At 45.0% G+C, this 143,101-nt stretch overlaps 4 protein-coding genes across 10 annotated transcripts; 1 reads left to right on the top strand and 3 right to left on the bottom strand.

Annotated features, from left to right (window-relative positions):
• The first annotated feature begins 29,946 nt into the window (after positions 1-29,946).
• POMGNT2 (protein O-linked mannose N-acetylglucosaminyltransferase 2 (beta 1,4-)) lies at positions 29,947-60,991 on the top strand. Of its 7 annotated transcripts, none has more exons than XM_064672055.1 (3): positions 29,993-30,025; positions 35,297-35,443; positions 58,683-60,991. In XM_064672055.1, the coding sequence occupies exon 3, from the start codon at positions 58,775-58,777 to the stop codon at positions 60,509-60,511; it is 1,737 nt and encodes a 578-aa protein (XP_064528125.1). In that variant the 5' UTR covers positions 29,993-30,025; positions 35,297-35,443; positions 58,683-58,774; the 3' UTR covers positions 60,512-60,991. The 7 variants fall into 7 exon arrangements, with proteins under 7 accessions (XP_064528107.1, XP_064528125.1, XP_064528143.1 ...); XM_064672019.1 differs by lacking the exons at positions 29,993-30,025; positions 35,297-35,443 and adding exons at positions 50,305-50,524; positions 55,071-55,261; XM_064672028.1 differs by lacking the exons at positions 29,993-30,025; positions 35,297-35,443 and adding exons at positions 50,503-50,524; positions 55,068-55,261.
• A 20,604-nt stretch (positions 60,992-81,595) lies between these two features.
• Positions 81,596-100,646, bottom strand: GASK1A (golgi associated kinase 1A). Its single transcript, XM_064672009.1, has 5 exons — positions 100,220-100,646; positions 88,818-89,633; positions 85,103-85,225; positions 84,717-84,820; positions 81,596-84,137 (listed from the first exon to the last, which is right to left on the bottom strand). The coding sequence occupies exons 1-5, from the start codon at positions 100,220-100,222 to the stop codon at positions 83,927-83,929; spliced, it is 1,257 nt and encodes a 418-aa protein (XP_064528079.1). The 5' UTR covers positions 100,223-100,646; the 3' UTR covers positions 81,596-83,926.
• A 12,228-nt stretch (positions 100,647-112,874) lies between these two features.
• RPL14 (ribosomal protein L14) lies at positions 112,875-117,537 on the bottom strand. The gene is made up of 6 exons (XM_064671997.1): positions 117,385-117,537; positions 116,584-116,685; positions 115,864-115,958; positions 114,077-114,176; positions 113,662-113,715; positions 112,875-113,127 (listed from the first exon to the last, which is right to left on the bottom strand). The coding sequence occupies exons 1-6, from the start codon at positions 117,520-117,522 to the stop codon at positions 112,948-112,950; spliced, it is 669 nt and encodes a 222-aa protein (XP_064528067.1). The 5' UTR covers positions 117,523-117,537; the 3' UTR covers positions 112,875-112,947.
• Positions 117,538-120,185: 2,648 nt separating this feature from the next.
• Positions 120,186-142,574, bottom strand: ENTPD3 (ectonucleoside triphosphate diphosphohydrolase 3). The gene is made up of 12 exons (XM_064671985.1): positions 142,146-142,574; positions 141,659-141,716; positions 138,922-138,999; positions 138,514-138,634; positions 133,869-133,986; positions 130,403-130,553; positions 129,463-129,622; positions 127,151-127,381; positions 126,445-126,717; positions 126,241-126,351; positions 125,598-125,735; positions 120,186-122,985 (listed from the first exon to the last, which is right to left on the bottom strand). Exons 4-12 carry the CDS (start codon positions 138,631-138,633, stop codon positions 122,752-122,754), a joined length of 1,536 nt encoding a protein of 511 aa, XP_064528055.1. The 5' UTR covers position 138,634; positions 138,922-138,999; positions 141,659-141,716; positions 142,146-142,574; the 3' UTR covers positions 120,186-122,751.
• Between the last annotated feature and the right edge of the window lie 527 nt (positions 142,575-143,101).

Genomic DNA, 143,101 nt, shown 5'->3' with positions numbered 1-143,101 from the left:
TGGGGAGGTTACCAGGGGCTGGTAGGGTGGGGAAGGGAGAGCTGGGAGATTTCTGAGGTGCAAACTGGACCAGATGTGGTACCTCTGGCCTCAAGTCCTGATGGCCTTTTGCTCAGCTGGTCATTTGTGCCCATGACTGCCACGTCCTCCGTGAGCAGGGATTACTTTTTACAATCAGATGTCATGAATGGAGAGTACTTAAACAGGCTTTTCTGTGGCTGTTGTTACAGTAGAGGAAAATATTCTCCCGTCACATATTTATTAACTTTTTTTATGTAAGTAGCATGTCTCAGTCTGCATCTCTGTTACAGCCATATGCAAATGTACTGTTTTCTGTTTGTATATAAATGGGATCTCTTAAGTAAGGGAGACAAAATCCCTCTCTTACTATGAAAGATTTCTGATTATTTTTTTCTTGAAAGCTGCATGTATTTCACTGAATGTCTATCATATTAATGCTTGGCCGGATAAACTAGATACTTTGTCTCCTTGACAACAGACAACATCCAGAGCGGAGTATCCCTCAGTCACCAGATGCTGCAGGAATCTCGCTGCCCCAGCAGGCGGGGGTTCAGCCTGGAGTGGGACATGAGGAATCTATTAGCAGGGTGCCTGCGAGGGGAGGGAGGCAGTCAGCAGCCAGCCTATCCTCATCCCTGCTGTGCTCTGCCCCAGGTAATTCTCAAAAGCCGTGAACTACAACAAAATTAACTTTTCTGCTTTTCAGAAATGTAAAAACTCAGTGTGATGGTATAATTAATGCAGCTGATTAAAGGGGAAGATTACACATTAACAAAGGAAGATAAGCACTTCATTTCCAGCCTTCTTGCATTTCAAACTTGAATATATTGGTTCCAAAGATGGTTGCAGACTTATTTGCCTTTCTACATATGTAAGTACGTAATATACATATGTACGATTACAATCTCATGCCTTGCTTTAATAACATACTTAATTGCTTTCTGGCCCCACCTCAAGCTGCCTAAATTCATTTCACAGGGAAAAGATTATTTGCTGTTGGCCTTTAGCAAGTAAATTGCCTGCCATCCTTCATCTGGGTAAGAAAAGGTACTGCATCAGCCTGCTTGCAGTTCTGCACGTTGCATCTGCTTCCACACAAAGTATTACTGACAGCTATTTTTCTTGTGCCATGGAGTGACTATGTAATGTAAAACATAAACCCCACAGCCTTGCTGAGAGTTGGATTCCTTGTCTTCCATTGCTCTTGCTGTGACAGTAGGTAAATTATTTGCATATGACATTTGCATGACATATTACATCTCCTGTGCTATCTTTTTTAATGTCATGCATTATAATAAATTATAAATATACAGATGTAATACTCTGATCAACTCACATATTGGCATATACGCATACTTGCACATGAAGGCACACATGTGCACACCTGTACAACCACACATCTGCAGTCACAGAAACCATGGCTGTGGTTCACACTGTTCATGTCAATAGGCTTTTCCACCAAAGTGTCATACATCAGGACACAAATTGAACTGGAAAGGGGAAAAGATACCCACAAGAGAAAGAGGGACCAGTGTTCAAGGTAGATTTTTCCACCTGAGAAGGAGTTGCTGGTGTGATATTTTTCATTACAGGAGAACACCAGGAGGCAGGACTGACCAAGGACAGGGGAACATGCAGCCCTTCACTCTCATTGCTTTCCCATGGGGGACTGTGGGGATGTAAAAGGCCCATGGTGGTACAAACATGGCCAGGCAATTCCCAGAACATCAAGTGTGAGGCTGCAAAGACTAGAAGTACATTGCATCCTTTAAAAGAAATCCAGTGGGAGGAATGATGTCCTGAAGAGTAATCTCCTTGGGGTGCACACTGTGCATCTGTGCTTAAGCATTTAGGTGTATGTGCCTGTCTTTGGTGGAAGAACATACGGCATTAAAAGCTTCCAGACTGCTTTTCCTTTTTTTCCACATATATCAGGGGGAAGAGGAAGGACATGTTTTCTCCAGCAAATATCAGACACATTCATTCCACATTGAAGTTGCCAGAAAATAAGAACAATGCCAGCAAATGTCAGTGCAAGTTTTGCTATAGCCTCCTTTTGTACCAGTTTTGTTCAGCTCCCCATCAAGTGAACAAGAAGAAAGGGCATGAAATCATGAGAGGCAGGACCTGGTCAGGACTGGGACACAACCAGTAGCAGAGAAAACTGATCAAGGTTGATCTCCAACGCTGGCAGACACAAAGGGGCGTTGGACAGATTATGTACGGATTTGATCCTCAGTGCAGCTCACAGCTGATCCCTATTTAAATCCAGGCAGATACGAAAACATATGGGATATTGCCAGCCTGCCTGGTTTAATGATGGTAAAATATCATTCTTCACTCAAGCAGTGGGGAGTGGGCAGCTTCTCAAAGGCAGGAGGTAAAGGCAGTAATTAAAGTAAATTGTAATACACTGACGAGCTCAGGAAGAGCAAGGCAGGAGGGGAGGTGGGTGCCCAGCAGGGGAGTGCTGCCTCTGCTCCTCATGAGACGGAAGAGATGCACCCACCTCCCTCCAGCCTGTTTTGTCTACAGGGGAGAAGCATCCTTTGCCCAGGATGTGAAATAAGATATTTCCTCTGTGATTGTTCCTGACCCTCTGTCTAGTATGTGCTCTATAGCATTTGCAGGGGCACGGACCGAGCAGGCGCATGTGCAGCTGCCAAATCGATATTCGCGCGCTAACAAGCTCTTATATACCTCCCGTGACGTCACGTGTTTCCCACCGTTCTTAGCCAGACCCTCAGTGAGCATGCTCCGTTGAGTTCTCTCTCCAGGGGGCTGGCTGCGGAGACCACATCTCCCATGGTCCCTTGCGACATTCTTCTTATGCAGTGTTAACCCTTTCTGCCGCAGTGCTCTGTGCTGTAGGGCAAAGGCTGGGAAACTGAGGCAGTCACATGGCTGATCCCTGCCGTCATTCAGTCACGCCAGGAGCTGGACTTGAGCAGTCTGGAGCTGCTGGTGTACTCACAGTCACGTCCAGCAGCAGCATCCCCATGGCTGAGCATGCAGCAAAGGGATAACAGTGAAATTTCCCTTGTACAAGGCAACGCAGTGCATGATACAATAACCTTAGACAGATCATCTCAATGATGTGGTTCTTCTACCTGCTCCTCCACTGATTCACTGTGAGATGCCTCAGGTAGATCAACATGGCTAGTGCTGCACTGCTGGGGAAAAAAAAAAAAAGGCAGACAGGAACAGGGAACAGCTTCTGTGGGAGGATGGGATGAATAGACTGGAACATATCAACCTGGAAGTGAGATGGCTGCAGAACAAGTGTGAGCATGCAAGAGGTCTGTGACAGAAAGGGAAATAGGAAGAAACAAATTCCTTTTCACCAGACTCAAAGTCATAATATAAATTTATTCAGCAGCACATTTAAAAGAAGTAGGGGAAAATGGTCTTTCAAAACTTAGCTGCCATTTGAGATTGTTGGCACAGGATGATGTAGGGTTTGGGAGCTTTGTCAGAGATCAGAAAGCAGCTAGACAAGTTCAAGAAACTAAAATCCTTGAAGGGCTGCAAAACACAAGGATGTCATCTCAAGCAGGTGAAGTCAATGAGCCACTGGATGGGATTGCCCTGGAGCAGATTCATTGCATGTCTGTGCTTTCCTTATGCCCTCCCTAGACATCTGCTCTGGCTGCTGGGCAGGGGCTGGCTGCCCAGGATGGCTGTTTTTTCTTCTTGCAGCCTGCTGTGCTGTTTTGACATTCCTGCCAAGTGAATCACCTCATCCAGCTTTGCCTCATGGAATTAAACATCGAAAGGGCAGAAGCTGAAGGGACTCAGAGCATTCAGCCCATCAGCCCAGTGGGGAAGGTCCTCCCTGAGCTATGAGTCCCATGCTTCAGGGAGGTCTGAGTGTATTTACATCCATGCTGCACATAGAGGCTGCGGGGAGGGATTGCCTGCTAATGATACTCTAGAATATACTGTACACATTTGTCACAGAGCTTCTGACTTGCTCTGGCCCTGTTTTCCATACTTCAGGAGTAAGGTAGCCTCAGTTTTGCAATAGAATATTTTGCTGCTTGTGAATATCGTGAGAGCAATGATTAATGGCAGATTAAAAAAACCCAAAACCTACATTAAATGCAAATTTCTGAGTTTCTGATCTGGCACCTTTCAATGCTATTTCATTGTGCAGCTTGATGACACTTAAAAACAAATATTTAATGAAAACTTTCCAGAATTGCCACAGCTCCCCATTCCTGCAGCTCTGGGCTGAGGAACACCAAGGCTACAAGGAACTATGAACTTGACTAAGCTCACTGGGACAGAAAAATAGAAAATTCTGTGGCTTGGTGTTCAGACCTGCTGCCCCTTAACAGCAAGGAACCTAGTTTTAATTTTAGAGGTGCAAATTAAACCATATGGGAACAAATCGTGAACAAAACCTAAACAACACAGGTGAAAGTCCTGAAAATTACAGTGTGGAAAGGCAAAGCAAGGCAAGGGAGGCTCTGCTGTGTGGGAATAGAGCCTTGCTGCAAGAGCTCCTGGAGCCTGCTCTCTGGGGAACTCCCTGAGGGTACTTGCTTGAGGGCCAGCTGGCTTATCTTGTTCCCAGTGGCTTTAATTGTGCTGCATCTTGGATTTTCCTCCTTCCTCCCCCTCTCTTACAAAGTGAGTCCCTCAGGACACCTAAGGGGTCACAAGGAGAGGCACACTGCCTTGGCAAGCTCTCAGGGAGCCCTGCAGAGCAGGGGTGGACCAGTGAATCTCTGGACTTTGTCTTTCCAGATACAGCAGCCATGTCTGGCCAAGGGCTGGCTGAAGCCATCATTTCAAAATCACACTGGAAAGGTAAAGATGCTGCATGGCACAACCCTTGCTCAGGGCTCGGCTGTCTCCTCCAGCTGTTGGCTTCATGTCTGGTCTGTCAGAACCAGGGGCAGTGGGAGCTGCTGGAGGGGCCATGCTCTCTCCCAAGCCTGCAGGGGAGGTGAGCTGGGGTGTGCCCTTCTGTGGTCACACCATCCCCTCTGTCATGCATGTCCTTGACTCAAATCCCTCGGGACATCCTCTGGGAGAGGGCTGGGGATACCAGGTTCGTCACTGGCCTACCCATGCTGGGTGTTTGGGCTAGTGTCCTGTCCAGCGGCCATGGCCAAAGGGAAGGTGAAAGGGGCCACATTTGTCCTTTCCAACTTCATTGAGTGCATGGGAGGCTGGGGGGCTGCTGGCAAGGCACTGCTTGGGGCACACCAAGAGGTGCTGGGCTCCAGTTTGGAACAGAGGATTACCTGCACCACTTGACGCTGGGGCTCAGGTTCAACTTTAAATCTTAAAATCTAAGAAAAGCATCTTTTCCTTCCTTTTATGTTGGATATGGGCTCAGACCGAAGCTCTGGGTGCACACACCATCTCAAATTTGATATGAAATGCAAATCTGTGGTTCCCAGGCTTCAGCATTACGTGGTTCTGCAGCAGCATCCCAGGCTCAGGCATCAGCGATGATAGGAGTGCCTTCAGCAGAGCTGGAGAGCTGCTTGCATCTTGGGTCTTTTTACTTAGTTTATTCTTAATGAGAGCTGGAGTTGCCTGTGTATGTAAATCACTCTGATTATTGTAGTTTTACTACAGCACCATCTGTTTTCATGGGATTTTGTGCTCATAAAAATAGTTGTCGCCATGAGTGTGTGTGTGTGTGTTTGTACAGTCAGGTATCCTCAGCTCTCCACAGGCAGCGACTCCACTGTAGATGATATAATAATCCACGAAACTCTGAATTTGGAGGCAGTGCACATCCATAGGTGAGCAGAGAAGGTGACAGACCTGATTTGTTTCAAGACTGTGACTGGAATATTCGTTAAAAGGAGTATCTGTTTACAGACAACCCTCATAATGAAAGCACCTCCTGTGGTAACTGTAGCCTGATGCTGGGGATTTTTCTGCCCCAAAAGCCTTCTATTTTAATGACTTTTAAAGTTACTAGCATAAAAGAAGGGATGGTTATTCATTCCTCCAGTTCAGGACAGATTTTTGGTTTTGCTCCAGCCCAGGCAAGCAGGTTTCTGTCCTCGAAATGGGCATTTGTACCAGGATTGGAGCAGCAGCAGGCGACTGGCAAAAACACTGAGTGCACTCAGGTCTTAGAGCATCCTGAGCAAAGCAGGGCAACATTGGCCCTGCTAAGGCAAGCGAGTTGTGGATTCTGGAGAAAGAGCACAAAGGCCTGCTGTTGTAGACAAGTTTAAGAGGAATGAAGGAATAAATCTATTAAAAGAGCAAGGTTTTGTATATCCAACAGAAATAACATTTCAGACCTGCAATAACACATAGCATTAAACTGAGCAGAGTGTTTGAGCTGCTAATATATCTTGTCACGTTTCTTCTAGGCTAGCTTTGTGCTGAAGGGGTACTGACAGAGACTCTAAGCCAATACCTTCGGGTTTATAAAACAATTTTTTTTTATAATTTCAATAAAATAAAATGTCCATTGGTTGTTTAAACATTGCTTGTTTATTCCCTGGCTAGTCTTGGGAAGAGAAACAAAGCAGGGCTCTCTGACGCAGGAGGAGCAGAGAACATCAATGTCAACTGCATATCCTTGTCCCGACCAAGCAGGATGTGATGCATGAGACCACTGCCTGAGTTCTGGAATGTGCTCAGATAAAAGCACACCCAGGTCTGAAGGGCAGCTCAGGTGACAAGAGAAAAGGAGTTAAGGGGTTTTCATCTTCTCCACAGCTTTAGCAGGAGGTCTCACTGTTTGATAATATTCTACATCTCTCAAAATACAACTGCCCTGTCAAAGAAGTTCAGGGTTATTTTAAGGCATTTGGGACTGGTTTTTTGTACCCAAAAGTTCTCTCCAGGACTGCAAGCAGAAGGCCAGCTGGAAAGCCTGGATTTTAAGTTTGCTTTGGAGGGCCAGTGCTTCCTGGAGAGCTGGGGAGGGTTCGCCCCAGCCCTTGATCCCCCAACAGGGCTGTGACACCAACAGCAGGGGTATTGACTGTGCAGGCACCCCACTTTGCAGGAACTTGGCCCCAGGTTTTGGAGAGGCATCCTTGGAGCATGGCAGCCCCACCAACTGGGTTATGCTTTGAGAGGGTGAACTGCTGCTTTCCTCCCTCGCTGAAAGGAGCAGGATGGAAACATCCTGATCTAATCTCCTGGGGGATTTTGCTGTTTTCTTTATGCTCCATGCTAACGCTGCATTGGAGGTGTGGTGTTTGTCATGGGGGCTGGTGTATATCCACTGGAGTCGTGAATGCAGCCTGCCATGCCCTTGTCAGGGTGGGGGGACAGAAAGCTGTGTTTCCCATCTGCACAGGAATTATTTACAGCCTTCTGAAGAGATTAAAGAGATTTTTGTAATGATGTTCAAAGTCTTTTAATCAGGTCTGGATCTCTGAAAAGCCAGGTGCTACCTCTGGCAGGGCTTGTGAGCTCAGTGCAGAAATCGCTGGGTGAAGCTTTACAGCTGAGTTGCAAGGAGATAAAACCAGATTATGATGATGGTCTCTTCTGGCCTGAACATGGATGGGTCAGGAAGGGAGCAGGACGGAACCTGGCTTGGTAAAACCAGGGCATGGGGGAGGCTGTACTGCCCTACAAGGTAGAAATAAGGCTGTCCCTAAAGTGGTATCTCCTCCTGAGGACCCTCCATCCCTCCAGTTTTGGTATTCAGATGGGGATTTGCAGAGGTTGTTGGAGACAGAAGCTGTGGGATGACATGTAACGTGGCCCTCCTTTGTAATTCTCCTTGGCTAAGCTCGGAGACACGCTTTGCTGTTCTGCTTGGCCAAGCTGGGGCATGCAAGGAGAGGAGTGGGAAGGAGGAGTTCCAAAATTCTGTTGCAGTGGCCCCCCTTTTACAGCCAATTAATAATGAATCAGATTCGAGCAGGCTACAAAACAAAGGTTAAAGCTTAGCCAGAGGAGGAAAACCCAGCGGAATCAGGTGGCAGGAGAGCGGACTCTATTCTCAGCTATGCTGGCCCACAAGCAAATGGTAAAGAGAAAGAGAGGTTCTGAATTAATGAATTTTGGGTTTATTTTAAGTAGGGGACAAAAAACACGACGAAGAATGGACCTGAGGTGGATGCCTGTAGTTGTGATTCTCCCCAATGTTTTTCTGCAGGGCTGCACTACATGATCACCTCCAGTGCGATGTAGGTTCCAGCTCTATACTTATCACACTGGGAGATGACCCCTGTGCTGCTTGCACATTATACCCCCTGCTTTGTGGTTACTACCTGCCAATGACAAGTGAGAGGTTTGTTATAAAATAGAGCCATATTTAGACCAGGAGGTCGACTTCTGGCCACCTCCTAGTTACCTCCAGACAGAGAGGTAGACGGACACTGAACCCTTCTCCAACATCCTAGGCAGGTGGTGGGAAGGCAAAGAGGACTTTTCTCCTTTAAACTTTTCCATGAAGTGTGCCCAGGTGACTTGCAGCAGTAAAAGCTATTCCCAGCACAGGACGGGTGAGGACAGTGCCGGCATGGCTCCCTAGCAGCCCATAGCTGGCATAGCTTGGCCATGTGGGGAACATGCTGCTCCAGCCCCAGCTCCTTCAGCGGGCATACTGCCCTGCGCTCCTCCTCACAGCGTCTGTTTTGTCTACAGGCTAATATTTTCCATTCGGTGCATCCAAAAAAAATACAGCCCAGCTGGGCTGGAGAGTCCTCTGAACCCTGACACCCTGAGGCTCCAAATATCCCCCACTCCAGCAAAGATCTGCAGCCAGGGCTCTGCACTCCCCACCATGATCCCACAGCTGGTGATGGCTTTTTTACCTCCTGTAGGTAGCCCACAGGGTTTGCCTCCTCCAGGTAGCTGGATGCTGTGAGGAAAGGATTGTGCTTTGCCCATCTCCAGGCACACGGCTGAGAGCTGGGGTGAAGCAATGCCCTAGCCAGCCATGGCAGTGCCAGGTCTCTGCACTGGCAACCAGAAAAGGCAGCAAAGGATGCAGGCACCATTTGTCCTATGTGTTATAGTACAAACCATCTGACTGGGATTGTGTGCTTCCCTTTAAAATGGCTGGTGGAAAGGGAATACATTATCTGACGCTGTTCTGCCTCCTCAGGGCTGTATCCCATGGTGTATTTTCTGAAATCGTGGTTTTGTTCATGGGAAGGTTTCCCAGCAGGCACTCCCACACCTCTCCCTCAGGCAGGGGGAATGGCTTGAGGTGCCAGACAATCAGGGGTGGCAGGGATGACCTTGCTGAGGGGAAGGCTGCAGTTGTGCAGCTGCATAGCACAGCTAGCAGTTTAATAAGCTCCCTGTCCCTCACAGAGAGCTTAGGACCAGCCTCCCAAAAGTGGCAGGGGGGGAGAGAAACCCAGGGTGCACAGTGCAGACCCTCATTTCACATCTACCCTGGCTATCGCACAGCAACCCTGGAGCTGCTGCATGAGGGCACCACAGTTGTGCCAACCCCACAGCAGAGCATTCGGCCTGGCAGGGCTCGTGGCCAGCCAAAGGGAAATGCTATGAAACCCAGGGGCCCACAATGTTCTGAGAAGAGTGGAGGAAGAAAAATAAATATGCACCAGGGAAGCAAAAACTACATTGGGGAGGGATGTTTGTATAAATACAACTAATTGCCTGGCCTGGTGGTGGCTCTGTTTTTGCTGTTTATATCTTTTCTTTCCAGGTTCCACCTATCCCAGATTGCAGGTGCAGCACAGCTTCCTGCAAAAAGCTGCAAAGCAGAGCAGCAGCAACAGGAAAACTTCCCCAAATGCTTTTCTCATGCCTCTGGAATAGTTGCACGGCACGACCTTGACATGGGCCACAAAGAGAGGAACCTTGCTGCATGGCTGGGAAATTGGCAAGCACAGCAGCAGCATCCACTCCTCCCTAAAGGCTTGAGAAGAAATTCCAGCCCTAATCTGTGTAGAACATGAGGGATCCTGATAACTAACACACCTTGCATAATCATGACTGGGAAATCACCCCGTCACGTGAGGGAAAGCATGGTGAAACAGAGATGGAGGCGGAAAATAAGGATCTGGGATCATTTTCTCAGCTAGCTGTAGGAGTGATTCTCAAATTCTTTAAGAAGGCTGGTGGTATTTAATGCACGCCTTAATGATCTGGAAAAGAGGTGAGCAGTGAGGTGGCAAATCTGCAGATGGCCCTAGATTGTCGCAGTTGCTTGGGATGAGACTGCAAAGAGCATTTTTATGGAAAGTCCCCTGCCCAGGTACTTCGCCCCTGATTTGGAGTGAGGAGGTCCCATCCACTGGAGGTTTGCTGCTGGCACCCTTTGGGTTCTGGCTACAGCACGTAGGGCAGTGGGACTTCAACTGCTATGTCTTTCATAAAATGTATGAAGGCAAATTTTGGAGTTTCCCACCAGTCAGAGGGTGTGCACCCTGGGGTGCAGTGCAAGCAAGTAACAGGCATAGGAGGCAGCTCTGCGGGCAGATAGAGAACTGGGAATGAAGAGAGGGGAGGGGAGGGGAGGGGAGGAGAGGGGAGGGGAGGGGAGGGGAGGGGAGGGGAGGGGAGGGGAGGGGAGGGGAGGGGAGGGGAGGGGAGGGGAGGGGAGGGGAGGGGAGGGGAGGGGAGGGGAGGGGAGGGGAGGGGAGGGGAAATTCAGTCTTTGTCAACAACAGATGCCAGAGCCTCCCTCTAGAGTAGCCACAAATCCTGAGGGAAATGGCATCATAAACCACTTCCTCTTGCACAAGAAAACAATAGCTTTGTTCTGAGCCTCTTTTGCATCCATGAACAGGGTTAAATGGGCTGAACTGAACAAGACTTAAACGTCCCCACATTTCCTAAAGATCTTGGTCAACCTGCCCTAAATTCAGGACCTGACTCTACAAGATGGGGAATTTACACCAACTGAAATCCCATTTTCAGTGGGCTTAACTATGACTTCAGCAGCACATGAGCCTAATGGACCAGGTTGTTTTATATAGCAGCCTATAAAGCTGTGGAAAACACTAAGACTGGGTCTCAGTGCACTTTCCACTTGCTTAAAGATGTTACAGTGTGTGTACTAAGAAGCTGTGCTGAATCGAACCTGAGAAAAGCAGGTCGTAATGCCGTGGTGGGCGTGTTACATGGTGTTATCTTGTACAGGGGGGAGCTGTCAAAACTCAGGAAGATGAATTGTGTCTAACTTCAAAAAGCATGCCTTACCTTCACGTTTTCACATATACAATAGTGTCGTGGCAGCAGTAGTGAAGTGATAAAGCCGAGTCTCAAGGTAGCTCAGCAGGAATGGATAAATCTTCATAATTGACAGATTGTAATAATAATAAACACTTGAAGAGTTTATTTCTCCCTATATCCAGTTAGAAAATGACTACATGGGAATCCTAGCCAGCAACTGGGACTCTTCTAAATAATTACCAAGTCAATTCACAACCTCTGCCATCTCCAGCATTTCAATAATTAAAAAGGTACCACTTGTAGTTAATGGTAAAGAGAACAGATGTTTCCCCTCAGAAGCTTTTACCTTCTTCTTTCTCATCGTTTCCACTGCCTTAAGCCATACTGTGTCTGAGTATCTCCCAGTTATGCTGGCATGCCTGTTCCAGCAGATTGCAGAGACAAAGTCCCGCACCCTGGAGCAGAAGCAAAGCTGGGTTTGTTGCACTGAAGGTGATCACTGTCATTAGTGGGAGGGTGAAGCAGCAGCATGTTCTCAGTAAGTTGGCTTAATGCCCTTATGCATTTTTCTGCTGGCATCCATCACTTAAATACCAGGCAGGATGAAACACACAGCCCCGTGCCCAGGCTGGCCAAGGGAGGAACCTTCAATGCTTTTCCCACCTTGGTATGGAGGTAGCTCATACACAAAATGGTGATTCGTTGTCTGCTAAAGGTTTGTGCAGTGCCCTTAGCCTTGGACTGGTCTGGACTGTGCACAGCCTCTGCGTTCTCCAAGTGTTGAATTTGGAGAGTTGTTCTTCCAGGCATAGAATCATCTGCTCGATGGCACTGTTTTGCTCTCCTCTGATGTTATAGCTCTTCTGTGGTCCAGTTTGTTTTGATTGCTACTACAACCACACAGTACGTTATCAGCACTCGGTAAATGCCTCAGTTATCCTGAGGTGAGATATAAGATTCGAAATAGGAAAGTATCTTTTTTTTTTTATTTGTTTGTTTGAGACTTACAAGAGGCTTAATCAAGCACAGCAGCTCAAAAGGCAGCATGTTTGCTGCTCTTTAAAATTTGTGTTTTATTCTGTGAAATGGGATCGTTGGTGCTTGCTAGCATTTGATGTAGTAAAAATGATATCTGGAATGCTGCAGGTCAATAAAGAATGCTGACAACAAAACTGCAAACATTTGCCACTTTTAAAAGGTTTCTTTCCATCCAAAACATAAAATTTGGTAGGTTAAGATTAAGCTTGAAACAACATAGACTTCTGGATTTTCACAGATTACAAACAGAGTTGCTGGGTTTGATCTCTGCAAATCTCAGTCCTCATGCATCTGACAGGCAGCAGCATGGTAGTGCCACGGACACAATTTTATGCTTGGTTGAACTTTTGGTGACTTGGATCTTTCCGTTCCTGCACAGCCCAAAGGATAACTTGGGGCTATCTGCTCTCTTTCTGGGGACAAATGCAAGCAGGTTCAAATTTAAGCTGTCCTAAGTTGGTCTTGAGCTAGAGTAGTTAAGGCACATAAGGAGATGGTGTGGCTAAGATTAACTTCAACAGCTTTTGAATCCATGTGGCAGACATGCATTAATAGAGAGGCAGACAGGGGAAGTGAAGGCACAAATGAAGCATAGTAGTTAAAAGCCCATAAAACCAGACCAATAAAATCTGTCATGCACCTCTCTGAACAACTACTGCGGTCCATAGGTGAAAGCAGTGGAGCTGCAAAGATTTCCACCTCCAAAGATCCCTTTGCTTTCAAAGTAGGCAAACTATTGGCAGCTACAGCCAAAATGTCATATTGCTCTGAGCACACAGTTGCTCAAGGTCCCTTTGGGATGGGCAGCGACCAAAGGAACAGCAATGGCAGCCAGTGACACACCTTGGGCCACAAGGGGTGACCAGATGTGGAGCGAGATCTGGCAGAAATTAGAGCAGAAAGGCAGTAACTGGCAACGTGCAGGGGATGAAAGGGAGACAATGGGCACAAGGAATCAGAAATGGGGCCCAGCAACCTCTCCCCCCACAGTGACTTGCCAACAGCTCCACAGTCAGCAGTGCCCACGTTAGGCGTCCAGCTACATGGCATGACAGGTACCAGGGATGGGGAGCAACTGCACTGCCTGGACCCAGCCTATGGCAGAGGAGCCATGAGTGGCCCCAGGACCCCCACCCCCCGCATATGAGACCTGACAACTTATCTGAGCTTCCCTCCACAGACCCTGGCCTGATCAGGTCCTATTTGGCCTACAGGTAAAGCTATACAGACACATCCTTCCTAAGGCAATCAGGGTTGGGTGAGGCAGGAATATCCTCATTTCCCTTTCATTGTCCAAATATCCTTTGCCCTGGAGGGGTTGCACAATTTCTGCCTGCTGGGACAGCTGGACAGTATCCATCAGCCTGCCTGTGGGGAGTATTTCCAAAAGCAGCTGAGTGACATGGGTGCTTATATCATCTTGCAAGTCAACAGGACTTGTGCTCCATTGAAAACTTTCAGTCTACATGAGCAAAGACCCTTAAATATTTTTAAAGCCACTCAAGAGGCACATAAATATTTAATTAGGGTCAGTCCTATTTTAGACAAACAAAACTACCTACAGGGACCCTCAAAGACGTTCACATCACGCCAACGATCACTGTGGGGCTGATGTCTCCTCTGAAGGTTGCTTGTTTGATCTGCTCGCTGTTCTCATCCCTATTCCCTCCTACTCTTCAGCTCCTGCAGAGAAAAGTGGTGACATGATTTATAGATGTGCTCTGAGGTATTTCCAACCAGCTACCTTGTTCCTGTTACCTGCTCCGACGACTGCTGCGCCGAGGGCTCCCGGAACAAAGGCTCGGGACAAATGAATCCTTGTCTTCACTCGCAAGAAAGGTTTAAAAAGAATCACCTCCTTCTTCTATTATTTCCTTGTCTTGTTATTTTAATTTTTTTCCCTGTGCAGACAGCAACATTAAGCCCACTAGGGAATGAATGAATATCAATGAGACAGGGCAAAGATGGAATATGCAGCAGTTCTTTCCCAAAGTTACAATGAAAATGCCTACAGGGAGATGGCATTGCAGCAGATAACACAAGCACACCCCACATGCACACCTGCCATTTTTGGGAAACAACCACATTTACTGGAAAATGCCTCCTATGTGGACAAGTTTCTAAATGACCATTCGAGTTCACTCTTCTAGCAATTTCATATAGGAATTGCCTCCTTTCTGTTACAAACAGAAGTGCAGCCAGAGCCCAGGGATGCAACAGGCTGGGAACACCAGAAAGTTAAACACAGCCTTTACTGTAAACTCCCAAGTCAAGGACTGTTCCTAATCATAAGTTACATTGCTCAGGAATTAAAGGAATTGATTCCTTGCTGGCAGGGAAAAGAAAACATGTGTTTCTAACAGAGGACAGAGAGGGAGAGACAATGTCTATCCCATCATAAACATTGCACCAGCTAAGTCCTCCCTTCAAAACTGTTTGAGCCCAGCCATTTGCCCAGGGTGCCATTCAGCAGCACCCCCTCCTGCTGCAGGTGTGGGGATACCCCCCTAGCTCTCTGCTCCTATTAAAAATCAGGAGGGAATGGAGTCTTTTATTGAGAAAGGGACTCGAGTCCAAAGCTAGTTCACGAGACCACTGTCTGCAGCAGGAGCTGGTGGCTCCCCAGATAATTTCTCAGTATTCCCCAGATCCTGCCTTTTCATAGTCCCCCCGAACAGGGGAAAACCAGCAGGGAGTCACAGGACACATTTCCCTTACAAGGCCATCCAGGTAGTATCTCATTCTGGAAACTTTCAAGGCCTTGGGCAAAGGAGGAGCAGCACAGCCCTGATAAGAGGCAGTCCAGGAAGCAGAATTTTCCATAAAGCTGTGAGTAAAAAACCCCAACCCTGCACTCCCTCCACCAAAATATTCTCAAAAAAATAGCCAGCTTTAAAAGGAAAGTTTAGTTAAAAGTATTAGTTTGTTAAAAAATGTGATAGGCAAAGAAATGAGTCACAGCAGAGCAAACATTTTGCAAACATTATGAACATTTCTTTCAAGGAGAAAAACTTTCCCATGGAAATTTCTGATCATGAAAACAGGCCTTTGTGATGGGGAAGCATAAACAGAACTGGCTTCTGGTTCTGGTTCTTTGCAATTTGCTCTCTGCTTGCCAGGCACAGTGGCAGAGTGGCTGCCTGGAGCGCTTCACAAGGGCTCATCAGCCCAAAGCTCTGCACAACTATCTCCTGAAAGTCAGGACAGCAGGGGATAGCAGTGGTGGTACAGCACATCCCATGCTAGCAATGCTATTTATGCAGCAGCCCGAGACATGGGTATCATACCTGTGAAGATTTTGTGGATGCAATGGGAAGAGAGGGCTGGGCGGTCATGGGTGGTTGGTTAGCAAATAGTGATGAGCTGGACTACCAGTTAGGGGGAAAAACCGCCAGGAGCCATGAAGCACAACAGAAATGCTTACAGGGGCTGGTGCAAGGGGGAAGGATGCTGTTAAAAGAGGGGTAAAAGAGCTGCTGGGGAAAGGAGAAGGCCAGCAAGAAAGCCTGGAGAAGGATGACAGCATGCACAGATGCTCCTGCCAGCCGGTCATGCCACTTCTCTCATCCAAATGCTTGCTGCTGCCACATCTGCTCCAAGTGTGAGGCCGTCTGTGAGTGTAACGGCAGCTTACTCTGGTGGCTGCAAGCAGAGGCAGAGGAGGCTGCAGGAGTAGATCGGTAGGCTGGGGCAGCACAGGAGTTGGGCAGGAGATGGTTAGTCTCTTGCAAACAAGTCCTCACATTAACTGATAGTCAGTGAGAGGTTGCCAAGTTTTTGCAGAAAGCACAATTAAGCAATGCCGGCTGACTCGTACTTTGCATTGTAAATATTTCCCCTTCTCTGACCATGGTGGCAGCCCTGCTTCATGGTCATCTATGCCTAGAATATTTTGAGCATCACTAGTTGCAAATAGCAATATAATTGTTGCTTCTGTCATGATCAAAACCATCTTCCCTTCTGCTTTTTGAACTGCGCAATCACTAAAAAGCCAAGAATTGTTTTGTTGGTTTTTTATTTTATATGATATAAAACTCAATGCTGCCCTCTGTCAGAAATACAGCGGTACTGGTCTTCAATTGCTTGTCCTTAATTAACAAGTACTATGTGTTCTTTCCGCGGCACAGCTTTTAACATAAATCCCCCTCATTCCATCCAAGCCTGCTCATAAAGGTGAGGAGTGATCCGATTGCTGTCCGCTGCTCTATTTCATGTGCTAAACATCTGACAGTGATAAGCACCTCAACTGCTCGGCTATTTACAGTGATGGCTAAGCTAAGGATGACTTCATGAAAAGCAGATACATTATTGCCCAGGTAAAAAAAAAGAAATAGTGCAGTAATTGCTTGTGTTTAGTGCCGTTTAAGTGGAAGAATACATTGATGCTCTGTAAAATGCTGATTAACCCAGGGTGTAAGGTAACTTTCCAGTTTATGAAGGCCAAGTTGAGAGCAAGCTCCCCAGGTATACTGGGAGAAAAACATACAGAGTCTGCCACAGCCTCTCTCCAGCTCTTGTAGCTCAGTCCTATGCTGTGTGGCTCTAAAATGTGTGTATGGTCTGTACCACCTGCGTGGGCTCAGGGCTTGTGCTGTCTGGACCTCTGTCCAGGGGTGGCTTTAACTCATCAGGAGAAGTGATTGCTTCTAAAGGGATAAATTACAGATCTTAGCAATGCACCTATCAAAGAAATGGCTAAATCCAGAGTTGTTTGTGCTGTAGCAGAGCAACCAAAAAGGAGTATCGTGACAGGGGACACTGTCTGGCTAAGTCACCTCACAGCAGGGGCTGGCAAGATTTACACACTGTAGACTTATAGATTGATGCTGCCTGTAGCTCCCAGAAAGTGGGATGCGTGTGCTGGGCACCCCACAGCTTCCCCCTGAGCCCAATCAAGACACTTTTTCTATGGTACCATGTCCCACAGGCACATGAGTCTATCTCTGCAAACACCTGACAGCCATGGAGGGGATCAAATAGTCAAGAGGGTGATGATACCCTCTCTTCTCCTTGCAACCCAACACATCTTGCCTTTGCACTCTCGCTGGGGTCACCATAGTGCTATCCTTTCACCTCCCTGAGATGCTATGGGCAGCCCACCTTGTGGGCAACCTGCAGGCAGCCAAAGCAGGGCTGCCCTCGAAGGCCACTTTGGACAGCATGGCCGCACTCTCCAGCATGGTTTGGCAAGGCCAGCAGCTAAGGGAAGGGAATCTGCACTTGTAAAACACTGTGTCTGGTCTGTAGCCACAAGTACAAAGCACCAGGTTGTGTTGTTTTTCAGGTAAGTGTTGCCCTTGAGAAGGTGCAGAGGTCTGGGATGAATTTTCCTGACTGAAGACGCTGCAGATATCACTTGGTTTCACAATGAGTCACTGAAACTCAAGAAAGGCAATTCACCAGGGAAATCAAAAGGAGTAATTAAGAGAACATAGTAATTAAAAATGTATCCTAAGAGATCCTGTACGTGACATCCGCACCAGACGGAGAAGCATGCCTTTACCCACCCCAGGTTACACCAAGTCTGGGGAAAGCTGCAGCCACAAAGTCACCATGGTTACGGATGCACAAAACTGAGAGCGATGAGGCGTCCTGCTCTGCCACGGCCACAGTGCACATCTTCAAGCTGCAACCATTTAATTGACCCTGGATTGTGCAATTTGAAAAGAAAGAACCCCAGAAAGTCCTAATATATTCAGGAATATAAAAGCAGACAGATTAGAGATTTTAATATATGCACACTGTTCAGGGTGTGGAGAGGAATAGATAATGTGTTATTGGACTGTAAATCTGGGCACTCATTATGCAGTCCTCATTCTACGTCCAAAACTTCTGCTTAGATTTGTTTAGATCACCTTCTGTCCTAGAGATCCTTGCATTTAACTGACTGATGTATTATATGTGTATTTGCATGCATGCATACTAAGATATAGTTGTAATACATCATAAGCCCTATGTACTAATTATCACATGCTAATGTAGCAAACTAACCATACATTAGTTTCCATCAAAAGCAGATTTCCTTTGCATACGAAGTGCCAGATACAACTTCACGTAGCCTGATCACAGTGGAATGATGGGTGCATAATAACCACTTGAATACATTTTCCATGATATTTTGCTGACATAAATCCTGGTGATAAAAGCATAAGAAGGCACCGAGGGTTTTAACTTCACAGTTAAAACTGGATTTCACTGTCTGAATGCATTCCCAAGGGCACACTGATATACAGTGTTTTTAGGGTAGTGGTAACAGTAAAATCCAACTTCACTTTTCAGATTTCTTAAGGTGTCTTGTTATTTTTGCAAACGCTGTCTTCGTCTGATGCTGACAGGCTGCCACAGGCAAACATAACAGGCAGTATCCTGATTGTACAAGCAAATCTGTGGGCAGGAAGAAGCTGTTTGGAAACACAGGCTGTGTCTACAGTAGGAAGTAACTCACCTAAGGGTAGGACCAGAGCCAGGTCTCATCTCTTGCCCTGAGCCTCTCAGTCCACAAGACTGCATCAACCCACTTTCCGTGTCCTGGTCACCAGAGAACAAGCAGCTTTCCTGCAGAAGTGGAGGCCATTCCTCCCTCCATGAGCATGGATACATACTCATCCTTGTGCTTTTTGCACAGATGTGGCTCCTAGGATCATTTAAGGCTTTCTCAAGGCACATGAATGGAAGTATGGCAACTTCCACTAAGCCACAGAGTCGATTGCATTTCACAGGCAGTTTACAGGAGCTCTTCCGAGCTGAGGCTGACCCTCAGTGGATGTAACAGGATGGCTGGCCTTGCTTCTGGGAAGAGAAGGAACTAAACAGCAATCTTTTTTTGCTCAAATATCTGAGCTTTATTTTAATTTTAAAAAGGCAGGTTTGTAATTCCTAAGCTACAGATACTCAGTATAAAACATAAAACATTTTTCCTTGGAAGCACTTGAAATACCTGTTCTATAGATAATAATGGAATATAATATGGAGTAACCCAAGTTCCAGACAGCAAATTTCAGTAAAGCTGTTACAAGTAGTGGCATATAGGCAATGAAATTACTGTCAGCATTTGGCTGTAAAGGGCTATAATTGCCAGGCTGGTAATAGGACTCGGGCATTAGATAACCCCTAATTAGAAAGAGAGTCATTTGCCTACCCATACATGATTACACCTTATTCATGTCACTTGGCTTGATTTCCCTGCAAGCAAGGTGACCATGGTCTGTAATATCTCCCATGATATGTGTCTGTGAGCGTTCCAGTGTGAGCTGTGCTCATGATGCCCTGCAGCAGTCCATGCCCACAGTTCCCTTGGCCTGAATGGGACAATCCAGTGGCAGTTGAAATGATGAAAGTTTAACTTTCAGCTACTGAAGCTCCTTCCCCCTAAAATACAAGCTCTTCAAAATCTGATTTTTTCTCAAAATCTGATTTTTCAAAATCTGATTTTTTCGAGCAGTTGCTTTCCTCCATATACACAGTCTTTTAATTGACTAGAGCATCAAGCTATCTGCCTGTGCTCCTCTCATGGGTTCTTGCTGCTTCTATCAGCCTTGTTGCCTTTGCTGGCTCTTTGAGACATCTCTTTCTCTTGGAAATGTTCAAATAGCAGTAGGGGGCATTATTGTCTGAGATTGCTTGGTCTCAGAGCACTGTCTCAGATTCTTTATTCCATTCCTTATTCCACAGAAAGACTGTGTCCATGAGCAGATTTTGTGGTGACTAGAGAACTAAGACCGCTTTGGTGGGTAATCCTACCAGGAGTTAATGATCATAGAACCAAAGCCACAGCTGAAAGACTGGGACTATAACTATCACAGTCACTCATTAAACCTGTTATCTATTTGAAGCGATGTTCTGTAGCATAAATTTGCCTATAACAGTCCCATCAGCAGAATCAGATTTTATAGCTCAGACGAGTTTTGCGTGCACCTTCTTTGCTAGGCTGAATATCACTACGTCTTGTAAGAAGAAACAGAAGAACGGGAATATGGTCTATTGCAAGTTAGATTCAAAGATAGGAACACGTCTCAAGGTTTCCACGTAGAAGAGTGGTATTTTGCAATTTTAATTTTATAACACTTAGATTATTACAAGAACCCTGAGCCCTTTCACTCCCAAACTTTCACAATGTGTCAGCACTCAGTGTCTCTTCTCCAGTCAGATTTTCTTTCACTAATCTTTGACTTCAGAAGTGGTAAAGTCATTTTCAAACATAACCTACAGCAGTGCTCTGTGACATGAGCTTGTGCTTGTGCTCTCGATTCATTTCACCCACAGGAAGTAGCAGAGGGATCTGTGTGCTGCTAACACTCCAAAAATAGGACTTACAGAATCTCTTTGCATACTTTGGCCTTGAGACCACTAATGGCGATGAATTTCCGCTCAAAATTGGACTTTGTCTTCAAGCTACAATGTGATTTTCACGCCTGGGCTTTACTTACTAAAGATTTCTATTACAGCCCTGGGACAAAAATGCTAATCCAATAGCTTTCATCTTTATAGCATCTCTCTCCCATCTCACTCCCAGCCACATTCTGGAGTCTGCTCTGGGTAGAAGGATATGCTGCAAGGAAGGCTGAATAGATGGCCTGGTGCTTCTTTAAACAGTTGTGTATTTAGTCACTAGCCACTATGAAAGAGTTGGATTAATTTTTATTGCATAGCCTTCTCTGTGGAATAGTTCAGTCATTCACTCCAAGAAAGAGCAAAAACTCCTCCTCTTCTCCATCCCTGCTCCAGTACTCAGGTAAGACCTATCACATCTGCACCAAGGACAGTGAAGAAGTGCAGAGGATTATTCTATCTATCCCTTAAACTGAATGTAACTGAGGATGCCAGCCTCATCTGGGTTAGCACAGGAATTGCCATCAGGAGTAACCCCTCAGGTCATCTTATCTGCTGCTCTTCACAGGAGAAAACCAACACCAACAGACTTGGAAAAAGAAGCAAGAAAACCTAACAGTGCTGCTACAAAGGTTAGCTTTGGTCTGGGACCATGAGGGCTGGCAGCTTCTAACTGCTTTGAATGATGCATTGCTGGTGAACATAACTCTTGGCTGCTCCAGCTCTCCATATGGCAGCAGCTTCTTTCAGGTTGATGATAAAGAAAGACAATGGTAAAGACTGGGAAATACCAGAAAGCTGCAAACAATTCACACATTTAAATAAAGCTTAAGTGAAAAGCAATTTCCAAAGTATTGGTTTGCATACTTACTGTATAGTCTGAATCCCAAATCAAGAATTCCTGGCAGCATTCTTGCCTGTGAAACAGAGTAATTGCAATTAAACTTCCTAAAAAAGTCCAGCACTTTACCTGAAACAGCCCAAACGCCTTTTGCCAAACTCATCTGAAAGGAACTATTTTTGATGAGATATTTGAGAATTCACAACAGACGTCAGGTCTGACATCGGTGTAAGCATTCCTTCCCATGGTACATCATTTTTGTGTGTGGAAAAGAAGATAAAAGCTCTTTCACCACTGGGTGCTACTCCATAAGCTAATCACTACGCTAATGTGCAGATGTTCTTTTGATGCAACCTTTTTCATACTTCACACAGCAGGTTGTTTAGGTTTTCTGTGAAGAAAATGGAAAGAGACCCAGTGGGTGACTGAAGTACTGCATGTTTGTTATTATCCACCTCACTCATCATATCATCATATGAGTCGATGCGCCTCTGATTTCTTTTTTTTTTTTTTTTTGAACATCTAATGCAGTCACTAGGAGTTGCCACTGCAGTGGTGATGTCTGTGGAAAATTAAAGGATTGAGAAGTGAGGACAAGTTTAAAATCTACAATTTAAGTCCAAGCGGTACAAAAGGAAGAGCTTAATTTTCTGTATCGTCTCAAGTGTGAAGCAGAAGGTGACCCCACGAAAATAATTTTAATAATATAAATGAGATGGGATGTGTCATCTGTAAGTGAGGGAGCAGGGGGAAAGCAGCTGCAGTTCACAGGGGGCTGTAGCTGCAGGGAGATGGAGCAGCTTCAGATGGAGATGATTTTTCTGTCAGCACAAAGTGCGTGAGGGGAGAGCTGGGGCACGCTCACAGACAGTGGTGCTTTGAGCAAGTAGAGAAATGATGCTGTCTGAGAGATCCACTGCCTTTCTGTGACATGAATGCAAGGAGCCAAATTCCCTGCCCAAAATACACAGCAAAATGTTATATGTTTTCAGATACAGCCAAAAAAAAAGAAGAAAAAAAAAAGAAAAAAGAAAAAGAAATAAAGAAAAAAGAGCCAGAAAAACGAGTACCTGTCTGCTGTCACCCTGGAGACTTCCCTTCCATCCTACGCATAAATTCTCCAGCAAACAGACAAGTGCTGAACTCATGATACATCCTTGAGGCCCTGTGTTCCCAGAGAAGTGGAGCATTATTCTTTGTCTTGTTTTCATTTATTTTGCTGTGTTAGTTAAAAATTGAGCTCATAGGAACATACTTGGCAGTGGGCATGCTTGTCTTCTGGCTGGCATGGATCAGGATCATCTAGAAAACTGGGACAGCCAGTTTCCCTTCTGAGTCATGATCCAGCCTCAGAAGAGGAGATATAGAGAGCATTTTTTCATGGTACCTGAGAAGAAAGATCTGAAGGCTTTCAGGTTGGAGCCAGCATGTGCAGTCCCCTCTGTGGATGGGATCTGATGGAGGAATGTGGAGGGAAGGGTGGGACCATCATCACTTCCCCAGGCAGTGGGCAGCAGGGATTGTGGAGTAGCAGAATCATCTCTAACTCACACCTACTCACACTTTGGAACCACAGTGTTTGTGCTTGCATGAGAACAAGAAATAAATTGCTGAAAATGAAAGTAATTTGTCAGAAGGAAGACTGAGATGAAAAGCAAGGATTTGATGTTTCCCATTGTTTTTCAGGATGGACACAGCTCTCAGCTGCAGCCAGTGAAAAGCTGCAGTCTTGGAAGGAGGTATTACACCTCCTCACTTTCATATATGTGTGTCACTAAATGCAGGTAACAAAAGTTAGGCTATGCTACACTGAGGCAAAGCTTGCATCTTATGAAAAGCAGGTAAAGGAGCAGGAGTCTGGACTGCTGTCACAGCTCAAGCATCAATGAAGCAGGAATAGTTATCTTCTATGTCCAGACCTCATACCTTTGCTATGGAGGTGTAAGACATAAAACTCTTTCCTTTCCTCCAAAATCACTTCCTAAAAATAGGATACACACCTCCAAAACCTATGTGAGTGAAGGGCATCATAGCTCAGTAGAGGTGCAGAAGGGATTTAGGGAGTGAGGCTGATCTGTGGAATAAATACTCTTAAAGCAAAAAAAAATCAAAATTCTCCCCAGTGTGATGGATCAGTACCAACGTCCATATCTCTCGGGATTTCAGAGGGGTGACCTGAAAGAGGTGGCTGAAGAGAGGGTCTCCAAAGGACTGCTCATCTCAGTGAATTTCAGATGTCAGGTTAAACTTCAGCATCTGAGCTAACCAGTGACAAATTAGGCATCCTAAAATATATTCTAGCTGCAAGCTACTCTATATTTTTCTGAGAGTTACAGATGGATACTTGGGAGCCACAACACAGGCTTCAGAAAAAATGGAAAGCAAATATTCTGCTAACCACAAGTTGGCAGAAAGAACTGTTAAAAATCCTGTCCCCAAAGAGCTCATGAATAAAGGAAAGAAGCTCTTTGAAAAGAGAGATGGAGCGTGTGAAAGCTGAGGTGTACTACATTTTCGTTTGTTATCACCAGCCTGAAGAGTCAAATGCTCTTTTATTTCGTTACAAACACTTACATGTAGAAAAAAAGGAAACTACTGTTCTGTGGAGACTTTGTTTTGTTATTTTATTAAAGAACAAATGCTAATTCAAGTTACCACTTGCTGATGTTAGTTTTGTTTCTCAAACAGTAGCAGGGAAGCCCTGTGGTACTGAAACCCAGCTGGTACATCTCCCTAGTACTTTTAGGCAGTAACATGTAGGTGGTATTTTATTTAGTTTGCAAAATCAGGTGCTTCAGGTTTGGCAAAGGCAGAGCTGCAGCGTTAATGCATTCCCTCATGACTACAGGCTGGAATCAGCCTTTAGACATGCAAAGTTTACAGGAAGAGGCAGAAAAAATAAATGGGGCATAATGTGAAAAAAAAAGTGAACTGATAAATTATGCTTCATTATATATAAATATTGTAACAAATGAGGATAGAGCCTTCCCAAATCTTCGTTCACGAAGCCTAGCCATGATGATATAAATATGAATGTAAGACCAGCTGTATCAGGCCAAAACAAAGATCCAGATTTATGTAACCATGGTTTGGGTTGTAACAGTTTGGTGAATACACAGATACCTTGCACATTTTTAGTCACGTCTCTTACCCATAGTAATTCTCATGGAAGCAGGACACAGTCCAATGTTAGAGGGATTCCTGCCAGCAAGGATTCAAGAATGAAAGAAGCTGTGGTGATAGGAGCCCCTCTTTATGGAAAACAGCAGGTGTAAAAGGGTAGGTCACAAACCTAAAAGGTAGGTAGCACAAACAGGGCTGGGAAAGCTGAGTCAGACCACCAAAAGGCAGAAATGTCATTGAATGTGGGAGTCATTCTCAATGACAGGGACACCAGACACTGAAGTTGGAGGGTTTGTAATGACAAGACATGGTTAGCAGGTCTTATAACCATCCTGTGTGGAAGAAGAGTGATTAAACGGATCTCATTCCCCCTGCGTTTAATGCCCCCTCACGCCCTGCCAGTGGCAATGGCCAGCATCACTCCTGCCACTTCCAAAAACACCTCTGGGTTGGACATTGCTCAGTGCCGAAGGGAACTGGTCGCTTATGACCTGTGTAATCTTTCTCATGGTTTTGCTGGACAGCTCTCCACCTCAGCAGTTAAATGCATGACAGTGTTGTAATCTTAAACAGGCAGATTACAGAACACTAGAAATAGCAGAGCCCCATCAATTCAATCACTGAATGACATGAGGTACTAAGAGTGATGAATCTTTCCTACCAGGACAAGAAATGATTGATTTGAATAATTGCCCAAGAATATTCACATGACACTTGAACACAGTCGCTGTCATGATTACCAATGTCTCTCTTCCTCACAGCAAGTCTATAATTGGCAGGAGTGTCTCAGATAATTTATACAGCAACAAGATTTTCACACTTTCCCAGTTTTGGATAGTTGCTAATATTTCATGAGACAGTCACTTTGTCATACAAGGGAGCTTTTGGCACATCTATTGATGCTGACTGTCACTGGATTTTTCCATTTTCCTGCCTTTTTTATTCATTGTCACTAGTTCCTACCTATTCCTTCTTTGTATTGTGGAGGTTTGAATTTACTCATGGTATTAGATTAGCACAAGTCTTTTTCTGTATTTAAGAGGAACATCTACTTCAAGTCCATATATGAATCTCTCTGCATTCCCGCTACAAGGAAAAATTCTTTATTCCTTAATAGTTTGCCTGTACCATGTTGTTAAATAAATGAAATAAGTAGAGCGTTTGCTTAGCTAACTGTCCTGCATTCCAAACTAAGCAGACCACTCCAAAACCAAGCAGAAGCTGTTGCCACACCACAAGGAGCTAGGAAAGAGCCCCCCTCTCTGTTACTTTGCTGTTGTGCTGGTGCAGATTGCCACATGCTGCTCACTTCTGCAGTCAGTGGGATCTGATTGCTAGTGGCAGAAGCAGGGATCGGTGCCCTGGTTGTGGGACTGGGAAGTCTTTTTGTTCTCTTAATACCACCATGAACCTAGTGGATAGCTTTAATTGGCGTCCTTAAAAGGTTTTTTATATCACTTTGTACAGAATACTTATGTTTGCTTACCTGTTCAACAGCACATGTACTCATTTCACCTCGTTTTACCTGCAACAAGAGAAAGAAAGCCTTAACCTTCCTTGACAACACTGGCAATTACCTGCCTTTGGGCTCAAGGAGTAAAACACTAGGATTAGAGCAGCCCTTTCAGCACACCAAGTGCCCTCACCACCTTGTAGGCACAGTCATTTCAGTGGCAGTGTTGCTCAGCAGTGGATTTATTTCTTTTTTTACTCCTGCATGTGTTCAACATCAGCGTGTGAAAAATTGCTACCAGGGGGCAGGTACTGATCATGAAACAGCTATTACTGGCTGCCAGGTACTGCAGAGATTGGGGTCACTGCTTGCTTTTTCCAAAAGAGAGACAGTTTAATGAAATCTTGCTCTTCAGAGGCAAGAAAATGTTTAGCCCCTCCACACAAATTCATAGTCCTGAGGTAGAATGATATGAATATGTATAATTTCTTTAGTGAATTACATGAATTTGTAAGAGAGTTTTGAGGCATGTAGCACTTTCAAAGTCCCTCGTTCAGTTCTCTCTGCTGCCCGCGTTTAGCATTACGCTGAGCAGATGTGCAGAGAGTTACATAGTGCCTTCAGTCCCAAATGGCTTCGCTGATGTTTCTGTCTGAAACAATGTTCCTTGGCAGGATGATCAGGCAGCAGCACACTCCATGGATGTCCCTTATTACTTCTTACAAGACTTGAATCACTGGCGCTCATCCAGCTTTACGTAATGGCTAGTTGGCCCACAAGCTCTGCTGAGCTGTGACTACACCATAGGCAGACCATATCTGGACGGCTAAATCCCAGCAAGATCCTACTAACAACTTGTGTAGATCCTTCTGTCTGTCCTACTGTAGAAAGGTTAAGAGCACAGGTTCCCACAATATGTGCAGCGCACACAGAGGTACTGAAAACCAAGGGAGAGCAGAGGCATTAGGTAAACAGCCAAAAAAGCTGAGGCAACATCACACAGAAAGGCACGACAAAGAAACTGGTGGATTTAGTTGACTTCAGCTGGGCAAGGCTTGGAGTGCTGCAGTCCAGTGTGTTGGTGTTCATAAGCAGGCACATCAGCGGCTCTGCTGGATGAAGTGAGCTTCCAGGACTGATCGCTCTGATATTTTCTCATCCAAAGAGGCTGCGCACACAAAGAGAGCTATAACCCAAATGCAGAAGGTGATGTGAGGACAGGATGTATGAGTTGGAAATATTTCAATGTTTGCTTCAGGTTGGTGATACAGCTCTGTGTATTGAACTGTAAAAGGTGGCTCAACTGTTCTAGCTCCTAATTGTGAGCCCATCCTCTGCCTATTTCTCTAAAAGCTGACTTATTCCCTCAACAGTCACATCAGAAGTGATTTGGGCAATATAACTGTGTGGTACAATGTTGAAGCTCAAGTTTGGGCCAGGCAGTGTCTTATAGGTCCCATGTTGTATCTACTAGCCTTGTGCAGATGTCTTGGGCAACCTAAACTGTCTAAAATGGCACTAGGCACCTACGTCTGGGCACCTGAAGGGAGTGTGTCTGTCATCAGCACATTCACACTGCTTCCACCAGGTATCCCCTGTAAAATCTTGCATTAAGGAAAACACATCCGTACCCCTTACAGGCGATAGACTTAAACAGATGTGGGTCTACAAACTTTTTACTCTAGGAATAACAAATGAACTGTTTTGCATGAAAAGTTTATCAGATTATGCTCTTTTCCCGCTGCAGATTATTCTGAAGCAGACATGACAATAAATCTCCGCAATCCTATGAATATTTCATAGAAACACATTTCAGCTTATGGGTGTTCTTTTTTTTCTTGAACGATTATGTCTGTGTCTTTGGCCATTCATCGTCTGTGATACGTGACTGGCCACTTAATTCAAATTACTGTAATGTCTGGCTTTTGACTGGTTCATTAAATATTTCATAACAAGGAGGAAAAGTAGCACTGCAGATGACATTTATGTGAATATGCAAGCATATTCTTAGTCAAGATTTCTACTCACAAATGCTTTGGGAAGATTAATAGAGATCTCTAAACATTGCTGAAATAGTGACTTTTTATTCCAAGAAATGTTAACGAAAATGGTGATGATAATGATTATTTTGTACTGTTGCTCTAGTTATGGGGATGCGGGTCCAGCATTCTGTAGTCTCTCTAGGACTGGAGTATAACTCACAAATGTAATGAGAAACAAAGTAGATGAGATCTCTTGCAATGGATTTCATGAGTGTAATAGTTCTTGAACAAACTCTGGAAAACAAATCTCAGAAGCCTAACATTTGCCTTGTCAGTCCATGGGAGCTCAACGCTAAAATTCATAGACACTGTAACAAAGTTAATTTTGAGTAGCAATGAGCATTTCTGAAAAGCCGTAGTTCTCATGTGTATCTCTTGTAACACAAGTAAATTCTTCAGATCATTAGCTACAAAATCTGCAAGGCAGAAAAAAGAGGCTGGAGGAAGGAGTAGTAAGCTATTAAATCTGAATTCTCCCAAATGACTATCAGCTTTTCAGGAGCAAACTTTTCAACAGTTTAACTTTTATATTAAATTCCTGCACGCATGTTTAGCAATCCTGTCTCTCTAGGAGCATTTAGTTATGCATACAAACACCAGCTAACGCAAAAGACGCTGCTAAACTGCTGTCAGTCCTTCCCATTGACTGAGAGCACTGTGTGAGCATTGGAATAGAAGGTTCCCATGAGAAACACAAAGCCTCAGTGAGGTGAATGACAAAAGACCCGTTGACTTTGGGAGAGGCTGGGTCAAGCAAAGGTGCTGTACACACCTGTACGTACCTGCTTAGGCGATTCAACCTCTTGTACCAGGCTCATCGTGCTCTCGGTGGTTTTTTCAAGCTCTAATGGTCTCTGGTTTGCTCTGGTGAAGCCTGACCTTATCAAACCCCAACATGTGAATGTGACCTGCCACTGCTGTCACAGTTTCCCCAGTGGGAAGGAACCTTCCTCCCGTAAGGATGCAGGTGCCTTCGATCTGCCAGGTTTTCCTGGTGGATTTGGAGCCATGTACTCATCATATGGATGGCTGCCTTCTGCTTTAGCATGTATATTATGAGTGGGAGAGAACCATCTCCCTAATTTATCAACGTCTCTCTGCAGGGCCTCTCTGTCCTTGAGGGAGTCAACAGCTCCTCCCAATTTAGTGTCATCAGCAAACTTAGTATTCCTTTGAGTGCTGCATCCAAGTCATTAAGGAAGATGCTGAAGAGAAATGCAGCCCTGTGGAACCCCGTTAGTGACTGGATGCCAGGCCCATTCACTATAAGTCTTTGCACCCAAGCTGTGAGCCAATTGCTCACCCATCACGTAGCATGGTTCTCCAGCTGCATGCTGGACATTTTGTCCAGAAGGATTCTGTGAGAGGCAGTATGAAAAGCTTTCCTGAAGAAAAAAAAAAAAAAAAAAATCACTCTTAGGGTAGTCAGGCATTGGAATAGATGGCCCAGGGAGATGGCGGAGTCACTGTCCCTGGAGGTGCTCAAAAGGCGCCTGATTCTGGCACTGGATGATATGGTTTAGTGGTTATGGAGTTACAGTGGTAGCAGTGGGCTGGCGGTTGGACTGGATGATCTTGAGGGTCTCTGCAAACCCTCATGATTCCATGATTCTACGAAGTGGAGGCTGGTGGAGATCTGGGGGACAGATGAGGAGCTGCGAGTGGGCAATGAGAAGCAGAAAGCTCCAGGAAACTGGGGACAAAACCGTGAGGGGAACCCGCCGGACTGCGGTGGGAGCGGAGGTGGCTGGGACCGGGTGGAGGGTGTGCACTGAATACCCCTGGGCAGGATCGGGTGGAGGGTGTGCACTGAATACCCCTGGGCAGGACGGGGTGGAGGGTTAGCACCAAATACCCCAGCAGAACCCCCGCCCTGAGGGAACTCCGGGCCCCGGGAACTGCCGCCTCCACAATGCCGTTCGCCCGGCCCGGGCATGCGCCGCAGCCGCCTCCGAGGGGCCGCCCGCCCCGTCACCGCCCCGTCACCGCCCGCCTTGGGCGGGGACACCGCGGGTGAGGAGGCGGCCGGGGCGGCGGGGCCGGGCCGGGTCGAGGGGCGGTCGCTGCCGCGGGCGGCAGGTGAGGCGGCGTGGGGGCGGCCCGGGCACCCGCAGGGAGCGGGGCTGCGCCTCCTTTCCGAGGGGAAAGTGGGTGGCGGGGAGGTGCGGGAAGTGGGGCCGTGCCCCTCGCGATCGGTGGCGACCCCACGGCGGGAGGCGGATAACCCGGGGACCCCCCCAGAGCAGGGCTGGCCCCGCGGCCCTGGGCACCGTTCCGGCCCGGCCCGGCGACGAGCGGTGAGGGCGAGCGGTGCCTGCTCTTGCAGTGCCTGCTCTCACAGGCAGCTGTTCAATTAAAACTCTGATAACCTCCCCAGAGGTCAAAGACGCTGCAGGTTGAAAGCCTACCGGGGCAGGTAAAGATGTAATTATGTTCTCCTGACAATTTTCATTGATGGCTGGGTGCACTGGGAACCCGTCCCAGGCACCTGTCTTCCACTTTGAAAGCTTAGCAGTGAATTTGTGAGTTTGGCCCCCAGTGGATCCGGATTCCGCATCCTGCCCCGTTTAATTGTTGTGTGCTGACTAAGCATAGTGGGAAAGTTTCTCTCGCTTGTGTCAGCTCTGGATGCATTGCACATGCATGTTCTGAGGTAGGGCTCACCAGTGGCTGCTGGTGTCCCTTTCCTTCTTTCCAGCCCCTCACAATTAAACGGGTGTTTAAATGGGCTATTAAGATAAAGGCTGCTGTTTTGGGAAAAACAAAAAATAAATTGAAGAGGCACACACTCCTCTGGTGTTGAGAATAATGACTGTATCTGAGCAACTGTTAAAGCCAAGGGAACATATCGGTGTTTTCACACCAGCACCATAGTTGGTTAACTATTGACATATGCTGACTTTTAAACGGTGACTGCTGACTCTGATAATAAAATAGAAGCGGCTCCTTTTGAGAGGGATCTCTAAACACTCGAACTGATTGATTGGGTTGTTAGCTCAAGCCTTGACTTAGCTGAGAACGAGAAGAGCTTTTATTCTCTGCGAGGACGTTCTCCCCGACACAAATCTGATGTATGCTAAACACATCAGCTGTAAGACAAGATGTGTATTTTGCAGTGTCATTTTCAAAGCCGTGGTAGATACCAAATGCGTGTACTGGATATAGGAAACCTGCCTTGCAGACTGCTTTTGTGCTGGGGTGCATTTTGAGCAGTTTATGATTGCAAGGTGGGAGCTTTACTTGGACTTTGTGTTTTAATTAGCTGTCATCAGAGCTGGAGTTCGGCTTCCAACATTCATAAAGTGTGCCATGAACATGCACTCTAGGTACCTGGCTGATGTTTTAGGACTAACTGCCTAGAGCACTTTCTGTATTAAGCAATGTGCAAAATGGATGGACTGTGTGGAAATTCTTTTCAGTTAAATTTCCAATCTCCTGAATCACGTCCCACTGTGAACTTACTGAGATTTGCTTCAATCAGTTGAATATTCTCATCCTCCTTATTCTCACTCCCTTTCTCTTAAAATTTGTTGCTTTAAATTCTTCCATAAGTGCTGTGGGTTTAAATGGTTCCCTGTAAAAAGCAGCCCACATTCAGTTACTGCTCCTCAGAGTTTTTAACATATCTGGCCTGTGCTCTAACACAGCAAGGTTTTTAGGAGGTGTTTTAAGACATAGAGGCTTAGAGATCCTCCACGAGTAAAACTATCATTTTATTCAAATAATCAGAGCCATAGATGACTTTTCTCAGCAGAAGAACCTGTTTTCTGTTTAAAATGGCTTTTCCAACTGGGATGTATCTAGGCTGTGAAGGAGCAGATTTTTCGAGGAAGTGGTGGGAGGCAGGAAATGAAAAAAGAAGGTGGTGCAAAAGAGAGCGTTAAACCAGATCAGAGAACCAGATCAGAGGTCCTCAGCTGTGCAGACAAAATTTCTTCAAGAAATTTCATAGTCTTCTCACACTGTGGAATGGTAATTTCTTTGGCTGTGTTTCAAGATGGATGCAAATTCAGTTTTGTGGTTCACATCGAGGGGAAGAATGGGTGTGTGGGTCCACAAAGCCTGGAGAAGAGTGAGATAGAAAGGGTCAGGGGAGTTTTGGCGAAAATGGGTGATGCTTCCCCTGTTTTGCTGGCTGCTTTCCTGGGAGAGCCAGTGCCAGTGACTTTTCACAGTGGGCACAGAGCACTTGGTGGTTCTGCTGTGCTGTATGAATGCATGACATGGGACCCTCCTTCTCTTTTTAGGTCTTCACCCCTTTCCTTCACCTTCTGTGGTAGCACGTGTTCCCTCCTCCTCCATCAGCACACCACCTGCTCCAATACCAGTTTACTACCTTCCCCCCCACAGCTGTCCTGGAAGCGAACCAGTAGGTGCAATGTGCTGGATGAAAGTAGGTTTCTTTTTTGCCTTCCAAGTACGCAGATTGGGCCCGGTGGCACAGCCACTCACACTTGGTCCTACAGCGCCCAGCTCTGCCGGCGTTTGGAGCAAGCTGTGAGCGGGGCATTGAGCTCAGCAGGGTGGAGCCTCAACTGCAAGTTTTCAAAGCCAATTACTGGACGCAGTCTATGTATGACAAGCTTCAGTTTCATTAGCTGCCTCCCAGGAGTATCGAGCTGTGCGGCTCACCTTTGCAGAGATCAGAGTCTCCTCTGTGATGTTATTAGGTGTTCTTAAAAATAGCTTCATCAATCCACTTTAAAAGAGCTGGTTTGCTCTGATAACAGTGCCTGCTGGTGCTTTTCCAGATAAGGAACTTGTCACTTCTCCTGCTGTCATACATGCAGCTTCTGCCCTATTTAGAATACAGCTTAAAAAAAGACTACAAAATAACCACCAGTCTTGTGTAAAGATTTATGTTTGGTTTAGGAACAACTGAACATTCCTTATTTAACTGCTTTGGACAGTATTGGTTTATTAAGACAGTAGCATCAAACGAAGTGGAGAGTTGAGATATAACTTCACATACCCGTGTCTTGAGGAAATATTCATGATAACATCTCTTATATAACAAAGTGACAACAGGCCAAAGATCTCTTTTTTTATCTTTTTTTTTTTTTTTCTGTCCCAATTAGAAGTTCATTAGCTTTAAAAAGAATCTGGAGTACTACATAGTGCCCATATGGGTATAATCTATATAGTGGTGGGAAGCAACCAGACGAAATAATATAAAACCAGTTTCAATCTCTTTTGAGGATCTGAAAAGTAGTTCCCAGCAGTATCATGGGGAAACTGCAATTGCGGGACATACCTAGTAATTCATTCTATAATGGTGTATACAGGAGCAATGTTCTAATTTACTCATTTCTTTGATGTTTTGTGAGCAGATGGCATTTTTAAAAAGGTCTGTAAATTCTGTGGGAATTTGATAATGGCTAATTGCTGGGGGATCAGAAGAGAGTAGCAGTCAAAGTGAGGCTTGTGACTTCTCTGCTCTCAAAAGAGAGCCCTCTCTGCAGCCTCATTTTTAAGCTACTATCCTTTTGGAAATTCTTGCTCAAGAATATTCACCAGTGTCCTCAGCGTAAATTTGGAACTTGTTGATAGGTCTTTATTAATTGAATGTGCTTCATGAACCAGTCACTTGTTACCACAGCTAAAAAGTACCAGGGAGATCATGGCTTGTTGGACACTGTGCACTGCGAATTTTCACATGCTGTTACTTCTTCGCTCTTTCCCTTGTTCTTGCTTGCTTCGTGGTTCCTTTCCTTTCAGTTTTCCTTTATCTGTTTCTGTCTCCTTTTGTCTGTGATTGACTTAGGTCAGTTCATGTATTTTGAGCACCTGCCTAGTGTTTGCAGCACAGGACCTCAGTACCTATTTGCACTGTGACATCAAAGGATCACATTTCAAAATTACAACTTTTCCTTTGAACAAGAAGGAAAAAAAGGTTCCTGGTTGCTATGGTGATGAGTGCTATATAAATGCCTATAAATAAATAAACAGCTGATTCATGGACTTTGATTTGCACTATTTTTGCTTTTCTAACGAGATATAATTAAATATCAGAATGAGAGGAGGTTTCCTCGATTTTATTAAATACACATTATTCTTAGGCCTCCTGTTTTACAGTATTTCTACTGAGAACGGTTAAATAGTAAGATCTGTATATTTCTCTCTGTAGGGAGTTGATGGTTTGGAAAATCATAGTTTAGTATTTATAGAAAAACTTTAAGATGCAAAAAACCACTCCGCTATAAAGGTGGTGTCCATTTTCAGTTTAACCAGAACATACATTTTGAGCTAAATGCCTATTTTTCTTATCTTTAAGAGACTGTTATTGCTGTCTCAACATTTAAGTTCCAGTCAAAAGTGTCTGTAAATGTAATTATGTTCCTCTGCAGTATTTGAAACCCCACTGGTGCACAACAACAAAACTTGGAAATGTCACTGACTTTTCCTTTTATGTTAAAATGACAAAGGCAGAGTAAAAAAATCTAATATTCCTTGTTGAAGTTCGAGGAGGAGGGGAGAATTGACTTTTTTGTAAGTCTTTTGTTCTCAGGTCTATGATGTAAAAGTAGCTTTCTGTCTCTGTGCTAAAGGTGATAATTGTAAAATGGATTGGATGGAGACAATAAACTGCTTCTTCAGAAGTCAGGGAGTAGCCACCTGTCATTGCTAAAAAAGCCCTTTTCATTAGCAATCTCTGGAGCCAGTCCACTCGCAGTCGACTGCAGCCCAGTTCCCCAGCAGTGCACTGGAGTAATCCCCCCTCAAAGGTGTTTCTCACTCAGGAAGCGGGTGTACTTTCTTTAACAACAAAGGAGAGTTTATAATGGAAGGAGCTTTCCTTAGGGGAAGGAAAACAGGCATATATGATATACAGAAATACTCCTTTGTTAAAGGATCAGTCTGGTTTCTTGGTGAAAACTGATTTTGCCACAGTGGCCTGAAGAGAGATTTGCTGAGTCCTAAGCTGTGGAGTGCAGCTTGTGCACTGGCAGCAAGTGGATCTGCTTTCTATCACAGCCACAGCTTTGTATTCAAAGAAGCTGTCAGATTTCCAAAGAACTTTGGAGAACTACCTGTCCTGTTAAATGTTTGATAAAATAACACCACATCCTTCACTGTCTTCATTCCTCGTGTGCACTCTTCGCTTTACCAATTAAAAAATATATTTGACTACATGCCTCTTACTTCAGAGTGTGTGTAATTGGGAGGACAAGGATGCACAGCAGTTTTTTGCACTTACACACAACTACTTCTCACAGAGCGAAACATGTATCTGCACACAGCTATTGAAGGCAGGGGCAGAACAGGAGCAAGGAATGATGTCCCTGAAGGTGTCACTTGAACAGTGACAGCCTGACAGTTTGACCTGCTGGTCTCATCTGCCTTCCTCAGGTTGCATGACTGACAGTGGACAAGGCAATCCAAGGTCTCTCCCAAGAGGGTCGCTGCAGAGGCTGATGAGGTCTGAAGGCAGCCTGAACCCAAAGAGAATCTGTGCTGACTACAGGAGCATCAGGGAGATGGGAAGGGCAGCAAACAGTGAGTCTTGAAAGTGCTTCAAGTTCGCAGCTACTCCCAGGGTTATGGTGTACTGGAGACCACGTTGGTGCTGAAGCAGACCAGGCTCCAGAGTCATTGACAGAGTTTTCTCAGTTGGAAAGCAGCATTATTAGTAGCACATACTGCCTTTAATGGAGAGGCATCTTTATTTAGAAGCCTTTTCTTAGGGTAGGAGGATTAAATATACATATAGATATTTATGACAGGACAAGCTGTTGAGGACAAGCTGGAGGTATTGTGTGTCTGCTTTTCTAGCATGGATATGACAAAGGGTGAAACAGTGAATATATACCAGATTATTTTTTTTTCTTCTTCAGTTCTGCTTTTCTGTGGTTGGGATTTTTTTTCTGTCAATTTTTTCTTTTTTCAATAGATAGATATGATCCAGGACCATCTGGTGGAATTTGCTGTTGTCACATCTAGGTTTTCTGATGTATTGCCTGTCAAGTTATGTTGTATGTTCAGATGAATTTCTCATATGATCTGCTGACAGCTACTGACAGCCCTGAGATGGGAAGTTGGAAGCTTGGGGGGAAGAAGAGAGGGGCAGAATTAGCTTTAAAAATGTAACTCTGATTGTTTTTGATTGTCGGGATTTTATTTCTGATACTTACGGGTGACTTTTTTAGTGAAGAAGTGAACGAGTGAAGAAAGGTGAATGAGTAACTTTAAACCAAATGCATCTAAGTGCAGCTAGGGTACTGTACTTGCAATGTTTGTAGTCCACTCGTAGTTTTGTTGTTGATTTTTTTTTCTCTTTGACGCTACATTCCTCAATCTTTCTCTAGCCTTACCTCTCCATCTGTAGACAAGCTCACACCTACTTACATTGGAGCCTTTTCTTCCTCCTTTACTCCTCAATCCTTACCCAGTCCCTCTTCAGAAAGGAGATCTCAAAACATTTCTGTATTTATTAGGATACCACCAGGTATCCTAATAATCATAGTATCTCGATATCCTAATCCTAATACCATAATAATTCTGTAGTAAAAAGAACTAACATTTTTGACAAATTGGTATTAACCTTTGCAGACAGATCACATGTATAAAAGCAATAAGCAACTCTGAAATAGCTAGAGTAATTCTTTTCTTGCTGATTTAATACTCAAATAATTAATTAAAGTGGGGGGGTTTGATGTAGAGGTCCACAGTGCAATTGCATTTCCTCACACAATGAAAAAGATAATGCTGTACTTTGTAAACCAGAATCTGAACAAGCTATAAGCACTTCAGTTTTCTCTTCATTTTTTCTGCCATAATCTGAAGCTCCTAGTAGCAATTAGGCTGGTGACAAGATAAATTTCACAACTTGTTATCATTCTTCATTTTTTAATTGGCCAGATCAGAAAAGAAGTGATTTGTGTTTGAACTTTCAAGGTTTTTAGTTTATATAGTACTGGTAGAAAGCACAGTACAGGGACTTCTGAAGGGGTTGGGAGGAAGCCTGTTTGTAGACAGAGATGGGATTGCAGTGCAAAGGCATGTCCAGATGTGGTTCTGACACAGACTGTCCCCCTCTTCTCTCTCAAAGTTGTGGTGGTTGTACTGGGCCTCTGGAACGTTACATCCTGCTAACCGTTGATGAAGTTGGAAGTCACCCTTGGAAAGGAAGAGACTTTCTTCCATGGGGGTTTGAAGCTGAACATGACAGTCCTCAGGCTCAGGGGACTCTTGTTGCAGTTTGCTAAGGAAGAAGCTGGAAAGTATTTACTTGCCTCTAGTTATTCTTGTGTCTCCTCAGTGCTGCTTCCTGGCCTGGGGAATGTGAATGCCCTTCTGTAGCTGTAGACAGACCTTGTGTTAAGCTGACAAGGCCGGTAGAGCCTGAATATAGGGATAGTGTTTTGTACTCCAATCTCGTTCCATACTTTGTGAGTATCAGATCAGGAGATTTGGAAATGATCCAGCTCCTGTGCTGTTGTAGGGGAAGACTGGGTGTGCCAAGAGCTCTCTGGTTGTGGTGGGCTGTGTTGGATGGAGCACTGTTCTCATACTGATCAAGCATCAGCTCAGCTCCCCTTCTTTTCAGAAGAAGGGGACTTTGGAGGAAACCCCATGGATGGAATATGGCCAGATTCTCAGCCTGTAACATATCTGATAGCACTGCATGGTGGCGAGGCTGGTCTTCAGTCCTCAAACACATTAAATTAACTCTGGGCAAGCTTGCCGAGAAAAGGGTAATGAAGCAGGTCAGAAATGGGATGTGTGCGCTCAAGCACATGCAGTGGGCTTAATGCTCCAGGCAGCATTCCTGCAGGCACGTGGCTGGGGAGCAGCCAGGTCATGGAGCACACTGTGCTGCTGGTTAAATGTATCGCAGACTGCAGGTGCAGCCGAAACCACTTATCCAGGCATGAAAGAGAAAGTCAGTCAGGGAGGAGAGCAATCCCACCAGGAGAAACTGGTGAGAGGAGCTGGATGCAGTCTCGCTTAATGCTGGCTAGGTAGGGTGTGTATTAGCCAGCACCCTCTCAGGAGCTGCCTCAGCCCATTGCAGCAAAAATTTCAGCTTCTAGTGGGTGGAGACTGATGAAGATCTCAACACATGTATTGTGTTGTTTCAGGTAGAGGTGGAGGTTGAGCAGATCTGCATTATGACTGACGTTGTTTGGTCTTCATCTTTATTTCATGTGATGAGGAGGTGGGAGGGTGGAGATTACTTGAAGTGCCTGGCTAGAGGCAGAACGTAATTTATCAGGGTTTGTTTGTCTGGAGGAGTACACAGCCCATATATAATGTAGAAACATGTTAAAAAATAGGGAGCTGTTGTCTTTTAAAATCAGTGAGCGCTCAAGTCTGTTGGTTTAAAATCTTTCAGTATGTCTAAAATGAACCAAGACAGTGTGTATAAATAGTACTGATAAAACTAAGCCCTTCATAAACTCAGAGTAATGTGTATTTTCCATGTTTTGGCTGAATTACCTGAAACTTCACATAGATTTATCTTTGTCATTTCTTCTGAAATCACATTTAATAGAGATGTTCTTTTCATATGTGATCTGTAAATAGATATTTTGTTTATTTCTACTGCAGTAAGTGTCAGTTCCCCCACTTTTTTCCTCTCTTCCTTTGCATTCTTTTCTCCCTTCTTCTAATTTAAGCCTGGTGGCGATATGTTATAGTTAAATTATCAGAGAGGGAGAGGGATGGTGGTGTCCTCTACCTCGTTGTTAAAAAGTCTATATTTTTGTTTTCTGCAGAGTACTAAGAGCGAGATAAATGAGCAGGGTATTGCCATCCTTTATCACAGTCAGAATGATAAATGACATGTCCTGGAAAGTTTAAAGATGTGTAAGAATGCAAATCCTTGGCCTACAAGGATGTGTGGTTGAAAGTGCTGATCCAGCTAGGAGTTAGGTACATCCTTAAATCTAAGCATAAACGTTGCTTCCATTGGTGCATACCTGGCACCACACTGAGTGGCGTAAGCAAAGCTCTTTCTGTGAAAGGAGTTTGATTTGTTTTAGTGGCTTGAAGTAGGATAAGGAAATGAGCCTTTTCCTATCCCCTGGAAGAGTAGTCTGAGAGTAGTTGCTCTTCTGTGCTACTGTCCTTGACTCTATGGCGTGAACTGATGTAGATGGAAACCCTAATGGTTTGATGTTTGCTGCCTCACAGATGCATCCATCCACTTCTCCTTGCTTTTCACACTCTGCCCATGTCTGCTAACCATGAGCAGAACAACAGCTTGTCTGTAGTAGCTAATAACACCTTGTCTGTAGCACAGCGCCTTGGCCTAGAAGGGTGGAAGCGTTAGAAGAGACTGAGGATGTTACATGGGAGTGCATAGCTTTCCCTCCCTTGTGAACAGGGAAATATGTAGACATTTTCAATCATGTACAATTCAACTTCTTTCCCTCCTGCCCAATGTAAAAAGCCTTTGGACTGAAACTCTATACACTGGCTTGTTCTCCACCAGCCTGAGAAAGAAATCTCTTGCAAAAGTGGCTGAAGGAGGGTAGCTGGTTTTTTTCTGGCTGCTGATGGCCGTGTGCAGCAGGCAGAGGGGTCTAGATCTTCAGCATCTTCATTAACAACTTGGACACAGCACTCAAAGGAATACTAGGTAGGTTTGCTGATGACACTAAATTGGGAGGAGTTGTCGATTCCCTTGAGAGCAGAGAGGCCCTGCAGAGAGACCTAAACAAATTAGAGAGATGGGCAATCTCTCACCAACCCTATGATGTTTTACAAGGGCAAGTGCTGGATTCTGCTCCTGGGATGGAGCAACTCTGGTTGTGTGTATAGACTAGGGAAGGAAAGGCTGGAGAGCAACGCTATGGAAAGGTACCCAGGGGTCCTGGTCAATGGCAAGTTGAATATGAGTCAGCAGTGCCCTGGCAGCCAGGAGGGCCAACCATGTCCTGGGGAGCATCAGGCAAAGCATCGCCAGCCGGTCCAGGGAGGTGATTGTCCTGCTCTGCTCTGCACTGGTGTGGCCTCAGCTTGCATATTGTGTGTAGTTTTGGGCACCGCAATATAAAAAAGACATTTAGCTCTTAGAGAGTGTCCAGAGGAGGGCCACGAGGATGGTGCAGGGTCTGGAGGCGAAGCCATATGAGGGGCAGCTGAGGTCACTTGGTTTGTTCAGCCTGGAGGAGACTGAGGGGAAACCTCACTGCGGTCTTCAACATCCTCACGAGGGGAAGCAGAGGGGTGGGTACTGATCTCTTCACTCATGTGACCAGTGACAGGACTCGAGGAAATTGCGTGAAGCTGAGTTGAGGGAGGTTTGGGTTGGATATTAGGAAAAGGTTTTTTAACACAGAGGGTGGTTGGGCACCGGAACAGGCTCCCCAGGGAAGTGGTCACAGCACCAAGCCTGCCTGAGTTCAAGAAGCATTTGGACAACACTGTTGGGCACACGGTGTGATTGTTGGGGTGTCCTGTGCAGGGCCAGGAGTGGGACTCAATGATACTGATGAGTCTCTTCCAACTCAGCACATTCTATGATTCTGTGATCTTTTCTCTATCTGGGTCTTTTCCTGGTTGTCCTTTAGTGGAAAGCTCTGTTTTTAATTTCCCTGCCTGGTCTTTTTTGTTCTCTACAGCAGTCTTTGAAGGTTACACATTCCTCTGCTGTATATCTTTTGTCCAAGTGCGTCATCTTTCTGTTCTCTATTCCCTTCCTACTTGTTTCTTCTCTTCCTTCCCTTTATTTTAGTCCTATGTTCTCTTAATTCTTTTGGGTTGTTTTTGTTTAGGTTTGAGAAGAGACACACCTGAGTTTAAGTATAGTTGGCTGTTTGGACTTAACTTGGAAGTTTTCCTTACAAATGCTAAGTAAGCAAATGGCTCAGTAATTTGCCCCTTCATTTCTTAAAGCTTTTTCCAGTGACAGCTGAAAAGTTTCACTAACTTTTCCCATCCTGCGTGCAGCTTTTGTTGCCATTTGATAATCTCGGGCACCAAAGCTTTCTTTGTCATACCTGTGAGAGGCTGTGCTGCACAATTCTTACATCCAAACCAACTGATGTTTCCCTTTTCCATTGTAAAATATTTCAGCTTTTCCTTTCAAAACACACATGCAAGTGTCCTCCTCCCCTCTGGCCTTTGACTCTGCCTTATAAAACTGAAACAGAGATCTAGGTAGTCACTGACACCAGGACTTCTCTGCCCAGTTGCATCCAGAAGCCCCTTCTTCAGCCGCTAGATGTTCTGAAGGCCACATGTGAGTAAAAAGGGGCCAAGGGGCATTTTGATGTTAAGCAAGGATTTCTTGGTTCTTATGTGGGGATGGCGTATATGGAGCCTGGGATTAAAGGTGAGAGGCATAAGAGTTTATTTGATAACAGAAGGGGTTTTTTTGTATTTTTGAAAAAGTGGGTTTTGCACTATCCAGATACTTGCCTAAGTTCAACTGAGAAAATGTAATTTTCAGTAAAAATGGTTTATTTTTCTGTTGCAAAGATTTCTTTGTAATGGTGTTAATTGCCTTTCCATCTTTTTACTCTTTTACCTTAACAATTTGATTATGCATGTATTTTTGCTCTCTAGAGATGGTGGGTGCGATACAATCTCTGTTATAAACTGTTATCATGTAATTAGCAGGGAAAGATGTCTCTCAAGTCTGATCTGCTGGCTTCTTTGTTGCTCAAGAAGCAAAGAGGAGCTGAATTTACTGGGATTGAGTCCTTGACTGCAAGTCCTTGTTGTGTAAATTTGACATAGGTGACTTCTGTTTCAGAGAACCATCTCTTTCTTCACTTTGGAGCTTTGTAGATGTTAGGACCATGCTTTAATGACTGCAAGGAATTCTAATGAGTTTCCTGGTTGTGCTCTATGTACCCCTTGTATGAAGTGGGCTTGCACGCAGATCTTCCTTATTTATCTAGTTATGCTCTCGGATAGTAGACCATATAGTTTTTTAAAGATTCCTCTTACAAAGTCTTACGGCTAACAACTGAAAAATAAGCTTTGCTCTCCCTTCTCAGCTTCCTGTCTTCTAAACCAGCCTGTTTGGGATGTTTCTGCTACATTCTTCTCAAAGCCATGCTGAGAGATTTTAATTTCTTTTGGTGCTAAAATTTCACCCATTATGTTTTAGGGCCAAATTTTACACACTGTTCTGTGAATAACACTTCCCTGCAGTGGTGTTCTAGTGTGACTGTGTTTTGTTCTAGGAGTGGTACCCAACTGAGAGTTTAGACCCTGATTTCTTTAAACTCAGACTCATTTGCAGTTTTAAACTGTATGTGAATTTTGAATCACTGGTGACCAATGGAATATTTAGGCACAGTCTTTGGAAATGCCTTGAAGATATTTGAAATCATCTGCCTCTGTCCCTTCATTTGTCTCAGGGAAAAAACCCTCTTTAGTTTGGGTGTAGGGGCTTCAGAAGGGAAGTGCTTTGTATTGTCAATGATTCCCTTCGTGTGATGTGGTTTTGCATTTGCTCGTGGCAAGCAGACAGTCAAATGTAGTTACAGAATGATCACAGTCCATTGCATGGGACATTCACTGGTTAGCCTTTGATGAGCTGGAAATGAATGAGCTGTGAATTGCTTTGTGTCTTACTTTGCTGTTGTTTTCCCCTCTCCTGGCTGGCCACCTGTAATGTAAATTGAGTGTGATGTTGGTGGTTTGTGAATTGAAATCCCTTTGCACTGGAAGATTAGTTTCCCCAGCAGATGAGCCTTTCATCTGTACCTATGAGGACAAAAAGCCCTCTCCAGAAAGGTGTGTGACAGCACTTTCATGACCTCTTTTTTGCACTGACTCAATAATATCATAAACTCACGTTTGTGAGCCAAACCAGACTCAGGCTGTTCCTGCTGTTGTCATTTATTTCAATTTCTATTTCAATATTTTCCTGCTTACCTTTCACAACGGATGGGAGGAGTGAAGGGAGGGAAGAGGAGGAGGGGTGAAAAATAAAAAGGTGCACAAAGATTAATATGCTGTGTAATTTCCTCTTTTAGAAGGAGGGGAGAGACACACCTGGGAAAATATAAGCATATATGAAATACTCTGCTTTCTAATAGACACTGTGGTGTTGCATCGAGGCAGTCACTTACTCAGCACTAAAACTATATGACCAGATTCATTTTGAGAAGAAATGATGTGGTTTTCTCTGTGTCTCCATTTTTACTGCCCTTAGATAAGTTAGGGCCCTTGGTGCTTATCACTTTTTAATGATTTGTTCTTACCTCTGCTCCTTGCTTCTGGCTGTTTGTTCTTTACTACTTAGGTTGTTACTCATGTTCATGTAGAGACTGGAGAGTTAATAGAAAATGAAGATTGGAGTTGCTCTCACCTTCTCTTCTCCTGTAAGGTTGCCTGGGACAGCTCCATGCACATTTATATATGGCTTTGCAGCTTCTTGGCTTCTGAGTGTGTTATAGTTGTATCAAAGTATAAAACTAAAGCTGAGAATCTTATTCAAATCAATTTCTTTGGATTTATAAAGCCACTGATTAGTCCTCTTTTAATGTGGGTATAAACTTAGGAGAAAAATGTAGTCTCTGTCTTACTTTTATATGAATTTTGCAACAGTCATATGTATTACATACCTGTATATATATACTTAGCACAGAGGTCATAAATCAAGCTATTATACACAAAGATCTCTAGTCCTTGCTTAATTTATGTGCATGTCTTGTCACACTGGAACACTGTTAGGTACATGCTTATTTTTAAGTATTAAATATATTCAAACAAAATAGAGAAGAGGGTTTTTATTTATGTATATTTTGGTTTTCAGTTTGGTGCATTTCATCACTTCAATGGTAAAAAAATGGTGGTTATTTTGTGTCCCTTGGCAAGATGGTTGTTTTCTAGTCAGTCCTCAGCCCCTGACTTGGGTGCTTTCTCCTTTCGCATACTTGCTGCATTAATACAGGTGCAGATTTGGGTCTTTCTAGTTGCAAGAGAAGCTTTCTGTGGCTGTAGCTTTAATCCCTTTGCCTGGAAAGATGGTTTGGCTACCTCAGCAGATTGTTCCTGTCAGCCTCCAGGATAGATTATAAGCGCATCGTTCTGCCATAGAAAGGGTGAAGCTGGATGAGCCAAAGCGGGAAGATTCTGCCTGTGATGATAAATGTCCTCTATCTCTGACCCCTCCAGACCTGGAATGAGTCTCACTGCCTATGGCCAATATATATGTATCTTTTAGTCTTATCTTTTCTTCAAGGTCACAAGAACCTTCCTCTTTGAGGATGATGGGTATGACAGCACGTATGCCCTTACTATGGCTCATCTTGCAAGTGAGAGGGTTCAGACCTGCTCAGCCTTGCCTGTGCTTGGGTAGTGCTGCAGGACTCTCATAATGGCTAGGTGGCTTCTGCAGGGAAAGGCTGCATCAGCAGCGGTGCCAGCAGAAGCCTGGAGGTAGAAAAGCACATTCCAATGTAGGAAGCTATCTGGAGAGCCCTTGATGTCTTGAAATACAGTGTGAAGTAGCTGAAAGACTACTCTATTCTTGGCTTTGCAAATATCAGCACGTGGATCCAAAGCTGTACAAAATGAATGAGGGCAGATGTTTCTAACTGGAGCTGTTTTAAGCAGCAGTTGGTTTATCAGGCTGATGTTGCTCTTCTCTCAGTGACAGGTTACACTTCAGTTATTTGAAGAGATTCTCATTGTGAAATACTTGACTCAGCATTTGATGCAACAGAGGCAGCAGATCTTGTCAGTAGGAAGGAGGGGAACAGAAATGAGCTGCTGTGGCAGGCTTGGGTAAGAAACCTCCCATCAACAAAGGTCCACCACTGAATAGCAGCTGTGTCAGTAGTTTTGCAGATGTTCCTCTTCCAACAGATACTTTCTGCATTTTCTCTGAAACTTTCACCTTCTTGCATGTATTAAATGTCATATCAGCTATTTCTGGGGGTGTTATAACCTCCACACGAGTGGGGTCACAAGGAGGGTAGTAGGGAAATGATGCCTTGATTTATTGGTGGGATCAATTAACCACCTTATTTTTTATTACGACTCCAACAAATATAACAGCATGTTAATAAAAAAAAAACACACAAAAAAGCCAACCTCAAATCAGGCTTGAACCTCTTCCTCTCACTGCCGTGCCCTTGATAAATATGCCTAGATTCAATAGTCCTTCCATGAATTTTCAAACTGACAAGGGCATGAAGAAGTTCTTCCCAGCTATTGAACTGTAAATTGTTGCATATGGCACCTGGAGGAGTTGGAATGGGTTTGTACAAGTAATTCAGTGTATTCATCACACTTTCTCTAATGCATGCAGTGGTTCACATTGAAGCTGAGAAAGATGATTCATACTGCTTTCTTCTCTCCCCCCTGTCAGTAACAGCAGTAGCCCTCAGAGCAACATTTGAAACAGTAAATGCCTGGCCCACAGCCACATGTTACTACTTCTCTGCTGGGCCTTCTGATGGTACTGTACTCAGATGAGGGACAAGATAGGAACTGTTCTTTTCCATGGGGAAAATCAGACTGGGGTATTTAATAAAAAAAAAAATTTAATTACATATTTAAGTTGGCCAGCAAATATTTTTCAGTCCTATGGCCTATGCTGTCAGGAAACACCCCCTTTTTTTTTTTTTACCTCCCATCTAAGTTATCTTATATGATTTGTGAGACTTTATGCTCTATTCTGAATTTTCATGTGAATATTAGCACCCCCAGGATATGCTCCCTACCCGGAACATGGACTTTTTGAGTTCCCTTAGCATCAGTCTAAGTGGTTACACTAGGGGAGGGTTATCCTGTGATACTGTGCTCCTATCAGTTGTTAATATTTGTGTTAATATTGTTACTGTCATAGGCTTGGGTTGTATGGTGGCTGCATCCCTTTAAAATGTGAGGATGTGGAGTTACAGGTGTGTCTGAAGGGGGTGTTGGAGGTAAAACAATCTGTTTGCAATTACGAGACTCAAAATGGCAGTAAACCTTTTTATTTCCCCTGATTTGATTTAGATTCTCCTTTAGCTTGGCTCTGAACTATATTCCTGTCATGCTGCTGTTCTGGCTACCTCCGGGCATTTGTCAGAGACTGGCTAATTGAAGCACACACTCCGGCTTGGATCGAAATTGCTGTTCTGATTAAAATTGTAGACGCTACTGCTGCTTCCTTGTGGAGTTCTTTCCGTGAAGTACTAGGACTTTGGTTTGTAGGTTTTGGTTCTCCAAGGTTTTTAGGAAAGCACGAAGGCTCTGAATATAGCAAAAAGTGGAAGGTTAGGGCAAAGGCAGCATCAGGGAACAATCTTATCACAGAATCATAGAATATTCTGAGTTGGAAGGGACCCACAAAGATCACTGAAGTTCTCAACAGTTCTGGAAAAACAGCAGCCCACTTCCAAACCAGTTGCATAATCCCGTGAAGGCAGTGAAATTCTTGGTCATCTTAGGCCCTATCCTTCGGATACTTCCACACAGTTTTTATATATTCACAGCATAGATCTAAGTGCCTGACAGTTCCTAAAATGCAAGTTTTGCGTTTCTGTTATGTCTCTTCTTTGGCATACCTTGGCACCCCTACGATGTTCACATTCAAGGGTGTTTTTCCTTTCAACAGGTGTATTTTGCTGTGATATTAATATCTTAATTTCCTAAGACATCTGTGAGACTTGCTGGTTTTGACTACCCTGTTTGTCTCAACAGAGAGGAAGAAGGGGTTCTCTTCCTTTTCCTCCAGCCTTCTCAGGACAAGTCCATGCTGGCAGGACCTCCAACTTCAGGCTAAGTTGTGGTCATGGGAGACTTTGCCAGATATGCAGGAGGCTCCGTGGCCCTTTGCATGGCAACTGTGGTGGGAATAGAAGATGGGAGGAAGGTGTGTTGGGAGCAGAGTTTGTCAGGCTTGTAGCTGCTACTCCAGCAGCTTTTTTTCAGAGCAACAGTGACAGAGCTGATAACTTATTCCTCTCTATCTTTTATCATGTTTACACTGTCACCTGTAGTCATGGAGGCTGGCTCCTATCTTCAGCCCTGGAGTCCATGGAGATGAATACAGGCTTGGAGTACACAAGAGGGTTTGATTGTTGGTGGATATTTACCAGGAAGCTGTTGTGCCTTCTGGTGTGATACATTCTACACAGATACCTTTGACAATTTCAGTCTTCTCTGTAAAATGGGAGATGTGTTTGTTCAGATGAGGTTTTGGTGATAAAGGCTTCATATTAAAGTGTCGTCCGAGGAGGGCAGATGATCTTCTGCCACCTAGGCAAAAACAGTTAACAAGTAATGGCTGTGGGAAGCACCAGGGTGAGGCCATGAGCCATACCCAGGGATCTCACAGGCAATGTCTTACCCTTGGTTTCTCATGTCAGTCTAGGTGAACATCATTTACTTACCAAGCTGCTCTTAGGAGCATGAATTATCTCAGACTCCTTTATAGACACACTGGCACTAATTACATTTGCAGGTCTGCAGTTGGCAAAGCTGTAGGAGAGGGAATTGGTTTATCTCTGTCACCCTGCTGACCTGTCATTACTGATGACAAAATGGGAACTTGAAAGAGCTCAAGTGACACCTGGCTTGAGTCAGAACAGCTACTGAAGCCGTCTCCTGCCTTGGGAACGAGCAGGTGACTCTCCCACGCCATTCCTCTGCACACACATTGCATACAGTGGCAGGAGCAGCCTGGTATGTCCCTGCAGTGCTGCTAGGTAGTTCCTAGCGGGGATGGAGGGGTTATTAGAGTGAATAGTTTAGTATGACAAAATCCCATAGCAAGCAAGCATATATTTTATATGTAAAAAATACGCACATATCTGTGGAGGAGAATAAATATCTGTAAATTTCAGGTTGATGTTGAGATGTAACCTGTGTGTGTGTGTGTGTGTGTGTGTGTGTGCAAAACATGTTTGATCATACTTATGCCTTTGTAAACCTAAGATTTTTTTAAAACTTGTGCCCTACATCTCTTAAGCCTGGAAGAATATTATGCTTAACACAGTTGAGCGAAGTGACGTTTGGCCATTGAGATACTCTTCCAAAAATACCTTTTTCCCTGTCAAAGTATATTCTTGCTTAGGAATTTTCAATATTTCGCTGAAGTCCTGGTCCTTTTGACATGAGTTTTAATGTTAGCTTTTGCAGAATCAAAATGTCATCCTGTGTGTGGAGTCTCAGTCTTGGTGTCCACATACCAATTGCTTCCTTTGTCTCCTTTTGTACTTATCAGTACAAAGACTTTTTTGTTAGTTCAAGCATGAAATTCTTTTGTGCTCTCAAACTGAGATGCACTTTTGGTTCAAAAGCACTGCAGGAAGAACAATTTCTTATAGAGTGTCCTTCTGGGACTATAAATAATAAATGCTGTGACTCAGAGTGATGCAGGCAACATACATGTGCAAGGCAAAGATTCAGTAAATAATGATTTACCTGCGCTTTGTCAGCTCTAAACCAAGAGGGATCTATTCAGACTTCTTTGCTAGCTTGATGAGTTTTGTTTGTGCTGTACTGCCTTTTAGGAGTTCTAAAACATGAACTCTATTTCTTTTGTGGTGCTGTTTCTGAAGGCCCTTTATGAGAGGTATTAAATATTTATCAAACCCTTAGTTCTGAGCCAAGACCTCCTATTCAAACCTCACTGACTTGCAGTAGGTGCTGACTGTGAAGAGCTTGGAACTGCCACACTTAGTGCCTTATGGTGCAGTAGTAATGGACAGTTATTATTTCAGAGTAGTTGGAATTATTTGATTATGCTCTGTGTGTGTGTGTGTTCCACTTTAATGATGTAGTTTTGTACTTTGTGGTGTGGCAGATTGACAACAGGACCCTCTTCAGGACTGGGATTAAATTATCCAACTCTATGTGATGTGATAAATTGTACCTATGAAATCTATGCATATAACTCATTCCATTGGTAGGGAAGAAGCGTATTCATAGATAGAGGACCAGGCTCTATATGTTGTCCTTTCTTCCCCACTAAAATACACATCAGACATGGCATGTTCTGGTTATCAAGGGTCCCATGAACACAGCCGAAAGTCTGTAGAGTCAGTGGAAAGGCTTCTGTTAGCAGCAGTGGTAGGTCATGCAGTGGAGCTTTCTGAAGTGCAGAAAACACAAAGTCAAGATGTGTTTTCTCAAGTGAAGTCAGCTACAAATCTAACCTCCATTCCTTGACTTTCAAAATTCAGAGGAAAAACATCAGACTTGTTCCACATGAGGCAGCACCTTTGTATTCAGAGGGGCCAGGGGCCAGTGAGATGGTCTAAAAAGAGAAGTGTGTCTCTGGATATCCTTAGTCCTAACAGGACAGGGGGGAGACACTGGGCAGGTTCTCTTCTATTTGCTCTTTTTTTATTATTTATTTCCCCCAGACAGCTGTGACAGACCAGTGTCCCTTTGATCCTCTCAGGACAGGCATAGGGTCATGCTGTAGTTCAAAGTCCACCTTAAGTGGGTGGAAAGAGGTGTTACAGAACTTCTCCTCTTTTTTTCATCCTTCTTATTTCACCTGTTAGGTTTCACTTTAAGGGAAAAATCCTCACAGATAGTCAACAAGATTTGTCCTGCAAATATACAGTCAACACATTTACGGAGAGCCTTGTATGTTTGCTTGTGATCTGTTTGCAAGTATATCCCTGAGGCTGGAATTTCCCTTCTATGTTCAGTGATGTGACTTCCTGCCATGAAGCCTTTGGTGAATGCTGTGGGCAAAGCTGGGTTATCATGCCCATGTAGATCCTGCTGTGGGATTACGACTGGAAATGTTCCCGGTGAGTACTGTCTGATTTGCTACTGTCTTCAAGAAGCTGCTCAGTCCCCACAGGTTCAAGCTCTGCTGAGAAGATTGGTGTAAGACACTTTCACCTCCATGACCTTCAGCTTGTGTGCAGTAAGAGACTTTCATAAGCTTCAGGATCATTTCTGTGCCTTCGTATTTAAGAATTACTTGTTTCCACCGAAAAAGATAACTTTATTTTGAAAATACTGTTCCCTGGATCTCTGAAGGAGGGCAGTCACAGCCAGGTTCAATACCAAGCCGTTTGCTGACCGTCACAGCTGGGAAATTGCTTCCCTGGTGCCAAGGGAATTGCTAGAAAGCATGACAAAAGGCTTTCACGTCCTCCAGCAAGGTGTTTTTTTTTTTCCTTTCTCTCCTATTGTTCTTTCGTGTGATGTGTTTGGAGTAACAGTAGCATTAACGACACTCAAAAGCAGGATTTCTAAAATGCATGTGTGTGTGCGTGTCCCCTCCCCAAACCAGTTTGCCGCCTGTCTCCCAAGACACGCTCAGCTCCGTGAAGCAGCACGGCGGTGTTTGTTTCAGTGTGGCTGCCCGTTGGGGATTTGCGGGAATACTGCAGCAAATCATCCTGCATGCAAGGCTGACCTCTGGGAGGCTAACAAATTGAGGTGAGCCAGCTGGAGCGATAGGACACTGCCGGCGGACAGAGCATGCTCAGACCTGGGGGAGAAAGGTAGCTCAGGCTGCAGATGGTGCACGGGTTACGGTGCCGAGAGCCGATAGAAAGGATTTTGCCTTTTTCTTTGTGGTGGTGAGGAAAGAAGAGGACTGGAGAGTGTTCGTTCCCCTGCAAAGCATAGCCTTAAGGTGTCTTCTTTTTTCTTTCTCCTGTGAGAGAGAGGCACTGGATAGCCTTTCCTGTTATTTAGCAACACCAGGTATGCGTGCATGTGCTGGAAACACTGATCTACCAGTGACAGTAGTTCCAAGACTAGAGAGGTTGCAGATGCTCTGAATTACTGCATTTCTTTGCTGGGTGTCATTGTAACTGTGCTCTGTTTGCTGTGCTGATCACATACGGCTCTGAATTCAGTTTTGCTGGCAGTCCTGGCTGCAGTGTACTTCGGGAGGGGGGGAGGTTAGCATGTTTTTGATGATATCTCCTTGCTCCCCCCTCCCCGCAACTTCACACTGAGTCTCTCCTCTGTGCCTGTGCACATGTGGGAAGGGAGGCAGTAGTTCATTTGTAATCCCAGGTCTTTGTAGTCCCTCTTTGTTTGACTAGTGGTTTGCTGTATCGTTTTTAAACAAAAGTCTCATGGGGAAAACATCTGTGAGCTGAACCAAATTCTGTTGGTTTTCAGAAATGTGTTTTTTATTGGACAGGTGCTGCTATGGGATTACTTTTTTTTTTTACCATCCCCTAAAAGCGTGTTAATGTAGAGCTTGTGGTAGCCAAGGAGGGATTTTCAATGTTCTTATTGGCTGTGCTGTGCTCCCAACAATTTTGGCTCCTGTTTAGAATTTGCAGCACACAGGAGCAGTCTTGGGCACCATGCTGATGGGAAGCAGGGAGAGGTCAGGCTGTAAATGCTTCTAAGCACCAGTCCCAGTATCAAAATAACACAGGTACTCTGCCTGTTGGAGAATAGAGAAAGAAAGGATAGATAAAATACAGAGAAAAACAAATGGCAGCTAGAGCACAGAGGCACAGTTGGAGTGGCTGAAGCTCATCTTGTTCAGTACTTTGGGATTTCACATCATATTCTTTTAAAGTCACTTTTGCAGCATTGGTAAATTTTCCCTTCTGCCACCCTCACTCCGTCTTTACTTCAGGCAGACCACTGAAGTAAGATAAAGCTGCTGCTCTCTGACACCTCTTTTTCTGACAAAGGTATCTTGCTTACAGACTAAAAGCAAGAGACCAGGCAAAACGAGAGATTTTTTACTCTTATGAGAGAGCTGTTAATGCCAGTATAACCTGATAGGTTTCAATGGGATTCTCGGGTGAACAAAGATCAGCTGGAATGAACTCTGTCTGTTAAGCTTTCCCCTCTGTCTAGCCGTGGTTATTTGGAGTAACTCAGGTTTTCATCTTTAGGCTTGGGACTGCCAGAATGTGGAGAAGACTTGAGGGCTGAGAGAAGTACCTTTTTTATTTTTTAAAATTTTTTTAATGTTTTTTAGCTCATTTTTCTTACATCTCTTGCCTCAGGCTTGTTTATCAGAAATGCCTCTTATCTAGGGGAATTTTCTGGAGATTAGGTTGGGTTTTTTTGAGGGAAGGTTTTCATTCTCCATGCCATTATGGGTGGAGGAGAGAACTTGGAAATGTGGACCTTAAAAGCCCCAAAAGTATTCTTTTTAGATTTATACTTTTAGCTCAGTTTTGTGGCTTACTTCTGTGCTTTGACTGCTTAGTGCTGGAATTTTTTTTTAACCTGTTATTTTGTAGATCAAGACAGCAGTATCAACAAATATTAAATCAATGGTCGCTAGTCAAAAAGAAAATCAGGTTGGACCTCCTTCTGTCCCAGCTGTCACAGACTCTGAATTTAATGGAAGAAAGCTTAGATTTCCTATCCATAAGTGCAGCCTGTAGGTGTCCTGTAGTGACCAGCATTCTCTTGTTCCTATTGAAGGTACGTTTGCAGTAGGGACCATTGCACAGAGCCTCAATCTCCTTGGTTGCAGTCTCGTTTAGAAAGATTTACAGTTTTGCTTTCTATTCCTCACTTAGGCTAAACCATAAAAACTGGAGATAGACCTAATTTTTATCACAACTGTCTATAGACAAGGTTTTTGTAAGACTTTTTTTAATATATTGTAATATTTGATTTTATTTTTTCTGAATAAGGCTCTATTTTTTAAATTCTATTTGAGACTACATAGTTAAGATATTCTTATTTTTTGTATCTCCTCTTTGTATCAGGCTTCATTAATGATATTTTTATCTTTAACTGCTGGGTTTGCTCCCTTCAGGAATCTGCTCTTTTCCTGTTTAAAAAGTCAGCACTTCTACACTTGACTGCTTTTTACAAAGAAAATGTTCCAGTATATCAATCATTCAGTGCACCATCCTTTCTTTAATGTGCTATGTACTGTGAAAGATATATGTATCTCATTAAATAAATACAGTGAATAAGATGGTAACAGCTTTTGGGGCTGTGGGGATTGACTTGCTTGTAGTTCTGCGGGAATCTGTGACAGAGATGAGATTAAAAGCAAATTCTTGGCTGCCAAATCCTAACTCCCCCTCCTTCCAATCGGGAAAGTTGCCTTCTAGCAACTTCAGCTTTGAGTATGAATGAAGTAGGTATTTAAAATTGCATGTGTTATATACATTGCATCCTTAGCTAAGCCTCTTGCATCAGGGATGGGAGAAAGAACAGAAGACATTTTGCAGGGGAAGTGTGAAATGCCATGTTTGCACGCCTTTCTTTTCCTGTACTGGTCCTGGAAAGCCAGTCTAGCTAGAGATGGATCTGGGGGTAGGGAGCGCTGGTGGGGAAAATATCCTTGAGGAGGGAATATCTCCTCCCACCCCTCCCACTGTGTTGCCATAACAAGAAGAAGGTCAGGACTCCCTGTGCATTTCCTGCCACGTGGCTCTGGCTCAACTCCTTCCCTGTCCTGTGGCAAAGGCATAACTCTTCCAGTTATGCTGCATTTCTGGGAACTGTGGAGATGGTTCTGTTTGGATACCATGGCCACAACTGGCAGGCTGTGCCTGGGAGCTGGTCAGCTGGGCCAAACCCAAGTTGGCCTATGAGAGGAGGCATTTCTCTGCACAGAGTGGTGATGCTCTCTGGAAGTATGTATCCTTCGTGGGGTTTCTTTTCCATTTTGTGAAGCTTTTTAGCCTGCAGTATCTCTGGAAAACTGAACATTGCCTTGAAAATGCTTGGGCATTGTTAACAAAAGCTTGTCAAAACATGAATAGACAAAACCAGCACTTTTCATTCTGTTAATACCTGCAGGACTAGGATCCTTCTTTAGGTACACTGGTCACCCTGGTCACCCTTAGCTTTTTCCCTTGGGGATTTTATTAATGTATGTTTATGTCTTTTTTTGTGACTGTTTTTTATTTTGCAAGCTTTGTAGCTTTTCTCCCTATTTCTTATCTAGATTTTAATTTTTAAAATGGAGAAGAGATTTGGAACGTTGTCCATCATATTAATAGCTTCAATGATTCATCCTACTGTAGCTTCACAATTAAAAAAAGAACAACAGACCTCATCTCTTAAATGAATCCAAACAGTCCTTTATGCCAACTGGCTATTAGTAGAAATTCCCCTCTCATCCCACCCACTCTGATCTCCTAGACATGGTAACGAGAGATGAAGAGCCACGTCTCCATCTCTGTTTCCTGTTGCTTTCCCACTTCCTGAGGATGTTTAAAACATCAGATGACCAGTAGGTAACAGGCAGAAGGTGCTACTGTGTCCAAACTTGTATGAGAGTACCACGGACCTGCAAGATGCTGGAGGTCTGTGCCAGAAGTGCCTGCTGAACACACCAGATGCACGTTCCTGAAGGCTTTATGTGCTCACCAGCAGTCAGTGCTAGTTAGAGAGGCGGTAGCTGGGCTGAGAGGATGAAACTGTGATACTTTTGCTAAGTGAGTGGAGGTGGAGGAAGAGAATGGGGTAAATTCCTCATGCCTGCGAACTCTTTTGGAAAAGAGTAAAGATGAGCTGACCAAAATAGAGTCCCTCCCACAGGCTCTTAGCCTCTGGAGCAGCATCCATTGTGGCTGAGCTGCAAGCCTCAGGACATGCTCTCATTTCCACTGCATAATGAGCCACCCCTACGCCAGTGTTTTTGTTGAACTCCCTGTCTCTGATTGTAAGTCTGCTGCCCCACTGTCCCGTCAGCATCACTGCCTCTTCTTCCTCTTTCTCTCACTCCTGCTCCTCCCCTGCAGCCCACTCCTCTCGGGAGTGTTCAAGGGCATGTCCCATCCCCTCCCATGGGGCGTCATTGCCCTCTGCCAGCTTGGCAGCAAGAAGCTCTGCGCAGCTTTTATGTGCACGTCTCTTCTGGCTAGGCTCTGGTCTGTCAGCTGTCGTGTCTCCTGGTGCTGAAGGATGGTGCTTTAGCATTTCAAAGCAGAGAGTAAAAAAATGTCAGTCCATGCAATTTCCTTGGTAACTGGGGCATATTGCTCACATGGAGCAAAGCCGTGGTTATCCTATGTCACTGGGAAGCAAGAGGGCCAAAGAGTGTGGTGGGGTGGGGAGGAGGTAGTTTGTGGGCAGCTGGGGGTGTGACTGGCCTAGATGCTGACCTGTATGTAGAAAGAAACAGCACAGAGCATTCTGCTCTTACAGAGGGTAGCAGTGTGTCCAGCTTGCCACTTCTGCAAGTGCTTTCCAGTTCTTAAGATGTTCTCCAGTGACGCTGTGGGAGGGGAGTGACAGGTGTCTAGACCCATTTTGTCAGGGAGATTTAGTAATGAAAGTTTCTTTTATCATGAAGCAGCTCTCTTTAGGTGGAAGACTAAATACTTTTACCTATTCCGGAGTTACCTGCTGCCTCCTGGGAACGTTTCCCATCCCAGGACTGCTGCTGCTCACAGTGCCTAACAGCTGATCCCAGCTTGGGGGACTGAGGAACCTGGGGACATGGAGAATGATTGCTTGCCTTTACCCCCTTGGTGCAGCCTCTCCTGGGTATGTAAAAGCAAACAGTGGGATTGTTTGTTACTATTTATGTTCTGTCATTCCCTGAAGGACCAAAAATTTTAGTTCTCGAAGGTCTGTTTTTACAGAAAGTGTCAGATTGAAAAAAAGGTGGTTGATAAAATGTGGGAAAACAGGCAAAGAATTAAGACAGTTCCCTGAGTACCTGTGAAATTCTCCTCTCATTTCTGCCTGCGACACCCCTTCCTGTCCACATCCCCTTGCTTACTTTCATCAAAAGCAGCTTTCAGCCAAGCAGCATGAACCAGGATTTAGGAACTGGCAATGAGGAACAGAAATGAAGACGGATTACTTCAGCACTGCTAGCATTTAACAACTGTCCCTGACACCTGGTTGGCTAAAGCACATGCACTCACTTCAGCTAAGTGCAGGGAAGTGAAAGAGCTGCAGTGAGGAAAGAGGTGGAACAGGGCCTTGCAGATGATTTTTGTTAAAAAGCTGAGTTGTTCATTCTTAGCCATTTAGTGGGTATGGCTGTAGCAGATTCTGAAATGAAAATTGCTAACCTCTGAACATTGGCCACATCCATCAGGCTGCATCTCTGAAGTGCCTCTTATGCCCTTCCCTTGGGGCTGGAGAGGAGAGAACTAATCAGTCAGGGGTGAAACATTAGAAGAGGATGTTTTCAAGAAGGCCTGTTTGGCTCAACGGGTTTGTAATGGTCGGCAGAGCTCTCCACGACCAAAATGCCTGTGAAATATAGGTGGTATCAGTGGTGGTTTTATGGACTGCGGGCTTCTGATGCCTTTGAAACACCCACACATACACACTCATCTCACCATAATGGAGTAATAAAAGAGGCCATGTGGTTTTCCCCCCTCTGCCAAGTTCTTGCAACTTGCATTGACTCCATTGAACTTGTAGTGCTTTGTTCTTCTGACCCTCAGTATTAACTTTAACAATGCCCACAGACTGGCCTTCATTTGAAGTGTGTGCTTGCAGCAGAGGACTTGCTTGTTAAAGGTGTCCTTCATTTACTGACTAGCAGGCTTTGCATGTGGCTGCTGGGGCTCGGTCCTTTTCTCAATGATGCTGCTGAAGTCATTTAAAGCTGTGCACACAAGATGAGAGGTTTGTAGTGGAGAGGTTATGTAGAGAGAGGGATGATATAGTTAGACATCTTTCAAAGACAGTGAAGAAGTCAAATGAAACATTGAAAGTCTGGTACCAACAAAATAACTTAAGGTCTGTCTCCATCAATTTTTATTTTTTTTTTTGAAAACTGGTTTGATGGCATTAGCAGAGCCTGAGTGATGTACCTCTGTCCCAAGTGAGTTTCCATTCAGGGCTGTCCATGGAACAATTGTGGTTGAGTTGCAAAGCCATCAGGAGCAGTAGTTGACAGAGAAGGACAGAGAAGACATCATTTGTCTCTGCAGGATATCTTTGGTCCCTGGGACAAGACCAGATTTAAATTGCTGTAATTGAAACAAAGGCTAAGTGTTAGGAAAGGGTTTATGACAGTCCTTCCATGCCTCTATCGAGACTGGCTGAAGAGATGCATGAGTACTAAGAATGAGATAGAGAAGCATCTTTGGGGAGTGGTTTATGGAGAACTGATCCTGCCTTGGTAATTAGATGTCCACTGTGGGTCCCTTCCCATTTTCTTTTCTATGGTTGAAATCAAAACAACACCATTTTTAATTTGCTGCTTGCTTTTAGGGAGGCAGTTTTTCAGACCACTTGCCAGAGGAGGTGGACTTCATTTCTGTTTCATTTGAGTAGCTAGAGCTGCTCTGAAATTGAAATGAATTTGTTGCTCAGATCCCCAGAGACCACCTCTTGAATTTGCGTGGCTTACAGCTAGCACTTGTTTCTTTGGCATTATTCAGACTCCCACATACCTTCAGTTCTTCATGGATCCTGCAGGCTGCTGGGATCTTACAAGCTGTAGGAATCCCTTATGACTTCATTGAATTCCATAAATGATTCTCCATTCAATTCCAACTTGCAGGATCAAGCTTTTAGGCTGCAGCATCTCTTTTTCTAAAGAACTCCCTTGGCAGGAGAGGTTTTGGTGTTTGCTTTGGTCCCAAATATGTCTGGCTGACTTCCTCCACTCTGCCATATAAGAAGCATCTCTCAGTTAAAATGCTAAGGGATGCTTGGGATGTCAGAACGTGTGCTCAAGACATTGCTTTTCCCCCCTCCCTGCAAACTTACATCACAGGAAGTTTAAAATTGCTACCTTTAAAAACAGCAGCTAGAAACAGTCTAATGGGGTATATACCAACCAGAAATTTCCCTTCCTTAAGTTCCCTGTGAGCCATTGGTGCAATTATTTACAGCCTGACTAGCAGTGAATCTTGATGCATAATGAATATTGGAGCCCATAAATACTGTAGGTGAATCAATACCTCAATTGAAGTTCACAGTTGAAAATATAATCAGTACTCTGATATAAGCCAGTAGTGTTTCTACAAAGAAAGAAAACAGAGGCAGGATCTCTAACAAAAAAATAAACAGGGAGGCTTTGGAGCAGCACAGAAAAGGTTCTCAGGTTGGGGGTAGGAAAATGCCAACACTGAAACCCTTCAAATGTATTAGCTTATCATTTGTATAAGAGTTGGCTGCTGCAGGTCAGACTCTCACTAAATGAAGGTTTGATTACTTTAATGACATATCGGTTCCTCACATAAAGACCAGAGCTCTCCTCTCTCCCATGCCAGTATTTCTTTTGGAAGATGATGGCAGTTCCCAGCCTTTGATCCTGGATTGCAGCCAAAGAAATGCCCAAATGACTTGGGAGTTTCCCACAGGGCAGTCCATAGACCTGCAAGTCCTCCCCCAACCCCCCAGTAAAATTAAATTGAATGTGATGTTCATTAGTTCACATTCTACGTTAGAGTATTGTGAAATCTGTACTTGGCAATACTCCTTGTATTATCATTGTCTGCAAAGTAAAGGTGAGAGGCACCGTTGAACATTTGCAGCTATACAAAAAGCCCGTGGCAGATCAAGAGGAGGAGCTTGGTCTCCCAACCCCTCTGCGAGTGACCCAGTGATTGCAGTGCTCTCTTTCCTCTCACTGTGGGAGTGGTCTGCAAAAACCAGCTGAGCCCAAGTCCCAGAGTACATAATGTTTTTTCTGACAGATCTTCACAGATTCTTCATCCTTCAACTCTTTTACATTTTCTTTTCCAAAAGCATAGAAATGAAAATAAGAGAGGAAGCCTTCCTGTAGAGCAACTCCCAGTTCTGTTTGCTTTTTTTTTTTTTACAGTTTTGGGTTAAGCTTTGGCACTTTTTTCTTTTTTCCTTTCATTCCCTGGTAGAGGGGAAAATTACTGAAAAAAGCCTAAACTCTCTTGAATAGTCCATAAAATGTGATTTATGATGGAGCTGTAAATCGGATGTTTAAATGGTTGCCTTCTTGTTTTATTTTCCACAGGTCTTTGCCCTCACCATGTCAAGGAATGTTAATGATGTGTTCCCTCTCCATTGCCTTCCCCACCTGTCATCCTGCTAGGATCTAACTACAGAATGAACATAGCAGCTGTGTTTAATGCCCTGCTCGTGTCCGTCCTCGCTGCTGTGCTGTGGAAATACATCAAACTGCGCGAGCATGCCTCCATGGTGGAAGAGGAGTTGGTCCTCACACGCCAGTCTCAGGAACTTTCTGAGGTTCAGATTGACTACCACGCAGCTCTCCAGGCACTGGTGGAGAACGGTACCAGGATGGTGTGCACTGGCAGGATGCACACTGACCGCATCTGCCGCTTTGAGTCCCTCTGCTACTCTACCGAGGCCGAGGAGTTTGTCTACTTTCACAGCAACTCCTCGGTTATGCTGCCCAACCTGGGCTCACGGAGGTTCCAGCCAGCTCTGCTCGACCTCTCCTCTGTGGAAGATCACAACACCCAGTACTTCAACTTTGTGGAGCTGCCAGCTGCTGCACTGAAATTTATGCCAAAGCCAGTCTTTGTGCCTGATGTGGCGCTGATCGCCAACAGGTTCAACCCAGACAACCTGATGCACGTCTTTCATGATGACCTCCTGCCAATTTATTACACCATGCAGCAGTTCTCTGATTTAGATCTGGAGGCACGGCTCTTCTTCATGGAAGGGTGGAGTGAAGGTGTTCACTTTGACCTCTACAAGTTACTGAGTAACAAGCAGCCGCTCCTCAGAGAGGAGCTTAAAACCCTGGGCAGGCTCCTCTGCTTTACCAAATCGTATGTGGGACTGTCCAAAATCACCACCTGGTACCAGTATGGATTTGTCCAGCCACAAGGGCCAAAGGCTAACATCTTGGTTTCTGGTAATGAGATCAGGCAGTTTACCAAATTCATGATGCAGAAACTGAACATCAGCTTGGAGGAAAGCTCTGGTGAGGAGTACATTGTGGTGTTCAGTCGAACAATCAACAGACTTATCCTAAATGAGGCAGAACTAATCCTGGCTCTTGCTCAGGAGTTTCAGATGAAAACCATTTCCGTCTCTCTGGAGGAGCATTCGTTCTCTGACATCGTCCGGCTGATCAGCAACGCGTCCATGCTGCTCAGCATGCACGGGGCACAGTTAGTCATGTCACTCTTCCTGCCAAGAGGTGCCACCGTGGTGGAGCTCTTTCCATATGCTATCAACCCCGAACACTATACCCCTTACAAAACCCTGGCAACCCTTCCTGGCATGGACCTGCAGTACATTGCCTGGCAGAACACTGACAGGGAAGACACAGTTACCTACCCGGACAGACCTTGGGATCAGGGTGGCATTGCTCATCTGGACAAGGCTGAGCAAGAGCGCATCATTAAGAGCACAGAGGTGCCACGGCACCTCTGCTGCCGCAACCCCGAGTGGCTGTTCCGTGCCTACCAGGACACAAAGGTGAACATCCCATCTCTAATCCACACAATTAGGCAGACTGTGAAGTCTAAGCCTGGACTCAAGAAGCAGAAATGGTCTGGTAGCCTCTACCCTGGCAAAGTGAGGGATGCCAAGTGTCAGGCCTCTGTCCAGGGCACAAGTGAAGCTAAACTTGCTGTGTCCTGGCAGATCCCCTGGAATCTGAGGTATCTCAAGGTCAGAGAAGTGAAATACGAAGTGTGGATACAAGAGCAAGGGGAAAACACTTACATGCCTTATATATTGTCCCATCAGAATCACACCTTCTCAGAAAACATTAAGCCCTTCACGATATACCTGGTGTGGATACGCTGCATCTTCAACAAAAATCTCCTGGGACCTTTTGCAAATGTGCTCTTGTGTAGTACATAAACTGCTGCACTACCTGTACAGCTCTAACCTGCTCTCCACTCCATCTGTGGTTTAAAACTTCTCATCTTGTAGTTTGTAGAGGGCTGAAGAGGACTAGACTGTACCAGTGCCTAAGTGTCTATTTTATTGCACTCCATGTGTATTCTTTAGATGGTATTTATTTCCAGTAAGTGTTTAAAAAAAAAAAAAAAGAGAAACCTCTGTGTTCTTCAGAGTAACTTCCAGAGGTTAAATTACATGCTGAATACGTGTAATTGAAAACAGAATGGAAGTGAATTGTGTGTACCTTGGTCGTGATTTAAATTTGTTCCTATTGTGTGGTGACTATTTAAGCACAGCATTGAACTGCAGTTAATTCCATGGCTAAGTGGGCAATTCTCATCAGCTTTTTCGTTGTAAGTTATTTTTTTCAAGAACTCTGACTGTAACTTTGAGTTCAAGATTTGGTACTGGAGCCTTCATTAAACTGCTGTAAACCTCCTCGATTTTTTATTTGCATTTTATTATTTGTCAAAGTGTTACTGTGATAGATTTATCTGTTGTTGTGGTAAAATATGTATATGTGTAGTTTTTTATTTTCCATATTCTGGTTAAAGAGAATGAGACAACAGTGTCAACTTCATGTTTAAAATCAGATTTTACTGCACTCCTATTGCAAAAGGCTGGAGTAGGAGATAGAAGTAGAAGGGGTGGCCTAGATAAAATAATCTGCTGTGTTTTAAGATGTTTTCTTTCTGTGTTGATGTGTTTTAAGGTGTAACTCATTTTGTGAGCTATGTACATGTGAGTGAGAAAGGAAAGGGATGGTTTGGAAGAGATGGTGGTGGGAGCGATTGCACTTACAGAAATCCACTCAAGAAAATCATTTTTTTCCTATTTGATTAGAAAAATCTGTTGATAATAGCTACCAACAGGTACATGCTTTGCTAAGGAATAGGCAGATGATGGCAAGGCAAAGTTTTCTGGGCACAGCTGTTCCTGGATGTTGGTGGGAAGAAGCAGAGTCAGGCAGGAAACAGGTAGGTGAATGCCATGGCATTGGGCTGGACAGAGCACGTGGCAGGGATTGGGCTGATGACATTCTCGTCTCTCTCGCTCCAGTGAGGAGAGTAGTTTATTCTAGACTTAAACACATTTTCCCTGAGATCAGAATCCGGCTTCATTGCTGGGGTAGCACACTGACTGCTTTGGGCCTGATCCTGGACTGCTTCTAGTTGCAAGTACAGGTCTTGGGGAGGGAGAGGGAAAAGAAGCAGGAGTGTGAGATGTTTCCCTGATAGATGTTAGCATCCTCCATCGTTCATCACCAACGTTGAAGCAACAGGAAAAGTGCTTTCTTCTTCTCTCCCTCCTTTCGCACCTTCCTCCCAAGGTCTGGATGGACATTTGAACAGTAGGATAAATATCTTGTTTTCTGAGTGGTGGGCTGATAGATGAGCATCTCAAGGCAGGATTATAAATATGGGTTCTAGAGGGAGGGGGAGAAAAACATTGCTGTGCAAATCAGACAAGAAACAGGAGGGTTGAAAAATGAGCAAAACACCACAGTACAACATTGGACCTTCAGGCAAGTGCTACTTCTGTATATTCATTTTCATTATGTCTTGCTTTGTTTTCAAATATGTTTATGATTTAAAGAAGGGGAAGAATCAGAATATCAGTCCCAAAGTCTGTGTTTGCTTTGCCATCGTAACCTTGCCAGCTAGTAGTTTTTGCCTTGATATTTTAAAGGGGCACATGAATATTCCTCCTGCTGTTTTCTTAGGACAAAATGGGCTTCTTGCTGAAGTGAGTATCCAAGCTGTGCCTCAAAGTCTCCATGTGGCTGCATATTCCATGCTAGTACGTCAGAGCTGAGGTGAGAAAAACTCCAAAACAGATGACAGTGATAGCAAGCTGTTCAGGGAAGCCTCTGGGACCTGTGGCTTCCCAGGACCTTGCTGGCTGATGAGCTCCCTCTCACGGAAGCGTTTTGCAGCAGTCTTCCATCCTCACATCCATTCAAGCTGAAGGTAGCCCTGTGGCCAGTGGCTGTCCTGCTGGCTGTTGCGAGGGTGGTAATGTTGGCACCCTGTGAAGTCAGTATTGAGTGAGTCTTCAGACAGCTGGAATTTAGTCAGCATTTGGTTTACATCATTTCTCAGAAGTAATTTTCTATGGGTGTGTGACTGCCTGTGTTCTCCTAACCAGTGTTCATCCTGGACAGGATATCAGTCTCATTGTACCTTCCTGCCTGCTTTTCTCCATGTCTTTTGTAGTAATCCTTTGCCTGTAATTTGTAGACCATCCCATTTCACTTAAAATTAGTTCCATATGATTGCGGATTTTCTATTTGCAGATTGGTTACAGCACATTAACTATTTTCTTCTCATATTCTAATGACTCTAATCAACAGAATTGGCTACGGAGCTATGAAGTATCATATATGTGGGTTTCCATGTTCTTAACTCTGGCATGAAACGGTCTCTTGTGTTCAGAGAGAGACTCACTTTTTCCAGAAGATAATCAAATGTGCTTTTCAAAAATGTGCATTCAGGTTCTGTCTTCCTCATCAGTGCTATGAGTGCTTTATGGGGTGGAAGGAAAATGAAAGTATTTTTCTTTTTCAAATTCAGAAATAGATGAACACTGAAGTTGTGACAGGGATGTTGCTGTTTTCTTCCAACACCTGCCCAGTGTAAGAATGTCTGTACTGGTGCCTTACTGCTGTACCCGAATTCCTCCTCTGCCAGAGCACACAGCACTGAGAGCCTGTGGTCCAGCCTGTAGTTTCATAAATTGGGCACAGTAGTGTAATGCTGATTTATACTACCTCAAGAACTGCTCTGGAGTGCTGGCATCTTTCCATAATGAATTTTCTTTCCTTTTAATAGCTTTGCCATCGGTGCTCTGCAGGCCTGTTCCATTTTTCACTCCTGTCCTCCCCTGTCCCATGGGCTGTTTGTTTCTCTTCCTTCACATGAATATCCTCTCACAGTCTCTAACCTTCAGATTTCAAGAAAACCTGCTGGTATTTTCACTGTCAGTGCTGCTTAGTGAGTCAGAAGGAATGTTTGCCTGGTATCACTTAAAGTTTTGCCCTGTAATGAATGTGGACTCTCTGTGCACAGGAGTTGAGGCTGCATCTCTAACATGCATAGGAAGGCAGGGCTGGAGCAGAGTTACTTCCCCTGGTGGGTTCGTGGGGCTCCTTTTAATGAGTTGTGTTGTGGAAGCAGCTTGAAACTTCCACCACTCTATCAGCTTGTTTCTGCTCCCAAAGCAAATACATTATGTTCCGTGGTGCTCTTTGCCCCCACTGTCCTGGAAGAAGAGAAATAGCTGAGATTATTTCCAGAACTCTGGGGGTAGTGCATGATGCTGGTCTTGAACTCGCTGTTCTTGGGCTTGTCCATGCTTACGGGAATGGATCATTGAGAAGGATTTCCTCTGGCTGCAGTTTCATGTCTGCTTTTAATTAGCCCAAGTGCAAGGAGCAGCCTGTGGCTGCAGTGGGAGGGCTCTTACTGACATACAAGGACAAAGAAGGACCAAATGGAGCACTTACCAGCTCGGACCTGCGAAGTGTTGGAGCAGGAGCTACAGGTTAATGGTAATACAGTTCCCTATGGGATAGGACCCTTCAAGTGTGACTTCAGTAGAGCCAGAGCAATTCATGTTACTGTTACCTTCCACTGCTTATGGCCCATACTCACCCTCGAAGACCATATCCAAGAATAGAAACATTTCTGAAGAGGCTCAACTCTAGTTTGACTCAGGTGTGTTTCTCGAGGACGTGCTGCCACCAGGGCTGTGGAAAGGTGAGACTTAACAGATGTGGCTTGTCCTAAACAGCCCAGCCCTTGCTCCACGCAGCAGAAGGCCAGTTGCTCTGGAGGGGTAGCCTGGAAGAGTGGGGAACAGGATAAAGTAGCACAAATAAGGCTGAAAAGCCACCAAGTCATACTATCTGTAGGACTGTCGAGTGGTGGGAGGGACTTGTTCCATGCAGCCTGGCAGGTGGCATTTGGCATGATGACCTGGGGAGCTCACCTCAGAAAATTTCTGTGGCACTTGTTTGCCAGCTTCCCAGGAACCTAACACACAGGGAAATAATGATGAAATCTTGTTTTAATAGTTGATTGAAGATAGCCTGTGTTCTGCCAAGCTACTATCGACATCTTCTGTGTGGATTTTAAACCCTTATTCCAGGCAGGAATTTTCCTCCGTGTGATGGAGTGTGGCTTAGAGGTCGGTGTCCCGAGCTCAGTCCCACGGCTGAGTGCAGCATGACAACATCACTAAGCTTTTGGCTAGGGGAGAAACAGTGAGGGTACTGGTTCCCTGAGAGCAGTGTTTTCACATGGGTGCAACCCAGTTCCTCCTTATCTCCCTCTGCAGACAGCTGGGGCACCTTGATGGCCACCAGCTGATCATCATCTCACCAGCCAGAGGTGAGATGCTCTGGTGCTTATGCAGTGCACTTAGCCCTTGTCAAGCATGCAGAATCCTAAATGTCATCCAGGAAACCCAATGGCTGCTATAAATTATTACTGGCTATATTTCACATGGCAAAATTATCGCACTTTTTTTTTTACTGGCCGTATGGATTTCTTAAGCTTTTGGTTTCTTTCTTGTCACCCATTGCTCGTGGGTGGTGGGGGCTGGCAGTGGTGGGCTAATTGCATTCCAGATTGGTCACCCAGTATGGGTTTTACACCTCCAGAAAGTGACTGGAGATAATAAAAATATTTGGTTTTACAGAGTTCAGTTTGAGATTTTTCTGTCCTCTTCTGTTCCCCTTCCCTGATTCTTTTGGACAGATCCTTTTCTTAAGGAAATAATAATTCTGAAGAGCAATAACCTGGAACTTTTAAGAACTACTGTGAAGGGATGGAAAATATGAAGCAAAACCAAATCCTTTGAGAGACAGTTTAGGAAATATGTTTGCAGATGAAACCAGACCATTTCTTGGAAGATTTTGGTGAGAAATGATGCAAAGTGCCTTTTTCAGCTTCATCATCTCAGTCTTTCACAACTAAATACATTACTCAAGGTAAATTTATGACAGTAATATTCTTTAGAGCTGTTTATTAATTTTTTTAAAAATTTTATTCTTTCATTTCAGGCCACCTTTTTTCCCCCATCTTTTAAGGGTTTGCGTACCCACCGCTCTGGGATCTGTGAACGTCTTGTCCTGAGACATCAACACCTCACAGGACCCAAATTAAGACACTTAGGAAATAAATAATTTTAAGACCCCTAGGCTGTTGGCACAGATGGCTCCGAGGCAGAGCCACACTTACTGCAGGTGGACTGGCAAGGGCTCTGACCCAAGCCTTTGTTGCTCTCTGAGATCCATGGGTGAAAGGGACTCTTATGTACACCATAATTTTATTTATATTGAACAAAAGGGTGACTTCAGCATCTTTCTTGCTCCGTCTCATCTACTGAGCTTTATAAATAGTAGACATGTTTCTACAATATTTTTGCTTTTGGTGTCTGTGTTGTGTAAGGCAGGGTAGGTTTAGTGGATAAAAGAGCACTTAATTTTCCCTGCTGGACTTGGGGTAGGCACACTCTTGGAATGGCTTTCAGTGTGATGACTGACAGTCCATCTGTGCTGTGGGTGGTAAGAGAAGCATCACCATCTGCACATGTGTGAGGCATATCACCGTCCTTATGTAAGAGAAGTCACCTCCCCCAGCACATCCCCCCTAAGGGGGCTTGAGCCAAACCCTCTGCTAGTGTGGGGCTGGCTGCCACGCAGCAAGCCAGCGTGAATTTACACTGATTGAGGGCCTGGCCCTCCTTGTCACCCTCTCAAATCGTCCCTTCAGAACATGCCGATTACCAAATTAATTGTTGGCATGTTCAAACAGATACACAGAATAGCCTCCTGTTTGCTCGAAATAACTTGGCAATGATCATCACCTTTAAATGTCGCTTAGTCCTACCGTTTTCAAATGTGTTGCCTTTAAAATTTAATTGAGTTTCCCTTGGTTTGGTGTGTATTCAAACAGCTCGCTCCAATTGCCTGATTTACCTTCTGGGTTCGCTGTGTCCCTGTATGCATAATGTAGCATCCACAGGCACTCTCACTCAGTTTAACATCTCTCTTCTCTGTCCTAGAGGCTCCCTGTTCTTTTGTCCTTCCTTACTTTAATGCTGTTCTGGCCCCTAGAAATAGTAGTTGCCTCCTCCAGCTTGGCCAGCATGTGGTGAGGTGAATGGAAGAGGGACATCTTGCAGGCATTCCATCACCAGCAGCAGTGTTGTTTTCCCAGTGTCTGTGGATTTCTGATGGTGTTATCCTGTGGATGTTTCTAGTGGTGTGACGTTTCCATGATGAGTCAATTCCTCCTGCTTCTTCAATCTGCCTGGCAGAAACCTGCCAGGTCCTTGTTGCCATCCAGGAATGGGTGCTGAGACAGCAGCTGCTGTGTGGACTCCAATGGATCCCTTGCACTGGGGTGATTTTATCAGTGCTGAAATAAAGAGAGCTGAACACTGGCCTTTCCCTACCCTTCAGCCCCAGGGACCAGGTCTGCTTGTATTCAGGGATCATGGCTGCTTGGTGGCAAGGTGTGACAGACCTAGGTTAGGAAGCAGAGGCTCAGGCTGCTGCTCAAGCTGACTAGCAGGGTAGGGACACTAGTGGCCATGTGGATAAAGTTTTCATGAAATATCTCTGGTTTTTTGCAGGATTCTCACTGCAAGAAGCATGGAGGAGAGGGAGGTGGCATGCGGGGCGCTGCCATCTGGGGTGAATTACTGAAGAGTCTGCTATTTTTTAGGTTAGAGATCAGTGGAGGACTGTGGGTCCAAGCCATCAGTTTTAGCTAGGGAAATTTGTTGTTCGTACAAGCTCTTTTCCCAATCCTGCTCCTCTGTTTCAAGAATTTATATAATTCTCCATTACTTTGTTCTATTTATTCGGTCTTCCCTAGATTCCATCTTCTGTTTTGCCATTAGAAGATTACAAATTTGAGCTGGACTTTAGGCAGAGAGGAGCAGGGGTGAGAGCTCAATGGGAAAACACCAGCGTATGTCCAGCCATGGCCAGGAACCCCCTGACAGCATCACTCGTGCAGCACAATGGAAGATGAGTGCTCCTTCCATATTTCTTAAACATTTCTTTTCATGTATTTCATTCTGACAGAGAAAGGTGCTTTACTCCATGCATGAATACTTTTCAGTTTCAGAGCCAGACAGCTGTGAAAAATCTCTTTCCTTCCTTCTTCCTCCAAATTCCTTCCTCAGGATTATGATGGTGCTTCAGAGGAGCAATTTGAAATGCATTTTGCTTGAGGGGAAGAATGGGATTTAGTTGTCTGGGAGTGAGGGTTTCAGGTGCTTTGGGTTCTTGTTCTTTTCCCACCTCCCACTTGCTTCATTTTGGCCAGAAGGTGACTGCAGGACATATGGTTGATGCTGATGACTGGAAGATGCTGTGTCCTTGGAGAAGGTGGACAAAGAGACATCTCTGCTGCAGCTCCAAGGGGCCAAACACCATTGGTTGCACATCCCAGCCACTTCTATGAAAAACATTTTGTTTCTCTGACAACTTTTCCTTCCTCTGCATTAAAAAAAACAAATGAAAAGCTCTATTAGGGAGACTAGGAGGGGCTGGGATATCAGTGGGGCTGACCTGAGAGTCCCTGTCTGCAGTGCAGAACTTTTGGTGAAAATCTCAGCCTTTTCCCCCCAAAATTGTTCTGCAAAGCTTGTAGGCAGAAAGAAAACTTTAAAAGAGCAGTTGGCTTCATTGTCCATATTGCATGTTCCCCGTTTGTGTGCCATTACCTTTCTGAGAAAGGACCTAATTTAAGTGCGTTCTCCTCAGAAAAAAGTGTGTTTTTTACGGCCCAGGTTTGGGAAATCTCTGATCAGCAGACTACACTTAGTAGAGCAGTGGTGTGGGTGAGGTTGGCAGGTATATATGGTTTTTCCCAAGGCAAGCACCACTGGTCTTAGCCCGCTTCTACTGAGTTGATCCTTATCCCATAAAAAGCAAGAGGATATTAGTGGCCAGTTTGATGCATCCTCATCAGTAGCTCAGGTGAGGGCCCCATGGGTAAGCACCACACATAAACAAGCCACTCAGTTCTAGGCCAGGATTTTCGCTCTGCTTTCTCAGCTCTCTTTCAAAGCAGTAACATTTCAGGGAAAAAAAGCCTCATGAAATGACCCACACAGAGCAGTAATGCCCCTCGGTTTGTGCTGCTCCAGGCTACATAAGCCGCTTACCTGGAAATCTCTCTGCGTGGTGGAAGTAAAAAGAACCCCTTGCAACCAATCCCCTATAATCTGTAGGAAAATATTACCAGCATCGAATGATCAGCAGCTTCAGGAGCAAGCAAACATGCCTGAACCCAGACTGGAGCAGTCAGTGCATCCAACTGCAGCTCCATGGAGCCTGTCCCTTTTTATCCCGGTTCTGGTTTGATAGCTTTTTTCATACCCTTTGCCTTCATGTAAACAACCACGGAGGTTGCAGAGGAATAAACAAAAATCAGGCCCTTGAACACAATTACTTACCGGGGAAAAAGACCAAAGCAGAGATCCATGAAATATGTGTGCAGTGCTGCAGGCCCAGCCAAGTTTGCTGGGGCTGTGAAATTGGGGCTCCTGCCACCTCGGCTGCCCTGGGAGCCTACTTACCTTTGCACAGATTTATAGTACAAAGGCAAATCTGAAGATGGCTATAAAAGGGACCTGTTTATTGCTTAACTCGGAAGCTCCCTGACTCACAGGGGAATCTGTTCCTCACCACAAGATTAAAACAGACTTGAAACGCGTGTTTTTAGGCTAAACTGTTTTGAAATGCTTAAAAAATGTAAACTACCCATAAATGCAAGGTAATTGTAAATCTACTTGAAACAGAGGCAAAAAGAAACATAAACCCAGTGCCATTTATTTTAGGAGGTTTTGTCCGTTTCCATTCACAGCATTCAAATAACCACCTGATGTGTGTCTGCTGCTACTCCAGTTCAGCTCTCTAGCTACCAAGGGCTCCAGCTATTTCAGACCTCAGTGTATGGTGTTTCCTTTAACATCCTCCCTGCTGAAAGCCGCAGTCCTGCAGCACACCAAGCGAGGAGGCTCCGGACTACTTTGCTGAGCTTGATTTAGTCAGTTGAAACCAGGCATCTCTGAGACTGACCTGCCCATCGTTCACTGGGGGCTATGGCTCAGGGTAATTAATTTCCCAATTTAGCTAAGAAGGCAGCTCAAACCCTGCCAGTCTGGGAGCCCACATGTTATGGCAGGGCTTCAAAGGCAAATGCTGCTGCCAGTGGGCTCGCTCTATTTTCCCATTATCCAAGCTGCATCCCTGGCGACACCAGGGTGATGCTACAGGGCGGAGGCTGGGAAAGGGCAGGGGACTGGCACATGGTGGTGGTTTTCATCTGGTGTCCCCTGCCAAGCCCCCCGAGTTGCCTCATCCCCAAGCCATGAGCTGTTTTCTCCTCAGTTAACTTGGTGTGACAGTTCCAGCTGGTCCCAAGCCATCATAATTAATGCCGTGTCTTTCCCATTTCTCTCTGGCTTTCAGACACGTGCCCAGGCTCCTGCCAGCTCTCATCAGTCGCCCCCCTGGTGCCAGCAGAGTAGCAGCAAGCAGGGGAAAGGACCAAGTGGGCTTGCATCAATGGTGCAAGGCCAGCCTTTTCCAGGCCTGGACGGGACTGGTGCATCACCTCCCACTTCAAAAGTTTTCTCTTGCGCTCTTTGCAAAATCGGAATTAAAGCCTCTGCATTTGGTGGCAGCTTCCCTGTTCTCTGTCGCTGTTTTCTGGCCAAGTTGAAGGACTGTGGAGCACCTGTGGATGTGCTGGCCTTGCTCCCCATCATTTATCAGAATTGTTTCCTCCTTAAGGTGTGAGTTTCAAGCTCTCCCCCCAGAGAGAGGACCTCTGCCATGCAAGAGGGTTATTTCAGTGGGAGCCACTTGTGTCCCCCTTTATTCTCCATATTTACTTGCTTTCCTCCCACCTTTAGAGACAGCATGATGAATAGTGAAGGGCACTCGATGAAGGGTTTCATTTGGGGAGACTAAAAAAATTGTGTAGCAGACTGTGTTTTGCTCCATTTTGCTAAAACGGAGATAAAGGTTTGTACACACCCATGCCACACCTGGAGCTGAGAACTGCTCGATGACTTCTATGCAGGAGTTCAAAGTCCTGATTTATAACTACCACGTTTTAGGTGAAACATCTTGTTCCACCTGACAGCAAAAGTGAAAGCCCTCCAAAGTCTGGCTCTTCCCAGACGCAGAGGAAATGGACATATTTCTCTTGTGTTTGGAGCTAATGTTTCGACATCAAGTTCAATGCTTGGGTTTAAGGATCTCTTTGGCAGCATCTTGCTGGGATATTATTGGGGTTGAAAGGCAGAGCTTGTGAGTGTTTTTTTAACTTTGAAGGGAACATCTATTGTTTATTTGTTTAAGAAAAGTACAAAGGATTGTATCGAGTTCTTGTTTAATAACTTCCCACAGTGCTTTATCCCAGTGACAGCTTAATCGCAGCTCAGGGTCCTCTCTGGAGCAGGAGAAGATCCCAAAACCATGGGAAAAAAATGTGCAAACCTCTATCCCTCTGGGCAGGAGAAGCCTGTGACAGGGTGGTGGCAAAGGGGCTGTGGACACTGGTGATAGGAGCTTGCCTTGCAGGGTGAGCAGCAACAGGGCCAAATACAACCATGTGGAGTGTCAAATAATTTTGACTAATAGCTGACTATTTTAAAAAAACCCTGTCTGTGTCTCCTTGTTGAGAATTCAGAAGTAGAAATAAATTGTTTGCTGGGAACAGCTCGCCTTGTTCTTTTTGCCACGTGTATCGTGTATGTCACCACATGAGAACTTGGTTGTCTGTCTGCATGTGCTCAGTACAGACATCTTTATAAAAATCCAAGAAAAATGAGTTGTGAAGAGCCAGAGAGCTTTTAAAAGAGGAATGCTTTACAGAGGAAAAAATTATGGCATTAAGAAGACATCCAGCAGATACTTCTTCTCTTGGCCTAGTTATGTTTTAAAATTTATTTGTTATGGGAGGAGTGAAGCTGGACCCAAGCTATTAATCCAAACCAGAGAGAGAGTCTTCAGCTGAGACATATTTTCGTACCTGCCAAACCTCCCCCAACATGTAGAAAATCTGTTTCCCTGCTCATGCAGTTGGTTGTGTAGCTGTACCTTGTGTCTCAAGGGACCTATGAATTTTTAATTTCTCAGCAGGGGTTAGTCTTTAAATTATCTTCCTTTGCAGAGGGAAAAAGAAGGGAGAAATGATGCTGCTTGTGAGAAGGGCCACAAGTGAAGGATCTCACAGAGGCGTGTAGGACAAAGCCAGACTCAGTGAGAGCTCCCTGGGCTCCAGTAAGGTGATGGTCCCAACATCCTCCAGACATCACAGTCTCACCTGGAAATAGATGTGACACATCAGTCCAGGCATCATCATAACTGAGACTGGGCTGAGCATCTGGGTTAGGAATAAAAATCTGGGGGGAAGACTGGGAAGACTAATAGGACTTGAATGGAAATATTTATTTTGCCCAAGGATTTTAATTTCTTTAATCCAGCTGGCAAAGCTGCAGCAGGCTCATTAGAAACCAGCTCAATAATTGGTTTAATCCATGGTCTCCTTTGGTCCTCTGGAAAGAGGGTGTTCCGCCTTCTCCCCACCCCAGCTCCACAACTACTAGCTATAGAACAGAGATGTTGGGGGGGGGGGGTTTAACACTTAAGTTAATTATTTTGAAAATATTTACTCGTGACATGTCTATTTGTAAAGGTGCCTCATCAGGGAATGAAGAATTGAATCTTCATGAAAAAGATGGGAAATGTTTTCTTTTCCTGTCTGATATCTGAGTGCTGGTTAGAATGCATCCCAGCACTGCAGGGGGCTTGTGCAGTCGAGGATAGGCTCTCCCCATTAGCCAGGTACCATGCTACCTCTCATTAGCCCATTTTTACAAACTAGCTTTTATGTCCTTAATTCCAGAAGTTGCTCATCAGACACCTCATACCAGCCTCGTGAACCCTGCCCAAACCTTCTTCCATCCATGATCTGGAAGGGTGCACTTCTTTTGTGTGAAACAGCAGAGGTGAGTGAGCTACGGGCTGGTTGGGATGGAGGAGAAGGGGCAGAGGTTTGTCTCAAAGCTTCCAGCTGGTGATGCTGGGCTCTGTCTGCTCTGCCTCTGCGGGCATCTCTGGGGGGATCAAAACTTGGCAATGCCAACTAATAAATAACCACGTTTGTAGGGGCTTTGCTAAGCTCTTTTTTGAAAAGTAAGTCTACAGAGACTGTGGATAAAAGAGCTGTATCTCCACACAGGCAGACTATGATCAGCCTTGCCATTTGTGCTTGGGGGGTATTGCCTTTTTAATAAACCAACATGATTTAATGGTATTGTTTTCATAGAGGGAAGAAGAAAACAAGTTATTGATTCCTTACTCACAAAGAGGTAGCTTTGCAGCTTCCTTGTAATACCAGCAATGATTTTGCTATATATAATGATTTGAAAAAAAGGGACAAGGACAGTAGGACAGTTCACCTGTACTTGTGAGCATCCTTGGCAGCCCATTTTATTATTGTAGGAAGACACTGTTTGCCTTAAAGAATTGTATAAGGGCTGTACGAGATCAGACAAAGTCACACCTTGTGCCATTTTCCTCCCTGGCTCTCTCTCCTTCACTGCCCACTGTAAGCTACTGCAGCACCCACCAGCCCTTGGAACAAGGGCATTATCCACCAAGCAAGCCCATGGCTGGTGTGAATCAGCCACTGGCAGCGCCAGAGGAGACGGCAACTCCAACACCAGTGTCTCTGCTACCTGTGGTTTTGGTTTTCATGGAGCAAGACTGGATCTTGGAGGTGCCTCTGTTTGTCCCAGCTTGATGGTGTCCTTGGCCATGGGAGCTCCCCAGCTCACGCTGGATGCGGATATGCTGCGGTGTGTGTTGGGGAGGGAGATCATCCCGGAGGGGAAACCAGATCTGCACTTATCTGATCAACACAGACACGGCCTAAGCCACTTTCCACCATCAGCCAGGAAATCTGTGAGAGGGGGAGAAATTGAATTTCAGCCTCCTCAGTATGAAGCTGGAGCCCTAAACACTAATCTATCTCAGAAATGTAAATTTTGCAGAGTAACTCCTGCAGACCTGGTTTGCAGCACTCAGCAGGAGACAGCCCTCTCCCAGAGATGATTAAAATCTGATTTACAAGGCATGGTGGACAGATGGCATCTGTTTTTTGCAGTCAGTGGTCCCTGCAGAATAAAAGAGGCAAAATTCAAGGCTGTAGCTCTGCGAAGACAGAGAAATTATTGCCCATATCCATGCAGGTGCCTGCATTGACACATCTGCTCCCACCATGCCAGGGCTCAAATCCACCAGCCCAGCAGGTACTTGCTTACCTCCCCTCTTCTGCCTCTTAGTGCTCAAATGTTCCCCATTTCCCAGCCCTTCCACTGCCCCACACCCCCTAAAGCTAATGTGAGGGCAGGCCAGGAGGTGGGCAAAGGCAATTCAAACAGAAGACTGCCTGGATGCTTTGTGGAGCATGCAAGAGGCAGCTCGAGCAGGCAGGGGCAGGGAAGGGATAACACTGCAGGCATAAAAAAGGCAGTCTCTACCGAGAGCAATCAAAACGCCTCAGGAAGATGAAATCTTTTAGAAGGGTATGTGCAAAAGCATCACCAGGTGGGAGAGGCAGGGAAGGACTGAGCAGCCTTTTTCTCTGCACAGCCTGAGGTCAGGCTGGAGCAGAGCCCTGGGGGGTGAAGTCACGTTACCTATCTGGGTTCTGCTGCCACAGAAGCACACCCACGTGTTTTTGGAGTTGTTTTCCCACCTCTTGAACAGTAATCAGCTTGAAAAGGCCATGCCCAGCTGAAGTAGAGATATCTCCCACACATGTTGCTTGTTTCCCATTTCTGGAAGAGGAGGGAAAATAAAGGCAGGGAAGAGTCTGCAGCTGATATGATGCCCCTGCATGGACAATGAGTGATGACATCTTCCACCGTCACAGCACTCCCCAGATATCAGCTCTTCCCAGCTGCCTCTGAACATCCTTGGCACATGCAAAATGCTTGCAGTGCACCACAGGGTGTGGTGTGAAAAAAAGAGCCTCACAGATGGACAGGCCAGCACCTGAGATGGGAACTGGTGATGACCCAGAGCACGGGGCTGCAGCAAAGTCCCTATGCAAGGCTGACAGTTGGACTCCCCTTCAGAGCCAGGACTGCCTGGATTGGGGTTGGGGTTGGGTACTTCAGTGTGGTGAGGTGCTGGGGAGGCTGGTGTCTGACACCTTGGCAGTGAGGGAGGTGGGTGCTGCACCTCCTGGTCCTGCTGAGGTGAAGGTGTCACAGCCTGTGGTCAGGGTGATGTGATTTTGGCTGCAGGCAGGGCAGGGGGCAGGGTTTTGCCTGGCAGCGGAGGGGATTCTCATCACTGCAGAGACCACAGCAGAGGCCTTTAACTCAGGGCCTTTATCTTGTGCTAAAAATACCAGCTTTTCCTAGGGAAATTTGGATCTCTGAGGATACCTTGAGACCACAAATGATAAGCTGAGACATGTTTTTCTAATGCTTTCTTCTTGCATGTCTGCTCACACAGGCTTCCCGCTCTCAGTGCTCTGTTCTTCCCTCTTCTTTCATACCTTTCTTTCTCCAAGTCCCTTAAAAAGGAAGATTAAGTAGCAGGACTTTCAGATGTCCTAATCTCACCTTCATGGAGGAAGAAAGCAGGAAATATATCACCTCATTGCTAATACCAAAAGCTTATTTTGGTAATAAATATCCTGTATCTGTACTTATTTTGGTAATAAGTATCCTGTAGCTGAAGTACAGGATTCCCATATGGTGCCAGCATCTCCACAGAGCCTCTGGGGAACTTCGGTGACATGGGAGCTGGTGGCACCATGTGCCCCAAAACGTTGCTGTGAAACAGGGCTGGCTCCAGCATTGCCTGGGAGGTAGCTCAGCAGACCTCATCTCCCCCAGGAGTTGTGTGCTCTCCTTGTAAAACCCTGGACATGACCATGGTGGCTGACTTCACCCCTCCATGGTTGTTGTTTGCCTCTGGCTTAGTCAAAGCTGATAAGGGAGGCTGCATTTCTTGCCCAGTAGTCTCTCCAAGCTGTCCTAAACCCATGTCTTTCCAGTGTTAAATGCAGTTTGTTCAGGAACACCCATGTTTCATTAGATTCGACCATGAATAACAAGAGCTGTGGAGTGGCAGTCAAAAGGTTTCCTGAAGCTACTTGTCTGGGCAGGTCAGCTGGTCTTGTTCTGCCAAGGCATCCTGCCCCAACCTGCCCTGCAGTGCCTTCTCGGCTCAGCGCTGGAGGTCAGTCATGCTGGATGAGCAATGGCTTTCTGGCTGTTTCTGGCATGGAAGAGGTGAAATGCCTATGCCTGGCCAGCTCCCCCAGCCTCCTCTCTAAGTCAGGAGCACCGAGCCCCCTTGCCAGCACTTTTCTGTAGGCAAAGCCTCCCTAGTTGACTGGCATCAGCCCTTCCACTTCATCCTCACTTCAGCCACCAGCTCTGCTCTGAAACCAGCCATTCAGCAAGAAGCATAGGCAGGAAGCTGGGTTGAAATCAGTCCTGAATGCTCTCCAGCCCAAGGCTTGAAGTCCCTGGCAAGTGGACAGGGACAGTAAACAATGGCTCCCCTTCTGCTGTTTGCTTTGCCAGTAAGGAACCAGCTGGAAGAAAACTGGAGAGGGACTTCTTACAAGGACGTGTAGTGATAGGACAAGGGGGAATGGCTTCAAACTGACACAGGGCAAGTTTAGATTAGATATCAGGAAGAAATTCTTTACTGTGAGTGTAATGAGGCACTGGAACAGGTTGCCCAGAGAAGTCATGGGTGCCCCATCCCTGGAAGTGTTCAGCAACAGGCTGGATGGGGCTCGGAGCAACCTGGTCTAATGGAAGGTGTCCATGCCCATGGCAGGGGGTTTGGAATGTCCCTTTAATGTCCCTTCCAGCACAATCCATTCTGTGATGTCATCCCATTTGATGTGTGTGCTTTAGTTCAACCCCACCACAGAAATCACTTTTCTTGGTGCTGGGACTAGTTAGGATGGGCTGAAGGCACAGCAGGAGTCTCCAACTTAGGGTGACCCTCCATATAGTTCCTACATGTAGGGGAAAAAAAGGAGTCTACAAATTTATGTTCGCAGAGAAGGTCCTTTCTCAGGCCTCCATGGTGGGGTGGAGACAAAGAGGGCTGCTCAGCCTGTGCACCAGCTGCAGCACCCTGCAGAGGCTTCCAGCTGTCTGTGGCAGTGCACAGCTTACCTGTGCCAACACCCCTGGCTTTGCCAGTGGAGGAAAGCAGGCTTCTGGGTCTCCTGTCTCCATGTGCTACAGGCATGTGTCTGCACATTTAAATTTTCTGAGATCAGTTAGTGTTGCTTAAGGTCCTGGAGACCTTCATCTCTTTTATCTGAGGTAAGGAAGAAGCAGTGCAAAAGCTACGCCATCTTATCCCTCCCATTAAAGCTCCTCAGCAAATTGCTCTGGCCATCAGTGCCGCAAAAGAGACCTTTGATCTCTGCATCCTGAGCATACAACTTCAACTCAAGTGGGCAGGATAAACTCTTCCTGAACACCTGATTATGGGTCTTTGCATGTGATGCCAAGTTTCTCGCTCAGAAGATAAAGCAGGAAGTGTCTGACCTAAGCGGTCCATTCTGTGCATTTGTTTTGCCCCACCTCTCCCCCTCACTCCAAATCAAGGAAACCATGCTGAAGTGCCTTAAATTGAATATTATCACCATTTCCCTGCTCCCAGAATATTTACTGTAGGCAAGGAACAGAGCTGGCAGACCCTAGTGAAATGAACAAAAACCATTAAAAAAGATTTGTCCCAATGGTGGCAAATCTCAGCCTCCTGGTATCTTGTTGGCACCTAGATGCGCTGCCTAGAAGCCCAAATCTGCAGCTCAGCTTAATGGATCTGGGTTTTTTTCCCCATGATTTAACTCAGAGGAGCCAAGAACTTGTTTCAGGGAAGGTCAAGGCAGTAAACCTCCAACTGTTTATGTACATTAAGAGCCCTGGGAGATGCTTTTCTTACTCCAAGCCTTCCCTGATGCTGCCAGAATGGGCAATTAAAATCAAAAACATGCAAAAATACAGCAACATCTGCAGTGTAGGCTGCGCCACTATATCTACTTGCCTCATTCTCAATAGAAACTCCATCCCTGCTTGGATATGGCCAAAAATTAAATCCAGTGGAGCAAAACTCACTTGAGAAGCAGGCCTGGAAGAGGTGGTCCCATACCTGCTTGAGCAGAAAGCCTGGCCAGCAGCACAGTGGAGCCGTGCTCAGCTCTCACTGGGGAAATACCCCTGCATGGGCACATCCATTGAAATGTTCCATTTCCATGCAGAGTGAGGACTCAGGTTTTCCTTGGGCTCTTCCCTATACCTGGTTTGAAACCCACCCGTATTCATCTGGCTGAACTGGGTGAGGACAGGACTGAACTGCCATACTTGGAGAGTTTCTCTTTGCTTTCCCAAGGCTAAGCAACCAGTGGGAAAAATCCTCATCCATCCCTTTCAAGTACTTTCTGAAGGTATCACCACATGCTGCCTCCTCCAGACAGCCAGGGAAAGGCCAGGCAACCTATAAGCTGAGTTAATACCCCTGTGGACTGAAATATTAGTTCCTGGTATTGGTCAAGAAAAGTCATGGATTTAAAGGAAAGTCTCAGTCCTTCCTCCTCCTCGTCTCTCCTGCTGCATGAGCCCCTCTTCTGCCTGATGATGCACAGGTGTCACAAATTACAGCCTCCCATCCCAAAAGGAAGTAAAATGGTAAGTCTGATTGCTTAATGTGGAACTTGGACAGGAACTGAGAAGGGGAAAAAACCTCACGTGGCATCCAAACCCAAGCTTCATTCAGAAGTTGGAGGGACACGCGTCACCTCGCCACCCCGTGCATGCGGCATGAGCACAGGGTGCCAGATGCAAGAAACTCCTTTGCACTTGCATCATCTCTTGGATTAGATGATGACTGAGGGGAATAAAACCTGGCTCAACTCAGAAAAGGAGAAAAAATGAGGCTGATCCTTCAGTCAGGAGTGAGACAGTAAAACCCAGGGAAATCCCCAAGGACCACATGGTGATAGGTTTGGATGGAAAACTCCTCCTGTTTGGGAGAGGCTGTTCCTGTCTTTGGTTTGCCTTGCTTACAAACCAGAGGATTTCAAAGCCCCAAAGCATGGTTGAATTTGTGTTATCTGCTGGTTGGCAGCACACAGCTCTGAGAGATGTATCATTTTAAAATCCATCCCAGGGACGACTGCAGGGCCTATTCAAGAATCTTGAAGTTTATGAGTTTTTCTGAACAGAGACAATCCTACCAAAACAGCAGGTATCCAAAATATCTCTAGAGGACAGGTTCTTGGAAACATGATCACCATTTGAGGTCTTCAATCCAGAAATCCTGTGGGTGCTGTGCACAGGGGTCCACACTTGGGTGGGCAGATTCCTGGGTGCTGTGGCATTTCATTCTCCAAGCAGCCACCGTTCATCCCTCTCTTTCTTGCTCCCAGCTCGGAGCAATGCTCTGCTTCTGTAAATCTAGATTTTCATTGGAAAAGGAATAACAGAGGGGAAAAGGTAGTGCAGCTGGAGGGATATAAAGTACAGCTGGGCGGATTAGGCTGCAAGGGAATTAGGGAATTAATGATGCTTTAGCAGCTTGAAATCTGCTGGTCCGGAGATGAAACTTTTAAGACGCCCTTGGCAAGCATGGGGAAAAGACAGCCTGTCGAGACAATGCCACCTGCTGGAGACAGCTCTTGGAGACCGAGATTCATGGCACCGGCTAAACTCGTGTTTCTTGGTCGTCCTTGCACCCAAAATCCCTCTTCTGAAGCTTGAAAACCTGAGCTCATACCTGGCAGGGCAGAGATGTCAGGCACCCACAAGCACAGCCCCTCTACCACCTCCAGGAACATTTCTTTCTCCCAGGTTCCCCGTATCCTTTTTCCCATTTGCCTTATCTGACAGCTAATTATCATTCCAAAGGTAATTGCTGCAGGAGCCATATGGGATCCATAAGCTGCTAATGCGAGGGGGTTTTTTTGCAAAGAATCGTAAGGCCTATACATTATTGTTGTTGATATAGGTATGATTATCACTGCTGTAAAAGCAGCCAAAATTGACAAAATATGTTGCGGAAATAGTTACAGCAGCTCAGACATGAAGACAAGGTTGTAATCCCTGAAGCCATTAAAAGTCTTAGGGGTTTTTAATTGGGAGGAAATTGTATGTTCACAAGCTCCAATTAGAGAGTTACAGCACAAACCCAGACCTAAGGAAAGGGAAGGAGGAGGGAGGTGAAGCTTCAGCGCGGGGACTCCCGCACTGGGATTTGGGAAGCAGCCACTGACAGCGCGGCAGATCCAGGGGGCTCGGAGCTTCTGTGTGCGGATACATGTCGGTTATCTAATAAGCCATTTCTTAAGCTCCAGTGATACTGGAGCTACTTATATCATAAATTCAATGATCTTCACTTTACTGCCCATTAATCTGCTCCTTTTCCTGACAATTTTATACTCTTTTGATAAACTGTTTGTCTAACCACATGGAAGAAACAATGTCAAAAGCTGTACCTTAGGCGTTCGCCCAGCTAATGAAGAAAATCCATCACAAGGAGAGTTTATCTACTGCTTCGCTGGATGTAAATAAAACATTAGGCTAATTTACTTCCATTTATCTTAAAGGTCGTTGCTACAACAATAGTCCTGTGTCAGAGCAGACTTTTTTTTTTCCTTTTCCGCATAAATATTTAAGTAAGTACTGAAAGCATAAATAAATTGCTTTCTAAAAGCCAGATTATTTTTATATCCAGTTATTTAACAATAAATTTGGATTTACTTGCTAGCTCTTGCCTTTCAGGCAGCAGTCAGCCCACGCTTCCTTTGCATGGCACAGGGATGCTTGGGAGGATTTTGCCAAGCATCTTCTGGGGTCTCTGAGTGCCACCTGTAATAACCCACCCTTAAGGGGAAGGAAGCACAAGGGTGGGTCGTCACATCACCCCTGAGTGCCACCCCACTGGTGCCATCCCTGGCCAATGGGTGGGTTCAATGAAAGCTCAGGCTGCTCTGTGAGGTCCATGCAGGCCTGCTGCAAAGACTATTTAGTGTCCTGTGGCCACAATGGGCAGCTCAAGAAATAGCCCTTAAATGCAGCAAAAAGGTATTTAGTTTATGGAGGGTGGGGCCAGCAAAGCACTGTAGCAGGCTGCTGGGGGATGACTGGGGGTCAACAACTTTGGGGACTGAATAGGAGTAGTGAAACTGTGTGTGTTGGCATGCACATGTGTGTGCGTGTTCAGCAGATGGGAGCCAGCTTGACCCCTGCCTTCCATCCCCCAACCCTATTTTCTGCCAGCTGAAGGGCTGTGCACAGCCAGAGATCTGTTAAACACAGATCATGTCACTTGGATCACTGCAGCATGAAACAGTTCCTTACTGGTGAAGCTCTGGGAAGGTGCATGCCCATGCTCTCAAAGGCTATTCTCAGAGCATGTTCCTGTGGTGCCAAGGGTGAGCATGAGAGTGCTGCAGGAATGCCCTCCTTCAAGAGGCCCTTGTTTCTCCACTGCTTCTTCCCTTGCTTAGCTGCTGCTGCCTTCTTAAAGCCAAAGCCATCCTGCCCCAGTGCTGCAGCCAGCTTGGACCATGTCCTTTTTTTTTTGTTACCACATCCCAACAGCATCCATAATAATATCCGGTAAAATTTGGTTAAATCAGGATCACCGCTCAGATGAAATCTTGTTTGTCAAGCATGGTCCCAAGTGAATATTTATAACTATAAAATAGTTATAACCATGAAAATAAGTTTATCATAGGAAATATGACACATTCACAGCTGGAGCAAACTGAACCAAACACTAGATGGCTGATGTAAGCCTCGGGATTCCTCTGAACAGCCATTACCACAGTTCAGAGCCTGTGCTGGTTACATAGGCAAGCCCATGGAACAAATGACAAATTAAAGAAGATTAATGATCAGTCTCAGCAAGATCATGGCTTTTGGTTCTCTCATTTATCCATACATGGCTCTTTGTTAAATCGTGAGTGATTTTTATTCACATGCGTCACTGCTTACAGATGTACCCATATGTGTACAAACTCACATTACAACTAAGGAAATGCAAAAAAAACCCCAGAAAAATCCCCACTACCCTGTGCAATGTTAAGGTTGAGAAGATGCAACCACGAGCAAGGCAAAAGCTGCTGTTCCAGCACAGCAAAGTCCACAAGCTTTGGCCACTGCACAGAGCCCCACCTGCCTCTCAGTTCTCACTGAGAACTTGGATTACATGGGATGAAAACCTATCTTTTAATGAAATTTCTCATTTTAATGAGAAAAAACAAGGCTATGACTAATGCTGCACACCCTAACTCTCTTTTTACCTCACAGCTTTTCACAGCATATTTTTTGGATTTAACTATGTTACATTTAGTATCCTCTACTCTTATATAGCCGGCATGGCTTTTCGTAGGAACCAGGTTGAATTATTTCACTCTCCTCCATGCTTGCAAGCTGAGCTCACCTACCAATAATAAATCTCCACAATTCAGGCTTTAGCAAGGCTTCCGTGACAGTCATCCATCCCATGGCATGGCAAATGGGATGATAACTCATGGGGTGGAGAGAGTGCTGGGGGAAAGGCTTTCCCTGGCTAATTGGAGGGCAGGACTCCAGGAAGATGCTGATGGCACTTTGGATGCTGATGTGCCTGCAATGCTGAGTGCTGACGCTTCCTGAGAGCACTTGTGCTTGTTGATTCATGTCACCCACACCTCACTTCATCTTCTCTTCAGCAAGAGGAAAAAGGGGAAAAAAGGTAATTGCTTGCGCTTATCAGCATGGGTGTTAAAGCATCCCCTTGCAGGCTCTCAAACTAACATGATGTTAAGAGGCATGGGGTGGGGAAGGCATCAATACCTGCCTTTTCTTCCCCTGCTACATGGGTGGCCATGTTCTCCAAAGCTATGGCAATGGGACAGCAGCTCTGCATGGGTGCCCACACCAGTCTCACTGAGGCTTCCCAAAGGCACAAGTGATTTGGGGTGCCTCAAGCATGGAGCCTCTACCTGTAGGGTTGGAAAAATGGAGGGCTGCTCCCTGAGGCCCCTTTAAAAAGCCTTGTCCTGGTGGCAAACCTTTGGCCCACAGGCCAGGAACTGGCAGCTCCTGGCAAGCAAACACTGACTGCATGCCTCAGCTGGGAAACACACTGGGGGGAGTGATAGAGCCCATCCCTGTATCTTTTTTCCTCCTATTCTTTTTGCTTTTGGGTTATCTATCAGCCCTGACACTTGAAGACCTGCCTGGCTGGGATGCTGCTGTGCCTCATCACAGTGGGCTGCTGGGATGACAGGAGCAGGATGGGCTCTGCCGGAGGTGCCAGCATGCTCGGAAAGAGTTTTGCACTCGATTACCTTCTGCTGAAATAGCCTGGCATTTTTGTTAAAACATATTTCTGCAAGCCTTGGAAAGAGTTTCGCACAGCCGTGCCCAAGGGAGCAGTCAGGAGTGCTAAACACAACCGTGGGAGTTTTGCCTTTTAATCCCCTGATGGCGAAGGGAAGGAGTGAGCAAGAGATTTGAATCTTCAAATCAAGAATGCACCCTGGCAGCAGCCCAGGCCTGCTGAGGCATGGCACAAGGCACATGGCACATGGCGCTCGCCAGGGATGGTACCATGGGCTATGTGAAGGCTGTTGCTGCCCAGTGCTCCTGCAGTCCCAGGTCCTGCCTAGCCCCGGCTTCAAGCAGTGGCTTACACGTGCTCCCAAGCACACATGATCCCCTCCGTGGGAGTGCCAGAGTTCAGCTCTAGCATCTTGTCCCTGCTTAATCCACTTAGAAGTTCACCTCTGGTTTCCCCTTGCCTCTCTGACTGGGATGTTTTGGAAAGCATCATCGAAAAGTCCAGTACAAGCATGGAAAGGGTGTCAGTGACTTCTTCCACTGCTTTTTAACCCTTACCAGAGTCCATGTTCAATTGTCTGAGCCTCCAGTTTTTATAGTAGCTGTGTGTGTATGTTTGTGTTTGTGTGTGTGTGCGTGTGTGTGTGTGTGTATGTGTGAAGGCACTCAAAAATCTCATGGATATGCCCCTCCTTTGAAAATCCATGCTGAGACCATGACTTGATGACTGTTGCCTTTCTCAAGCAGTTGTGGGTTGTCTCAGGAGACATGTCCTCCTTGTCTTTCCTACTCCCTGTGATCCCATCTGCTTTTCCAGAGCATTCTACAAGGTGGAGGGAAACACCTCGTGGAGAGCCAAGCAGTCTCATATCACCCATGCTGAGGGCGTGAGGTACATCTGTTGCTGTTGGGATTTGCCAGGCAGGAACTCTGTGCTGATTGGAGGTCAGTTCAGCATGGCAAGTCCTCAAACACTGTCAGGTTGTGCTCTTGGATGTACCTGAGCAGGATCCGTGCCCGCCTGTCAATGGTCTGAAGCAGGGGTATCAGGCCCTTGGCACCGCCCTGGCTCTCCCAGAGCTCCCGGTCCACACGCAGTGACTCCAGCAGCAGGCTCTGCAGTCTGCCTGATCGCAGCGTGGCCACTGCCGCCGCTGGAAAGCTGCAGAGGAGGAGCAGAGGAGACAACGAGGGAAGGGGTTACACAGGGAACTCTGGGCAGGTAGGAGGGAAGCAGCAGGGCACTTGAGCAAAGGTGCTTCAGGAACAAATGCATGCCCACCCAGAGGAACACAGGGTGAGGAACCTCCTGCTTAAAGCTCTGACCATGGTGAGCATGGAGGATAGCTCCATCAGAAACAGATCCAAACAAATTCCAAATCAAAAGGCCTATAGCATGCCAAAATGCCTCACAGGCAACGACGCAAGAAATGCTGAAATACCTGATTATTCATTATTTTTGTGCAGCTGCCAATTAAAGAGGGGAAATAGGCTTTGGAGCCTGCCGTCAGTCATCCAGAGCAGAATAAAGAGCTAGTTTCATGGCAGGGGCACATGGGACATTTTTGTGAGACTGCCCACCCACCCTGCTCTGGGTGGGAGGTGGCCCTGCTTCACAGGGGTGCCCAACCAGGGTGGCCAGGAGAGGCACGAAGGTGTGCACACAGGGCTGCTGGCCATCCCACACATGCCAGCTCAGCGCTTGCCCAGGACTTGCCTCCAGGAAGGTGCACATTCCTACCTGTCTATGCCTTGAAGGAGCCTGAAGTTGAGCTTCTCCTCAGGGTGCTGTGGCCTGCCCGCGTTGTCGATGAACACCAGGCGGGATGGAGCACTCCTCCGGACCTGCCAGCAGGATGGGAAGGAGAAGTTCACTTACTGCAGAGAGACACCAGTTTGTGGGTGTAGGCTGCTTTTTAATGCAGTGAGAAAGCCTGAGAGTATCTGGGAGACAGCAGATGCCCAAGTCCAGGTCTCCCCGTGCCTGGCACACCTCCTACCATGGACCCAGCATCACCATGGGACTTGTGTTCTCTTTGCTACCACCTCAGCCCTGCAAGTCCCTCCCAGCACCTCCCAGCTACCTTTATCTTAGCGCCAGAGTAGCCTCTGGAGAGGGGGACATACCAGGATGTGGACCAGGACCAGCTCTTCTGGGTTCCGGCACTTCTCATGGAGCATCTCCTCCATGCAGGGCTCAGAGGGATCAGGCTGAAACCCACAGCAGTAGCGGTCCAGGCGGTCATGAACCTGCAGGAGACGTTTGGGAACCTTAGCAGGGACATATGCCCGGGATGGGGAGGTCCTGATGTGAACTTTTCCTGCTCAGAGGAAAATAAAACATTTCTAGGTATTCTCAGCAGACTTGAAATGGGAAAAGATGGCATACACCAGTGAGAGAGTGAGAGGTGGGGAAGCACGAAGAAGCTTAGCTGGCTTGCAAAACTCCCTTGGCTTGAAGAAGGTGATGACAAAGGTGATGGTGACAGGCTTTCCTGATGGAGTTCAGATACATTCTGTGCCTGGTACCTCCACACTCCATATTTTCACAGAGTGAACGGGTTGTGTTTCCAGCTGAAACCAAGGGGAGATGTACATGGCCATGAATGTAAAAAAAAAAAAAACAAAACCAAAAGCAAGAAAAGCACCCAAGGAAACCTAGGGTTTGAATCCTCAGAAAGACAGTTTTTTCTGCGTCTTGGTGTTCTGGATGATGGTTTCATCTGGCTCCTGTGACATACACACTCTTTCATCCATCCCTATAGTAACCTGAGCAGCTCTCAATGGAAAGATGAATGGAAAAGTATCGGCAAGGGAAAAAGTGATCTGTGCGTTCACAGAGCATGCCTGATATTTAAGTTGGGCCACAGTGACTTGTTTTAGCTACGCTTCTGGTTAATTATTTGCAGGTGCTGCTAAGGCTTTGTGTTTTGAGCCTGTTAAACCTCCTGCTTCCCACCCCAATTCCCTGCAGAAACCCCACTGCTCCTTGGCAACTTCCAGTGTTGCAACCACACCCTCAGAGGAATGAAGGACTTTTAAAAGACATAAATCTCTGTCAGACCTGTTTTCAGTAACTCTGCCTTGGTATTCACGAAGCTTCCTCAGCTTTGTCAGAAGCAGCTGGCACAGCCTCTGTGGTGGTTTGTGGGGCAGACATGGTCTCGTTGCCTATCAACAGTCCTCCCCACGGCTGCATATTGCCACAGCCGTATAGGGGAGCTGGTTCACCACCTCCAGCTCCAGAGGCCTGTTTGCATACACTCCTTTAAATATAAACCAGAAATATATAAATATGTAGAAAATAAATATATCTTCTGGTTGAAGCATTAAAATGTTTGACTCGCTCACTTGGTGTTGCTGGTGCCAACCCAGGAGGCAGGGCTCAGGGTGCAATGAGGCTCCTGGAGCCACCAGGAGGGCTGCAGTAAGGTAAGACCCAAGAGGTCTCAGGTAAGCCTGGAGTGATCTATGAGTGATGACTAGACAGAAGCCAAGTGACCCACAGTGGCCGCCTATTCCCTTCACCCTGCTAATTAGCACAACTTGTCAGTTACAGGCTGTGCTTTGAGGGAGTTCAGCCTGAACCCAAATACTGACCAAGCACTGGAGAAGATGCTGCAGGAAACACAAATTGTGATTTCTGTGGCCATTATATTTGTAAGCCTTTGCAAAGCAGGATTAGTCCCACGCTGGAGCCCCTTAACAAACCCTTCTGTTTTCTGAGGTTTAATGAAACACTTGGGTCAGCATTTCTCCATTGAGAGGCACTCCAGTTAAAAGTGTGTGAGCATTTTGACACAAAACTCATTGAAATGGAAGAAAATATTACATTTCCTCCACACACATCCTATGTCTGCCTACTGGAAAGCTCAGCACACCGGTTTCTCTCACCTGCTGTGTTGTCTTCCAGGCTACACAGAAGGTGAAGACAGCCTGAGATGATTTACAGATACATTAAAGGTGCTCAGAGCTCTACTCACCCGCCCACAAGCACCTATGAAACCAGAGTGGATTGGTGCTGGACATGCAGAGATGTGAGGTGGAGGCGGACCTGGTGAACAAATGGAGCCCCAGGAGAGGGACCAGATGGTTGTGGAGATGCTGAGATTGCCACTGACACGCTGACAAACCCTCTTTCCCCCTGACCCTCTCCTGATTGTTTATATTAATTTCTTCTTGCCAGAGCCTAAATGGCTCTAATGCATAAGATCAAAATAGGTCTTATTGCTAGAACACAAGTACACGAGCCACACTTACTCCTGTCCAAGCTCAAACCCCATGAGAAGCTCACCTTCAGCCCCTCTTTGGTCCTATGGCTACCCCAGGGCATCCCCTTGGGTCCAGTAGGTCTTTCTAGTCATGATTCAACCTGGGATGGTTTCCTCTACGGAAAATTTCCTTGCTTTTCCCCAGTCCAGAAGGGGGTGCTCCAGGGAAGGGATGTGGCTGCAGGGCTTCAGAGGTGATTTGGTTTGGGCCCTCTTTAAAGTGCAGGACAAAGCCATCAGCAACTTTGCCATTTCCACCAGGCTCAGCATTTTGCCCTCAGTAAAATTCTGCATGTAGAGGGAGGTTCCCTTACGGCAAACACCAAGAGAAATCAACAGAGAAGAAGCCCAATTTTAAGGGTAATTGAGGAAAACTACCAAGATTCTCATGCCAATGTACAATAGGTCTCAAATCTCACAGCCTCTCTGTCCCCAGCAAGGGCTGAGAGAGGCTAAAGCCATTTCTGAACGACACTATTTCACTTCTACAATATCCTGCAGACTCTTTACCTTTACATGACTTTTTGCATGGGAGAATCCCATTGGAATTATTGAGGAAAGCCTTGGATTTATCACTGCGCTGCTCCAGCCCTCCAAGGAAAACTCTCCTTAGAACCACATACTTTCTCCTGGAGACTCAGCCTTTCCACTGCACTCAGCAGCATTTTGGCCTGGGGAAGGGAAGGAGGTTGGTTAATCTTCTCATTTCTCTGGCTGTTTCAGCTAAAATATTTCCAAGCCCAGTCAGGACTGCTCTGCCTCTGCCAGTCCTAGTTCAAGGTTATAAAGATTAATGGTCAGGATTTGAGAAAAAAAAAAAAACAAACCAGCAACAAGAACAAAAAGAGAGAGAAAAATGAGAACACATTTAGTGTTTGTTTTTTCTTTCTTCACTTCTTTCTTTTTTTTATTTTAATACTTGACCTTTCAGGCAGTTTCCCCTTATCTGATAACCAAAGCTCCAGCCCCAAGGTGCCTAAACGGGCCTTTTTTTTCCATAGAAATCACTTTTGCCTCCTTACAGCTGCCCTCCAAGAACTGATAACTCTCTGGGACGCTGTTGTAATCCCTTGTAGCAGCAGGGTATGATTTTCCAGATGGGAGATTAAGTGCTACTAATGCAGAGGAGGAGGAAATCAGTGCTGTTCAAAGGGGCAGGGCTCCTCATTTCCAGTGTCAGCAGTGCATCCCTGGAGTTGGATCTGATGGGGCTGAGGCAGAAAATGCTGCTGGTCCCTAGGGATGCCCCAAGCCACTGCTGGCATCTGCACAAAGCAAAGCCACAATGGCAGAAAGCTCACCCATGTAAGAGTGGACTCACCACATCCTAAACCTGCCTGTGTTTCCCCTGCAAGTCCCAAGCACGGACCATACTCAGGCCAAAGTGCTTCTGCACAAAGCTCTGCTGCTCAGCCTTAGCTGATGAGTGAAAATACATCCCAAGAGACACCACAGCCTATGTGACCCCGCAGAGGAGAAGGAGTCCATGGCCAGACAATAAAGACTCAGATGCAGGGGGACCCAGGTGGCACAGCTGGTGGGACAGGTGGTCTCCATCACTGCAGCCCTACCTGGAGAAGAAAGTCAAAGAGGGCCAGGCGGCTCCACTCGCCGTGTGGGATTCTGGAGCAGGGGGCATCCCCAGCCACCAGCGTCAGTCTGTGGGGCTGCAGCATATCCTGATACTGCAGCCACCCCAAGGCACAGGAGTTCTGGTCGTTGTTGGCATCCTCCAGGTGCTGGAGGTCAGGAGCCCACCAGATGATGGGGCGCAGGGAGCCGTCGGTGTAGCTGTAGGGCAGGAGGTGGCTGGTGAAGCGCCGGGCCACAGCGGGCAGGCTGCGGTTCAGCCCCAGCACCCTGTCCAGGTGGAAGGCCAGCACCTCATAGAGGTCCCCGGGGCGCTTGATGAGCCCACAGCGCCCATCCTGGCAGTCCCTCTCTGGGCTGGCTGGCAAGACATTCCCTTTGGCATCTCCCACGAGCTGCAGCCCCACTCGCATGACTTGCCCATGGGCAGGTATGCGGGTCTTGGAGACCACCTGCCCACTGGCCAGCAGCTGCATCTTCTGGAGGTCATCCTCAGAGAGCCACAGGGGAGTTTCCCTCTCCACACCCCGGCGCCGCCTCCTGCCCCGGCCAGGGGGCTGGTCCCGCCGTGAGCGAGTGAGGGGTACAGGGAGCCTTTCTCTGCGGGCTTGTCCTCCAGATAGCGGGTCAGCCACCTCCCATGGGGGACCTGGGGGGGACGAGGCTGGCAGTGGGAGTGGGGAGTGGTCCGGTGGTGGGGGCAGGTGGATGAGTGCCAGCAGGGCCAGGGCCAGCAGCACCCCGACGGCTGCTGGGGCTGAGAGCTTCATCCCCAACCTTCGCCATGGTCGCTGGGCCTGCAGGGAGAGAAAGGTAGAGTGGTACTGGAGTGTTAGTCCAGGAGAGTCCTCAATAGCGTTTGCTTTGGAGAAGCAGCCTCTCTACTTGTGTTGATCCCTGGGAAAGGTGTTCCCCAAGCACTCACTGCCTTCATGGCACTGTAGCAGGAGGGGTATGGCTGGTGCCATGATTTGTGCCAGAAATTATCTGCAGTTAGAGCAAAGGCTGACCCACCACAGAGGGTGCATGTCTGCAGTGCTGATGTACAGGATCTCTTTATGGGCAATGAATTCTTCATGGCCAAATATTTTGCTTTAAAGACTGAAGAAATGGGAAAAAAAAAAAAAAAAAAAAAAAAAAAAAAGACCAAACCAGAGCAAATTCCTGTCTGGATATAAACAATTTCCAGTTCCTAAGAGGTTTTTATCCTTCAGACCTTACTCTGGGCACGCTCACTGATTCATATCCTGGTCGCACACTGAACCCATAACTCAGATCCCCACACCCTTGTTTGTAGGACATCTCAATGCATGCTGAGACAAGGCCTTTGAAGCTCTGCCCATCACTGTGTCCAGCAAAAGCAAGGCAGCTCCAAGTGTCAGCTGGGACCTGTGACTGCCTATGTTTTAAAAACAGGTGTGAAATGCTGGAGGGCTGAAGCACCTGTTGTATGGAGACAAGTTGAGAGAGCTGATGTTGTTCAGCCTGGAGAAGAAAAGGCTCTGAGGACACCTTATAGCACTTTCCTGAACCTAAAGGTGGCTACAAGAGAGCTGGGGAGGGACTTTTTATGAGAGTGTGGAGTGATAGAGCAAGGGGGAACGGCTTTAGACTGAGAGTAGGTTTAGATTAGATATTAGGAAAAAATTATATACATAGTGAGGTACTGGAACAGGTTGCCCAGAGAAGTTGTGGATGCCCCATCCCTGGCAGTGTTCACGGCCATGTTGGATGGAACTCAGAGAAACCTGGTCTAGTGGAAAGTGTCCTTACCTGTGACAGGAGGGTTAGAACTAAGTATTCTTAAGGTCCCTTCCAACTAAACCATTCTATGTGTCTGTGATATGATCCATGCTATATAGGAAACCTAAAGTCTTCTGATTCCCAGCACTAAGGAACTGCCTTTAGACAGGTACTAACAGCTTTTGAGGTATATATTTTTATACACACAGGCTTCTCTCCCCCCATTTTAGTCATACTTTCTACTTTGGAGCAACTTAAAAAATTATATAGGCTGGAAAGGCTGTTATAAGCAAACATTGTGCAAGTCTCCCCGCATTGCTAAGTTCATATCTCCCCTTTGGCCTAAAGCAATTCCATGCATGTGGTGCTGAGGCTGCCCTGAGCACAGCACATTCCCTTTTGGGATGAAGTGGAGGGCAGTGTTGGGGCGGCACTGGGAGATCCTCCAAGCCAGTCCTGGGCCGCACTGCACGCCTGCCTCGTTCACCGGGGTTTGGGCAGTCTAACGCATTTCTGGAGGCTGGAACCACAAAAAGCACATTGGCGCCGTTTCTCTGCTTTCAACAGGCATTTCCAAGCGGCTCAAACTCACATTGGAAGTCAAGGCGGTGGTCAAGTGGATACATTTTTTTGCAATTATTTATTTTGGAAGCACAAGTATATCCATGGCAGACACAGTGGGACAATGCAATGCCAAAGAAGGGGTAAGAGACTGTTTATAAGAGTAAAAGCTTGAAAAAAAAAAAGATCTAAAAAGCCAGGGAGGTGAGAGCCAGCAGCCAGAATGACTTCCAGAAAGCAGCTGGGCAAGCTGAAACAATTCCAGCCATGGGGCTTTTAGGACCGCAGGCTCCCACTGGCCACAGGGACCCACCCCCAGCACAGCTCCAGCCCCAAGAACAGGCAATCCCACTGCATGAGCCCCTTCATAAGGTGATCCAGCACTATCCCGACATCCATCAGGTTTTGTGCCCCCACAACGGCCAGGCTGCTTCAGACAGCCCCATGGTGAGGAGCCTTGCAAAGACACTGCATCAGCCAAGGTGGATGAGAGGAGCCACCAACTTGCTGGCCTCAACCACAGGAGTGTTCCTTTAACGTCTCCCTTTCAAGGACTGAGCAGATTTAATGAAGCTTACAAGAGCTATTGATGGTGCACTTGGAGTGATTCAGCTTTATAGCTCTCATTTAATTGCTTCTCTTCCAGAGATACAATGTAGTGCAGCAAAATATATCCACTGGGCTGAATTCTTTGTTCAAACACGGCTTCCACCAGTCTCTGCTGGGAGCCAGGGACTGTCTGGTACAAGGCCTTAGGACCTGCCAGGGGATCCCCTGTTTTATCTCTCCCTAGACCTAGTCCAGGGTGAGGGATGTTCTGTCCTAGATCACACGCAGGGTTATTCAGGGCTTGGCATTAACTGTCCCAGGCATCACACTGCATGGCTAAATCACTGCCTTAGGTGCCTTTCTGGGGAGGGAATGAGCATGAACACACCCAAGCGCCCCAAGGGGCAGCAGGACTTCTGTCAAGAGGCTGGTTGTGATCCAAATCCAAGTCTGGCATCCTGAGCAAGAGTTTGGAAGAGGTGGAATGTCTATATCGTAGTTTAACCCCAGTAAAATAACACTGTGGCATAAAAAGGGCAGATCCTGATATTCTGATATCTATACTCTTTTTGAGTCATCACTGTGAATGCCTCACAATCTGTCCCTCTGGCCTCAAAGTGTGCTGAATTAACTGCAATAACATCTATGTTATTAAACCCAAAGGACAGGATAAACTGTAAATTTCAGTATTCCCATCTGCATCCATCCACTGAGTCCCTTCTCAATCTGTGCTTCCCTGGGCAACTTTTCCCAGCATCTCCCCTGTCCTACCCCTCTGGGGAGACATTGCCCACCCTGCTCTCACCAAAATCCCCCATAACCCTCTTCTTCTGCATGGAGGGTTTTCATGGTGATTATTTTTGTCATGCAGCTGATAATAACCTTTTGGTTGCTTACACTGGCCCTGGGTATGCAAAAAGCCTGGCTCCCAAAAAATCCCAGTATCCTGGAGGGGTGCAGTGGGACCCATTTGCAGAACCTTCAAAATACTGCAGGAAAAATCCTTTTTAACCCACAGCTGGAGAACAGAGGATGCCAAACAGATGGCAACAATTGCCAGGTTTTTAATGTCAAGTCAGTTTACAGTCCAAGTGGTTAAGGAATCATTATTGTCCAAACTCACTTTGTCTTCCCTGTCAGTGAGCTCGGGTTTGGGCACCACAAGTTTGAGCTTCATCACTTTCCCACCCTACACTTGAAATCCTGGGCTGTGAAGCTGGGCAAGGGCCAGCACAGGCTCCCTTCCCCAGCGCCATTCAGGATTTCCCTGCCACATCAACAACAAAAAGAAACAAAAAAAGTGCAAGTATATTCTCTCTGTTACTTCTGACAGTTGATAGTGCAAATTTAATAACAATCTAGGTGATAAAACACTGCAGAAATGATACTGTATTTACAAGCCCTGGGAAAATACTGTTCCAAAGAGAGTTTCTCTGAGTCCATGCTGTAAAAAAATGCTGCAGTTTAAGCTATGGCTTCAATTCAGCCCAAAATGCAAACCATACGTACAGCTTTGCTTTGCCAGGCTGACATACTGACAGTACAGCACATCTTTGCCAGAAATTAGGTCCTTTTCCCAGCAGGCAAAACCCATAAAAAGGCTTAAGAGAGGTACTGCTTGTTCCAGGATGCCAATAAGTAAATAGTATATACTCTCACTCATCAGAGGGACATACAGCACAGTCCAGGCTCTGAAGGCACAGTGGAGAGCTGTGCAGCTTTGATGCTTGGAGATAAAACTTTCTAAGTGTGGTTGCAGGAGGGAGGGCTATCCTTGACATTGTATTCCCAGGATGGTTGAACCTTGGCAGAATTTGAAGCAGAGAAGCCTGTTTTCAATTTCTTTTCAAAATGCATCAAATTGGCTTTGCCAAGCTTGAAAGAAAAGAAAAACAACCCCCAAACTTCATTATCCAAGAATGTAAGAAACAGCCCTGAGACAAGAGAGATGCCACGGAAATATGTGGCCGTTGAAAACGGAATCAATCCCTGCTTTCCTCTAGCATTTAAAGGAGTGTTCCTGCCCTGTGCACTGGCACTGCCAGACCCCTCCAGCAGTAAATGCCACTGTCCCAAAGAGGTTCCCAAGGAAGCACATGGCTCAGCCATAGCCGTGTCCTTCTTGGCTACTGGCCTGCCCTAGGCTCCCAAGCTCAGAGGACTTTGCCAAAGGCAACCTGCTAATGAGCAGGTTAAAAGCAGGTATGTGCATTTACCTGGACACACACTGAGTGGGGTGTACTTTGCATAGGGGGTGCAATGCTAAGAGCTGTGCTTACCCTCACCCTCCCAGCACCGTGCTCGCTGTCCGCCCAATGAACCGCAAAACCGCCTGGGCAGCAGGAGATGCAGCCTGCCGTGACCAATTTTAACAAAGACTGCTTGAAAACAAGTGGGAAACCTCCTTTGGCTGCCCCCCACCTCTGGGAACGTCTCCAGAGCCTTGCACCCACACATGGTGCTTGCAGAAGCTCCTGGTATTTTGGGGAGATTAAGCATGTCAATCTGATCTGGGAAGTGAACAGCCTCTTCCTTTTTGTGTTGTGAAGGAGGTTTTTTGGTTAAGGGCACGGCATATGGCACATGGGCTAAGCTCACTCCTGGGGACCCATAACAGTGCTGAGGACACAGAAGAAGACAAAACCCCTCCATCCCCAGAATGACTCCAGGCAAATCTGAGCAGAAGAAAATCCTTGGCAGCATCCATCGCTCATCATTCAAGTGCCTTCCTATATTATCCTGCTCAGAGAAGATGGATGGCTCTCAGAGTGGGAAGTTGCTGAAGACATCTATTAAATGATGATTGCCAGTCCCCAAGGTAGCTCTGGCTGTGCACCCAGCACAAAGATACAGCTCTGGATGCCACCACCACCCACCAGCACCTCCATCGCCATGGGGCACAAAGAACAGACAGCCCTTCACCTGGCCTCACAATCCATCAAAGTGGCTGTAATTCCTAGCAGACCTGCACCAGCTCTGTGTCTGGGGTTGTTTCCACCAGGGATGCAGGGTTTTTTCCTCCAAAATGCCCTTCAAGTGTGAAGGATCATGACCCCACTGCATTTCAGCACCTTGTGAAGGCCACCGTGCACGGTGTCAAGGCAGGGATGTGGCAGGCAGGCCATCCTGTCTAAAGTGCTCCTGCAAACACAGTTCCACACATTGCTCCTCACAAGTGGCTTGGGAAGCTCAATTCAGGCACTGAGGAAGTGGGAAGGGGGACTGTGATCCCACAAACCCTATGAGAGGGAGTCAAAACTAGTGCTGGGTCAGCTGAGGCTGGGGAGATGGAAATGTGGCACATCACCACATGGTGCTGGGTCCTTCCCTGCAGAGTCAGCAAAGTCTTCATAGCTGGCACACAAACCTTCCCACCAGCATGTCCAAAACCAAACCAGAGAATGACCAAGTTAAATTGCCTGGGACGAACTTTAAAACACACTGTACTTTGCTAAATTTTGGGCAGTCTGCAAAATTTCTGCCTCCAGAGGATAATTTATAGCCTAACTGCAAGACAAGCGTGCTTTGCACTAACAAAGGGCAACATTTCGGCAGCAATATAAGGGGATGAGCAGTGTTGGTACCATTTGGTCTGAGCACTGACTTTAGAGGGATGGTTCCAACATGCTGCCTTTAACTTGTCAAATAATGTTGCCTTAACAGTTCTTCCCAGTTACCACTACAGCCTTGGAGTAGCAAATTATAAAAACCTTGAAACCCTCAAGTTCCACAGCCTCTGGCACGTCTTTGGCTCCAGGCTCTGCATCAGCCCTTGAGCTTTTTGCTTCCCAGGGGTGAGAGGTCCTATCTCTTGCTCTAAGCCCCCCACCCAGACTGACTATTTCTGTTTTTTGGAAGCCCTTTACCCTGGACGTGCTTCTCTGCACAACCATAGGCTGAGCACAGTCCCCTCTCACATACCCCATCATCCAAAGGACCATTTTAAACAAAATCTTCAGCCAGTGCTGCAAACTGCTCTGCATAATGGAAAATTCCAGCATTTGTATGTAACAGTGCCATTATTATTGCACTGACTGGTCACAGTTGAGTTACAGACTAAACAAGTACAGCAGAAACACAGGCTTGTAAACCCCCCACCCAGCAATAGCCTACAAGAGTGGCAAGGCTCCCAGCATCCCAAATGTCCTGTTCAACATCTCTGAAGAAGGAAGGGCAGGGGCAGGAGACAGAGGACACCAGGAAGGAAGTAGATGGCCAGCACCTGGGTGGAGGACACCCCACCACAGGGTGCAGCTGATGCAGTGAAGGTCAGGACTGCTGCTCTGGGGGTACCCCGAGAGGACACACATCTCATCCTGCAGCTGAGGTGGACTAAAGCCCTGCAGGGTGCCCACAGGAACTTGCTTTTCCTGTGATGACACCGTCCTTACTCCTAAATCATGTGATTTTCACTGAGCAAAAGGAAAGATTCATAATTCTCACTCCCCCTGTGTAAATCTCAGCTTGCAGGGAGTTAATACTCAGGGATGGACAGGGCACTTTTCATCACCATGCTATGTACAGTGCATCTTAGGACCCTCCAGTTTAATCCCAGAAATCAACACAAAGCACCACAAAAATAAACAGCCTCCAGGATGCCATACTTCTTTTGCTTAAAGTAAGCAAACTAAAAGCTTTCAGATGCCTCATTCTTCTGCTTAAGTTCCGACTCAGGGATTTTATAGCAGACTCTTGCACTTAGCTGTATCTTCTCCTTCTTGGAGACACATGTCCCAAGAGATTGATGGTCCTAAGAGATTGATGGTCTTTCAGGACACATCACCAAGATGCACAGGTCTGCTGCCACTACCTGTGCAAATATCTCCATTACTTTTCAAAAAAATGACATCAACCTGCACCCAAATCATCCAGGTCACTGAGGACCTGAAACAGCACTTCATGTTCGCAGGAGCCAACAAGGACCTGCACAGCCCTGAGCGCAAGACTGCCCTGCTTGTCTCACGGGACAAGAGAGGTCCTCCTCATCTTCCCTCATCTCCCTTCACTCTTTCCTCTAACCCTCACACCCATGTGTGAGTAGCACAACCTAGAAATCCTGGCAGAGACATCAGGGAGGGAGAGCAGTGGGTCTGGGTGACTACTGATTTCTCACTCCCCCACTGCCATGCAGGATCCCGACAGGTTTCCCTTTTCCCCCTCCCCTCTTCCCAGAGAGTAGTTTCCAATTGCTCTGTCATTTGCCTAGTATGAGGTAGTCGTCCCAGTTTCCTGGCCAGCCTGTTGCACTCAGCTCCATTAGTTTTTAGAGCAGCTTTCCCATCTGCCTGCTGAACCAGCACGAAGGGGGCCCCTTCCCTGGTGAAACAGATGTGGCTTGCCTTTGTGCAACATCTGCGCCTCATGCCCCGCTCATTTTGAACAGTCTTGCCTTTGTTTGTGAGGGCTTGTACACAGGATGCTTTGGAGGAGGGCAGCAGCCTGCAGTCCACAGGCTGGACTCCTTCCCTATAAGTTCCACATACAAACTGCCTCAAAACCCCTGGGTTTCTTCTGGTGAAGAAGAAAATGCTTTGCTTCTGCAATGTTCAGGAATCCTGCTCCTCAGCACTGCAGTTCCAGCCGCAGCCGGTAGCTCACACTGATGATTCCTATGGGACTCCCAAATCTGGAAATATAAGAGCTGGACTCTGGGAGCCGTGGACCCCCTTCCTCACAAGTCCCCTCACCCCAGTAGCTTCTCTTGCTGCACCTTTGGGCTGCTCACCAGCTCTGGCTTAGCAGCCCCAGAGGGGCTTTGGCTCCTCCACACATAACAGTGTCAAAGAGCAGAAGTGCTAGAAAGCCACATCTCTTTTGCAATGTATTCCGGGTTGTATGTAATATGGGGAGAAATACATTAAAATAAAATCAAGTTTTATTTCCTCTTGCTCTTGATGAGTTTACCAATCCTGCTGATGAGTACCTGGAAAGCTGCTAAAACTCTCTCACACATTTTTGGCACTCGGTCCAGTTTTATTTATTTTACTGGGAGTCGTGTTACTTCTGTATTTTGGAGAGGGGATGTTTTGATCCACTTATTTTCAGTTTTCATTTCTAACAAGTGGACCAGCATCAGGAAACAGGAATGCTTGCTTGGTGCCCAGCGAGAGCTTGCAAAACCCACTCTGGGGTGTTGGCAAGGGGCTGCACTGGATTCCCTTGTTGGGGTTTCAGTGGATGTTGCCTAAGTCAGACACTTGAGTTTCCCTGAGCTGGCTGTCAGGGGTTTTTCCCTTCCTGGAGAGCAGGAAAGTGCATTCGTAGGATTCCAGAGGGGAGGGAGGAGGAGGAGGACAGCAGGGTCTTTCAGCCCTGTGGGCTTTCTTCAAAACAGAATTGTTCATACCAGCCCTGGTGTCAGTTGCAGAAAGGCAACCCCATTTTCCTCCATTTAAGCCACCACATCTTGAAGAGAAAAAGAGGGGAAGAAAGCTGCTTGCCACTTGGCTCTGAGTGCTGCCTGTGTCCCACAGACCTGTCCTGGGTAAAACCTGCTGGCAGCTGCCCCCCAGCCGCCTTCTTTTCCCAGCAAATCCCGTGGGGTGAGCGAGCAGAGCAAACATGGTAAAAGCACTGGTGCGGCCAGGCTCACAGAAAAGGGGCTTTTCCTCCAGGGCAAGACGAATAGCTGCAGACAGACTGGAGTTATGAGCATTGGAAATAGAAGGGGTAATTGAGGCATTTGGCATCTATGCCGGAGGATTAATACAGTGTAATCAGCCCCTTGTATTTAGACTGCCTCATACTAGGCAAATGACAGAGCAATTGGAAACTACTCTCCGGCAGATTTTGAAACCAGAAGAAAGAAGATGTTTCTGTAATGCAGTCATCTCCCAGCACTCACTGCAGCAGCAGGTCGGGCATGTACGGCGGCCAGATCCAACAAGCAGCCGACTGCAAGCATGCTCTCCATACTAACACATGGGAAGCTCACAGCTGGCATCCCTCTGGCTTTCTACAAGGGGTCACCCTCCTGGTGATTGTGAAAGAAGTCAAAAATCATCTTGAGCATTTTGCTTGGGGTTTTGCTACAAATGAAGGAACAAGACAATTAGCTTAGGGCACAGCCTGGATTTTATTCCTCATGACTGTCACTGCCCTGCCTACAGGTGCCCAGAGCAAACGCAGATTACAGACAAAATCAAAGCAATCAATGCAGGAGCTCAAGAGGGAGAAAGGACTGCAGAAGGAGACCTTCCCTTGCCAAGGCAAAATGAAAATCCTGGCAAAAAGTGAATACCCCATTCTCACATGGGGGACCACACAAGGTACCTGGCACAGGCTATGCTCACTTTGAAAGGCTTCATAGTGAAGGCTTGTACAGGAAAGTGTTACTGCAGACAAAAGGCTGGTGTGGGGAGAGCTGCCTTGCTTTTCCCTTTGACAGGGAGAAGTTATCTCCAACCCCAAAATGGATGACACAAGCCCCAGCTTTGTCTATTTTTCCTGCTCCTGAAGTTCATTAATTAAGAAACTCAAAACAGCCTATGCAAACTGTAGGATGGACAGTATAAAGCATGAGACCACTGTCCCCCACACACAAACACTCTCACACAGTCTAGTGAAGTCTGGCACAGCCTCACTGCTCTGAGATGCTCTGAGATATCAGCACATTCTCAAGGACATAAAAACATTTCAGCAACACAAATGACCTGTTTCTGGCAGCAGCACCAGGCACCTCCTCAGCTCATCCATCACACAGGTTTGCAACCCTGCCCAACATGAGCTTTGCAAGTGCTGAGGTGGCAAAGCAGAAAGAGAGCCCCCCACCCCAGTGCAAACCCCCCAACATGACACCCCGGCTGTCCCCTAGTGTGACAGTGGTAAGAGGGAGAGGGGGGCCCATCTTAGCTCAGCTGGTGCGTGCTTGCTCTGATGGGTCTGGAAAGTGGTTGCTGAGGGATGTTCCAAACTGGAGCACTAAAACTAGATGACATGAAACACCACCCTAAGGTTTGGAATGCGCTACAGATGTGGATAAATCTTCTAATGCCGGGGAAATACAGCATTTCTTGGGAGGGACATGAAGTTTTCCCTTGGCAAACCGGCCACTTTTGTAGCTTTTTGATGAAAGCAGTGTGCTTTCTGGGGACCAAACGGAAAGCACAGAGGGGCTCTTTGTAATCTCTGAGTCTTTCTGCACTGCACTGCCTTCACCCCATGCTCTTTGCCTGCCTGAAGCAGTGCCACCTGGGCACTTAAAAGAGGTGCGTTTCGTCTGAGGAAGCATAAGCACCTCCCTGGCTGACAGCAGTGCCTTCAACCACAGCAACCCCAGGCGCTGCCTTTACGGGCATCCTTACAATCTGCTTGGTCCATCCCTAATACTTTTAACGACAGATACATGCTGGAGTGGTTCCCTGCCTCGCTTGCCTCACCATGCTCCAACACTCCAAGTGGTCCTGCTCGCCTTGCCCCCACGAGAGAGACAGCCAGGATATGCCGTTGCACCTCATCCCATGGGGTTGGTGTCCCTTGAACAGACCCAGCATTGCTTCCCACTACCAGCAAGGAAACCCCCAAATCCTACCATGTCTCGCAGCACGAGCCGACGCGCTCCTCCTCATGTGCTTCACTGCCTGCGGGCAACACAGCGCAAGGTCACCTCCTGAGCCGGGTGCCGTCCGCCTATGGCACTTCCATACAACACCAGGAATCAATACAGAATACAAAAATTTTTAAAATAGCAATAAAAAAAAAAATCTGCAGCAACTAATCAGCCCGCTTCCTCTCCGCAAGCCATTAATCACGGACGGGGGCTGTCACCCAGGGGTGCCCCTCCGGGATCTCTGCAATCCCTGCTCCCGACTCCGCGTTGAAGGGGGCTCCCTGGGACCTGTCACGACACGCCAGCGCGTGCCTCTGGTTCCCCCTGGGTGGAAGGACACCCTTCAAACTTCAGCTGTGAGTTTTCAAACTCTGCCTCATCCCAGACCCACCTCCCTGTGGGGAGGGGAGTGGAGAGGCTGGGAAGGGGGGAACAAGCATTTGAAGAGTCTCTTTTTCACAATAAAAGCCCTTCTTGCTGCTTTTTTTCTTCCTTTTTTTTTTTTCTTTTTTAACACCGAGAGAAAATTTGAGCCAGGAGGCACAGGTAAAGCAGGAGATGAAGACACGTGCTCCTCCCAAACCCATTTGTTCTCAGTGACCTTGATGCCAGACAAGCAGAGGGACTGGTAGAGCCCCAGGGACCATGTTGACACCAGAGCCAGATGGCAAACCAGAGGTCTGCTCCCAGGTGCCTGAGAAAATGCCTTTTGCAGGTTTTTATTAATATTGCTTTGCCTTTCAGTAACAGCCCAGCAAAGAGCTGTGCTACATCAGTATCTGAAGCTGATGCAGCTCTGGGAGGAGATTTCTGCCTAAAAGTCAGGTAGGAATGTGTTAAAACCATTTTTAGGGTGCTCAAGTAGCTGTTTTGCTGGGGCACACAGTGTCTGCAGGCAGCCAGGAGAGGGGTGACCCAGGAGGTCCAGAGGAAGAAGACCCTCACACCCACCAGCACCATGTGTCAGGACTGCGGCACAGTGAGCCCTGCAGTGCCCAGCCAATGCAGCTCCTCCTTTGGCACCTGGGTGTAGGGTGCACCCTAAATGTCATTTCCTCAAGCCTCTGGGAGAAGAGGGTCTGAAGGCATGGCTTTGGAAACAGTGTGTTTCACCAACACTCCATGGCCAAGCAGGGTACACAGGCAGCTGCCAGGCTGCAAAGCATTTTTTTTCACATAACTTTCCCCTTCCAGCCCTGGGCTATGGCCAAGCAAAACCCATCAGTTCATCACTGTGGCAAGTGAAGACATCAACTGCTTCAGTACTCATGTGCCTGTCTTGGGGACAGGAGGAAACCCTCTGTCTCAGGGGTGGGAGTTTTCCAGCTCCCCAATCCATGCAACTACCTTTCTAGGAAACCATAAAACAAACCAGGCTGATCAGGATTGTTCCTTACTGGTGTTTGTATTTTTAAAAAAATCTGACAAAGGCACAGTACAGGCTATTGTGAGGGATATTGACGATATGAAGATCTGAAGGAAGAGGATGGGGCTGAAGGAAACTGGGCCAAGTCACTTGACTGAGGCAGCATGGGAGGGCAGTGGCAGAGACCAGGAGGAGGCTTTTATGCCCCCAAGCCCCATTCTAACTCACTGACTATGCACGGTCCTGCAGTGACATTTCACAAGGTCATTCAAGACAGTGGGTGTAAGCAGTGATGGCAAGTCAATGCTCTGCCTAGTGTAGTCTCCTACCACTCCCAGTGCCCCAGTGCCTCCATACCCCCTTGGTTCCTTGTGTGCACCTTATCTTTAATGTGGTACATCTCCCTACTCCTTCTGCTGCTTCTGAAAAGTATAGCTAAGAAAAGAAGTGGATTGAAGGTTACACACAGAAGCAGTGAGTCTAATTTTGGCTTCAGCACACCCTCCTCCACTCTACACTTGGGTGTGAGGGAGGGATGTAAAAACCAAGCCCTGCATCCCCTCCTTGCTGCCATTGCCAACCTCATCTGTCCTGGCCACTGCAGCATTGAACATGCTAAAACGTTTTCCTTGAGGCCAGTCCCCCAGGGCATATAATAACCTAATATTACTAATTATATTAGAAATAATAATATTAGGTAGTTAACAATAACACAGTATTAGCCTTGGCACAAAGGCAGACTGAGCTCTCGTCTGTTGGGCAGGCAGCAGCCAAGTGCCAGAGGAGGGATCTGCAGGGCTGAACCCTCTGTATCATGACTCAATGGTGGCACCTCATTTTGGAAGTGTTTGTTTTCATCTCCCTCTCTTAATTTTGAAAAGATTCAAGTTATATGCAATTTTATGTCAAAATGATTCCTTCAGTGCAGCGGCGTTGCGAGCCTTGACTGACAGGCCAAGCACTCTGTCTGGTCTCTCTGGATTGCCTCTCCATACAAAGAACTGTTCAAAATGCACACCTGACATTTGAGGAATTTGACATCAGAAACAAGCCTGGATGGCTGCTGTGGGAGGCAGACTTAAGGGATTGGTGGCCAAACCACTAAGATAAATCCAGCGAGCCTCAAAACGAATGCTCCAACCTTGGCATTTTAAAATTTAAGTTTTATTTCCCCCCTCATTCCCTTGGAGAATTTTATTATTGATGTTCACAGTGCAAAAATCAGATTAAAAATGCAGTAAAACCTGAGAACCAAGTGCATTATGAACCAGTTTCTCAGGGAGGATTCCCCAAAACCATGGGGCCGTGTCTATGTTGTATGTGAGCTGGGTAGTTCTAGGCCCATCAGTGCAGCCCTAGATCCCATCAGTAGCATTCCTACTACTGGATTCTGGAAAATTAATGATTACCTGAATATTGAAAACTGCTTTGCTTCTCTCTTTTTTCTTTTCTATCCCCTGACCACCTCTGTTCACATTCTCACAGCCATTCTACTACTTACACACAGATGTACCTGATGTTTCCCTGATTTTAGCTGAGGCCAGTCCTTCAATCAGATGCCAGGGATGATCTCCACTGCAAGAAACTCCCATGAGGTATAGGCAGCAGAGACAAAGGAGAGCGGGGAGGTGGGACTGCATCCAGCTTACAGGCAAAATACGAGCCTCCAGAACAGCCACATCTCACACCGGGGTCTCAGGCCAGTTATCTATGATGCCCAATACAAAAGATCTCTTAAGCCTGCTCCCTCTCACCTTGCACTTGGGCAAAAGCAAAAGGTGTTCTCTCCCTGCTGCAATGCACAGGGCAGCAGCAAGGGTGGTTCAATTTGCTGGTATATCCAGGCAGATCCAGCTTAGCCAGGTGCAATTACTTTGAAGTAGGAGAGCTGAGACCTTTCCCTGAGGTGGAGCCAGAATCCAAGGAAACCAGTGGGGAGAAAGAAGACCATGGGTGCTGTTGTACCCACAGCAGCACAGGGACCTCTGTGCTCCCCAAAATGCCACCACCGTAGGCATTAGCAAAATCTTCTGGTATAACCCTGCCTTCATTTCAAAGGCTGACTCACCTTTCTACTTGCTTTTCCTCATACAGAAATACCTGTTGCAGAAGGATGAAAATAGGCTGGTTTTTTTTTTCTTTCCCAGAAATACTTTTTTTTCCTATTCTATCCCAGTGGACCTGCATTCATTTCTGCCTTGGGAGCCAAAGACAGGCAGTGGAGAGGGGACAGATTTCAGGAGCTGACAAGGAACAGAAAGCTATTCTGCCTCTAAGAAAGTAAAGCTGAAGGGTTTTTTTTCTTTCTTTTAGAAGAGTGTGAGGCTCTAATAGGTTTGAGTGGCTATGAATACGACTTTCCACATCTGCCAAGATAATTATAAGCTTGAATGAATTTCTGAGACCCAAACCCTGCCCAGATAAATCACTGCCCATCAAGTACTGGTTACAAATGAGCTGCTCAGAAAGCCTTCAAATTTCTCTTCCCTCCCTATCCCACTATCTCCGATATCTGTTGGTAATGGGTCTCAAAGCTTTACTAAGGAACAGTCTGTAGAGGAGATCCTGATACTTCACCCTTCCTTTGCAGCAGCTGTGAAAGAGATGGGAAATTAAGGCTACAGGGATCAAGGAGAATGAGGAGAGAGCTGCGCTCCTGCTCAGCACCGCAGGTCTGGTGCTGGGACCCAGAAGATGTGGAGAAGCAGATAAGCTGCAAAACTGAGTTTTGCATCTGATTTTGAAGCATGACATGCCCATGCCCCACTTCCCTAGTCAGTGCCCCTAGAGGGGACAAGCTGACCCTAAATTGGAGAAAAAGCCGGATGTGTGTGATTTCTTTCAGTGCATTGTGTGTGGGAACAGACTCTTGCATCTCAGGTTTTCCTCATTGTTCACATGGAAATAAGCCCACCCAAGTCACTTACAGAATGCACTGAATTTTCATAAATATGCTGAAGAAGCTGCACATCCCCAATCCAGTAATTAGAGTAAATTAATGTTGCTGGGATGCTCTTGTCACTGTTTGTCTGACTCAAGACAAAAGGCAGAAAGGTCACATCCTGAAGGGAGAATAATCCTTTATAAGCAGTGTTTAAGACGCCAGAGAAAACAATAACATCTGCAGAGGAACCACACGTTCCCTGAGCTCATGGGCTTTATACTTCCCATAAATACCTATTGTATCCTCCTTGTTGTCATGACTCAAATACAAGTATATGGAGGAAGGGACAAAGAGATATTAAGTCTTTGAGGTGATTACTCATTCCTCCAACTTACATCTTAATACATGCTAGAAATTCTGAATCGCTTGTCAGACCACAGTATTGTTTTTACAGGACATGGACTATTATGAGTAAAATGAGTTGCAGTTTTCTTTTCATTTTTTTTTAATTTCTAAGGGCTATTTTTAAAGCTCACCCATCTTCAGCCAGAAAAAATTCTTACCACCCATGTCCTGTGTCCAAGACATTTGCTGTGTTATTAGAGAATCAACTGTTTCATAGCTTGCTCCCTCCAAAAAAGTTGACCATTCTGCATCATCAAGAGTCTCAACCTCCATCCTCCACCAGCTTCTAGAAATAACAGAACTTCAGCTCCATGTGAAAACAGTCATGACAGTCCAAGTGTGTTGTGGCAACCCAAGCCCATGGGAGAGGGTGAACCTGCCAGGGCAGCACAACATGGGTGCCCCAACAGGCTTCTATCCCACAGGGTTCCCCTGCTCCCAGCAGCTGGTGTAACAACTTGAGCTTTGACACTGAGATTCTACCTGTATTTCACCTTAGACCCCTCTGTCCTCTTCAGAGTCTGTCCTTTCCGAGGCAGAGATGCCCACCCTCTCAATACAAGCCATATCTTCCGTTCTCTTTCTCCTTTCTAGATACAAACCCCAGCACTTGAATTAATAATCAGAAACATCATTTTCTTGGACTGTCACCATGTAAATCAAGGGATTCAGACCTCTATTATTTAGTATCCCACTAATCTTGCACCATCTGCAAACTTCACTAGCAAATAAATGTGTTCCTGTGTCTGTATATCCTCTACTTGGTCACTGTTTAAATACGGGATGTTGGATGAAGAACAGTTCCACCCCACAACGTATAAAAGCTTTAGCACTGATGTCTCATTTTGAGATGTGTTGTTGAGACAGTTTCTCATCTAATGTGTAAAGCAGTCCCTCTAAATTAAACCATTTACAAAATAAAAATGGCATATGGTGCGGTGTCCGTTGCCTTGGAGATACCCAAACGTGCCCTGCCAGCCGTGGTCACCTCGGGAAGGTATTGAGTTTGTCTGACCATGAAACCATGTTTAGCCAGTGATCGTTACACTCCTCACTCCTCCTTGTTTAGCCATCCACTTGTGCTACCACACTCATATAAGGTGGCTAGGAAGAGCCACAGACAAGCCTGGGAAAACTCCACTGGAAACTCCGTAGCATGAAGGAAAAAAAAATCCTGAAGAGTTGCAAAATTAGTGCACAAATTATTTGGCTTGGAGGGGCTAAGAATTAGTGTTGGCAGTTCAGAGAGCTGCTCGGCTCATTGCCTTGGCCTCCTGAGCAGGAGCTGTCCAAGCTCATCTTATTCGGGAGGTGCTTGGGCACAGAAGAGGAGCCGTGGTGGGGCCCTGCAGGGGACAGCTCAGCTCCTCCCCACCTGCTCTCCTCAGGCAGGGCCAAGGCGAACTCAGGTTCTCCTGCACCATCCACAGCTCCCTGTGTGGCTTAAAACTGCAGACAACTTCTAGGAAGCCTGAAAGCGAGTGTGGATAGTGCCAGGCAGGAGCACAGAGCATCCCTGCCTGTGATTCTTGTTAGCATTCAACTCACGTGGCTTGCATGGGTGCTGTGTGCCATGTTCCTCCATACAGCATGACTGTGGCTCTTTCATTTTCCTCAGAGCATCTCAGCAAACCTCCAGCTCTAACCTGCAGGATCATGCAGAAACAAGGGGAAAATGAACACAAGCTGATGCACAGAACATTTCCACCCTCAAAAAAAGAAAGAGAGAGAAAAAAAAAGACAGAAGCAATCTGTTTCTTTTCCTGGAAGGAGTTACTGCCATATGCTTGAGAGCTGGGACCACAAAGACACTATATTGGTTGTGTATGTACCTTTGCATTAGGGAAAGTCCTCTGTCACCATCATGCCAGGATGGAAGAAAGCGTATGCATTAACACATGGAGTAATCAGGCAGTATTTAAACTGAAAGCTTTGAACTGTGGCTGCTGAAAATAGGGTCTGACCAACATATGGGCTCATGAATCTTTTCTGACAGCCCTGCAGTTGCAGAAGCAAGAAGTGGAGCCTCCTGGTTATAAATTGGTCATGAATAAAATTAGGTTGACAATTAGAAAGTTTCTAATAATCAGGGGATAAGGTTCTGGGAACTTTGAGACAGGAGAGGGAGTGGGCTGGGAATCTTTGTCTCTCCCACTTGGAGCATTCATCCTGTCTGTGTCCCCAGGAATTGCTTTGTATCATTAGCAGATGATACAAAGCAATAGCCCTGGAGCCGAATTCCTCACAGGTTTTGAGTAGAGTGGCCAGAAAGAAAGGTCAGATTGTCAGGGGCTACCTTGTCAGGTATGGTCTCCTTCCAAGAATCATAAAGACACCAAATTTCCTGTCTGAGCAGTGACCACCCAGGGCTGTTGGCAGTGCTGTGACCATGGGTACTCTTATCCTGTGGCATGACACTGGGACTTCCTTCTGCCCACAATCTCAAATTTCCTGTAGGATGCTAGAAAGTATTTTGCACCATGGAGCATGTGAATGCTTTTAAGTCTCCTATTAGAATAATTGTCCTATGACACAACTGCCTGCATTGATATTTAAATGCAACTCTGACTGTCCTTCAAATTCCAATTCATGGCACTCTGAGAACTCATTTTAACCTTCCTCCTTTCCATGGACTCCTCTTTGAAATAACATTTTCTTACCTTCACTTCCAAGGTTACAGCTGGTAAAGATGTCATGCATTGTCAGGGGGCTCAGTAGTAGCTCCTGCCTCAAGCACTGCTCAATCCTCATAGCAGGAAACGGGTTTAAAACACTAAACAGAGCAGCTTTTTACATTTATGGAATATGTTACTACAAGATTGTGGAAGGAGGTAGCATGACTAGACTCAAAAGATTGATTAAATTCATGGAGAGAAGATCTAAAAGGCATACTAAGAGGAAAGGGCAGGGGTGTATCCTCTAGAACCCTTAATCCTGCTATTGTAGATGCTCAAGAATGGCAAGAAGAGGGACTAAAATCATGTCCTCTCCCTACCCAGCATCTCCCATTGGCACTGTCAAAAACTCAGGCTGGGATTAGACAGAGCACTGGTCTGACACAGCAGAACTCTGCTTGTGCTTCCAAAGAGACTGATGGCCAAGTCTTGTGCAGTTCAGTGCCAATCAGAAAGGTCAGAGCAGCCACAACCAAGCGGTCATTGCTGCCTGTCAAGTGATTTATGCATGCCTTTGCCTTCTGAAGAGCAACAACCCGGTGAGCAGGGGGATCAGGGAGAGCCAAGGGAGCCAGGGGACCGCACCACCACTGAGAGGGACCATGGCCCACTTCTTGTGAAGCTGTAGGTTGGAGAAGCACATGAACCCTCACACGTCCTGGTTTCTATCCCTTGTGCCCTGACACACACCTCCCACTCAAGCAGAATGCTCTGTTGCACTGCCAGCAGAGACCAGGCATATCCACTGTATGAACATCTTTTCCAGCCTCTCCCTGGACCTTGAGAAATGCTTCAACCAACTGGAGCAAAAATGATGCCACTTTCAGCTAGTCAGACTTAATTTATTTCATTATGCTGTAAACCCTGATTTTATTCTATTATCCACAGAGATTTCCAGGATGAACCAACTCTCCCATGTGCAATGTGAATGAGACAAGCAGCAGAGATAAAAGATAAACAATGAAAAAAACCCTCTCCCTTTAAAGTTATTCAGGGACTCCAGGGAGGAAGAAGGAAGAAGCCCTCAAGCCTATTTTCCATCCTCTCTTTAGAATACCTTTACATAGCATCTGACAGCTAACAATGGCCCCTTCTTTTGTTTGATGGTTTTTGCAAATAGGAGGTTCAAACAGTGGGTCTAAAAAGTCTTGACTGATGAGTTATTGTGAAAAATATTCAGATGTGGTGCCCTCCCACTATGTCCTTCAGTAAAGCTCCAGCGGATCTGAAAGATAATCTATCATGCTATTTAGATATGCACACCATTACTTTTTCGAAACATCTATCATTTTCATCAAACCAGAGCTTCCTGATTAGATCCTTCCATATAAACCTTTATCAGAGGCACAGTGCCCTGAAACACCACCCACGCTCCACCAGCGGTCCAAAGCGGACACGAAGGAAGAGCTCAGGTCTGCTGAGGGCCATGATGAGCCTCTCCTTGCTATGTGCAAGGAGTGATGATCCCAAACAGTTACAGAACAAATTATCCTGTAAAATACTCTCATACCAGGGCTCACTGGGGAAATGTTAAGAAGTACTTCCTCTGCCACAAGAACTGGGTCAATGCGCTTTAGGAAGGAGGAAGTGGCTCTGTGCTGGTGGCAATGGCATAATTTGTAGGTTGGTGATCAGCACAAATAGTTGACTGCAGGTGGAAGACTTCTCTAATTTGGACGTACACAGTGATCTGAAAGCTTTTGGGGGAGGAGGGAGAGTTTGCTACAAACTCTACTTGCCTGGAGCCCAGTTGGACTGGTTTATCATCACTGAAAGTGAGGTGACGAAAAAATTACCAACTCTTCACTTATTTAAAACAAGAATATAATGCAGGGGTCAGCTGCACAAAGTGAAGCTTGGGCCACATTCCCACTTAAGGAATGGACATGAACTGGAAGCTGCACACCATCCAGGAATGAAGCCTGTTACAAGTTCAGGGAAAAAGAGTGGGTACACCACAAGTATCCACATGGTCACTGCCTGAGTCAAAGCAGGGACAAGGACTGCAGTACTTCAGCACAACTAGGGATGCCATGCTTAAACAGGTAAAAGCTGATCTTTCTGCTTCAGAGAAGGAAATCTCAGTATAAACTCAAAAGTACCTGAGTGTGACAATAGTATCTGCAACTTCAAGCTCAAAACAACATTAAAAACTATTTCCAAATTAAAAAACCCAAGCAAACAAGAACACCCAGGAATTTTACAATGGAAGAACAAAACGCTGAATACCTGAAAGCAGTAGACCTCACAGCCATCCCTGTAATTTGCTCCACTTACCACTTGCTTATAAGTTGTACTTGCTTGGATACAAATAATACTGTAAATATAAATTAACCCCTTTCCATCTCAATGAAAGGCAGGCACGTGTAGCTTTCAGACACACTTTAACAATGTGTGCAGGGGAAAAGCAGAGAAACATATGGGCCTGGAAACATTTAAGATGCACTACATTTGAAATAAGAAAAAATAAATGGAGCTATAAATCAGACTACATTTGCCACAGGACCATCAGTAAATCCAGAGATCTTTCAAGGCTATTACATCTCGATAATTGAAACACATTCAGATGCCAAACACAGTAACAGACGTGTTTGCTCAAGAACCAAAAGCACTTAAATATAGCCTTTTTCAAGATGAAGAACTATGCATCACCAGCAAATCAGCTGGCCCAGAACCGCAGCTGGTTCACAGTAACTACATATTTTATATGTTTTAACTACAGATTATGCGAAGGGGTCCAATCCTACTCCTAGAATTGCCCATGTTTCCCAGACTTTGCAGCACAGAGATTAGGACTGGGATTGTCAACTGCTGGTATTGGTTTACAGGTACGGCAATTATCTGCTGATCTCAGGAGTAAACTGGGATAGGGTACACACCCCCCCCTCCCCAGCAAGCCCACCATGTTACAGAGCCTGTGTGAAATAATGTGAGAAAACAAACACGGGGAGTTAATTGTAAGCTCTTTCTGAACAGCAGATCCTGTTTCTTTACAATCAGCTTCACAAAGTTAAAGGAGTTATATCCTTAGCCCAGCTACATCTTAGCCCAGTACATCTTAGTCAATTATGAAGGCAAAATAAAGAATTGGGTAAGCATGGCCACTGCTCCCAAGTGTTTGTGCCATCCGCTTGGGTTGGCACCATTCCTTGCACAGGAAGGCAGCACAGTTGCCTGGCCCTAGGAACAACCTTATGAAGAGCTAACGTTGCCATCGTGTGGTAACCTTCAGAAATAAACTGTACTCCTGTAGTCTTCTGTATTCCCGTAGCTTTACAAAAAGGACAAACCAACCCAAGTGGCGTGATGCTTGCAGACTGAAAGGAAGGTGGACTGCCCACAATACAAACCTGCAGGTTTCAGAGAGGTTCCATGAGTTGCTAAAAGCAGCACCAGATGCTGCTCATATGGAATATCCTGTCAGAAACACAGTACAGGTGCCAAAACCCAGTATATCCTATTACTGCTCTTTTCCCCTTTTGGCCAAACTGTAAAAAATGGTACTTTCACAGAAACCCTTGACGGCAGGCATGGTGTTACAGAGCCTGGCTTTCTTTCAAGGCACGTAACACTGTCTCCCTAGCAGTACCTTAATCTTCATTGTCCCCCCTCACGGTGCAGTGCTTGGGCAGACACAGTCCTCGAGGCATATTTTGTACTGTTATGAGGTCACTCTTCAGAAAATTCCAGCTGCCAGGCAGCTCAGCAGGTTGCTGTACACCTTGTATTGTGGAAAAGTTTTGGATACCTCAGTAGTCACTGAGTAGGAATGAAAACACTGGACAAATTGCTGCAGTCATAGGCAAAGTTATTCTTTGGAAGACAGTACCTTTAAGAATGAGTAAATGGTGTAGAAAAAAGCATTCATGAGCTCATTATGATTGAAGGCACATCCATTTTCTCTACAGGCACTTCTACAATTTTTTTTCCCCTGTCTTATATAACCCAGCTTAACAGTACTACATAAAAAACCCAACAACCCTAAGGGATGAATCTTTCACCTTAAAGGACCTCCAGGTTGACAGAACTTTAAAGTTACTTTCAAGTTAAGAGTTTCGGAGTTCGGATGGATTGAATCACTTCAAAATCCAATTTAAAATCAAGGTCTCCAGATACTTGAACATGGCTTTTAATCCCAATTTGCATAATTTCTGATTTTTTTTCCCTTAGCTGTTATACCCACTCGTATCAGCCATGTGCTTGAACTCTATTTCCAAGAGCATATAAATTGCTCAAGACAACACTACAGTTTTAAGTGCTTTGAGTATGCAGATGCCTAATTCTAGCTGAAATAAGCAACACCCTGTACATAGTTAAAGCACACGTTTGTAACAGCACATGCTTATCAGAATATTTGACATGTTTGCTTTTGACAACATATTTAAAGGTCTTCCAACCTTCATTCTTTAAAATATATATTCTCCCTCCTCCAGTTTGTATTTGACAGCAAAAATAATTTGCTTTTAAACCACCAGATAACCCAGGACTTCCACCATTTCTTCCTTCAATATGAAGAAAATGTACCTTCTGCCAGAAAACTGCATGGATGCTAACACTGAGATATGTAAATATTATTTTATAATGCAAAGACTAATCAAGTACTTCAATGTTTCTGATGAATCTTTAGGTCATGTCCCCTTTTACTTAATGGTTTTGATTAAAAAGCAGAAATTATATGCTGCGTATTTTAAGGAACTGGAGTTAGTCTCAGGTCTTCATGGAAACTCTTAACCTTAAATATTCTGAAAAGTATACTTAAATACAAACCAACTGTTTCTGTCTTGTTAATACATCACTAATTATTGTAACCACACTTAAAAAGACTACGGTGTTAGACATCTAAAGTATCCAAGTATTCCAGGTCACTACTTAAAGAATAGTGGAGGTTCTTTAGAAAATATGGAGTAATTTAAACTGTTTGAACAGCAACTTGTCAGTCTTTCAACAACTGACATACTTGTATTCTAATCAGAGCACATATTTTCAGTGTATGCCTTCATTAATACAGAATTAGAGTAATTATTTCTCACATTTCACACTCGAGACTGTGCAAGTAATTTTGCACATTCCCAATCAACTTCAATTGCAGACTGCTTTTAAATGTCAGGATCTGACCTACTTCAAATAACTGGGTATGCAATTATTTCAACTAGCATTGGGTATAGAGTACTGGGCAGTGTGTCAGTCAACTGCACAGGTGACCAAAACGTTCCTGCATGTTCCTGGGGAACACTAGAATCCAACACTTGGACATTAATAAATGAGACAGACAACAACTCTTGGTCAGAAATAAAAGTGAACTTATGATGAATTTAAATCAGATGTTTGTAATTTTAAAATCAGAACAAGGACACAGAGTTATACATGACGAGAAGTTCATTTATTTCTGCGCCTTCTGTGCCTTCTCTGGTTTCTTCACCGCCTTCTCTGGTTTCTTTGCCTTCGGTGCCTTCTCTGCCTTCTTTCCCTTCCCTGGTTTCCCTGCCTTCTCTGGCTTCTTGCCTTTCTTAGAAGCCAACCTCTGGAGCTTCTTCATTTCATGCTTGATGATTCTGTTTCTCTGTAAAAAAAATGTTGTCTCTTAATCAGAATGAAAAGACCAAGAGCTCAAATATTGTGTCTTATTCAAACGAGGCAGAATCTGAAAGCTCAGATATGAATTATCACCCTTTACCATGCATTACATTCAAAATGTCAAATTCCACCTAAAACTGTTCTGATCTACAAAGCAGACAACATAATTCTGGCTGGTAACTTGGGCATCCCAATGTTTTATGTGTAGTGATTTTCATTATAGAATGAAATACTAACAGCAACCCATCAATATTTGATTTCATCAGCAGGCAATTCCTTCCTCAGCTGTACGTCAGCTTGGGAGGACTGACACACGGATGATATGGGTTCAGGTTTGACCAACTCTGAAGATAGAGTGGTGGGATGGAAAGAAGCATGGAAAATCCAAGGCATTGACATTCAAGGAGTCACTCCATAACCCAAGTCAGCTACGAAAGCAAAGCTACTACCACCTGTACGTGACTCTGAAGTGACAGCTGCAAGCATTAACCCCATAAAGAAGCGACACTCAAACACTCACCATTTTCTTTGCTTTCATAACCTTGTAGCGATCGAAGTCAGTCATTTTGGCTTTCTGTGTGAAAAGAATCAGTTATGAAATTGATATATACAAGTAGTAAAATTCAGTCTTTCAAAGCATTCCATAAGTAATTCTGATCATCTCCAAATTAGGTTTAGCTGCACTTGAGCTAGTTTACTATTTAACATCTTTCCTGGAAGGAATGGTGCAAGAAAAAAGGTGGTTATAGAAAGGACTGAACAAAACCACATTTACTGTTAAAATACAAGAACTTGAAGGTGAGTAGCAGAAACTTTTGAAAACTACACCTTTTCTATCTTTAATCTTAGCCTGCAATAGAAAACACGCAGTCTATTACACTGCACCTAACTTTACAGAGCAGGAGCAGCATTCCTTATCCAGTGAAACACTGTACCTTTTCTCGGGCTTCAATCTTCTTTGCCCATCTTGTCGCTGACCATTTTTCGTTTATATTTTCTTTCTCCCAGGCAAGTCGCACACACTTCTGACGAGCACTGCATTGGAACAGTCACACATTGTATTCAGTCTTTATGAAAAAAAAAAAGAGTTCTCCCTGATGCCAGCCTATCAAATTTCATACAAGGGAAGATCACTCTTCTATATTGCTTCAGACATCTAAGTCAATGCCACATATATTTCTGTGGCATAAAGAACATTCTGATGAGTAAATGCTTTGTTAGAACTGAGAGAATCACAGAATGGGACCACACAGGGTCATTCGTCCAACCTCACTACTCAAGCAGGGTCATCCTAAAGCACATGGCACAGGATTATGTCCAGATGGTTCTTGAGTAGCTCCAGTGAAGGAGATTCCACAACCTCTCTGAGCAACTTGTTCCAGTGCAGTCACCCACACAGTAAAGAAGTTCTTCCTCATACTCAGGTGGAACTTCCTGTGCATCAGTTACTGCCTGTTGCCTCTTTTCCTGTTGCTTGGCACCACTGAGAACAGCCTGGCTCCATCCCCTTGACAACCTCCCTTCAGATACTTATAAACATTAATGAGGTCCCTCTCAGTCATCTCTTCTCAAGGCTGAACAGGCCCAGCTCCCTCACCCTTTCTTCCTATGAAAGATGCTCCAATTCCTTAAACATCTTTGCCACCCTTCGCTGGACCTGCTCCAGGAGCTCCATGTCTCTCTTGTACTGAGGAGCTTGAAACCAGACACAGGTCTCCAGATGTGGCCTCACCAGGGCTGAGCAGAGGGGCAGGATCATCCCCACGACCTCCTGGCAATGCTCTTCCTAATGCACCCCTGGATACCATCAGCCTTCTTGGCCACAAGGGCACACTGCTGGCTCAGGGACAGCTTGTTGTCCATCAGGACCACCAGGGCCTTCTCTGCAGAGCTGCTTCCCAGCTGGTCAGCCTCAGCCTGTACTGGTACATGGGGTTATTCCTCCCCAGGTGCAGGACCCTGCATTTCCCCTTGTTGAGTTTCAGAGGGTTCCTCTGTAACAATTTCTCCAGTCTGTTGAGGTCCTTCTGAAAGGCAGCACAGCACTCCAAGGTATCAGCCACTCCTCCCAGCTTTGTGTCATCAGCGAACTTGTTGAGAAGGCATCTGCCCCTTCATCCAAGCCACTGATGAAAAAGTTAAACAACACTGGGCCCAGTACTGAACCTTGGGGGACACCACTAGTGACCAGCCTTCAACTAGATCCTTTGCCATTGATTCTGACCCTCTGGGATGTGCTCTCAACTCACCTCACTGTCCAGATGAGCAAGTAGTCCTAGCACTGCCTCAGGATCAGAAATTCAGCAATTTTTATTTCTAAATTACAGAAACTCATACAGTAACTAAGCTAAAGAGAACAGAGTGAGTCCAGCCTCCTGCAATTCCAGTGCAGTTCTGCAGGCAGGGAATCTATTTAATGCACGACGGTGACCTAAGCAGTAGCAAAGGCAAAGCTGCAACAGCATTTACCACAACTGCTTCCCCCCACAGAACACTGTGAGCTGCCTGAGCCTCTGTGTGACTTCCTTTGCTCCTAACAGCAGCTATCAGCCAATACTAGTAATGAAAACTTCTATATATTCAACTATGATACCACACTCTGACAAACTATTACTGTTAATCCACTGGTGTATGAACTTTTCTAGACTTAACACAAATTAGTCATGAAAGGACAGCACAAGGATTTTTTTTGACGCAGGTCAAAAAAATGACAACCACTCACCTGTGTGGGAACTTAAGAACAAAGTCAGTCAGCTGCATGCACTTGAAGGGCATGGCCTGCCTCCTGACACCACTGCAGGGGCCATCAACCAGTGCCTGAAAAAGGGAAAAAAACATGGGGTTTGTAGCAGTTATCCCATTGTATTTGGCACAAGAGAGCAGCTTCCTAGTAACGTATGAACAGTATCTTGACACCAATGATCCAAAAGTGAAATATGTGTTATGCAGGCAAAACTGGAGATTATTAAGTCTTGCCTATACAACCCAAGCTTTACAGAAAGAATTTTAAAGGCCTGTCTTCGGGAAAGAAACAAACCAAACTTTAAAACAAAGCACACAGAACTAAGATAACATACTTTATCTTTTTTTTTTTCTTCCAGCTTTTACAGAAGCATTAAGTAAAAAGAGTCCCCTAGCCCAAACATTCGTTTTACACATACATTAATGCAATTCCACTGATAAGTTTTGGAGTCCAACTGACATCCCTTACCCAGTTCTAGGAAACAGCAGGGGAATGTATCACTTGTCAGTGAAAAACAACTTGCTAATCAAAGTTTCAAGTACAACAGCTGTTAAAGCTCATCTTTTTGTAAACTGCTTAAATTTGTTTGAAAAAACTGGTCACAGGAAATGTCCTTCAAGATTGATACATGCTGCCTTAGCACACAAGCTTCTGTCAAGGCAGAAATGAGGAAATAAAGGCACAGTACTCAAAGCTTACCCTATTTTGGTCGATAACATCCACGATGGCCACCAGCTTGCCAGCATGTGGCCCGAAGGAGATGTAGGCAACTCTGCCAATCTCCACGAAGCGCTTGAACACCTGGGAGAGCAGGCAGGGATCGACAGTTAAGACAAAACACACCTAAGGCCATTTACAGATTCTAGGCTCTCAGAGCCTTTAAAAGATCTTCCCAAAAGAACCACAGAATGGTTTGGGTTGGAAGGGACCTTAGAGATCATCTAGTTGCAACCCCCTGCCCTGTGCAGGGACACCTTTCACTATACCAGGTTGTTCAGGGCGCCATCCAGCCTGGCCTTGAACATCGCCAGAGATGGGGCATTATTACTTCCCTGGGTAACCTGTTGCAGTGCCTCACCGCCCTCACAGTAAAGCATTTTTCCTAATATCCAATCTAAATCTACTCTCTTTCAGTTTGAACCCATCCCCCCCCCCCGCCCTATCACTCCATGCTGTTGTAAAGTCTTGCCCCATCAGTTCCCTTCAGGCACAGAAAAGCTTTCGAACAGCACGATACCCCTTCGCCTGAGCAGAGGGGCCGCGGCCCCGCAGCCCTCCCAGCCCGGCCCCGCCATTCCCGCACAACGCGCCCCACGCGGGTCCCGGCCCGGCGCGGCTGAGGCGGCCGCGGACTCCCCCCGCCGCCGCCCGGCCCGGCGAAGGGCGGCGCAGGCGGGAGAGCTCCGGCGGGGTGGTGGGATGGCGGTGGGACCGCGGCAGGAGCCCCCCGGGAGCGGCCCGACCCCCGGGCCGGCGGAGCGGCGGCCGCGCCGCACGTACCATGATGGCGGCCCGGGGCAGAGAGGGCGGGGCGGCCCCGCCGCCGCCGGAACCCGCCTCGGCCCCGACACTGCGCGTGCGCGGGGCCGGGCGGCCGCGGGGACGCGCACGGGGGTGGGGGCGCTCCGGCGCGCGCATGCGCGGTAGCGTCCGGGCGGTCTGTGCCCCAGCTGAGCCCGTCCCTGTTCCCGTCGTTCCCCGTGGCTCTCTCTCTCGTGAAAATCTAGTGGTTGAGCTTGATTTGGGGAGTACCACCGAGCACCCAGCCTTGCGGAATTCTGAAATAAATAGTGTCTCCGTCGTGTGTGTAATTATTGGCCAGGTAACGAATCCGATTTTGTGAGCAACACCTCCCTCATTTGCTCCTACATCATCCTTCGTATCCCATCCCTTTCATCCCTGGTGTTTGATTGCCCATGTCCCATCCCTCTTTATTCTACTCTTTCATCACCCACCTAATCCAACCCAGCTCTCCTTCCTGTGTTGCTCCTCCATCACCCTCCATCCCTTTCCTCCTGCCCATACTCCATCATCCACCATCTCCCATTCCTTCTCCTGTGTACCTCCTTCTTCTGTGTCCCACTGCTCTTTCTACTGTTCCTCCATTGTCCACCCATCCCATCCTTCCTTCCTGTGCTGTCACCACACCCGCTGACATGTGATGGCGGGCAGGGGGATGCTGTGGTGTCCATGCAGGATGTGTGGGGTGGGTGATGGGGACCAGGGGCTGCCCAGGGCCAGTCCTGCTCTCCTGAATCCAGCAAGCCGCAGTTCCTTACGAGTTCAGAGAGAAGGACAGCCTCAGTGTTGTCCAGGATTTCCACCACGATTTCCTTGCTGAGAACATGGATTCTGGAGATAATGAGCCCTGTCCACTCCAGAATCTCGCAGGATCAGTTTTGCAGCCTGCTGTGGACCACAGGCACGGGAACAGGTTTGGTGTCCCAAGGGCAGGACGACACTCAGGAAGGAGAGTGCATCCTGTGCTGTGGCTAGGATGGGGAGCAACAGCTGATGGCTCTCCAAAGAAAGTTGTCAGAGCACAAACAATGCCCTCTGAGACAAACTGTTAAAAATACACATTTCTCCAAAAGGCAGAGAACACTCTAATGAGGGGAAAAGCAGAGACTACGCTGAGATTGTGCATGGGTTTTCGTATTGCAGCGAGGAACCAGCCATGAATTTGAAAGAGCAGCTTGGCAGAACACAAGGCAGTACTCCGGATACAGCAGAACTAACACAAAATGGGCTTGGGAGGGAGACAGGAGCTGCACATGTTCAGAACAAACTTCTGGAGAGGGCAAAACAAGCATTATAACTCAGCTTAGTGGGTGATGCCACCTGATGGTGAAAAGCAGGTTTAAAGACACACAAACAAACAAAAGGAAAGTTTAATTAACTCTGCCTTAAGTGCAGGGCAATACAGGGACAGGGAGCACTCCTCGTGCAGAAGTCGAGCACCTGAGCTGTGTTGTTAGTGGAGCCACAGTTCCTGCCATGTGTGGCAGAAGGCACTGCACTGACAGTGATGTCACACTGCTGCCAGAAGAATGTGTTTGTTCTGTTCTTGGAATGCCATGTAAGAGCTCATGAGACAAGGGCAGGACTGCTCTTGTTTTGTTTTTCAGCACCTATTGCCACATTACTCTCCAGTACTACTTAAGAGGAAGGAAGGGAGGTTGCCTAAATTCCTGGTCATTCTAATGACTTTTGCCATGAAACAGTGGCACAGGTACTCAAACATCACTAGGGACTGCACTGATAACTTAGTGAACATGAGGGCTGCATTTGTCCTACATCATATAACTTGCACGCAACAGCATCTCTGCATCTGTTAAGATCATAAATGACTCAAACAGTCATCATAAAAAACCACCAAACTCAAGCTGTTCCTTAACATCAAACAGTTCAGGACTTAGAGCTTAAAAACATTTTCTCCCATGACTTTTAAAAACATACACTAACCTGTACAAATGTTGCTGAGCAAGTAAACAGATATGGCCTTCCTCTTCCTACACAGAAGAACACTCATAACTGAAGTATAGCTAAGCACTTTTGGTGATGAACAGTCTTTTCATCCCAGTGAACGTTCATTTTTAAATTCAGTTATTACAGGAACAATTTAAGCCATCCAGATTGGGGAATGACTATCATACTCAGTGTTAATTTTCTGTCCTCTTAGCTGACTTTATAAGCGCTGAATCATGCTTGCTTCTGCCAGGTTTGCATACTGCTGTACAAGAAGTTTTGTCACTTTTCACAAATACCCACATGCATTTCATTTCTCATGTCTTGCTTCTAGCAGATTAATTTCTTGCTGCCTCTCCATAGGTGAGGTTTTGCATATTACATAATCTTATCCCTGTTTCCAGTGCCCAACAGTTATTTTTCTAACCAATCTGTATCTCAATCAACTGTTCTTTGATAACTGGGAATTGCTGCTTCACATGGCAACGAACCTAAAAAAAGCCTTAGAAAGCACTGGTGTCCCTGAGCGAAATGTATGAGTGTTTAAAAGCAGAAGTTGTGTTTAGGGTGTGTATATATATATATAAAGTATTAGAAGAGGGGCTTGGTTTTAACCACCAGGATTTCCTTGCTGAGAACATGGATTCTGGAGATAATGAGTCCTGTCCATTCCAGAATCTTGCAGGACCAGTTTTGCAGCTTGCAAATTTCCACACCACCCCCTCCCATACCATTTCAGAGATTTCCTAACCCTCTATTAAGAACAGCTTGTCTACCAGAATGCAAATATTGATACTGGAGAAAAAACAATAAAAACCAAAGGTACACTTGGCTTAACTTTTCATAATTTATTTTTATTAATCTTCATAAGCAGGCACTAAAGAGTATAAAAAGATAAATAATCTATGGTCTGTACACATTCCCAAGTACTGTTAACTTCTCTGTCTCTCCCAGAGACCTGGTCAGTTCTCAATGGCAGGACAATATTACACCTGCTGATCGGGTTCCAACTCACCCGTGTGGCAAAAGTTAGCTGTGGTCACTGAGGCCTACCTGGCTGAAGTTCAACAGTTTCAGCTTACCTGTCCTATCATTTTCAGCTGGGAAAGATGGATAAGGTGGGTATCCTGGTGACACATGAGGGAGACCATACACATAAGGAGAAGAGGGAACTACTATAAAAGCAAAACAGGAGATTCATAGAGGGAAGGCATTCTTTGAACAGATACTGGGTCTATCCCAGTATATCTAGAAGTCCAAATGATTTTTGACCAAATTTATTTGTTCTTTAGCTGCCAGTTCTAAACAGACTAACTTCCAAGTGTTCCACTTATGTAAAACCACATCTGAATGTCCTTGCCATTCACAAAGCAAAAGTTTTGTAGAGCAAGTAAATATTCCAGAATACCGTTTTTTAGCAAAAATTTGGCAACTGCAGAAAACATTTTAATGCTCTCATCCAACTGTCTGTTTTTTATTTTTACCCTCTAGCTGCAGTTACAAATCCATAATACAGAAGATAAAGCCTTTATCTCATGCCAGCCTCTTTAATGTCCTTGCATTGCGAAGTAAATTTTATACTTTATAAGATGTAACTCTGATGCCACAGAGCACTTTATCATCTTATAATACCTTCTGCCTTATTTTAAATACTGTTACTCCAGTAACTGGACTGACAGGACTTAGCAGTACACCAACAGAGAAGGGACAAAGCCTTCACTAATGATCCACTTGAAAAATCACTTTCTTCTTTTTTCCATTTAAAAGATATTTAGTTCCCTTCAAATCATCTGTCAGGTTATGAAAAAACCCCGAAAGAAAACAAAATCCCAACCCCACAATCAAACGTAAGTAAGAAGGTGATACAGAAACAGAAGATGGAAACTGAAAACATTATTCATGGGTAAAAATACTGGCCACTGTTCTCCTATCTCACAATCAATATTGAGAATAGATGAAACTGAGATAGAAAACACATTATGTGCCAACTCAAACCATTATATGGTTCTGTTCCCCTTGCAGCTTCACAGATCATGTTATGGCAATATTAAAAGGAATTAAAGAAACAGTGTACAAAAGGAAGAGATGGCAGAGAATGTGACAGGAGACTTTCTCAAGGGTTACTTCAGAAACCAGCTGAAGACCACCAAGGCTCTACAAACAACAGGCAGGTAAAAGACCATGAAGAATTAATCAAGCAGTGAGTAAAATTGTAGTCTTTTGATTTAGTGGATTTTGTCGTCAAGAATGCCTGGGCTTTCCAGGAAGCCAGCTGTTTGATGTATGAAGGCAGCAGCACTTCTAGAAAAGCTCTGAAGTTAATATGTTTGGCAGAACCATCTGCTAGGTGGATCCCAATGCTGCTAGAGGAACACTGAGGCCAGGACAGTAGACGGCCTGACCAAGGCACTACAGCCATGACTGCAGCTTCAGAAACGTGTTCCTAAACCCACTACAGAAAAGGTGTTCTGCTGGCTTGTAGAGTGGCTCCTGTTTGTCTTGGCCTTGAATGAAGGGCTTAACATGTTAATGCTTTGGAAGGTTCCAGATCTGACACTCTATCCAGACAGTTGAAATAATACGTACATGACAAATCAGTATGGACTGCGACTGCCTGAGACAGACAATATGTGAGGAATACAGGTCAATGTTTCAGTATGAGATCATACCAAAAGTATTTCTGTGAAAGTCAGAGAGAAAAGGACAATGAAAACTCCAGTGGCTTCTGGAAGTAACTATGAGACATTTAAATTTAGGTTCAGTTACTAAAGCACGAAAGCATTTTGTTCCGCCTTCAAAGCAAATCTTATGTACAATAGCAGAGGTATTCTGGTGGTGGGGATCAATCTATTTGGAACAGCAATAAAAACAATTCTATCACAGTTGTTCCTTTCAATTCTTGTCATTATCCAGTGCTTGTTCCAGTTTCAGAAATTAGATTACTTCAGGGCTTTTAGTGTCAGCACTGCACAAAAGAACAGCTACCATGTTACCACCTCCTACAATTTCTACTGACTTAATTTTATCTTAAACAACTGACGCTGTGATAAAATCCGTCACCACTTGACTTTACCAGTTAGCACAGAGTTAATGAACAAAAAAATAATACATACCTGGCAGCAAAAGGCTAGTAATCCCTTATAAAGCAAAGTGACACATCTGCCCACTTTTTCTCTGCTGCACACCGGACAAATTAGGTTTACAGAAACAATTGCCAAAATACTTCAAAAGCACTTCAGTTCACCATATCACAGATTCCTTTGTGTCTCTTCTCTATTTATGCTTCTGGTCCTGAAGCCGTTTTTCTTCTCTTTATTTTTGAAAAATGGAGGGCAAAATGAAGTCCTACTTAACTTACTAGCACTATAAAATTTTTGCTTTGCGTTCAGTAAAGTTCATTCATTCTGGGATAAACACATGCTCAACACGAGGGATGTTCTTCCGATTATGTGATACAAAACACAAGTAAACAAGGAAGAGGAGACACAGCAGTGCTGTAGCTGTGAGGAAGATGAGGAGCCCAGCAAACAAAGGAGGCTTCAGGGGTAATTGGATCAGCTTGCCTTCTGCTGGAATCATGTTGGTGAGGCTTAACATGTAACCAAGTGACCATGCTATGCTGCTGTTACCAACCTGAAAGAAAGACAGAAGAGTCCTATTCCCATGGAATTTTCAGTTAAAGAAAAGAGGTTCCAAAAAGCTCAACTGCTGATACTGGCAACCACCCCTTAAATCAGCAAGGAGAAATCCTTAGTGGAATATACAAAGAAGATACAGAACCATTTTAAATTACCCTTTTTTTGTAGTTCCAGAGGATGATAATAAAATTGGTCACTGGGCTAAAGAAGGTACCGGATGGGTATAAAGATGTGTGGTATATATGCAGACAGCCAATTATGGGATTTTCTGTGCAAGAAACATTCTTTAAACAGACAAACAAAAAAATCAGCATTACTGTGCCAATTCCTAAAATTAGCACCTCACCTTAGCCACATCCTAGGATATAATTTAGTTCAAGCAAACAAAAAACATCACAAAGAGTCCCACTAACACAGACAAAGAGGAGGCCAGGGTGAAGTCCCCAAAGCAGGAACTTTTTACTATTTTTTGTTCTATAGTTGGTTTTGTGCCTACAAATGAACCAACACTAGGCATTTCCATTTAATAAATAAACATAAGTGAAAAACTACTCAGAACAGGTGAAACAACAGCAAAGGGAGTATGTTTTTATTGGCCCCATGGTCCTTCTGCTTTGCTACCTTTCCCCACTTCTAATTTGAGCTACAGAGTTTACCAATTTTCCACTGTCCTTTTCATTAAGTCATCATCCTGCCACTTGATAAGTACAGGATCAAGGGGCAAACATAAAGTGTCCCCTGTCCTCCTCCCACATGCCCAGGCTTCAATAATGGTTAGCCTATTTATATAAAAGATATAAATACATCTCACTGCCTCCTACAAATCAAACCACAACTTAAAAACAACCCAACCCTCCTAAAAAACTGCTGTTAAATAGAGTCAAAAAAAAAGGGGGGATCAGGAAGCATTTAAAGAAAATGTGGTGGAACTCACTAAACAAGGGCTAGCCTGGAGAGCCAGCTACAAGACATGTATTTGGTTTACACTTAACAGAGGTTGTTTTCCTTTTCAAAGGGCTTGCACCACCTTTAAAGCTGTCAGCTACTGGTTGTAGGAGACCATAAGGGCCTAGAATATTTGGTCCTTTTTGTAGCTGTGTATATCCCAATATCTATTGTCTAACTGATAAAAAGAAAGCTACAGCAACAGGAACTGGAACACAACACATGAGCAAAGAGGTCAGATGGATCAAGGTGGTTTTTCATTGCTAAGAGAGGGGAAAAACTCTCATCATGAAGTTTAGAACTTTTAACTTTTACAAATCGTCTAGCTCTAGACCTCATCCAAATTCTGGCATTAGGTTAAAGTTCTTTTCATTAGTTGTTTTCACTAATTAAAAGGAAATATATTCCTAGCATAGTCTTAGAGAGACTGTGCTGTAACTCTGGGGTAGCTTAGCTGATCAGCTAATATTAGATCTTACTATTTTAGTAGGGGCAGATCTAATTAAGAGAATGTAGTTTTTCCTTTTGGGGTGTCATGATACCCCTAGTGATAAATCTAGGCAACACAGGTATTCATTTTTAAAAAAAAGCCTTTGGGGGTTTTATTTTGCTCAGTATTCTTACAGTCTTGGCTAAATACTGAAAAATGCTGCTGTGTTTGGCTGCTCCTATCTGCTGGGGACAATACAATATACCTTTAAATATTAAGACAAATCCACCCACCCCACCCCCAGTCCAGATTAACATCTCAAAGTAAGATCTATGCTGTTTTCCTGGTAGAACAGCTAAACTTTGGAAGCTCCTCCAGGGCTGCTAATGGTTGTCCACCAGCGGTCAAAACAAGGCAAGAAAATCCTACTTGATTCCTTACTGCACGAGTGATAGATATGACTGTTCAGAAAACACTGCTTTTCATTTCTCATTCACAGCTTGCCAGTATCTGCTGTAGTAAAGAACAGGCCACAAAGATGGTTGGTTTTGCATGCAAGTGCTGAGGCATTTCCAAACTATACGGACATTAAGAGACAGTCTTGAATAGGGTTTTAGAATAAGTGCAGTAGCAGAGAGGAAAGGAAATGCATCTATCACACAAATATTGTAAGCCTTCTCTCTCTGTTAGCTGAAAGGCAATACCCCATCAAAATGCATTCTTATTTCAGAGAACCAGACTATGACACAGATGGATGAGCCAGCTGAGGATGAAAACTGTCCTAGTTGCTTCAGCACTACTCACTGACTACAGACCTGCTTTGCCAGTTCCCCCAAGGCTCTGCCAGCAGACAGAAAAGCGGAGTTCTCCTGTCCAGCTCAGCAGAGTTAGCTCAAACTGACCTTGACTGGTGACGTGTTTCAGGTACGCCACTGCCTAGAGATTTGTTGAAGTACAACAAACTGGGGAAATGTGTTTAAAACACAGGTGTTTGATCTTTGCTTAAAGCTATTTTAAGAATCTAGGTACCATCTCCAAGTAATGCTGTGACCCCTGGAACCAGACTGAAATTGATGCTGAGGCTTGAAAAGTGGCTTTGTCTTATGCCAAACATTTGACAGTCAATTAGAAAGGCTGTTTATGACCATTTTATTTTTCTAGGCTGCATCTTCTGTCTCCTTCTAAACTTCTTTGCACTAAAATAACAGTAAGAGAAAATGTATATTACTCACCTGCTTTTGAAAATGTATCTGTGGCCAAGTTTCTGCATTAAAGTTGTAAGCATGTACAAGCAAGTAATAAATGAAATTTGCTGAGAAACAGTAGGATCTAGCATATATTTCTTCAAATTTAGGCAGCATAAACTGGAGCTGAAACCAAAGGTTTTTAAAAAAAACATGTAGATTATGAAAAAAACAAATGCTTTTAGATTTTGTAACTAGAGAATATTTGGATTCCAATTAGAATTCAGTAGCAGTTTTTAGAAACCCCAAGTAAAGGTACAGACAACTAGATATGGAGATTCAGAAAGCCTCTAATAGTCACACAGCTTATGTAGCAAGCAATGAAAATAAACATCAAACTGCACATTGAAGATTGAGGATGTTATAGTTTCTAAATTTTGCATGTCATCTCTACAGCATTGTTAAAACTGTGAAATGAAATTTTGAAACCTAGTCCAAGTGATAAGCATGACAGAAATACTACGTGGTTCGAAGCACAATGGAAAAAACAAATGCTGAGGTTGGTACAGACCCTCTGAAAGGTTCTGAATGCTTGTCCAGTCCATGTTATTTTTATATCCCTCCTTTACAGATTTAAAAAGGAAAAGAAAAACCCCAAGAACCCCAAAGAACAAACAAATAACCCACTTACCTGTGTCCAGCTCTGTGAACAGAAAAACCACATACTTGAATTGAAGTCATCCAGGGAGAAGTGCCCAGATAAATTCAAAGCATTAATTGTATAGTAGAATCCAGAGAAAGCCTATAAAAAGGGAATAGATGATAGGTTACTTTCAGAACTACAGAAATCAAAAGCAATAAAGCTCAAAAAGAAATGCTGTGTTTGCAAACCTACCACAAAATTCCCTTTAGCTTTTGGCTGATGCATTCCATTAAAAGGACAGTCTTCTCTGTCTCTGCAAGCAGTGGAGTTAAACAATAAAGAAACCATCTCACGGCACAGACCTGGGTCTCCTGTTCCATGGAAATTCACAGGCTGGTTTGGGTAGTAATTTGCTGGTCTCAGAGATTGTGTACAAAGGCTGCCAGAGAAGTACTTCATCGTTAATGATGTATTATAATTTTGAGGGTAACATGGATTATCCACACTGGAACTGGCATTTGATTTCTGGGGGAAAAAAAACAAAACCACAAGAAACCCCAAACAATAATGACTACTAAAAAGCAAGAAAGACCTGATTTGACATTAACTAATCCTTTAAAACTGCATATGCATGTATTTTTGTTCACTGTCATGACTAGTCAGTACAACACTGATGATCACTGTAATTCATAGAAACTCCTTTCTCAAAAATTCATTGCTAAGATCAGCAAAACACTTACAGGCCTTTTTGTCAAATGGTATAGAACTCTCACCAATTTTTAACAAATATGAAGACCTTTGTATGAAATCTAAGTGTACTTGTCCACAACAAAGCACAACAGAGCTCTTACTGGGGTCTCCAAATGCCATCAAAGGAAAGAGAACACAAGCCTAAGAACCTGCTCAGACAATTACTGAACACCTGCAGGAGCAACATAGCAAAGGGTCTTAAACTGACCTGGAGCAGCAATGCTAAAAGCCTTTTCTCAGCTTCATCTCTCCCATAGCATTGGTAGCTGTGAGTGTAGACATTGTAGTTATAACCATACAACTTCACTTGCAAAGTGCTATTGAAGTGCTCCTGAGAGTCCTCTGGGATAAATGAAATTTGAGTAGAAGCTCCTCCAAGATCCAGTGCACCCACAGTTTCTTTTGTGTAAGGATGGATCCATGTTCTCCAAAGATTTCTCTACATGTAAATTTAAAACCAAGACAAATTAGAAATGTCATCTCCTGTCCTCCCTTCAAGCTTTTCTACTCTTTACTTAACTTTTTGAGATTTCCCCATCTTTGTCCTGCACCCTTTCCAAAAAATCATAGCTCTCCGAAGAAAACATGCAGATGTTTTTACACAAGAGGGATGTACTTTCACAGAGTGAAATGGTCTTGAAAGATGGAAAAAGGAATGCAACATATAGTTTAACTCAACAGGACAGCAGAATGATCAAAGCATAGAACTAGCCAGATCAATGTTTATCCTAGAATGTAGGGATTTGAAGTTCAGATACCCATGAGATCTTGAACAAATCTGGGTGGAAATAGTATGCAGATTTGCTTGTTTCAAGGCAAGAAGAAATATTAAAGGAATAGAATATTAAGAGATCACATAGAAGAAGAGTGAAAATAAAGTGCAAAACATAGACAAGTCAAATGAAAGCTCCATCAAAGTTAAAAGAATGAGGACCCCTAATCTGCATATTTCCTTCACTGAAACTGCAGTGGCAATAAATCTGATCCATTCATCTGGCATTTCTCCCTATTGCCCAAAACATTTCCCAAGTTCCGTATTTGATAGCCACAGTGCCAAATACAGACTTAATGTAGTATTTACTCACTGAGCATGATGAGATGAATGTATAGACAAGAAGAGAAAAGAAAGTTTATAGGCTAGCAAATATACTCACAATAAAATTCTACAGTGAAAGATTCCCATAAACAGCCCCTAGCAGAACTTGACTCTTAGCTCATTGTCACAAGAAAGGTGAAATTTTCTCTCTCCTACTAGTGATATTCCACACGTAGCTCTTCACACAACTCTCTAGACTAAACTGGTTTCCCAGCTTTTTGCAGTCCATTCAGTAGTCCTTATGAATTTGCTATAGGAATTTGACATTTGGATTATTAAAATTCATGTGGTAGAAGACTGACACCACCCTGAAGTTCATGATGCCATTTTTGCTGCATGAAATGCACACGAGAAAAACGCTTCCAGAATGTGTGATTCCAGTACTGTTTTTCTTAACTTTGCAAGTCAGCAGCACATTCACCGTGAGCTATCACTCACAGCACCAACAAGTAATTCCTGCTTGTTTAATGGCCATGATCTAATAGGAGCCATTCAACCAGGACAGCTTAACAACAGTCAGCAGTTTGGTTGAAATTTCTTTCAGCCTAGCGAGGCAATCTGGAATAAGTGCAGTTAAAGCTAAGGGAAGCACACTCCTGCCAGGAATGCAGATGAGCAGTTGCTGATCAAATTGGTACAGCTTTTACTCTGAATGAAATTATACTGAATATCTGCATATAAAAAGGGATCTTCCAACACATTCGACTACCTCCCAGCTATGAGGCTGCTGCCTGACCCTATTCCAAGTTCAAGGACAGCTTAAGTATCTTTATATTGGTATCACTTGGTCTGTACAAGACAGTTGGTATCGCAGCCTACTGCTCCATAGCCTGCAGCTTTTCAGCAGTATTGGAATGAACTCTGTATTAATTATTTCTGGCTCAGCTGAGGCACATTTGGCCACATCAACTTAACCACCTTCAGTGCTTCAAACAGTCTCGTCTGCTTAAGACAAGTAAGACAACACTTCCAAACAATTTGGAGACCCCCTAAGCTGTGCATGTCCTTCACCAGTAGGGCTGCAAGGAGAACAACCACCCAAGGAAGTCACAGAAAAGCAGAAGAGAACATGTTTAGCTGGCACCACTGTCAAGACAATCAACACCCATCACACTTAACATACCAATGCATTTAAGGGCAATCTAAGTTTTCATTTCTAGGTAAGGCATCCAGTGCCATTTAGGGAAGAGCTCTTTTTTATGTGTCAACTGTTTTACCTTTGCCATATCACATTCCTGTAACAACATAGTCTTTGATTTATGTTTGCTTTGTTCGATTACTGACACAAAAAGACTCTGTTAGAAATTTCCGTGCAAAAGAGAAATCACAACACTATGATGCTTTAACAAGCATGTCCTCTCAAACTTCTCATTTCTAAGAGAGAAAGAGTGAAAAGAAAAGCATGCATTTTTTTTTCCACACACCTCTAAGAAATTGCCCATTAAATAGTTGGCCGTTATCCATCCATACACCCCTTCCTCTGGCCCAGTTATGATTTGCGCACCCCTAAATTCAAAAGGTTGTGCTCTGAAGTAGTTTTGAATGCTTGCAAGGACTTCATTGGCTGCCGATTCATTTTGCAACCTAAGCAATTCACAAAACACGAGACACTGAGCATCTGGAAAGGCAATTTCATGTTTACTGTTCACTGACTAGCAACTCAAGAAAACTCCTGTAATAACCTAGTAAAAAAAAAAAAATACATTGTTTATCTAAAGGGGAAGTTTCTGATAGGGAACAGTCATGTATCCAGCATTTTTTCAGCGAGCAACTCCCCCACTATGTACAAACGTCACTCTTTATCATAGAAGTTCATGGGTGTTTTGTTTCTTATTTTTAATTTCTTTATTTTTAGTGAACTGAGTACTTTTATGACACCTGGTATTTGAAACAGTCCTGGAACCTTTCTTCCCACTATGTTTTGCCAGAGAACAAATACAGAAAGCCAGTTTGTGCCAGGGCTAAAGCCATGGACGGGCCCCAAGATCCACATCACATCACATCCACTCTCAGAAAACTCTGCAGTGTCTAGCTTCAGTCTGCCTTTGCTGCCCGTGGATGCGCACAAACATTATCTGTTTACATAACAATGTATTTCAAAGCAGATGTGAAAGAGAAAATTGAACTCTTGCCTTCTCCAAAATAAAGCAAGCATTTCTTTTCAATGCAGCATAATAGAGGATTTTTATGCAGAGCCGCTTTCCCTATCAAAAAAGTTAATTAAATTAAATTGGCTGGGTTCCATTTCCTTTTGAGATGGTTAATTTCCAGTGGGTAAAAATGCATCCAGTACATTTTTCACATTCTGTTTTCACAAACTGCTATGCTAGTATGCATACAGAGGAGTTCAAGTTTCTGCCATACCTCAGCAGCCTCATGCCAGCTGTAGCCCCCAGATAAACAGAAGTGTTTTTATGCAGATGAGCTGGTATTCTCTCTTTGACTTTATTCAGACAGTCATCAAAGGGCTTGGCAAGAGCTCCAGGGCTACTCTCATAGCTGGATATACCAGGGCCTAAAACAGAACAAGTAGATTGATTTCATTTTGCTTTGCCAGCTACAAATTAGCCCAATTAGCAAACAGGTGTTAAGAGAAAGAGATTTCACCCTTCCATCCCGGAATTGCAAACAAGGGTAGGACAGCTGAAAACTAGGAGTGCTTATAGAATAAACAATGTAGTGACTATCTCAGCTGTGTGAGACAGAGAAGACACTTGTAAACTGCCTGCCTGTATTTCTGTATGTGTGTGTGCATACACACCTATAGTACCATGAGTAAGATATACAGTATACCCACATAACAACACAATGACAGCAGTGCTATATTCATGAGGAAAATAGGTTTACTTGTGGCAGATGCTGTAGCAAATAGCATGTAAAATTTCTCTGATCTGCTGAAGTATAGAAAATCCCTCCTTTCACAACCTAAGACAAGGATTTTCTAATCTGGTTTGTCACAACTGTCATGGACACCATGGCACCTCTAAAGCTCACTGCTCTCAACTGAAAATAAAATAAAAAAGCTTCTCTAAGGAATTGCTGATGAAATTTCAAGATGCATAGAAATGGCTCTTGAATTCATAGAGGTACAAGTCTGCACTGGTGCATGAACTACTAAACAGCTTTACAAACTTCCAAAGTTTTCAAAAATGAATACTGAACAGCTTTCCAAATTTCCAAAGCCTTCAAAGAGCAGAAATGAGAGTTACACCACGCTGCATAAGGCATAACTATTTGAACAATTAACATCAAAGCCTTTCCTGCCTTGCTAAATATTCCAAGAACCAGCAGGATCTCGGCTTGTTCAGGCTCAACTTGGGTGTGAATAAAAACATTCCTTACTAAAATTCCCTGGCTGAGAAAGTTGTGCTGAGAGAAATCCAGGCATTCCCATGAAGCCATTGCCTCACAGAGAACAACTCTATCTGAACTCCATGTACTTCTCCTGTCACAGCCATCTCTTGCACAACCTGATCCCAAGCTAAGCAAAAGGTGGCTCTTACTGAGTTAAAATGAGAAACCATTTATGTTTAGTCACATTGCAATGATAAAAACAGAGAAAAAAATTGTAAGACTTTACAGATTCCACACTCCACAACTCCCTTTTTGACACTATGAACTTAAACATTATCACGCAATCATGAGACATTCACAGCCCTGGTTTTGGAGTAAGACTTGCTAAAAGTCTTAAGTCTAGCACAAACAGGCCTGAAGCTGGATTAAAAGCTGTTACCAGAGGGAAACAGAGCAGCAAATGCTGGTTTAGATCCTCAGCAGCTGCTATGGCCTCACACTTCCTTGGTAGCAGCAACTTCCATCTTCAGGTGTTCAGACAGAGCAGGTCATAAGGCAGTGACCATTTTGTTCTGGACTGCCTGCTTTGCCCATGCTTAGAGCCTTACTAGGACAGAACAACTGCACTATATAGAAAGGGATTTGATACGGGGTTGGTTCCTACACACAGGGGTAGAGGTACCTAATAAAGGCAGAAATGAAATCACAAAACCACCACAGAACTTACAGACTAGTTGATCATTTGACCTTCAAAGTTCAGTAGGTATAAAAAAAGTCTGCTTCTCAGTATGCCCACAACCATCCCCCAGTTTAAGGCTACAGTTAGGTCACTAAAGAAACCCTGACAGATGTGTTCACCACTGTCACCCACAGATTAGCTGGGGACCTCTTGCATGAACTCTCTGCCTCTTCCAGTGCAGAGTTATCCAACGCTAAAAGAGTAAACCCTGGTGATTTTGTACACTGGAAGATGAGGAGCACTTTGGTTGACCATGGTTAAGGCCATCAACCTAAACAGTTCACAGCAATTTGGACTCCTCCATTTTGCAATTTTTTGTATTCCCCTGAGGCAGAACAAAACCTAAACCAATTAAAACAAATTCACAAAGCACTCCTGTGTCATTTTTCATGAAAAAGAAAAATGCAGTTTCTCTGTTCATTTTTCTCACACCAGAATTCCTAAATGCAACATTTCTAATGAGACAAGACATGAACTAGCAGAATGTACCCCTCACCATTCCAGCAGTCTGTAAGGACAATCATCAGAGACGCAACAGTGCATTACTTCTGTTCCTGTTACACTTGCTTTCCTTTCCTTGCTCAAAACCCACTAAGAATGTCCACACATATATTTAATGCTGAAGATGAAAATGTTGGTGCTGTTAAGAAACCATTGCCTTCTACTCCTAGTTACTCACGGGCCTCTGTGGCTACATCTCCAGCATCTATTTCCAAACACAAAGAGGACTGCAAGATTTTGTGAGATCATGACTGAGACAGAAGGAAAAAATTCTCTCAGAATGCCACAGTTATTATCAGAGATCAAAAAAACTGCATTGAGGCTCCTAAAATGCCCCACCATCTCCTCTTACCTAACTTGCAAACCCAAATCAGTACACTAAACAAAGTCAGTGTCGTAAAAGGATAATCTAAAGCTCATTTAACTGAAAGTAGCATAATTTACAATGTTTGGCTTCCTGCAGAAATCCCTTATGCATTAGCTACTATTTAATAAGAGATTTCTCTCCCTTGCCTGGCCATCTGTCTTCACAAAATGTGTGGAATTTTTGTATCTTTGAAAGCTTACTCAAATGTCACTGAAGTTGACTAAGAGTTTCAAAAGCCGTTATGAAGGAACCCACAACAAGCCATTAGAACTTATACTTAACCATACTGGAGCGTGAGCAAAAGTCAGCCTAGCCTGTCTGCAAGGAATCAACTCAAAACCTCAGATAAAAGACAAAGCAGGGAGCTAGTGGTACCTGTGGGACACCACCTAGCAGCACACAGCTACAGGACTCTCTGAGTGGAAGGCCAGACCTACATAATTGATACAACTCTCCTGTCACAAACTGTTCTGCCAATTTAACTATTTTACTTGATAACTCTATTAGATACTTCCTAGTTCTGTAATATGGAGAAACTTAATTAATGACTAACATCTAACAAGGGCTAGATCCCCATTCTTCTCAAACACTTTTTATTCCAAGCTATTTTAAAATATACTTTTTACTCTTATTTTAAAGAAACACAAGGACTAAACATTTATAGGTCTTGATTCTCTGTAGGTTGAATTCCGTCTGCGCTGCTCGTGCACTGCAATGAAGTAAATCAAGTTTAGCCATAATTTCCTCTCTCTGTTACAACGATTAGAGCATCCTGCTCTATCAGTAGAAAAAGAACTAATGCTGACAGATACAGACATAGTCTTAACAGTTTTCACTCCCCAGCATTGAAAAGGGAACACAGGGGAAAAAGAAAAAAAAACAGTGTAAGTGAGGCTAGAAAAAAATGAGGAACTTCCATTCGAGCTCACCTTTCACATTGCACTTGAAGGTCTGGGTTACTACTCCTGTGTCATTTTCTTTTTCTGCTGGCCATTCATAGACATAAACTGTAGTTCGAGAGGATCCAGCATCAAGGACTATTCCATACTGGAGAGAAAAAAAATAAGACATTAGATGAAGAAACAAACAGTGACAGCTTAAATGCCCATATGCAGCTGTACTTCATTGCACCACCAAACACTTTAGAAAATGCATGCACAGGGTATTATTTACAAGACAGATTAATTATAGTGTTAGGTGCTTAGGCGTGAATCCAACAGCCAAGCACAGAATGAATCTGGCTGCAAACCAAAGAACATGCTACATATCTTCAATAATTAATTCAGCAGGGATGGAGAATGCTCATCTCCTTTCAGCATCAGGTTCAAAATCCACATTGACACAGAGATATCTTACACTGTGTTAGAACCTGATTTTGCAGGAAGTTCATTTCCCATTATCCCAGTCCATTCTCTGGAACACTGAAGGGTTTGATACCTAAGCACAGGCTTTAGATTCAAGGATGCACAAGAGATCCATAAAGCTACAAGCAAAGAGGTACAGTACACAACAGTCAACAGTAAGAATGATGTAACAAGCCTGCTTTTTTCTAATTGCCCCATAAGCCTCTCCCTTTGAGTGGTTTAGGCAGTCCCCCTTAGAGATTGCCTCTGAGAACAGGCAGTGCTAGAATGTGAGTCAACAAAGAGTAGAGAATTAATATTACGCTGAGATTATTTATGAAAAAAAACAGAAGGAGTTAAATTACTTGCTCCAGGTCTGTTGGACTCTTTGTGGGATTAAAGCACAGGTTTCTTCATCCCATACCACTGCTCACCTGACCAGTCTTTCCCCCTTTCCCATATTTTATGGCAGCAGAAAACTGTAGCAGCTGGGAAGGCAATCTCATGAAGGGAAGAAAACTGAAATTTTGCTTAACCTCTTTAGGATCCTTGATAGTATGTTAAGCTGCCCCTCTCTTCCAATGTCACCTAACTGGTAGGAGTCACACAGTGCAAAGTTCATTTCTCTGTTAACCTTTTTTCTTTTAAAACAAGCAGATGCCCAAGAGCCTGACAATACTGAAAAATGAGAGCCTCTGTCTGGCTGGAAAGCAGTAACAGCCCTGTAGTAGGCTGATAAATTTCATCCCACTGCCTCCCTCAGGAGCCTCAAGTCTAACCGAGAAAGATCACTGCTTTAGGTGGCAAACCATTCAGCTTCCACGCCTGATTAGTTCCCAGCCTCTACTGTAATCCTACAAACTCCAGGCCCCCAAACAATACTAGCAATACCAGTCCAGTCTGTTTCATGGGGAACTGTAAGGTAATGAAAATTTCATTTATGTTTATGCAGACAATATTTACCTTGATCCACCAAAAGATGAAAGGCTCCACAGATACCGTCAAACCACTACATGATCAGGTTCTGCTTCAGTAACTACTTTATCAAAAGATAATTTGAGTGTATTCCCCCTCCTTGGAAGAGAGATGAGCACTCTGAAGGTACATAACACAATAATGGTCAATCTGCTCAAGGGCTATTAATTAAATCTAGTCTCTGTCAGCTCAAAGTCCCAACCATAAGCTTTTAACTTAGCTACTTTTAGAGCTAACTGTCATGCCCAGGTAGAGCTGGAAGATAATGGAATGGAATAGATTAGTCAGACAAAACAGAGAGATGACGTTAACCCAGAAAAGTTTCATTGTTCTGTTTTCTAGTCCAGTAGAAGGAAGAAAGAAGAGGGGGAAAAATGACCTTAAGGAAAATGCTTTTTTATGGGGTTTACTGTTGCCTCATATACCTCCAACACAGAGGTGACCATGCTGCCTACAGCATGAAGTAAATGCACCATCTTGCCTCTTGGGTTTGGCAGAACACTTTGACTACTCTACACACTTAACAGAAACTGAACAAAAGGCAAGGTAACAATAAACCAGACTTTGTGTCTCTAAAGGTGCACTCATACATCTCTTTTTTTTTTTTTTTTGGCTGCAGCTGGGTTGACTAATGACACAATTACCTGTTCCACTGTCTACTGTTTGTCTTTCCCTTCCACAAGGGTACTCCTACTTGCAGAGCTACCCCTGTGAGTGATAACTACCTACACTGTTTCTGGGGCAGTTTCGTGCTATTCACTCAACCAGTCTGGTTGTGGCCCAAACTTACAAGGGATATTCATATGAATGGCTTTGCAAGGTACATCCTGAAGAGCAGTAATCCCAATACAGAAGCAACAAGACCCAGGATTAATCACCTCTTCAGCCTGAACACTATACCCATAGGAGGATGTAGAGATGCACAAAGCCTTAAAGCAGGCACAATTATGATGGCTCACCTGCCTTCCAATCACTTTGAAAACTTCCAAGAGAAGCTAACAAGCTAAATCAATTACAGGAAAGATGGAGGCCACAGAAGTGGACTTATACTAGAAGCACACTTCAATTCAGCTACATAGGCTTTAACAATTTTTAATCAAGTATAACATCCACAAACAAGGCATAATACTTCCTAAGAGCCAAAAGAGATGTGAAAAATTTAGATGTAGAAATTTAGGTGTAAAATGCCTGGAGAGGCAATTTAAAGAAAAATACGATAATAAAGGTGCGGGGTTTTTTTTATCAGGACTCACAAAAAATCAGTAGATAAATTTTTTTACCAGTACAAAGGCTCATTACCCTCTGAGCTAGCTTCATTTACAATTCCAGTCTTCTCCACAAACTATGTCACTAAGGATGTCTGTACTCTCTTCATCATTCTTCTGACTTCATGATGTGTGTCAGTGAGTCATGAGTTCTTTCAGTGCCCCAGCCTCATGCACCTGGTCAGACCCTTCCTTCACAAATCATTGGCTCAGTCTTTAGATAACCCAACCACCAAGGAACCAAAATACTTAATTTTGCAACACCACTTTAAAACATCAGTGGCGTAGCAGGTAATTTACCTCTTGTGCCACATTGGACACTCTCAACGGACATCCTGGGAAAGAGCTTGTATGCTACAGATAACACAGAGAGTTACCAAGAGAAGAACAAGGCCATTTACAAAGAGTAAGTCTGTTTACATCGTGTTGTTGCTGTATTTAATTTTAATCAACCATTAATGTCAGGACACTCCTATTTCCAGGCTCCATCATATCAACCAGGTACTGGAGGGTTTCACACATACAAAGGTCCTCCCTCTGCTCCTGAAGAACTATTTCTTGTGAGTGTCAATCATCCACTGAGGACTACACAGCGTCTCAAGAATCAAACACAGGGTCCTCCGTATCCCCTGCATTAGTAGGCTTAGAGCCCAAAACAAAATTCAAAGCCAAGGCACACCCGGTAGAGGAACCACCAGTCTTCCTCTAGAGCCAGCCATAAAGCTGTTGTGATACAGTAAGCAGACTTCTACTCCTAAACCAGCTCCAGCTAGTAAGGTGGTTCCAATGTTTCCTCAAAGAGTAATGTAAGCAGTTTTATCCTTCTGGATGTGAAACTGAGTTAATGACAAACACAAGAGATGTGTAGTCAGTCTTTTAGATTGTGGCTTCAGCCTTGTCCTTGCTTCAGCTGAGATGCACATTAGTCCAGTCTTGCCTTGCACAAAAATTGGTGGGATGTAAGGCTGCTGCAAGCAGCAGTTTGGGGTACAACAGAACACATACTTGAGGCACTGTGTCCCCATGCAAGATTGCAGCACACACACCCTGCCACATCACACACACCCTGCCACATCACACAAACACATAAAATGGGTATCAGAATACAGTTTTATCCCATTGTCTGACTCACACACCACCAAATGATTCAGATAAAGCCAAAGGTGTTCATAATCCCATGAAGTGTAATGAGGCATAGCCCATCGCTAATCAGTATGTGAACTACCAGTTAAATATACATGCAGATGGAAAGGCAGAAAGGACTTCAAAGAAGAATCTAACAAGAGGATCGTGGGAAAAAAACAGAGCTCAAAATGCCAGACTGCACAGCTTCTCTGTAAGGGTAATTTCTACAGTTTTGCCCTCAGTTGTATACATCTCTCATTGAAGAATCTGCACATGTGTTTCAGGAGCAAGGAAAGCCTGAACTTCAGAGTATTTCAGTTTGTCTTTTCCAGTTTGATCTGCCGCCCTTCATGAAGCTACTTTGCTTCTTTTAATATCCAGCAGGTCCCAACATGTGACAAATCACAAAATGCACACTCAAAACCAAATGCTTTTGGTACATAGGAGCAGTTTGCAAAGATGTCAGCATAAACTTTCCAACTGTGCCTGGGGGCAGAATTTAAACTCTGGGTATTGCCCACTTCAAAATAATTTTAAATTATTTTAAAATTACTTCCAGGCTCTGGCAAAAATAAAAAAAGACATGCAATATTTTCCTCATTTGGTCTTTCAGTCTTGGAGAAGACATTGTGTGATATGATGGAATCACAGAGAGGGAATCAAGTTCCTCCTTTGCCACTGACTCTTGACCAATTCTCCTTTTCTCTCAGATTCAGTTTTCCCATGACAAAAATGTGTTTGAACATTAATTTATGGTAGTAAGCTCATTTTTATGGCTCAAGCCATAAAAATTAGTTTAGAAAGGCACATTAAATTAAATATCAGTAAAAACATTGTTCTCCTTCCTGAGGTATTCTAAGACTTACCTTAAGCCCTGGGGAGAGGATCTGTTGCTGATTTATCTGAATCACTGCAATAGCAATGACAAGAACTATGCTTAGAAAAAGTAACACTTGGGCAACAACACTTGGGGTTCTGGTGAGCATCCTGCAACAACAAAAAGGGAAAAAACACTTAAGGAATGTGAATGGATTCAGCGATTCTGTCTTAAAGCCTGAAGACCTGAATCAGTTGAGACTCATAAAATCTCATTACATCAACTAGATTATACTACATGAAAATTCTGTCTTCTCCTCAGGAACTGCCTGGTGTTTTGCAACCACTAACTTCTTATTGTCTAGAAGGGCTGTGTCTGTATTGTCATGCTAATGATGCCAGATTTCACCCTTGGTCTGCTCATTTTCCACAGTGCCTACATGTAGATGCATGCTCACCATCTCCCACGCCTCAGGAAATGCAAGCACCGGGCAGGCAGGCTGGGGCTAGTGCACACTGAACGATGCCATGTGATCCTACAACACAGACACAACCACAGCCATGTAGACACAACGATGCAGGCTGCTGAGTGCAGCTGGTGTTTCTGCCAGAGATGCAAGGTCAGTGTCTATAAGAGATACAAGCTGCTTCAGCAAAAAAGAAAAAGAGGTTTTAAGAACATTGAAGTAGGCATCTGTCTACTAACTGCTCATGAAAAATGTGTGCATACTAATGTGGAACCTATTATCACTCTGCACTACATAAAAAATACAGTTTAACTCAAAGACTTTGTGATGAAAAGTTGCTAAATCTAAGTAAATCTAGCATAGTCATGTTGGACAAACCCAAAGGTGACATGAAGCATCCATACTAATGACAAGGCTATTTAAATGTTCGTATCCTCTAGAAAAGTTTCCTAGAATTCAAATGTGGCTTAGGTTTCCTATCATTTCTGTTCATCCTTTAATTTTCTATGTCCCTGACCAGACAGCTCTTAACTTCAAGAGGCCATTCAGTACCTCCGAATACTGGCAATCCACATACCAAAAATCCTTATGCTCCACAGGGGTTGAGGAGGAAAGAGGCAGCTGGTGGGAGATGGCAAGCTTAGCAGTGTCAGAGGAAAACAAAGAGAACTTTGCTGCCTTTCTCATTTCAGAAAACATTTGTTTTGGCATAGAAATATCAACTTAACCTAGCATGATCTTTCCTGACTCCCAACTCCTAATTCTTCCATACTGACAGTAGAATATACCAGTGGCTGCTCAGCAATTCCAGGAATCGCCAATGCCAACCTGTCCTGAGGACAGGAGCTTAAAGGTGGTCTACAGTCCATGGCCAGAGCACATTGGATGAGCCCCACTGTACCTGCAACACATGGTCTTCCCCTTAGCTCCAACCAGAGCCAGAGGGAGAAGGCAGAACAAATGCTTCCTCACACAGTTTCCATTTTATAAACCTCAGGGGTTTTTCAGCCTGTGTACCCATGGTCCAACATCTTTGTTCACATTCAAAAAAGAATGAAATTTTTTTTCTTCATGTACTAGAGCTTCACACTGAGCTTTGCCCACTTCTACTTTTCTTCCTATTTCTTGCTATTTCTTTTGTGAAAGCTAACTCAGATTGGCTTTTGGAAACTCTTCGTTTCAGTCTGACACAACTCACTTCCAAACCATCATTTTTACACTCATTAACTCCCTTTTCTAAATCCATATGGGCTCCTTGTTAACTGCCTATCTATCCTTCCAGAACTTTCTTTCTTGGCTTGGTAACAGCTTTATTACCTTAATCATCAGTCAGTTTTAAGAGAAAATTACCAGCCACATTGGTGATTCATTTAATTCTATTCATTGTTTTACTATCCTGAGGCATTCAAACATCATGTTCACAATGTATAAATGGTAGAATGAAATGTTTCTTTTACTATTAGAAAATATGTGAACACCTACACTGTAACCTGCAGATGATGTCAGGGCATACTAATCAGAAGTATTTATACAGATCAATTCATTTTTGAAGAGAGACAGCAGATTTTTAACTACATTTAACTACATTTATGAATAACCATCTGGATAAAATACTTTAGGGAGTAAAGTCTTTTTCTTTAGCTTTCAATTGTACAAGGATATATCCATAATTGTAAAGTGACTGAAAGGGAACTATGCTTGCAACCTAATATATACCCGTCACTCCAGGATCAAAGCACTGTTGTTCAGTGCTGGAAAAAAATAAGTCATCATCAAAGAAAAAACACTCAGGGCAAATGACTCTTTGAAAAACTAAAGCATTATTAAAAAGGAAATCAGTAATAACTCTTAGACTATTAACACTAAACTCATGACTGCTTAAATATTTTCTGCTGCATCTGTTTGTAAAGAGCAAAGAGAAATCTTGGTTTGTTGAATTTCTCATGTGCTTCCCTGTCACCGGGATTTGTCTTCATCACACATGATTTCTCTTTTCAAAAATGACAGGAAGCATATAAGGTACGGGCAGATCCCTTAAAACATTCCTCATGCAATCTTGTCCCATTGGCAATGAAGACAATTTCATCAGAGATAATTTGTAAATTGTGAATCTGTGTATCCAAAGGACACCTACAGTCCCCGCCCGTGTGAAGTCATCACACAGTTGACACCTTTGCTATCTTGCCACATAACTGGATCAGAAGCACAGGGCTGTGTTTACTTTCAGCTACACTCATCTAAGACTTACATACATACCAGGCAATACAGTCATACTTGCCCATTCAAGAAATTCCACAGAGATACCAGACAGGAGTTCATTCACTCCACGTACTAAACAGAGTTGTAAGGTAAGGAATTCTTGCTATCATTGCACACTTGTTGGCAAAAAAAAACAATTAAAAGACATTAATGGAATATCAAAAAGCAGTTGCATTCCATTATTAAAACAACATCCTCCTGAAGCAAGAAATAGCATAAATACATATTTTCCATACCCATTTAAGTACGCTGGGCCACACAGGAGCACATTGGAAGGATCACTTTCTACACCTTACCTGCAAGCAAAAGGAATTCTCGCCTGGAAAGGAAAATGGAAGCAACTTCTTCATGCCAACAACATTTTAACTAAGTTAAATGCACACTTGTAAAAATGACTGTGCATATTATATGCTGAAATTCCCTTTCCCAAGTTACTTGAAACATCAAGCCATTTACTTTAGATACAGACCTGTTTGTTCGTAGAGTGCGTATGCAAGCACCATATGTATCTTTCTTCACACTACAACCTGATGGATACAAACACGTTATCATTTCAGACCAGGTCGACTGGTGAATGTTTTAAGTGCTGGGAAAAAAACCCCAAAAAACAACAACAGAACAAACCCGAAACACCACAGCATGTTAAACCCCACGATGAAAACCTTCGAGGAGGTTTCACACGCCTCCCTTCGGAGGAGAAATTAAGTAAAAATAAGCACATGGACCCAAAATTCCGGGTGGAGCTTTCCCTCAGGTCACTGCAGTCCTGGGTGGGAAACCTTCACACGACGATTATGAATTGCGAGAATACCCCAAGGTATCCCCCCAAAAAACGGCGGAGAGACAGAGCAACGCCCCCGCCTCGACGGCCGGGGTGGCAGGCGCCCATCCCCTCACCTCAGCCCGGTCCCCGATCCAGGGATCCCCCGGCCCCCCCCCGCCGCATCCCAACCTACCTCCGTCAGCCGCGGCTTCCCCGCTCCCTGCCGGGATGAGGAGTGACGGGAGCGGGGCGGTGGCGGCTGCCAGCGCCTCTCTCCCCGCGGTTGGGGGGAGCTGTGGAGAGTCACTGGGTGGTTGCCCGCCCTCTGCTCCTGTATTTCCAAATAGATTAAAAACAAACAAACGAAAAGAAAAAAAAAAAACCTCGGAGGTTAAAAAAAAAAAATAAAATCCGGCTGAACTGACTGAAGCAGAGGGAGGAGATCTGCGGCGGGCGGACGCATCGGAGGCGTCCCCGCACCGGGAGATGTGGCTGGGGGCGGGGGTGCACGGCTGTGCCCGGAGGGATGCGCTGGGGGAGCGGGGCTGGGAGGGGGCCCGGGGTGCTGTACTTCCCTGCCAGCCCGGCTCACGCACGGCCTTGCTTCCCTCCCTTCCCCTCCATCGGCTGCTCCCTGCTTTCCGGAAACTCCGATTAGGATTTGGCGGCAGCTGGTGCGGCAGGGTGTTGCTGGCTTTCCCTAAATCACACTCCTCAGTTCCCTCCCAAAGCGAGGACAGAAGGGGGTTTATCTAGAGGTGACACTGGGGGTCAAAGAATCCCTGCCTCTTCTAAAATGAACAGGTGCTTTCTCAGGAGGTCTTTTCTCAGCCCCCAGAAATTACTAGCCTGCCACTCTCAGGGCTACCTGAGAGTTTGAGTGTACTGGCACTACTTATTTTCTAGTTTTGCTGGAGTTCTTGCCAAACCTAGGCTGTTCGGTGGAGCTAGCACATGTCCAGAAACATACATAAAAGCAGTGTCACAGATCCTGCCCTGTCCAACCTGTGTGATCAGCTGCAGCCAAGGATCATCCTACAGCCTGCAGGATGGGTTTACCAGGGACATGAGCTCTGGAATCATAGTGAGATACTTCAACTGCTTTGCCACCATTTGCTCATTGTTCAAGAATTCAGATTTACATAATGT

Source organism: Pseudopipra pipra, chromosome 1 (genome assembly GCF_036250125.1).
Source record: "Pseudopipra pipra isolate bDixPip1 chromosome 1, bDixPip1.hap1, whole genome shotgun sequence".
Classification (NCBI taxonomy): Eukaryota; Metazoa; Chordata; class Aves; order Passeriformes; family Pipridae; genus Pseudopipra; species Pseudopipra pipra.
Note: the sequence above shows the minus strand (reverse complement) of the source record. Positions and strands in the feature narration are given on the sequence as shown.

Bases quoted from the DNA above. Each gene is read 5' to 3' on its own strand.
- ENTPD3 (XM_064671985.1), bottom strand. From the start codon at position 138,633: ATGCTCACCAGAACCCCAAGTGTTGTTGCCCAAGTGTTACTTTTTCTA. The intron at 129,623-130,402 runs GTATGGCAGAAA...TGAATTGCTTAG, and splicing joins GCTGGCATGAGGCTGCTGAG to GTTGCAAAATGAATCGGCAG. The intron at 126,352-126,444 runs GTAGGTTTGCAA...CCCTTTTTATAG, and splicing joins AAGCTAAAGGGAATTTTGTG to GCTTTCTCTGGATTCTACTA.
- RPL14 (XM_064671997.1), bottom strand. From the start codon at position 117,522: ATGCGCGCGCCGGAGCGCCCCCACCCCCGTGCGCGTCCCCGCGGCCGC. The intron at 116,686-117,384 runs GTACGTGCGGCG...CTGCTCTCCCAG, and splicing joins TGCCCCGGGCCGCCATCATG to GTGTTCAAGCGCTTCGTGGA. The intron at 113,128-113,661 runs GTGAGTGTTTGA...TTTTTTTTACAG, and splicing joins TTATGAAAGCAAAGAAAATG to AGAAACAGAATCATCAAGCA.
- POMGNT2 (XM_064672037.1), top strand. From the start codon at position 58,775: ATGAACATAGCAGCTGTGTTTAATGCCCTGCTCGTGTCCGTCCTCGCT.
- GASK1A (XM_064672009.1), bottom strand. The intron at 85,226-88,817 runs GTAGGGCTGCAG...CGTCTCCTGCAG, and splicing joins TCTTTGACTTTCTTCTCCAG to GTTCATGACCGCCTGGACCG. The intron at 84,821-85,102 runs GTATGTCCCCCT...TCCTGCTGGCAG, and splicing joins TGGTCCTGGTCCACATCCTG to GTCCGGAGGAGTGCTCCATC.